The sequence below is a fragment of the Symphalangus syndactylus genome, chromosome 12 (genome assembly GCF_028878055.3).
Source record: "Symphalangus syndactylus isolate Jambi chromosome 12, NHGRI_mSymSyn1-v2.1_pri, whole genome shotgun sequence".
Taxonomy (NCBI): Eukaryota; Metazoa; Chordata; class Mammalia; order Primates; family Hylobatidae; genus Symphalangus; species Symphalangus syndactylus.
Window position 1 is genome coordinate 110,609,132 of NC_072441.2, and position 144,179 is coordinate 110,753,310.

The window sequence follows — 144,179 nt, forward strand, 5'->3', positions numbered from 1 at the left end:
CACAATTCTTCTGTGTAGTTTTTATTTGTAGACATTCTTTTTCCCAATATAGGCCTCCTAGCGCTCAGAATGTCCAATTGCAGTTCCTACAGAAAGAGTGTTTCAGAACGGCTCAATCAAAAGTAAGGTTCAACTCTGTTAGTTGAATGCACAGAACAGAAAGAAGTTTCATACAATGCTTCTGTGTAGTTTATATTTGAACATATTCTTTTTTCCACTATTACCCACTTAGTGCTACGAATGTCCAGTTGCATTTTCTACAGAAAGATTGTTCAGATCTGCTCAATCAAAAGTATGGTTTAACTCTGTTAGCTGAATGCACAGATCAGAAAGAAGTTTCACTGAATGATTCTGTGTAGTTTATATTTGAAGACATTCCTTTTTCCACTATTACCCTCATAGCACTCCGAATCTCCACTTGCATTTTCTACAAAAAGAGTGTTTCATAACTGCTCAATCAAAAATATGTTTTATCTCTGTTAACTGAATTTACAGATCAGAAATAAGTTTCACAGAATGCATCTGTGTAGTTTTTATTTGAAGATATTCTTTTTCCGAATATAGGCCTCTTAGCGCTTAGCATGTCCAATTGCATTTTCTACAGAAAGAGTGTTTCAGAACGGCTCAGTCAAAAGTAAGTTTCAACTCTGTTAGTTGAATGCACAGAACAGAAAGAATTTTCACAGAATGCTACTGTGTAGTTTATATTTGAATATATTCCTTTTTCCACTATTACCCTCTTAGCGCTCCGAATCTCCACTTGCATTTTCTACAGAAAGAGTGTTTCAGAACGGCTCAATCAAAACTAAGGTTCAACTCTTTTAGTTGAACAAACAGAACAGAAAGAAGTTTCACACAATTCTTCTGTGTAGTTTTTATTTGTAGACATTCTTTTTCCCAATATAGGCCTCTTAGCGCTCAGAATGTCCAATTGCAGTTTCTACAGAAAGAGTGTTTCAGAACGGCTCAATCAAAACTAAGGTTCAACTCTTTTAGTTGAACAAGCAGAACAGAAAGAAGTTTCACACAATTCTTCTGTGTAGTTTTTATTTGTAGACATTCTTTTTCCCAATATAGGCCTCTTAGCGCTCAGAATGTCCAATTGCAGTTTCTACAGAAAGAGTGTTTCAGAACGGCTCAATCAAAAGTAAGGTTCAACTCTGTTAGTTGAATGCACAGAACAGAAAGAAGTTTCATACAATGCTTCTGTGTAGTTTGTATTTGAACATATTCTTTTTTCCACTATTACCCACTTAGCGCTACGAATGTCCAGTTGCATTTTCTACAGACAGAATGTTTCAAAACTGCTCAATCAAAAGTATGGTTTAACTCTGTTAGCTGAATGCTCAGATCAGAAAGAAGTTTCACAGAATGCTTCTGTGTAGTTTATATTTGAATATATTCCTTTCTCCACTACTACGCTCTTAGCGCTCCAAATGTCCAGTTGCATTTTCTACAGAAAGAGTGTTCAGATCTGCTCAATCAAAAGTATGGTTTAACTCTGTTAGCTGAATGCACAGATCAGAAATTAGTTTCAGCGAATGATTCTGTGTAGTTTATATTTGAAGACATTCCTTTTTCCACTATTACCCTCTTAGCGCTCCGAATCTCCACTTGCATTTTCTACAAAAAGAGTGTTTCATAACTGCTCAATCAAAAATATGTTTTATCTCTGTTAACTGAATTTACAGATCAGAAATAAGTTTCACAGAATGCATCTGTGTAGTTTTTATTTGAAGATATTCTTTTTCCCAATGTAGGCCTCTTAGCGCTTAGCATGTCCAATTGCAGTTTCTACAGAAAGAGTGTTTCAGAACGGCTCAATCAAAAGTAAGGTTCAACTCTGTTAGTTGAATGCACAGAACAGAAAGAATTTTCACAGAATGCTACTGTGTAGTTTATATTTGAATATATTCCTTTTTCCACTATTACCCTCTTAGCGCTCCGAATGTCCACTTGCATTTTCTACAGAAAGAGTGTTCAGAACTGCGCAATCAAAAGTATGGTTTAACTCTGTTAGCTTAATGAACATATCAGAAATAAGTTTCACACAATGCTTCTGTGTAGTTTTTATTTGAAGATATTATTTTTCCCAATATAGGCCTCTTAGCGCTCAGAATGTCCAATTGCAGTTTCTACAGAAAGAGTGTTTCAGAAAGGCTCAATCAAAAGTAAGGTTCAACTCTGTTAGTTGAATGCACAGAACAGAAAGAAGTTTCATACAATGCTTCTGTGTAGTTTATATTTGAACATATTCTTTTTTCCACTATTACCCACTTAGCGCTACGAATGTCCAGTTGCATTTTCTACAGACAGAGTGTTTCAAAACTGCTCAATCAAATGTATGGTTTAACTCTGTCAGCTGAATGCTCAGATCAGAAAGAAGTTTCACAGAATGCTTCTGTGTAGTTTATATTTGAATATATTCATTTTTCCACTACTACGCTCTTAGCGCTCCAAATGTCCAGTTGCATTTTCTACAGAAAGAGTGTTCAGATCTGCTCAATCAAAACTATGGTTTAACTCTGTTAGCTGTATGCACACATCAGAAAGATGTTTCACCGAATGATTCTGTGTAGTTTATATTTGAAGACATTCCTTTTTCCACTATTACCCTCTTAGCGCTCCGAATCTCCACTTGCATTTTCTACAAAAAGAGTGTTTCATAACTGCTCAATCAAAAATATGTTTTATCTCTGTTAACTGAATTTACAGATCAGAAATAAGTTTCACAGAATGCATCTGTGTAGTTTTTATTTGAAGATATTCTTTTTCCCAATGTAGGCCTCTTAGCGCTTAGCATGTCCAATTGCAGTTTCTACAGAAAGAGTGTTTCAGAACGGCTCAATCAAAAGTAAGGTTCAACTCTGTTAGTTGAATGCACAGAACAGAAAGAATTTTCACAGAATGCTACTGTGTAGTTTATATTTGAATATATTCCTTTTTCCACTATTACCCTCTTAGCGCTCCGAATGTCCACTTGCATTTTCTACAGAAAGAGTGTTCAGAACTGCGCAATCAAAAGTATGGTTTAACTCTGTTAGCTTAATGAACATATCAGAAATAAGTTTCACACAATGCTTCTGTGTAGTTTTTATTTGAAGATATTATTTTTCCCAATAGAGGCCTCTTAGCGCTCAGAATGTCCAATTGCAGTTTCTACAGAAAGAGTGTTTCAGAAAGGCTCAATCAAAAGTAAGGTTCAACTCTGTTAGTTGAATGCACAGAACAGAAAGAAGTTTCACACAATGCTTCTGTGTAGTTTATATATGAACATATTCTTTTTTCCACTATTACCCACTTAGCGCTACGAATGTCCAGTTGCATTTTCTACAAACAGAGTGTTTCAAAACTGCTCAATCAAAAGTATGGTTTAACTCTGTTAGCTGAATGCTCAGATCAGAAAGAAGTTTCACAGAATGCTTCTGTGTAGTTTATATTTGAATATATTCCTTTTTCCACTACTACTCTCTTAGCGCAACAAATGTCCAGTTGCATTTTCTACAGAAAGAGTGTTCAGATCTGCTCAATCAAAAGTATGGTTTAACTCTGTTAGCTGAATGCACAGATCAGAAAGAAGTTTCACAGAATGATTCTGTGTAGTTTATATTTGGAGACATTCCTTTTTCCACTATTACCCTCTTAGCGCTCCGAATCTCCACTTGCATTTTCTACAGAAAGAGTGTTTCAGAACGGCTCAATCAAAACTAAGGTTCAACTCTTTTAGTTGAACAAACAGAACAGAAAGTAGTTTCACACAATTCTTCTGTGTAGTTTTTATTTGTAGACATTCTTTTTCCCAATATAGGCCTCTTAGCGCTCAGAATGTCCAATTGCAGTTTCTACAGAAAGAGTGTTTCAGAACGGCTCAATCAAAACTAAGGTTCAACTCTTTTAGTTGAACAAGCAGAACAGAAAGAAGTTTCACACAATTCTTCTGTGTAGTTTTTATTTGTAGACATTCTTTTTCCCAATATAGGCCTCTTAGCGCTCAGAATGTCCAATTGCAGTTTCTACAGAAAGAGTGTTTCAGAACGGCTCAATCAAAAGTAAGGTTCAACTCTGTTAGTTGAATGCACAGAACAGAAAGAAGTTTCATACAATGCTTCTGTGTAGTTTGTATTTGAACATATTCTTTTTTCCACTATTACCCACTTAGCGCTACGAATGTCCAGTTGCATTTTCTACAGACAGAATGTTTCAAAACTGCTCAATCAAAAGTATGGTTTAACTCTGTTAGCTGAATGCTCAGATCAGAAAGAAGTTTCACAGAATGCTTCTGTGTAGTTTATATTTGAATATATTCCTTTCTCCACTACTACGCTCTTAGCGCTCCAAATGTCCAGTTGCATTTTCTACAGAAAGAGTGTTCAGATCTGCTCAATCAAAAGTATGGTTTAACTCTGTTAGCTGAATGCACAGATCAGAAATTAGTTTCAGCGAATGATTCTGTGTAGTTTATATTTGAAGACATTCCTTTTTCCACTATTACCCTCTTAGCGCTCCGAATCTCCACTTGCATTTTCTACAAAAAGAGTGTTTCATAACTGCTCAATCAAAAATATGTTTTATCTCTGTTAACTGAATTTACAGATCAGAAATAAGTTTCACAGAATGCATCTGTGTAGTTTTTATTTGAAGATATTCTTTTTCCCAATGTAGGCCTCTTAGCGCTTAGCATGTCCAATTGCAGTTTCTACAGAAAGAGTGTTTCAGAACGGCTCAATCAAAAGTAAGGTTCAACTCTGTTAGTTGAATGCACAGAACAGAAAGAATTTTCACAGAATGCTACTGTGTAGTTTATATTTGAATATATTCCTTTTTCCACTATTACCCTCTTAGCGCTCCGAATGTCCACTTGCATTTTCTACAGAAAGAGTGTTCAGAACTGCGCAATCAAAAGTATGGTTTAACTCTGTTAGCTTAATGAACATATCAGAAATAAGTTTCACACAATGCTTCTGTGTAGTTTTTATTTGAAGATATTATTTTTCCCAATATAGGCCTCTTAGCGCTCAGAATGTCCAATTGCAGTTTCTACAGAAAGAGTGTTTCAGAAAGGCTCAATCAAAAGTAAGGTTCAACTCTGTTAGTTGAATGCACAGAACAGAAAGAAGTTTCATACAATGCTTCTGTGTAGTTTATATTTGAACATATTCTTTTTTCCACTATTACCCACTTAGCGCTACGAATGTCCAGTTGCATTTTCTACAGACAGAGTGTTTCAAAACTGCTCAATCAAATGTATGGTTTAACTCTGTCAGCTGAATGCTCAGATCAGAAAGAAGTTTCACAGAATGCTTCTGTGTAGTTTATATTTGAATATATTCATTTTTCCACTACTACGCTCTTAGCGCTCCAAATGTCCAGTTGCATTTTCTACAGAAAGAGTGTTCAGATCTGCTCAATCAAAACTATGGTTTAACTCTGTTAGCTGTATGCACACATCAGAAAGATGTTTCACCGAATGATTCTGTGTAGTTTATATTTGAAGACATTCCTTTTTCCACTATTACCCTCTTAGCGCTCCGAATCTCCACTTGCATTTTCTACAAAAAGAGTGTTTCATAACTGCTCAATCAAAAATATGTTTTATCTCTGTTAACTGAATTTACAGATCAGAAATAAGTTTCACAGAATGCATCTGTGTAGTTTTTATTTGAAGATATTCTTTTTCCCAATGTAGGCCTCTTAGCGCTTAGCATGTCCAATTGCAGTTTCTACAGAAAGAGTGTTTCAGAACGGCTCAATCAAAAGTAAGGTTCAACTCTGTTAGTTGAATGCACAGAACAGAAAGAATTTTCACAGAATGCTACTGTGTAGTTTATATTTGAATATATTCCTTTTTCCACTATTACCCTCTTAGCGCTCCGAATGTCCACTTGCATTTTCTACAGAAAGAGTGTTCAGAACTGCGCAATCCAAAGTATGGTTTAACTCTGTTAGCTTAATGAACATATCAGAAATAAGTTTCACACAATGCTTCTGTGTAGTTTTTATTTGAAGATTTTATTTTTCCCAATAGAGGCCTCTTAGCGCTCAGAATGTCCAATTGCAGTTTCTACAGAAAGAGTGTTTCAGAAAGGCTCAATCAAAAGTAAGGTTCAACTCTGTTAGTTGAATGCACAGAACAGAAAGAAGTTTCACACAATGCTTCTGTGTAGTTTATATATGAACATATTCTTTTTTCCACTATTACCCACTTAGCGCTACGAATGTCCAGTTGCATTTTCTACAAACAGAGTGTTTCAAAACTGCTCAATCAAAAGTATGGTTTAACTCTGTTAGCTGAATGCTCAGATCAGAAAGAAGTTTCACAGAATGCTTCTGTGTAGTTTATATTTGAATATATTCCTTTTTCCACTACTACTCTCTTAGCGCAACAAATGTCCAGTTGCATTTTCTACAGAAAGAGTGTTCAGATCTGCTCAATCAAAAGTATGGTTTAACTCTGTTAGCTGAATGCACAGATCAGAAAGAAGTTTCACAGAATGATTCTGTGTAGTTTATATTTGGAGACATTCCTTTTTCCACTATTACCCTCTTAGCGCTCCGAATCTCCACTTGCATTTTCTACAGAAAGAGTGTTTCAGAACGGCTCAATCAAAACTAAGGTTCAACTCTTTTAGTTGAACAAACAGAACAGAAAGAAGTTTCACACAATTCTTCTGTGTAGTTTTTATTTGTAGACATTCTTTTTCCCAATATAGGCCTCTTAGCGCTCAGAATGTCCAATTGCAGTTTCTACAGAAAGAGTGTTTCAGAACGGCTCAATCAAAACTAAGGTTCAACTCTTTTAGTTGAACAAGCAGAACAGAAAGAAGTTTCACACAATTCTTCTGTGTAGTTTTTATTTGTAGACATTCTTTTTCCCAATATAGGCCTCTTAGCGCTCAGAATGTCCAATTGCAGTTTCTACAGAAAGAGTGTTTCAGAACGGCTCAATCAAAAGTAAGGTTCAACTCTGTTAGTTGAATGCACAGAACAGAAAGAAGTTTCATACAATGCTTCTGTGTAGTTTGTATTTGAACATATTCTTTTTTCCACTATTACCCACTTAGCGCTACGAATGTCCAGTTGCATTTTCTACAGACAGAATGTTTCAAAACTGCTCAATCAAAAGTATGGTTTAACTCTGTTAGCTGAATGCTCAGATCAGAAAGAAGTTTCACAGAATGCTTCTGTGTAGTTTATATTTGAATATATTCCTTTCTCCACTACTACGCTCTTAGCGCTCCAAATGTCCAGTTGCATTTTCTACAGAAAGAGTGTTCAGATCTGCTCAATCAAAAGTATGGTTTAACTCTGTTAGCTGAATGCACAGATCAGAAATTAGTTTCAGCGAATGATTCTGTGTAGTTTATATTTGAAGACATTCCTTTTTCCACTATTACCCTCTTAGCGCTCCGAATCTCCACTTGCATTTTCTACAAAAAGAGTGTTTCATAACTGCTCAATCAAAAATATGTTTTATCTCTGTTAACTGAATTTACAGATCAGAAATAAGTTTCACAGAATGCATCTGTGTAGTTTTTATTTGAAGATATTCTTTTTCCCAATGTAGGCCTCTTAGCGCTTAGCATGTCCAATTGCAGTTTCTACAGAAAGAGTGTTTCAGAACGGCTCAATCAAAAGTAAGGTTCAACTCTGTTAGTTGAATGCACAGAACAGAAAGAATTTTCACAGAATGCTACTGTGTAGTTTATATTTGAATATATTCCTTTTTCCACTATTACCCTCTTAGCGCTCCGAATGTCCACTTGCATTTTCTACAGAAAGAGTGTTCAGAACTGCGCAATCAAAAGTATGGTTTAACTCTGTTAGCTTAATGAACATATCAGAAATAAGTTTCACACAATGCTTCTGTGTAGTTTTTATTTGAAGATATTATTTTTCCCAATATAGGCCTCTTAGCGCTCAGAATGTCCAATTGCAGTTTCTACAGAAAGAGTGTTTCAGAAAGGCTCAATCAAAAGTAAGGTTCAACTCTGTTAGTTGAATGCACAGAACAGAAAGAAGTTTCATACAATGCTTCTGTGTAGTTTATATTTGAACATATTCTTTTTTCCACTATTACCCACTTAGCGCTACGAATGTCCAGTTGCATTTTCTACAGACAGAGTGTTTCAAAACTGCTCAATCAAATGTATGGTTTAACTCTGTCAGCTGAATGCTCAGATCAGAAAGAAGTTTCACAGAATGCTTCTGTGTAGTTTATATTTGAATATATTCATTTTTCCACTACTACGCTCTTAGCGCTCCAAATGTCCAGTTGCATTTTCTACAGAAAGAGTGTTCAGATCTGCTCAATCAAAACTATGGTTTAACTCTGTTAGCTGTATGCACACATCAGAAAGATGTTTCACCGAATGATTCTGTGTAGTTTATATTTGAAGACATTCCTTTTTCCACTATTACCCTCTTAGCGCTCCGAATCTCCACTTGCATTTTCTACAAAAAGAGTGTTTCATAACTGCTCAATCAAAAATATGTTTTATCTCTGTTAACTGAATTTACAGATCAGAAATAAGTTTCACAGAATGCATCTGTGTAGTTTTTATTTGAAGATATTCTTTTTCCCAATGTAGGCCTCTTAGCGCTTAGCATGTCCAATTGCAGTTTCTACAGAAAGAGTGTTTCAGAACGGCTCAATCAAAAGTAAGGTTCAACTCTGTTAGTTGAATGCACAGAACAGAAAGAATTTTCACAGAATGCTACTGTGTAGTTTATATTTGAATATATTCCTTTTTCCACTATTACCCTCTTAGCGCTCCGAATGTCCACTTGAATTTTCTACAGAAAGAGTGTTCAGAACTGCGCAATCAAAAGTATGGTTTAACTCTGTTAGCTTAATGAACATATCAGAAATAAGTTTAACACAATGCTTCTGTGTAGTTTTTATTTGAAGATATTATTTTTCCCAATAGAGGCCTCTTAGCGCTCAGAATGTCCAATTGCAGTTTCTACAGAAAGAGTGTTTCAGAAAGGCTCAATCAAAAGTAAGGTTCAACTCTGTTAGTTGAATGCACAGAACAGAAAGAAGTTTCACACAATGCTTCTGTGTAGTTTATATTTGAACATATTCTTTTTTCCACTATTACCCACTTAGCGCTACGAATGTCCAGTTGCATTTTCTACAAACAGAGTGTTTCAAAACTGCTCAATCAAAAGTATGGTTTAATTCTGTTAGCTGAATGCTCAGATCAGAAAGAAGTTTCACAGAATGCTTCTGTGTAGTTTATATTTGAATATATTCCTTTTTCCACTACTACTCTCTTAGCGCTCCAAATGTCCAGTTGCATTTTCTACAGAAAGAGTGTTCAGATCTGCTCAATCAAAAGTATGGTTTAACTCTGTTAGCTGAATGCACAGATCAGAAAGAAGTTTCACAGAATGATTCTGTGTAGTTTATATTTGGAGACATTCCTTTTTCCACTATTACCCTCTTAGCGCTCCGAATCTCCACTTGCATTTTCTACAGAAACAGTGTTTCAGAACGGCTCAATCAAAACTAAGGTTCAACTCTTTTAGTTGAACAAACAGAACAGAAAGAAGTTTCACACAATTCTTCTGTGTAGTTTTTATTTGTAGACATTCATTTTCCCAATATAGGCCTCCTAGCGCTCAGAATGTCCAATTGCAGTTTCTACAGAAAGAGTGTTTCAGAACGGCTCAATCAAAAGTAAGGTTCAACTCTGTTAGTTGAATGCACAGAACAGAAAGAAGTTTCATACAATGCTTCTGTGTAGTTTATATTTGAACATATTCTTTTTTCCACTATTACCCACTTAGCGCTACGAATGTCCAGTTGCATTTTCTACAGACAGAGTGTTTCAAAACTGCTCAATCAAAAGTATGGTTTAACTCTGTTAGGTGAATGCTCAGATCAGAAAGAAGTTTCACAGAATGCTTCTGTGTATTTTATATTTGAATATATTCCTTTTTCCACTACTACGCTCTTAGCGCTCCAACTGTCCAGTTGCATTTTCTACAGAAAGAGTGTTCAGATCTGCTCAATCAAAAGTATGGTTTAACTCTGTTAGCTGAATGCACAGATCAGAAAGAAGTTTCACCGAATGATTCTGTGTAGTTTATATTTGAAGACATTCCTTTTTCCACTATTACCCTCTTAGCGCTCCGAATCTCCACTTGCATTTTCTACAAAAAGAGTGTTTCATAACTGCTCAATCAAAAATATGTTTTATCTCTGTTAACTGAATTTACAGATCAGAAATAAGTTTCACAGAATGCATCTGTGTAGTTTTTATTTGAAGATCTTCTTTTTCCCAATGTAGGCCTCCTAGCGCTTAGCATGTCCAATTGAGGTTTCTACAGAAAGAGTGTTTCAGAACGGCTCAATCAAAAGTAAGGTTCAACTCTGTTAGTTCAATGCACAGAACAGAAAGAGGTTTCGCAGAATGCTACTGTGGAGTTTATATTTGAATATATTCCTTTTTCCACTATTACCCTCTTAGCGCTCCGAATGTCCACTTGCATTTTCTACAGAAAGAGTGTTCAGAACTGCGCAATCAAAAGTATGGTTTAACTCTGTTAGCTTAATGAACATATCAGAAATAAGTTTCACACAATGCTTCTGTGTATTTTTTATTTGAAGATATTATTTTTCCCAATATAGGCCTCTTAGCGCTCAGAATGTCCAATTGCAGTTTCTACAGAAAGAGTGTTTCAGAAAGGCTCAATCAAAAGTAAGGTTCAACTCTGTTAGTTGAATGCACAGAACAGAAAGAAGTTTCATACAATGCTTCTGTGTAGTTTATATTTGAACATATTCTTTTTTCCACTATTACCCACTTAGCGCTACGAATGTCCAGTTGCATTTTCTACAGACAGAGTGTTTCAAAACTGCTCAATCAAAAGTATGGTTTAACTCTGTTAGCTGAATGCTCAGATCAGAAAGAAGTTTCACAGAATCCTTCTGTGTAGTTTATATTTGAATATATTCCTTTTTCCACTACTACTCTCTTAGCGCTCCAAATGTCCAGTTGCATTTTCTACAGAAAGAGTGTTCAGATCTGCTCAATCAAAAGTATGGTTTAACTCTGTTAGCTGAATGCACAGATCAGAAAGAAGTTTCACAGAATGATTCTGTGTAGTTTATATTTGGAGACATTCCTTTTTCCACTATTACCATCTTAGCGCTCCGAATCTCCACTTGCATTTTCTACAGAAAGAGTGTTTCAGAACGGCTCAATCAAAACTAAGGTTCAACTCTTTTAGTTGAACAAACAGAACAGAAAGAAGTTTCACACAATTCTTCTGTGTAGTTTTTATTTGTAGACATTCTTTTTCCCAATATAGGCCTCTTAGCGCTCAGAATGTGCAATTGCAGTTTCTACAGAAAGAGTGTTTCAGAAAGGCTCAATCAAAAGTAAGGTTCAATTCTGTTAGTTGAATGCACAGAAGAGAAAGAAGTTTCATACAATGCTTCTGTGTAGTTTGTATTTGAACATATTCTTTTTTCCACTATTACCCACTTAGCGCTACGAATGTCCAGTTGCATTTTCTACAGACAGAATGTTTCAAAACTGCTCAATCAAAAGTATGGTTTAACTCTGTTAGCTGAATGCTCAGATCAGAAAGAAGTTTCACAGAATGCTTCTGTGTAGTTTATATTTGAATATATTCCTTTTTCCACTACTACGCTCTTAGCGCCCCAAATGTCCAGTTGCATTTTCTACAGAAAGAGTGTTCAGATCTGCTCAATCAAAACTATGGTTTAACTCTGTTAGCTGAATGCACAGATCAGAAAGTAGTTTCACCGAATGATTCTGTGTAGTTTATATTTGAAGACATTCCTTTTTCCACTATTACCCTCTTAGCGCTCCGAATCTCCACTTGCATTTTCTACAAAAAGAGTGTTTCATAACTGCTCAATCAAAAATATGTTTTATCTCTGTTAACTGAATTTACAGATCAGAAATAAGTTTCACAGAATGCATCTGTGTAGTTTTTATTTGAAGATATTCTTTTTCCCAATGTAGGCCTCTTAGCGCTTAGCATGTCCAATTGCAGTTTCTACAGAAAGAGTGTTTCAGAACGGCTCAATCAAAAGTAAGGTTCAACTCTGTTAGTTGAATGCACAGAACAGAAAGAATTTTCACAGAATGCTACTGTGTAGTTTATATTTGAATATATTCCTTTTTCCACTATTACCCTCTTAGCGCTCCGAATGTCCACTTGCATTTTCTACAGAAAGAGTGTTCAGAACTGCGCAATCAAAAGTATGGTTTAACTCTTTTAGCTTAATGAACATATCAGAAATAAGTTTCACACAATGCTTCTGTGTAGTTTTTATTTGAAGATATTATTTTTCCCAATATAGGCCTCTTAGCGCTCAGAATGTCCAATTGCAGTTTCTACAGAAAGAGTGTTTCAGAAAGGCTCAATCAAAAGTAAGGTTCAACTCTGTTAGTTGAATGCACAGAACAGAAAGAAGTTTCACACAATGCTTCTGTGTAGTTTATATTTGAACATATTCTTTTTTCCACTATTACCCACTTAGCGCTACGAATGTCCAGTTGCATTTTCTACAGACAGAGTGTTTCAAAACTGCCCAATCAAAAGTATGGTTTAACTCTGTTAGCTGAATGCTCAGATCAGAAAGAAGTTTCACCGAATGCTTCTGTGTAGTTTATATTTGAATATATTCCTTTTTCCACTACTACGCTCTTAGCGCTCCAAATGTCCAGTTGCATTTTCTACAGAAAGAGTGTTCAGATCTGCTCAATCAAAAGTATGTTTTAACTCTGTTAGCTGAATGCACAGATCAGAAAGTAGTTTCACCGAATGATTCTGTGTAGTTTATATTTGAAGACATTCCTTTTTCCACTATTACCCTCTTAGCGCTCCGAATCTCCACTTGCATTTTCTACAAAAAGAGTGTTTCATAACTGCTCAATCAAAAATATGTTTTATCTCTGTTAACTGAATTTACAGATCAGAAATAAGTTTCACAGAATGCATCTGTGTAGTTTTTATTTGAAGATATTCTTTTTCCCAATGTAGGCCTCTTAGCGCTTAGCATGTCCAATTGCAGTTTCTACAGAAAGAGTGTTTCAGAACGGCTCAATCAAAAGTAAGGTTCAACTCTGTTAGTTGAATGCACAGAACAGAAAGAATTTTCACAGAATGCTACTGTGTAGTTTATATTTGAATATATTCCTTTTTCCACTATTACCCTCTTAGCGCTCCGAATGTCCACTTGCATTTTCTACAGAAAGAGTGTTCAGAACTGCGCAATCAAAAGTATGGTTTAACTCTGTTAGCTTAATGAACATATCAGAAATAAGTTTCACGCAATGCTTCTGTGTAGTTTTTATTTGAAGATATTATTTTTCCCAATATAGGCCTCTTAGCGCTCAGAATGTCCAATTGCAGTTTCTACAGAAAGAGTGTTTCAGAAAGGCTCAATCAAAAGTAAGGTTCAACTCTGTTAGTTGAATGCACAGAACAGAAAGAAGTTTCACACAATGCTTCTGTGTAGTTTATATTTGAACATATTCTTTTTTCCACTATTACCCACTTAGCGCTACGAATGTCCAGTTGCATTTTCTACAGACAGAGTGTTTCAAAACTGCTCAATCAAAAGTATGGTTTAACTCTGTTAGCTGAATGCTCAGATCAGAAAGAAGTTTCACAGAATGCTTCTGTGTAGTTTATATTTGAATATATTCCTTTTTCCACTACTACGCTCTTAGCGCTCCAAATGTCCAGTTGCATTTTCTACAGAAAGAGTGTTCAGATCTGCTCAATCAAAAGTATGGTTTAACTCTGTTAGCTGAATGCACAGATCAGAAAGATGTTTCACCGAATGATTCTGTGTAGTTTATATTTGAAGACATTCCTTTTTCCACTATTACCCTCTTAGCGCTCCGAATCTCCACTTGCATTTTCTACAAAAAGCGTGTTTCATAACTGCTCAATCAAAAATATGTTTTATCTCTGTTAACTGAATTTACAGATCAGAAATAAGTTTCACAGAATGCATCTGTGTAGTTTTTATTTGAAGATATTCTTTTTCCCAATGTAGGCCTCTTAGCGCTTAGCATGTCCAATTGCAGTTTCTACAGAAAGAGTGTTTCAGAACGGCTCAATCAAAAGTAAGGTTCAACTCTGTTAGTTGAATGCACAGAACAGAAAGAATTTTCACAGAATGCTACTGTGTAGTTTATATTTGAATATATTCCTTTTTCCACTATTACCCTCTTAGCGCTCCGAATGTCCACTTGCATTTTCTACAGAAAGAGTGTTCAGAACTGCGCAATCAAAAGTATGGTTTAACTCTGTTAGCTTAATGAACATATCAGAAATAAGTTTCACACAATGCTTCTGTGTAGTTTTTATTTGAAGATATTATTTTTCCCAATATAGGCCTCTTAGCGCTCAGAATGTCCAATTGCAGTTTCTACAGAAAGAGTGTTTCAGAAAGGCTCAATCAAAAGTAAGGTTCAACTCTGTTAGTTGTATGCACAGAACAGAAAGAAGTTTCACACAATGCTTCTGTGTAGTTTATATTTGAACATATTCTTTTTTCCACTATTACCCACTTAGCGCTACGAATGTCCAGTTGCATTTTGTACAGACAGAGTGTTTCAAAACTGCTCAATCAAAAGTATGGTTTAACTCTGTTAGCTGAATGCTCAGATCAGAAAGAAGTTTCACAGAATGCTTCTGTGTAGTTTATATTTGAATATATTCCTTTTTCCACTACTACGCTCTTAGCTCTCCAAATGTCCAGTTGCATTTTCTACAGAAAGAGTGTTCAGATCTGCTCAATCAAAAGTATGTTTTAACTCTGTTAGCTGAATGCACAGATCAGAAAGTAGTTTCACCGAATGATTCTGTGTAGTTTATATTTGAAGACATTCCTTTTTCCACTATTACCCTCTTAGCGCTCCGAATCTCCACTTGCATTTTCTACAAAAAGAGTGTTTCATAACTGCTCAATCAAAAATATGTTTTATCTTTGTTAACTGAATTTACAGATCAGAAATAAGTTTCACAGAAAGCATCTGTGTAGTTTTTATTTGAAGATATTCTTTTTCCCAATGTAGGCCTCTTAGCGCTTAGCATGTCCAATTGCAGTTTCTACAGAAAGAGTGTTTCAGAACGGCTCAATCAAAAGTAAGGTTCAACTCTGTTAGTTGAATGCACAGAACAGAAAGAATTTTCACAGAATGCTACTGTGTAGTTTATATTTGAATATATTCCTTTTTCCACTATTACCCTCTTAGCGCTCCGAATGTCCACTTGCATTTTCTACAGAAAGAGTGTTCAGAACTGCGCAATCAAAAGTATGGTTTAACTCTGTTAGCTTAATGAACATATCAGAAATAAGTTTCACACAATGCTTCTGTGTAGTTTTTATTTGAAGATATTATGTTTCCCAATATAGGCCTCTTAGCGCTCAGAATGTCCAATTGCAGTTTCTACAGAAAGAGTGTTTCAGAAAGGCTCAATCAAAAGTAAGGTTCAACTCTGTTAGTTGAATGCACAGAACAGAAAGAAGTTTCACACAATGCTTCTGTGTAGTTTATATTTGAACATATTCTTTTTTCCACTATTACCCACTTAGCGCTACGAATGTCCAGTTGCATTTTCTACAGACAGAGTGTTTCAAAACTGCTCAATCAAAAGTATGGTTTAACTCTGTTAGCTGAATGCTCAGATCAGAAAGAAGTTTCACAGAATGCTTCTGTGTAGTTTATATTTGAATATATTCCTTTTTCCACTACTACGCTCTTAGCTCTCCAAATGTCCAGTTGCATTTTCTACAGAAAGAGTGTTCAGATCTGCTCAATCAAAAGTATGGTTTAACTCTGTTAGCTGAATGCACAGATCAGAAAGATGTTTCACCGAATGATTCTGTGTAGTTTATATTTGAAGACATTCCTTTTTCCACTATTACCCCCTTAGCGCTCCGAATCTCCACTTGCATTTTCTACAAAAAGAGTGTTTCATAACTGCTCAATCAAAAATATGTTTTATCTCTGTTAACTGAATTTACAGATCAGAAATAAGTTTCACAGAATGCATCTGTGTAGTTTTTATTTACAGATATTCTTTTTCCCAATGTAGGCCTCTTAGCGCTTAGCATGTCCAATTGCAGTTTCTACAGAAAGAGTGTTTCAGAACGGCTCAATCAAAAGTAAGGTTCAACTCTGTTAGTTGAATGCACAGAACAGAAAGAATTTTCACAGAATGCTACTGTGTAGTTTATATTTGAATATATTTCTTTTTCCACTATTACCCTCTTAGCGCTCCGAATGTCCACTTGAATTTTCTACAGAAAGAGTGTTCAGAACTGCGCAATCAAAAGTATGGTTTAACTCTGTTAGCTTAATGAACATATCAGAAATAAGTTTCACACAATGCTTCTGTGTAGTTTTTATTTGAAGATATTATTTTTCCCAATAGAGGCCTCTTAGCGCTCAGAATGTCCAATTGCAGTTTCTACAGAAAGAGTGTTTCAGAAAGGCTCAATCAAAAGTAAGGTTCAACTCTGTTAGTTGAATGCACAGAACAGAAAGAAGTTTCACACAATGCTTCTGTGTAGTTTATATTTGAACATATTATTTTTTCCACTATTACCCACTTAGCGCTACGAATGTCCAGTTGCATTTTCTACACACAGAGTGTTTCAAAACTGCTCAATCAAAAGTATGGTTTAACTCTGTTAGCTGAATGCTCAGATGAGAAAGAAGTTTCACATAATGCTTCTGTGTAGTTTATATTTGAATATATTCCTTTTTCCACTACTACTCTCTTAGCGCTCCAAATGTCCAGTTGCATTTTCTACAGAAAGAGTGTTCAGATCTGCTCAATCAAAAGTATGGTTTAACTCTGTTAGCTGAATGCACAGATCAGAAAGAAGTTTCACAGAATGATTCTGTGTAGTTTATATTTGGAGACATTCCTTTTTCCACTATTACCCTCTTAGCGCTCCGAATCTCCACTTGCATTTTCTACAGAAGGAGTGTTTCAGAACGGCTCAATCAAAATAAGTTTCAACTCTTTTAGTTGAACAAACAGAACAGAAAGAAGTTTCACACAATTCTTCTGTGTAGTTTTTATTTGTAGACATTCTTTTTCCCAATATAGGCCTCCTAGCGCTCAGAATGTCCAATTGCAGTTTCTACAGAAAGAGTGTTTCAGAACGGCTCAATCAAAAGTAAGGTTCAACTCTGTTAGTTGAATGCACAGAACAGAAAGAAGTTTCATACAATGCTTCTGTGTAGTTTATATTTGAACATATTCTTTTTTCCACTATTACCCACTTAGCGCTACGAATGTCCAGTTGCATTTTCTACAGACAGAGTGTTTCAAAACTGCTCAATCAAAAGTATGTTTTAACTCTGTTAGCTGAATGCTCAGATCAGAAAGAAGTTTCACAGAATGCTTCTGTGTAGTTTATATTTGAATATATTCCTTTCTCCACTACTACGCTCTTAGCGCTCCAAATGTCCAGTTGCATTTTCTACAGAAAGAGTGTTCAGATCTGCTCAATCAAAAGTATGGTTTAACTCTGTTAGCTGAATGCACAGATCAGAAAGATGTTTCACCGAATGATTCTGTGTAGTTTATATTTGAAGACATTCCTTTTTCCACTATTACCCTCTTAGCGCTCCGAATCTCCACTTGCATTTTCTACAAAAAGTGTGTTTCATAACTGCTCAATCAAAAATATGTTTTATCTCTGTTAACTGAATTTACAGATCAGAAATAAGTTTCACAGAATGTATCTGTGTAGTTTTTATTTGAAGATATTCTTTTTCCCAATGTAGGCCTCCTAGCGCTTAGCATGTCCAATTGCAGTTTCTACAGAAAGAGTGTTTCAGAACGGCTCAATCAAAAGTAAGGTTCAACTCTGTTAGTTCAATGCACAGAACAGAAAGAGGTTTCACAGAATGCTACTGTGGAGTTTATATTTGAATATATTCCTTTTTCCACTATTACCCTCTTAGCGCTCCGAATGTCCACTTGAATTTTCTACAGAAAGAGTGTTCAGAACTGCGCAATCAAAAGTATGGTTTAACTCTGTTAGCTTAATGAACATATCAGAAATAAGTTTCACACAATGCTTCTGTGTATTTTTTATTTGAAGATATTATTTTTCCCAATATAGGCCTCTTAGCGCTCAGAATGTCCAATTGCAGTTTCTACAGAAAGAGTCTTTCAGAAAGGCTCAATCAAAAGTAAGGTTCAACTCTGTTAGTTGAATGCACAGAACAGAAAGAAGTTTCATACAATGCTTCTGTGTAGTTTATATTTGAACATATTCTTTTTTCCACTATTACCCACTTAGCGCTACGAATGTCCAGTTGCATTTTCTACAGCCAGAGTGTTTCAAAACTGCTCAATCAAAAGTATGGTTTAACTCTGTTAGCTGAATGCTCAGATCAGAAAGAAGTTTCACAGAATGCTTCTGTGTAGTTTATATTTGAATATATTCCTTTTTCCACTACTACTCTCTTAGCGCTCCAAATGTCCAGTTGCATTTTCTACAGAAAGAGTGTTCAGATCTGCTCAATCAAAAGTATGGTTTAACTCTGTTAGCTGAATGCACAGATCAGAAAGAAGTTTCACAGAATGATTCTGTGTAGTTTATATTTGGAGACATTCCTTTTTCCACTATTACCATCTTAGCGCTCCGAATCTCCACTTGCATTTTCTACAGAAAGAGTGTTTCAGAACGGCTCAATCAAAACTAAGGTTCAACTCTTTTAGTTGAACAAACAGAACAGAAAGAAGTTTCACACAATTCTTCTGTGTAGTTTTTGTTTGTAGACATTCTTTTTCCCAATATAGGCCTCTTAGCGCTCAGAATGTCCAATTGCAGTTTCTACAGAAAGAGTGTTTCAGAACTTCTCAATCAAAAGTAAGGTTCAACTCTGTCAGTTGAATGCACAGAAGAAAAAGAAGTTTCATACAATGCTTCTGTGTAGTTTGTATTTGAACATATTCTTTTTTCCACTATTACCCACTTAGCGCTACGAATGTCCAGTTGCATTTTCTACAGACAGAATGTTTCAAAACTGCTCAATCAAAAGTATGGTTTACCTCTGTTAGCTGAATGCTCAGATCAGAAAGAAGTTTCACAGAATGCTTCTGTGTAGTTTATATATGAATATATTCCTTTTTCCACTACTACGCTCTTAGCGCTCCAAATGTCCAGTTGCATTTTCTACAGAAAGAGTGTTCAGATCTGCTCAATCAAAACTATGGTTTAACTCTGTTAGCTGAATGCACAGATCAGAAAGTAGTTTCACCGAATGATTCTGTGTAGTTTATATTTGAAGACATTCCTTTTTCCACTATTACCCTCTTAGCGCTCCGAATCTCCACTTGCATTTTCTACAAAAAGAGTGTTTCATAACTGCTCAATCAAAAATATGTTTTATCTCTGTTAACTGAATTTACAGATCAGAAGTAAGTTTCACAGAATGCATCTGTGTAGTTTTTATTTGAAGATATTATTTTTCCCAATGTAGGCCTCTTAGCGCTTAGCATGTCCAATTGCAGTTTCTACAGAAAGAGTGTTTCAGAACGGCTCAATCAAAAGTAAGGTTCAACTCTGTTAGTTGAATGCACAGAACAGTAAGAATTTTCACAGAATGCTACTGTGTAGTTTATATTTGAATATATTCCTTTTTCCACTATTACCCTCTTAGCGCTCCGAATGTCCACTTGCATTTTCTACAGAAAGAGTGTTCAGAACTGCGCAATCAAAAGTATGGTTTAACTCTGTTAGCTTAATGAACATATCAGAAATAAGTTTCACACAATGCTTCTGTGTAGTTTTTATTTGAAGATATTATTTTTCCCAATATAGGTCTCTTAGCGCTCAGAATGTCCAATTGCAGTTTCTACAGAAAGAGTGTTTCAGAAAGGCTCAATCAAAAGTAAGGTTCAACTCTGTTAGTTGAATGCACAGAACAGAAAGAAGTTTCACACAATGCTTCTGTGTAGTTTATATTTGAACATATTCTTTTTTCCACTATTACCCACTTAGCGCTACGAATGTCCAGTTGCATTTTCTACAGACAGAGTGTTTCAAAACTGCTCAATCAAAAGTATGGTTTAACTCTGTTAGCTGAATGCTCAGATCAGAAAGAAGTTTCACAGAATGATTCTGTGTAGTTTATATTTGAATATATTCCTTTTTCCACCACTACTCTCTTAGCGCTCCAAATGTCCAGTTGCATTTTCTACAGAAAGAGTGTTCAGATCTGCTCAATCAAAAGTATGGTTTAACTCTGTTAGCTGAATGCACAGATCAGAAAGAAGTTTCACAGAATGATTCTGTGTAGTTTATATTTGGAGACATTCCTTTTTCCACTATTACCCTCTTAGCGCTCCGAATCTCCACTTGCATTTTCTACAGAAAGAGTGTTTCAGAACGGCTCAATCAAAGCTAAGGTTCAACTCTTTTAGTTGAACAAACAGAACAGAAAGAAGTTTCACACAATTCTTCTGTGTAGTTTTTATTTGTAGACATTCTTTTTCCCAATATAGGCCTCCTAGCGCTCAGAATGTCCAATTGCAGTTTCTACAGAAAGAGTGTTTCAGAACGGCTCAATCAAAGTAAAGTTCAACTCTGTTAGTTGAATGCACAGAACAGAAAGAAGTTTCATACAATGCTTCTGTGTAGTTTATATTTGAACATATTCTTTTTTCCACTATGACCAACTTAGCGCTACGAATGTCCAGTTGCATTTTCTACAGACAGAGTGTTTCAAAACTGCTCAATCAAAAGTATGGTTTAACTCTGTTAGCTGAAGGCTCAGATCAGAAAGAAGTTTCACAGAATGCTTCTGTGTAGTTTATATTTGAATATATTCCTTTTTCCACTACTACGCTCTTAGCGCTCCAAATGTCCAGTTTCATTTTCTACAGAAAGAGTGTTCAGATCTGCTCAATCAAAAGTATGGTTTAACTCTGTTAGCTGAATGCACAGATCAGAAAGAAGTTTCACCGAATGATTCTGTGTAGTTTATATTTGAAGACATTCCTTTTTCCACTATTACCCTCTTAGCGCTCCGAATCTCCACTTGCATTTTCTACAAAAAGAGTGTTTCATAACTGCTCAATCAAAAATATGTTTTATCTCTGTTAACTGAATTTACAGATCAGAAATAAGTTTCACAGAATGCATCTGTGTAGTTTTTATTTGAAGATATTCTTTTTCCCAATGTAGGCCTCTTAGCGCTTAGCATGTCCAATTGTAGTTTCTACAGAAAGAGTGTTTCAGAACGGCTCAATCAAAAGTAAGGTTCAACTCTGTTAGTTGAATGCACAGAACAGAAAGTGGTTTCACAGAATGCTACTGTGGAGTTTATATTTGAATATATTTCTTTTTCCACTATTACCCTCTTAGCGCTCCGAATGTCCACTTGCATTTTCTACAGAAAGAGTGTTCAGAACTGCGCAATCAAAAGTATGGTTTAACTTTGTTAGCTTAATGAACATATCAGAATTAAGTTTCACAAAATGCTTCTGTGTATTTTTTATTTGAAGATATTATTTTTCCCAATATAGGCCTCTTAGCGCTCAGAATGTCCAATTGCAGTTTCTACAGAAAGAGTGTTTCAGAAAGGCTCAATCAAAAGTAAGGTTCAACTCTGTTAGTTGAATGCACAGAACAGAAAGAAGTTTCATACAATGTTTCTGTGTAGTTTATATTTGAACATATTCTTTTTTCCACTATTACCCACTTAGCGCTACGAATGTCCAGTTGCATTTTCTACAGACAGAGTGTTTCAAAACTGCTCAATCAAAAGTATGGTTTAACTCTGTTAGCTGAATGCTCAGATCAGAAAGAAGTTTCACAGAATGCTTCTGTGTAGTTTATATTTGAATATATTCCTTTTTCCACCACTACTCTCTTAGCGCTCCAAATGTCCAGTTGCATTTTCTACAGAAAGAGTGTTCAGATCTGCTCAATCAAAAGTATGGTTTAACTCTGTTAGCTGAATGCACAGATCATAAAGGTGTTTCACAGAATGATTCTGTGTAGTTTATATTTGGAGACATTCCTTTTTCCACTATTACCCTCTTAGCGCTCCGAATCTCCACTTGCATTTTCTACAGAAAGAGTGTTTCAGAACGGCTCAATCAAAACTAAGGTTCAACACTTTTAGTTGAACAAACAGAACAGAAAGAAATTTCACACAATTCTTCTGTGTAGTTTTTATTTGTAGACATTCTTTTTCCCAATATAGGCCTCCTAGCGCTCAGAATGTCCAATTGCAGTTTCTACAGAAAGAGTGTTTCAGAACGGCTCAATCAAAAGTAAGGTTCAACTCTGTTAGTTGAATGCACAGAACAGAAAGAAGTTTCATACAATGCTTCTGTGTAGTTTATATTTGAACATATTCTTTTTTCCACTATTACCCACTTAGCGCTACGAATGTCCAGTTGCATTTTCTACAGACAGAGTGTTTCAAAACTGCTCAATCAAAAGTATGGTTTAACTCTGTTAGCTGAATGCTCAGATCAGAAAGAAGTTTCACAGAATGCTTCTGTGTAGTTTATATTTGAATATATTCCTTTTTCCACTACTACGCTCTTAGCGCTCCAAATGTCCAGTTGCATTTTCTACAGAAAGAGTGTTCAGATCTGCTCAATCAAAAGTATGGTTTAACTCTGTTAGCTGAATGCACAGATCAGAAAGATGTTTCACCGAATGATTCTGTGTAGTTTATATTTGAAGACATTCCTTTTTCCACTATTACCCTCTTAGCGCTCCGAATCTCCACTTGCATTTTCTACAAAAAGAGTGTTTCATAACTGCTCAATCAAAAATATGTTTTATCTCTGTTAACTGAATTTACAGATCAGAAATAAGTTTCACAGAATGCATCTGTGTAGTTTTTATTTGAAGATATTCTTTTTCCCAATGTAGGCCTCTTAGCGCTTAGCATGTCCAATTGCAGTTTCTACAGAAAGAGTGTTTCAGAACGGCTCAATCAAAAGTAAGGTTCAACTCTGTTAGTTGAATGCACAGAACAGAAAGAATTTTCACAGAATGCTACTGTGTAGTTTATATTTGAATATATTCCTTTTTCCACTATTACCCTCTTAGCGCTCCGAATGTCCACTTGCATTTTCTACAGAAAGAGTGTTCAGAACTGCGCAATCAAAAGTATGGTTTAACTCTGTTAGCTTAATGAACATATCAGAAATAAGTTTCACACAATGCTTCTGTGTAGTTTTTATTTGAAGATATTATTTTTCCCAATATAGGCCTCTTAGCGCTCAGAATGTCCAATTGCAGTTTCTACAGAAAGAGTGTTTCAGAAAGGCTCAATCAAAAGTAAGGTTCAACTCTGTTAGTTGAATGCACAGAACAGAAAGAAGTTTCACACAATGCTTCTGTGTAGTTTATATTTGAACATATTCTTTTTTCCACTATTACCCACTTAGCGCTACGAATGTCCAGTTGCATTTTCTACAGACAGAGTGTTTCAAAACTGCTCAATCAAAAGTATGGTTTAACTCTGTTAGCTGAATGCTCAGATCAGAAAGAAGTTTCACAGAATGCTTCTGTGTAGTTTATATTTGAATATATTCCTTTTTCCACTACTGCTCTCTTAGCGCTCCAAATGTCCAGTTGCATTTTCTACAGAAAGAGTGTTCAGATCTGCTCAATCAAAAGTATGGTTTAACTCTGTTAGCTGAATGCACAGATCAGAAAGAAGTTTCACAGAATGATTCTGTGTAGTTTATATTTGGAGACATTCCTTTTTCCACTATTACCCTCTTAGCGCTCCGAATCTCCACTTGCATTTTCTACAGAAAGAGTGTTTCAGAACGGCTCAATCAAAACTAAGGTTCAACTCTTTTAGTTGAACAAACAGAACAGAAAGAAGTTTCACACAATTCTTCTGTGTAGTTTTTATTTGTAGACATTCTTTTTCCCAATATAGGCCTCCTAGCGCTCAGAATGTCCAATTGCAGTTTCTACAGAAAGAGTGTTTCAGAACGGCTCAATCAAAGTAAAGTTCAACTCTGTTAGTTGAATGCACAGAACAGAAAGAAGTTTCATACAATGCTTCTGTGTAGTTTATATTTGAACATATTCTTTTTTCCACTATTACCAACTTAGTGCTACGAATGTCCAGTTGCATTTTCTACAGACAGAGTGTTTCAAAACTGCTCAATCAAAAGTATGGTTTAACTCTGTTAGCTGAAGGCTCAGATCAGAAAGAAGTTTCACAGAATGCTTCTGTGTAGTTTATATTTGAATATATTCCTTTTTCCACTACTACGCTCTTAGCGCTCCAAATGTCCAGTTGCATTTTCTACAGAAAGAGTGTTCAGATCTGCTCAATCAAAAGTATGGTTTAACTCTGTTAGCTGAATGCACAGATCAGAAAGAAGTTTCACCGAATGATTCTGTGTAGTTTATATTTGAAGACATTCCTTTTTCCACTATTACCCTCTTAGCGCTCCGAATCTCCACTTGCATTTTCTACAAAAAGAGTGTTTCATAACTGCTCAATCAAAAATATGTTTTATCTCTGTTAACTGAATTTACAGATCAGAAATAAGTTTCACAGAATGCATCTGTGTAGTTTTTATTTGAAGATATTCTTTTTCCCAATGTAGGCCTCTTAGCGCTTAGCATGTCCAATTGTAGTTTCTACAGAAAGAGTGTTTCAGAACGGCTCAATCAAAAGTAAGGTTCAACTCTGTTAGTTGAATGCACAGAACAGAAAGAGGTTTCACAGAATGCTACTGTGGAGTTTATATTTGAATATATTCCTTTTTCCACTATTACCCTCTTAGCGCTCCGAATGTCCACTTGCATTTTCTACAGAAAGAGTGTTCAGAACTGCGCAATCAAAAGTATGGTTTAACTTTGTTAGCTTAATGAACATATCAGAAATAAGTTTCACACAATGCTTCTGTTTATTTTTTATTTGAAGATATTATTTTTCCCAATATAGGCCTCTTAGCGCTCAGAATGTCCAATTGCAGTTTCTACAGAAAGAGTGTTTCAGAAAGGCTCAATCAAAAGTAAGGTTCAACTCTGTTAGTTGAATGCACAGAACAGAAAGAAGTTTCATACAATGCTTCTGTGTAGTTTATATTTGAACATATTCTTTTTTCCACTATTACCCACTTAGCGCTACGAATGTCCAGTTGCATTTTCTACAGACAGAGTGTTTCAAATCTGCTCAATCAAAAGTATGGTTTAAATCTGTTAACTGAATGCTCAGATCAGAAAGAAGTTTCACAGAATGCTTCTGTGTAGTTTATATTTGAATATATTCTTTTTTCCACTACTACTCTCTTAGCGCTCCAAATGTCCAGTTGCATTTTCTACAGAAAGAGTGTTCAGATCTGCTCAATCAAAAGTATGTTTTAACTCTGTTAGCTGAATGCACAGATCAGATAGAAGTTTCACAGAATGATTCTTTGTAGTTTATATTTGGAGAAATTTCTTTTTCCACTATTACCCTCTTAGCGCTCCGAATCTCCACTTGCATTTTCTACAGAAAGAGTGTTTCAGAACGGCTCAATCAAAACTAAGGTTCAACTCTTTTAGTTGAACAAACAGAACAGAAAGAAGTTTCACACAATTCTTCTGTGTAGTTTTTATTTGTAGACATTCTTTTTCCCAATATATGCCTCTAAGCGCTCAGAATGTCCAATTGCAGTTTCTACAGAAAGAGTGTTTCAGAACGGCTCAATCAAAAGTAAGGTTCAACTCTGTTAGTTGAATGCACAGAACAGAAAGAAGTTTCATACAATGCTTCTTTGTAGTTTGTATTTGAACATATTCTTTTTTCCACTATTACCCACTTAGCCCTACGAATGTCCAGTTGCATTTTCTACAGACAGAATGTTTCAAAACTGCTCAATCAAAAGTATGGTTTAACTCTGTTAGCTGAATGCTCAGATCAGAAAGAAGTTTCACAGAATGCTTCTGTGTAGTTTATATTTGAATATATTCCTTTTTCCACTACTACGCTCTTTGCGCTCCAAATGTCCAGTTGCATTTTCTACAGAAAGAGTGTTCAGATCTGCTCAATCAAAAGTATGGTTTAACTCTGTTAGCTGAATGCACAGATCAGAAAGAAGTTTCACCGAATGATTCTGTGTAGTTTATATTTGAAGACATTCCTTTTTCCACTATTACCCTCTTAGCGCTCCGAATCTCCACTTGCATTTTCTACAAAAAGAGTATTTCATAACTGCTCAATCAAAAATATGTTTTATCTCTGTTAACTGAATTTACAGATCAGAAATAAGTTTCACAGAATGCATCTGTGTAGTTTTTATTTGAAGATATTCTTTTTCCCAATGTAGGCCTCTTAGCGCTTAGCATGTCCAATTGCACTTTCTACAGAAAGAGTGTTTCAGAACGGCTCAATCAAAAGTAAGGTTCAACTCTGTTTGTTGAATGCACAGAACAGAAAGAATTTTCACAGAATGCTACTGTGTAGTTTATATTTGAATATATTCCTTTTTCCACTATTACCCTCTTAGCGCTCCGAATGTCCACTTGCATTTTCTACAGAAAGAGTGTTCAGAACTGCGCAATCAAAAGTATGGTTTAACTCTGTTAGCTTAATGAACATATCAGAAATAAGTTTCACACAATGCTTCTGTGTAGTTTTTATTTGAAGTTATTATTTTTCCCAATTGAGGCCTCTTAGCGCTCAGAATGTCCAATTGCAGTTTCTACAGAAAGAGTGTTTCAGAAAGGCTCAATCAAAAGTAAGGTTCAACTCTGTTAGTTGAATGCACAGAACAGGAAGAAGTTTCATACAATGCTTCTGTGTAGTTTATATTTGAACATATTCTTTTTTCCACTATTACCCACTTAGCGCTACGAATGTCCAGTTGCATTTTCTACAGACAGAGTGTTTCAAATCTGCTCAATCAAAAGTATGGTTTAACTCTGTTAGCTGAATGCTCAGATCAGAAAGAAGTTTCACAGAATGCTTCTGTGTAGTTTATATTTGAATATATTCCTTTTTCCACTACTACTCTCTTAGCGCTCCAAATGTCCAGTTGCATTTTCTACAGAAAGAGTGTTCAGATCTGCTCAATCAAAAGTATGGTTTAACTCTGTTAGCTGAATGCACAGATCAGAAAGAAGTTTCACAGAATGATTCTGTGTAGTTTATATTTGGAGACATTCCTTTTTCCACTATTACCGTCTTAGCGCTCCGAATCTCCACTTGCATTTTCTACAGAAAGAGTGTTTCAGAACGGCTCAATCAAAACTAAGGTTCAACTAGTTTAGTTGAACAAACAGAACAGAAAGAAGTTTCACACAATTCTTCTGTGTAGTTTTTATTTGTAGACATTCTTTTTCCCAATATAGGCCTCCTAGCGCTCAGAATGTCCAATTGCAGTTTCTACAGAAAGAGTGTTTCAGAACGGCTCAATCAAAAGTAAGGTTCAACTCTGTTAGTTGAATGCACAGAACAGAAAGAAGTTTCATACAATGCTTCTGTGTAGTTTATATTTGAATATATTCTTTTTTCCACTATTACCCACTTAGTGCTACGAATGTCCAGTTGCATTTTCTACAGACAGAGTGTTTCAAAACTGCTCAATCAAAAGTATGGTTTAACTCTGTTAGCTGAATGCTCAGATCAGAAAGAAGTTTCACAGAATGCTTCTGTGTAGTTTATATTTGAATATATTCCTTTTTCCACTACTACGCTCTTAGCGCTCCAAATGTCCAGTTGCATTTTCTACAGAAAGAGTGTTCAGATCTGCTCAATCAAAAGTATGGTTTAACTCTGTTAGCTGAATGCACAGATCAGAAAGAAGTTTCACCGAATGATTCTGTGTAGTTTATATTTGAAGCCATTCCTTTTTCCACTATTACCCTCTTAGCGCTCCGAATCTCCACTTGCATTTTCTACAAAAAGAGTGTTTCATAACTGCTCAATCAAAAATATGTTTTATCTCTGTTAACTGAATTTACAGATCAGAAATAAGTTTCACAGAATGCATCTGTGTAGTTTTTATTTGAAGATATTCTTTTTCCCAATGTAGGCCTCTTAGCGCTTAGCATGTCCAATTGCACTTTCTACAGAAAGAGTGTTTCAGAACGGCTCAATCAAAAGTAAGGTTCAAATCTGTTAGTTGAATGCACAGAACAGAAAGAATTTTCACAGAATGCTACTGTGTGGTTTATATTTGAATATATTCCTTTTTCCACTATTACCCTCTTAGCGCTCCGAATGTCCACTTGCATTTTCTACAGAAAGAGTGTTCAGAACTGCGCAATCAAAAGTATGGTTTAAATCTGTTAGCTTAATGAACATATCAGAAATAAGTTTCACACAATGCTTCTGTGTAGCTTTTATTTGAAGATATTATTTTTCCCAATTGAGGCCTCTTAGCGCTCAGAATGTCCAATTGCAGTTTCTACAGAAAGAGTGTTTCAGAAAGGCTCAATCAAAAGTAAGGTTCAACTCTGTTAGTTGAATGCACAGAACAGAAAGAAGTTTCATACAATGCTTCTGTGTAGTTTATATTTGAACATATTCTTTTTTCCACTATTACCCACTTAGCGCTGCGAATGTCCAGTTGCATTTTCTACAGACAGAGTGTTTCAAAACTGCTCAATCAAAAGTATGGTTTAACTCTGTTAGCTGAATGCTCAGATCAGAAAGAAGTTTCACAGAATGCTTCTGTGTATTTTATATTTGAATATATTCCTTTTTCCACTACTACGCTCTTAGCGCTCCAAATGTCCAGTTGCATTTTCTACAGAAAGAGTGTTCAGATCTGCTCAATCAAAAGTATGGTTTAACCCTGTTAGCTGAATGCACAGATCAGAAAGAAGTTTCTCCGAATGATTCTGTGTAGTTTATATTTGAAGACATTCCTTTTTCCACTATTACCTTCTTAGCGCTCCGAATCTCCACTTGCATTTTCTACAAAAAGAGTGTTTCATAACTGCTCAATCAAAAATATGTTTTATCTCTGTTAACTGAATTTACAGATCAGAAATAAGTTTCACAGAATGCATCTGTGAAGTTTTTATTTGAAGATATTCTTTTTCCCAATGTATGCCTCGTAGCGCTTAGCATGTCCAATTGCACTTTCTACAGAAAGAGTGTTTCAGAACGGCTCAATCAAAAGTAAGGTTCAACTCTGTTAGTTGAATGCACAGAACAGAAAGAATTTTCACAGAATGCTACTGTGTGGTTTATATTTGAATATATTCCTTTTTCCACTATTACCCTCTTAGCGCTCCGAATGTCCAGTTGCATTTTCTACAGACAGAGTGTTTCAAAACTGCTCAATCAAAATTATGGTTTAACTCTGTTAGCTGAATGCTCAGATCAGAAAGAAGTTTCACAGAATGCTTCTGTGTAGTTTATAGTTGAATATATTCCTTTTTCCACTACTACGCTCTTAGCGCTCCAAATGTCCAGTTGCATTTTCTACAGAAAGAGTGTTCAGATCTGCTCAATCAAAAGTATGGTTTAACTCTGTTAGCTGAATGCACAGATCAGAAAGAAGTTTCACCGAGTGATTCTGTGTAGTTTATATTTGAAGACATTCCTTTTTCCACTATTACCCTCTTACGCTCCGAATCTCCACTTGCATTTTCTACAAAAAGAGTGTTTCATAACTGCTCAATCAAAAATATGTTTTATCTCTGTTAACTGAATTTACAGATCAGAAATATGTTTCACAGAATGCATCTGTATAGTTTTTATTTGAAGATATTATTTTTCCCAATGTAGGCCTCTTAGCCCTTAGCATGTCCAATTGCACTTTCTACAGAAAGAGTGTTTCAGAACGGCTCAATCAAAAGTAAGGTTCAACTCTGTTAGTTGAATGCACAGAACAGAAAGAATTTTCACAGAATGCTACTGGGTGGTTTATATTTGAATATATTCCTTTTTCCACTATTACCCTCTTAGCGCTCCGAATGTCCACTTGCATTTTCTACAGAAAGAGTGTTCAGAACTGCGCAATCAAAAGTATGGTTTAAATCTGTTAGCTTAATGAACATATCAGAAATAAGTTTCACACAATGCTTCTGTGTAGCTTTTATTTGAAGATATTATTTTTCCCAATTGAGGCCTCTTAGCGCTTAGAATGTCCAGTTGCAGTTTCTGCAGAAAGAGTGTTTCAGAAAGGCTCAATCAAAAGTAAGGTTCAACTCTGTTAGTTGAATGCACAGAACAGAAAGGAGTTTCATACAATGCTTCTGTGTAGTTTATATTTGAACATATTCTTTTTTCCACTATTACCCACTTAGCGCTGCGAATGTCCAGTTGCATTTTCTACAGACAGAGTGTTTCAAAACTGCTCAATCAAAAGTATGGTTTAACTCTGTTAGCTGAATGCTCAGATCAGAAAGAAGTTTCACAGAATGCTTCTGTGTAGTTTATATTTGAATATATTCCTTTTTCCACTACTACGCTCTTAGCGCTCCAAATGTCCAGTTGCATTTTCTACAGAAAGAGTGTTCCGATCTGCTCATTCAAAAGTATGGTTTAACTCTGTTAGCTGAATGCACAGATCAGAAAGAATTTTCTCCGAATGATTCTGTGTAGTTTATATTTGAAGACATTCCTTTTTCCACTATTACCTTCTTAGCGCTCCGAATCTCCACTTGCATTTTCTACAAAAAGAGTGTTTCATAACTGCTCAATCAAAAATATGTTTTATCTCTGTTAACTGAATTTACAGATCAGAAATAAGTTTCACAGAATGCATCTGTGAAGTTTTTATTTGAAGATATTCTTTTTCCCAATGTAGGCCTCTTAGCGCTTAGCATGTCCAATTGCACTTTCTACAGAAAGAGTGTTTCAGAACGGCTCAATCAAAAGTAAGGTTCAACTCTGTTAGTTGAATGCACAGAACAGAAAGAATTTTCACAGAATGCTACTGTGTGGTTTATATTTGAATATATTCCTTTTTCCACTATTACCCTCTTAGCGCTCCGAATGTCCAGTTGCATTTTCTACAGACAGAGTGTTTCAAAACTGCTCAATCAAAATTATGGTTTAACTCTGTTAGCTGAATGCTCAGATCAGAAAGAAGTTTCACAGAATGCTTCTGTGTAGTTTATAGTTGAATATATTCCTTTTTCCACTACTACGCTCTTAGCGCTCCAAATGACCAGTTGCATTTTCTACAGAAAGAGTGTTCAGATCTGCTCAATCAAAAGTATGGTTTAACTCTGTTAGCTGAATGCACAGATCAGAAAGAAGTTTCACCGAATGATTCTGTGTAGTTTATATATGAAGACATTCCTTTTTCCACTATTACCCTCTTAGCGCTCCGAATATCCACTTGCATTTTCTACAAAAAGAGTGTTTCATAACTGCTCAATCAAAAATATGTTTTATCTTTGTTAACTGAATTTACAGATCAGAAATAAGTTTCACAGAATGCATCTGTGTAGTTTTTATTTGAAGATATTCTTTTTCCCAATGTAGGCCTCTTAGCGCTTAGCATGTCCAATTGCAGTTTCTACAGAAAGAGTGTTTCAGAACGGCTCAATCAAAAGTAAGGTTCAACTCTGTTAGTTGAATGCACAGAAAAGAAAGAATTTTCACAGAATGCTACTGTGTAGTTTATATTTGAATATATTCCTTTTTCCACTATTACCCTCTTAGCGCTCCGAATGTCCACTTGAATTTTCTACAGAAAGAGTGTTCAGAACTGCGCAATCAAAAGTATGGTTTAACTCTGTTAGCTTAATGAACATATCAGAAATAAGTTTCACACAATGCTTCTGTGTAGTTTTTATTTGAAGATATTATTTTTCCCAATATAGGCCTCTTAGCGCTCAGAATGTCCAATTGCAGTTTCTACAGAAAGAGTGTTTCAGAAAGGCTCAATCAAAAGTAAGGTTCAACTCTGTTAGTTAAATGCACAGAACAGAAAGACGTTTCACACAATGTTTCTGTGTAGTTTATATTTGAACATATTCTTTTTTCCACTATTACCCACTTAGCGCTACGAATGTCCAGTTGCATTTTCTACAGACAGAGTGTTTCAAAACTGCCCAATCAAAAGTATGGTTTAACTCTGTTAGCTGAATGCTCAGATCAGAAAGAAGTTTCACAGAATGCTTCTGTGTAGTTTATATTTGAATATATTCCTTTTTCCACTACTACTCTCTTAGCGCTCCAAATGTCCAGTTGCATTTTCTACAGAAAGAGTGTTCAGATCTGCTCAATCAAAAGTATGGTTTAACTCTGTTAGCTGAATGCACAGATCAGAAAGTAGTTTCACAGAATGATTCTGTGTAGTTTATATTTGGAGACATTCCTTTTTCCACTATTACCCTCTTAGCGCTCCGAATCTCCACTTGCATTTTCTACAGAAAGAGTGTTTCAGAACGGCTCAATCAAAACTAAGGTTCAACTCTTTTAGTTGAACAAACAGAACAGAAAGAAGTTTCACACAATTCTTCTGTGTAGTTTTTATTTGTAGACATTCTTTTTCCCAATATAGGCCTCTTAGCGCTCAGAATGTCCAATTGCAGTTTCTACAGAAAGAGTGTCTCAGAACGGCTCAATCAAAAGTAAGGTTCAACTCTGTTAGTTGAATGCACAGAACAGAAAGAAGTTTCATACCATGCTTCTGTGTAGTTTGTATTTGAACATATTCTTTTTTCCACTATTACCCACTTAGCGCTACGAATGTCCAGTTGCATTTTCTACAGACAGAATGTTTCAAAACTGCTCAATCAAAAGTATGGTTTAACTCTGTTAGCTGAATGCTCAGATCAGAAAGAAGTTTCACAGAATGCTTCTGTGTAGTTTATATTTGAATATATTCCTTTTTCCACTACTACGCTCTTAGCGCTCCAAATGTCCAGTTGCATTTTCTACAGAAAGAGTGTTCAGATCTGCTCAATCAAAAGTATGGTTTAACTCTGTTAGCTGAATGCACAGATCAGAAAGAAGTTTCACCGAATGATTCTGTGTAGTTTATATTTGAAGACATTCCTTTTTCCACTATTACCCTCTTAGCGCTCCGAATCTCCACTTGCATTTTCTACAAAAAGAGAGTTTCATAACTGCTCAATCAAAAATATGTTTTATCTCTGTTAACTGAATTTACAGATCAGAAATAAGTTTCACAGAATGCATCTGTGTAGTTTTTATTTGAAGATATTCTTTTTCCCAATGTAGGCCTCTTAGCGCTTAGCATGTCCAATTGCAGTTTCTACAGAAAGAGTGTTTCAGAACGGCTCAATCAAAAGTAAGGTTCAACTCTGTTAGTTGAATGCACAGAACAGAAAGAGGTTTCATACAATGCTTCTGTGTAGTTTATATTTGAACATATTCTTTTTTCCACTATTACCCACTTAGCGCTACGAATGTCCAGTTGCATTTTCTACAGACAGAGTGTTTCAAAACTGCTCAATCAAAAGTATGGTTTTACTCTGTTAGCTGAATGCTCAGATCATAAAGAAGTTTCACAGAATGCTTCTGTGTAGTTTATATTTGAATATATTCCTTTTTCCACTACTACTCTCTTAGCGCTCCAAATGTCCAGTTGCATTTTCTACAGAAAGAGTGTTCAGATCTGCTCAATCAAAAGTATGGTTTAACTCTGTTAGCTGAATGCACAGATCAGAAAAAAGTTTCACAGAATGATTCTGTGTAGTTTATATTTGGAGACATTCCTTTTTCCACTATTACCCTCTTATTGCTCCGAATCTCCACTTGCATTTTCTACAGAAATAGTGTTTCAGAACAGCTCAATCAAAACTAAGGTTCAACTAGTTTAGTTGAACAAACAGAACAGAAAGAAGTTTCACACAATTCTTCTGTGTAGTTTTTATTTGTAGACATTCTTTTTCCCAATATAGGCCTCCTAGCGCTCAGAATGTCCAATTGCAGTTTCTACAGAAAGAGTGTTTCAGAACGGCTCAATCAAAGTAAAGTTCAACTCTGTTAGTTGAATGCACAGAACAGAAAGAAGTTTCATACAATGCTTCTGTGTAGTTTATATTTGAACATATTCTTTTTTCCACTATGACCAACTTAGCGCTACGAATGTCCAGTTGCATTTTCTACAGACAGAGTGTTTCAAAACTGCTCAATCAAAAGTATGGTTTAACTCTGTTAGCTGAAGGCTCAGATCAGAAAGAAGTTTCACAGAATGCTTCTGTGTAGTTTATATTTGAATATATTCCTTTTTCCACTACTACGCTCTTAGCGCTCCAAATGTCCAGTTTCATTTTCTACAGAAAGAGTGTTCAGATCTGCTCAATCAAAAGTATGGTTTAACTCTGTTAGCTGAATGCACAGATCAGAAAGAAGTTTCACCGAATGATTCTGTGTAGTTTATATTTGAAGACATTCCTTTTTCCACTATTACCCTCTTAGCGCTCCGAATCTCCACTTGCATTTTCTACAAAAAGAGTGTTTCATAACTGCTCAATCAAAAATATGTTTTATCTCTGTTAACTGAATTTACAGATCAGAAATAAGTTTCACAGAATGCATCTGTGTAGTTTTTATTTGAAGATATTCTTTTTCCCAATGTAGGCCTCTTAGCGCTTAGCATGTCCAATTGTAGTTTCTACAGAAAGAGTGTTTCAGAACGGCTCAATCAAAAGTAAGGTTCAACTCTGTTAGTTGAATGCACAGAACAGAAAGTGGTTTCACAGAATGCTACTGTGGAGTTTATATTTGAATATATTTCTTTTTCCACTATTACCCTCTTAGCGCTCCGAATGTCCACTTGCATTTTCTACAGAAAGAGTGTTCAGAACTGCGCAATCAAAAGTATGGTTTAACTTTGTTAGCTTAATGAACATATCAGAATTAAGTTTCACAAAATGCTTCTGTGTATTTTTTATTTGAAGATATTATTTTTCCCAATATAGGCCTCTTAGCGCTCAGAATGTCCAATTGCAGTTTCTACAGAAAGAGTGTTTCAGAAAGGCTCAATCAAAAGTAAGGTTCAACTCTGTTAGTTGAATGCACAGAACAGAAAGAAGTTTCATACAATGTTTCTGTGTAGTTTATATTTGAACATATTCTTTTTTCCACTATTACCCACTTAGCGCTACGAATGTCCAGTTGCATTTTCTACAGACAGAGTGTTTCAAAACTGCTCAATCAAAAGTATGGTTTAACTCTGTTAGCTGAATGCTCAGATCAGAAAGAAGTTTCACAGAATGCTTCTGTGTAGTTTATATTTGAATATATTCCTTTTTCCACCACTACTCTCTTAGCGCTCCAAATGTCCAGTTGCATTTTCTACAGAAAGAGTGTTCAGATCTGCTCAATCAAAAGTATGGTTTAACTCTGTTAGCTGAATGCACAGATCATAAAGGTGTTTCACAGAATGATTCTGTGTAGTTTATATTTGGAGACATTCCTTTTTCCACTATTACCCTCTTAGCGCTCCGAATCTCCACTTGCATTTTCTACAGAAAGAGTGTTTCAGAACGGCTCAATCAAAACTAAGGTTCAACACTTTTAGTTGAACAAACAGAACAGAAAGAAATTTCACACAATTCTTCTGTGTAGTTTTTATTTGTAGACATTCTTTTTCCCAATATAGGCCTCCTAGCGCTCAGAATGTCCAATTGCAGTTTCTACAGAAAGAGTGTTTCAGAACGGCTCAATCAAAAGTAAGGTTCAACTCTGTTAGTTGAATGCACAGAACAGAAAGAAGTTTCATACAATGCTTCTGTGTAGTTTATATTTGAACATATTCTTTTTTCCACTATTACCCACTTAGCGCTACGAATGTCCAGTTGCATTTTCTACAGACAGAGTGTTTCAAAACTGCTCAATCAAAAGTATGGTTTAACTCTGTTAGCTGAATGCTCAGATCAGAAAGAAGTTTCACAGAATGCTTCTGTGTAGTTTATATTTGAATATATTCCTTTTTCCACTACTACGCTCTTAGCGCTCCAAATGTCCAGTTGCATTTTCTACAGAAAGAGTGTTCAGATCTGCTCAATCAAAAGTATGGTTTAACTCTGTTAGCTGAATGCACAGATCAGAAAGATGTTTCACCGAATGATTCTGTGTAGTTTATATTTGAAGACATTCCTTTTTCCACTATTACCCTCTTAGCGCTCCGAATCTCCACTTGCATTTTCTACAAAAAGAGTGTTTCATAACTGCTCAATCAAAAATATGTTTTATCTCTGTTAACTGAATTTACAGATCAGAAATAAGTTTCACAGAATGCATCTGTGTAGTTTTTATTTGAAGATATTCTTTTTCCCAATGTAGGCCTCTTAGCGCTTAGCATGTCCAATTGCAGTTTCTACAGAAAGAGTGTTTCAGAACGGCTCAATCAAAAGTAAGGTTCAACTCTGTTAGTTGAATGCACAGAACAGAAAGAATTTTCACAGAATGCTACTGTGTAGTTTATATTTGAATATATTCCTTTTTCCACTATTACCCTCTTAGCGCTCCGAATGTCCACTTGCATTTTCTACAGAAAGAGTGTTCAGAACTGCGCAATCAAAAGTATGGTTTAACTCTGTTAGCTTAATGAACATATCAGAAATAAGTTTCACACAATGCTTCTGTGTAGTTTTTATTTGAAGATATTATTTTTCCCAATATAGGCCTCTTAGCGCTCAGAATGTCCAATTGCAGTTTCTACAGAAAGAGTGTTTCAGAAAGGCTCAATCAAAAGTAAGGTTCAACTCTGTTAGTTGAATGCACAGAACAGAAAGAAGTTTCACACAATGCTTCTGTGTAGTTTATATTTGAACATATTCTTTTTTCCACTATTACCCACTTAGCGCTACGAATGTCCAGTTGCATTTTCTACAGACAGAGTGTTTCAAAACTGCTCAATCAAAAGTATGGTTTAACTCTGTTAGCTGAATGCTCAGATCAGAAAGAAGTTTCACAGAATGCTTCTGTGTAGTTTATATTTGAATATATTCCTTTTTCCACTACTGCTCTCTTAGCGCTCCAAATGTCCAGTTGCATTTTCTACAGAAAGAGTGTTCAGATCTGCTCAATCAAAAGTATGGTTTAACTCTGTTAGCTGAATGCACAGATCAGAAAGAAGTTTCACAGAATGATTCTGTGTAGTTTATATTTGGAGACATTCCTTTTTCCACTATTACCCTCTTAGCGCTCCGAATCTCCACTTGCATTTTCTACAGAAAGAGTGTTTCAGAACGGCTCAATCAAAACTAAGGTTCAACTCTTTTAGTTGAACAAACAGAACAGAAAGAAGTTTCACACAATTCTTCTGTGTAGTTTTTATTTGTAGACATTCTTTTTCCCAATATAGGCCTCCTAGCGCTCAGAATGTCCAATTGCAGTTTCTACAGAAAGAGTGTTTCAGAACGGCTCAATCAAAGTAAAGTTCAACTCTGTTAGTTGAATGCACAGAACAGAAAGAAGTTTCATACAATGCTTCTGTGTAGTTTATATTTGAACATATTCTTTTTTCCACTATTACCAACTTAGTGCTACGAATGTCCAGTTGCATTTTCTACAGACAGAGTGTTTCAAAACTGCTCAATCAAAAGTATGGTTTAACTCTGTTAGCTGAAGGCTCAGATCAGAAAGAAGTTTCACAGAATGCTTCTGTGTAGTTTATATTTGAATATATTCCTTTTTCCACTACTACGCTCTTAGCGCTCCAAATGTCCAGTTGCATTTTCTACAGAAAGAGTGTTCAGATCTGCTCAATCAAAAGTATGGTTTAACTCTGTTAGCTGAATGCACAGATCAGAAAGAAGTTTCACCGAATGATTCTGTGTAGTTTATATTTGAAGACATTCCTTTTTCCACTATTACCCTCTTAGCGCTCCGAATCTCCACTTGCATTTTCTACAAAAAGAGTGTTTCATAACTGCTCAATCAAAAATATGTTTTATCTCTGTTAACTGAATTTACAGATCAGAAATAAGTTTCACAGAATGCATCTGTGTAGTTTTTATTTGAAGATATTCTTTTTCCCAATGTAGGCCTCTTAGCGCTTAGCATGTCCAATTGTAGTTTCTACAGAAAGAGTGTTTCAGAACGGCTCAATCAAAAGTAAGGTTCAACTCTGTTAGTTGAATGCACAGAACAGAAAGAGGTTTCACAGAATGCTACTGTGGAGTTTATATTTGAATATATTCCTTTTTCCACTATTACCCTCTTAGCGCTCCGAATGTCCACTTGCATTTTCTACAGAAAGAGTGTTCAGAACTGCGCAATCAAAAGTATGGTTTAACTTTGTTAGCTTAATGAACATATCAGAAATAAGTTTCACACAATGCTTCTGTTTATTTTTTATTTGAAGATATTATTTTTCCCAATATAGGCCTCTTAGCGCTCAGAATGTCCAATTGCAGTTTCTACAGAAAGAGTGTTTCAGAAAGGCTCAATCAAAAGTAAGGTTCAACTCTGTTAGTTGAATGCACAGAACAGAAAGAAGTTTCATACAATGCTTCTGTGTAGTTTATATTTGAACATATTCTTTTTTCCACTATTACCCACTTAGCGCTACGAATGTCCAGTTGCATTTTCTACAGACAGAGTGTTTCAAATCTGCTCAATCAAAAGTATGGTTTAAATCTGTTAACTGAATGCTCAGATCAGAAAGAAGTTTCACAGAATGCTTCTGTGTAGTTTATATTTGAATATATTCTTTTTTCCACTACTACTCTCTTAGCGCTCCAAATGTCCAGTTGCATTTTCTACAGAAAGAGTGTTCAGATCTGCTCAATCAAAAGTATGTTTTAACTCTGTTAGCTGAATGCACAGATCAGATAGAAGTTTCACAGAATGATTCTTTGTAGTTTATATTTGGAGAAATTTCTTTTTCCACTATTACCCTCTTAGCGCTCCGAATCTCCACTTGCATTTTCTACAGAAAGAGTGTTTCAGAACGGCTCAATCAAAACTAAGGTTCAACTCTTTTAGTTGAACAAACAGAACAGAAAGAAGTTTCACACAATTCTTCTGTGTAGTTTTTATTTGTAGACATTCTTTTTCCCAATATATGCCTCTAAGCGCTCAGAATGTCCAATTGCAGTTTCTACAGAAAGAGTGTTTCAGAACGGCTCAATCAAAAGTAAGGTTCAACTCTGTTAGTTGAATGCACAGAACAGAAAGAAGTTTCATACAATGCTTCTTTGTAGTTTGTATTTGAACATATTCTTTTTTCCACTATTACCCACTTAGCCCTACGAATGTCCAGTTGCATTTTCTACAGACAGAATGTTTCAAAACTGCTCAATCAAAAGTATGGTTTAACTCTGTTAGCTGAATGCTCAGATCAGAAAGAAGTTTCACAGAATGCTTCTGTGTAGTTTATATTTGAATATATTCCTTTTTCCACTACTACGCTCTTTGCGCTCCAAATGTCCAGTTGCATTTTCTACAGAAAGAGTGTTCAGATCTGCTCAATCAAAAGTATGGTTTAACTCTGTTAGCTGAATGCACAGATCAGAAAGAAGTTTCACCGAATGATTCTGTGTAGTTTATATTTGAAGACATTCCTTTTTCCACTATTACCCTCTTAGCGCTCCGAATCTCCACTTGCATTTTCTACAAAAAGAGTATTTCATAACTGCTCAATCAAAAATATGTTTTATCTCTGTTAACTGAATTTACAGATCAGAAATAAGTTTCACAGAATGCATCTGTGTAGTTTTTATTTGAAGATATTCTTTTTCCCAATGTAGGCCTCTTAGCGCTTAGCATGTCCAATTGCACTTTCTACAGAAAGAGTGTTTCAGAACGGCTCAATCAAAAGTAAGGTTCAACTCTGTTTGTTGAATGCACAGAACAGAAAGAATTTTCACAGAATGCTACTGTGTAGTTTATATTTGAATATATTCCTTTTTCCACTATTACCCTCTTAGCGCTCCGAATGTCCACTTGCATTTTCTACAGAAAGAGTGTTCAGAACTGCGCAATCAAAAGTATGGTTTAACTCTGTTAGCTTAATGAACATATCAGAAATAAGTTTCACACAATGCTTCTGTGTAGTTTTTATTTGAAGTTATTATTTTTCCCAATTGAGGCCTCTTAGCGCTCAGAATGTCCAATTGCAGTTTCTACAGAAAGAGTGTTTCAGAAAGGCTCAATCAAAAGTAAGGTTCAACTCTGTTAGTTGAATGCACAGAACAGGAAGAAGTTTCATACAATGCTTCTGTGTAGTTTATATTTGAACATATTCTTTTTTCCACTATTACCCACTTAGCGCTACGAATGTCCAGTTGCATTTTCTACAGACAGAGTGTTTCAAATCTGCTCAATCAAAAGTATGGTTTAACTCTGTTAGCTGAATGCTCAGATCAGAAAGAAGTTTCACAGAATGCTTCTGTGTAGTTTATATTTGAATATATTCCTTTTTCCACTACTACTCTCTTAGCGCTCCAAATGTCCAGTTGCATTTTCTACAGAAAGAGTGTTCAGATCTGCTCAATCAAAAGTATGGTTTAACTCTGTTAGCTGAATGCACAGATCAGAAATAAGTTTCACAGAATGATTCTGTGTAGTTTATATTTGGAGACATTCCTTTTTCCACTATTACCGTCTTAGCGCTCCGAATCTCCACTTGCATTTTCTACAGAAAGAGTGTTTCAGAACGGCTCAATCAAAACTAAGGTTCAACTAGTTTAGTTGAACAAACAGAACAGAAAGAAGTTTCACACAATTCTTCTGTGTAGTTTTTATTTGTAGACATTCTTTTTCCCAATATAGGCCTCCTAGCGCTCAGAATGTCCAATTGCAGTTTCTACAGAAAGAGTGTTTCAGAACGGCTCAATCAAAAGTAAGGTTCAACTCTGTTAGTTGAATGCACAGAACAGAAAGAAGTTTCATACAATGCTTCTGTGTAGTTTATATTTGAATATATTCTTTTTTCCACTATTACCCACTTAGTGCTACGAATGTCCAGTTGCATTTTCTACAGACAGAGTGTTTCAAAACTGCTCAATCAAAAGTATGGTTTAACTCTGTTAGCTGAATGCTCAGATCAGAAAGAAGTTTCACAGAATGCTTCTGTGTAGTTTATATTTGAATATATTCCTTTTTCCACTACTACGCTCTTAGCGCTCCAAATGTCCAGTTGCATTTTCTACAGAAAGAGTGTTCAGATCTGCTCAATCAAAAGTATGGTTTAACTCTGTTAGCTGAATGCACAGATCAGAAAGAAGTTTCACCGAATGATTCTGTGTAGTTTATATTTGAAGCCATTCCTTTTTCCACTATTACCCTCTTAGCGCTCCGAATCTCCACTTGCATTTTCTACAAAAAGAGTGTTTCATAACTGCTCAATCAAAAATATGTTTTATCTCTGTTAACTGAATTTACAGATCAGAAATAAGTTTCACAGAATGCATCTGTGTAGTTTTTATTTGAAGATATTCTTTTTCCCAATGTAGGCCTCTTAGCGCTTAGCATGTCCAATTGCACTTTCTACAGAAAGAGTGTTTCAGAACGGCTCAATCAAAAGTAAGGTTCAAATCTGTTAGTTGAATGCACAGAACAGAAAGAATTTTCACAGAATGCTACTGTGTGGTTTATATTTGAATATATTCCTTTTTCCACTATTACCCTCTTAGCGCTCCGAATGTCCACTTGCATTTTCTACAGAAAGAGTGTTCAGAACTGCGCAATCAAAAGTATGGTTTAAATCTGTTAGCTTAATGAACATATCAGAAATAAGTTTCACACAATGCTTCTGTGTAGCTTTTATTTGAAGATATTATTTTTCCCAATTGAGGCCTCTTAGCGCTCAGAATGTCCAATTGCAGTTTCTACAGAAAGAGTGTTTCAGAAAGGCTCAATCAAAAGTAAGGTTCAACTCTGTTAGTTGAATGCACAGAACAGAAAGAAGTTTCATACAATGCTTCTGTGTAGTTTATATTTGAACATATTCTTTTTTCCACTATTACCCACTTAGCGCTGCGAATGTCCAGTTGCATTTTCTACAGACAGAGTGTTTCAAAACTGCTCAATCAAAAGTATGGTTTAACTCTGTTAGCTGAATGCTCAGATCAGAAAGAAGTTTCACAGAATGCTTCTGTGTATTTTATATTTGAATATATTCCTTTTTCCACTACTACGCTCTTAGCGCTCCAAATGTCCAGTTGCATTTTCTACAGAAAGAGTGTTCAGATCTGCTCAATCAAAAGTATGGTTTAACCCTGTTAGCTGAATGCACAGATCAGAAAGAAGTTTCTCCGAATGATTCTGTGTAGTTTATATTTGAAGACATTCCTTTTTCCACTATTACCTTCTTAGCGCTCCGAATCTCCACTTGCATTTTCTACAAAAAGAGTGTTTCATAACTGCTCAATCAAAAATATGTTTTATCTCTGTTAACTGAATTTACAGATCAGAAATAAGTTTCACAGAATGCATCTGTGAAGTTTTTATTTGAAGATATTCTTTTTCCCAATGTATGCCTCGTAGCGCTTAGCATGTCCAATTGCACTTTCTACAGAAAGAGTGTTTCAGAACGGCTCAATCAAAAGTAAGGTTCAACTCTGTTAGTTGAATGCACAGAACAGAAAGAATTTTCACAGAATGCTACTGTGTGGTTTATATTTGAATATATTCCTTTTTCCACTATTACCCTCTTAGCGCTCCGAATGTCCAGTTGCATTTTCTACAGACAGAGTGTTTCAAAACTGCTCAATCAAAATTATGGTTTAACTCTGTTAGCTGAATGCTCAGATCAGAAAGAAGTTTCACAGAATGCTTCTGTGTAGTTTATAGTTGAATATATTCCTTTTTCCACTACTACGCTCTTAGCGCTCCAAATGTCCAGTTGCATTTTCTACAGAAAGAGTGTTCAGATCTGCTCAATCAAAAGTATGGTTTAACTCTGTTAGCTGAATGCACAGATCAGAAAGAAGTTTCACCGAGTGATTCTGTGTAGTTTATATTTGAAGACATTCCTTTTTCCACTATTACCCTCTTACGCTCCGAATCTCCACTTGCATTTTCTACAAAAAGAGTGTTTCATAACTGCTCAATCAAAAATATGTTTTATCTCTGTTAACTGAATTTACAGATCAGAAATATGTTTCACAGAATGCATCTGTATAGTTTTTATTTGAAGATATTATTTTTCCCAATGTAGGCCTCTTAGCCCTTAGCATGTCCAATTGCACTTTCTACAGAAAGAGTGTTTCAGAACGGCTCAATCAAAAGTAAGGTTCAACTCTGTTAGTTGAATGCACAGAACAGAAAGAATTTTCACAGAATGCTACTGGGTGGTTTATATTTGAATATATTCCTTTTTCCACTATTACCCTCTTAGCGCTCCGAATGTCCACTTGCATTTTCTACAGAAAGAGTGTTCAGAACTGCGCAATCAAAAGTATGGTTTAAATCTGTTAGCTTAATGAACATATCAGAAATAAGTTTCACACAATGCTTCTGTGTAGCTTTTATTTGAAGATATTATTTTTCCCAATTGAGGCCTCTTAGCGCTTAGAATGTCCAGTTGCAGTTTCTGCAGAAAGAGTGTTTCAGAAAGGCTCAATCAAAAGTAAGGTTCAACTCTGTTAGTTGAATGCACAGAACAGAAAGGAGTTTCATACAATGCTTCTGTGTAGTTTATATTTGAACATATTCTTTTTTCCACTATTACCCACTTAGCGCTGCGAATGTCCAGTTGCATTTTCTACAGACAGAGTGTTTCAAAACTGCTCAATCAAAAGTATGGTTTAACTCTGTTAGCTGAATGCTCAGATCAGAAAGAAGTTTCACAGAATGCTTCTGTGTAGTTTATATTTGAATATATTCCTTTTTCCACTACTACGCTCTTAGCGCTCCAAATGTCCAGTTGCATTTTCTACAGAAAGAGTGTTCCGATCTGCTCATTCAAAAGTATGGTTTAACTCTGTTAGCTGAATGCACAGATCAGAAAGAATTTTCTCCGAATGATTCTGTGTAGTTTATATTTGAAGACATTCCTTTTTCCACTATTACCTTCTTAGCGCTCCGAATCTCCACTTGCATTTTCTACAAAAAGAGTGTTTCATAACTGCTCAATCAAAAATATGTTTTATCTCTGTTAACTGAATTTACAGATCAGAAATAAGTTTCACAGAATGCATCTGTGAAGTTTTTATTTGAAGATATTCTTTTTCCCAATGTAGGCCTCTTAGCGCTTAGCATGTCCAATTGCACTTTCTACAGAAAGAGTGTTTCAGAACGGCTCAATCAAAAGTAAGGTTCAACTCTGTTAGTTGAATGCACAGAACAGAAAGAATTTTCACAGAATGCTACTGTGTGGTTTATATTTGAATATATTCCTTTTTCCACTATTACCCTCTTAGCGCTCCGAATGTCCAGTTGCATTTTCTACAGACAGAGTGTTTCAAAACTGCTCAATCAAAATTATGGTTTAACTCTGTTAGCTGAATGCTCAGATCAGAAAGAAGTTTCACAGAATGCTTCTGTGTAGTTTATAGTTGAATATATTCCTTTTTCCACTACTACGCTCTTAGCGCTCCAAATGACCAGTTGCATTTTCTACAGAAAGAGTGTTCAGATCTGCTCAATCAAAAGTATGGTTTAACTCTGTTAGCTGAATGCACAGATCAGAAAGAAGTTTCACCGAATGATTCTGTGTAGTTTATATATGAAGACATTCCTTTTTCCACTATTACCCTCTTAGCGCTCCGAATATCCACTTGCATTTTCTACAAAAAGAGTGTTTCATAACTGCTCAATCAAAAATATGTTTTATCTTTGTTAACTGAATTTACAGATCAGAAATAAGTTTCACAGAATGCATCTGTGTAGTTTTTATTTGAAGATATTCTTTTTCCCAATGTAGGCCTCTTAGCGCTTAGCATGTCCAATTGCAGTTTCTACAGAAAGAGTGTTTCAGAACGGCTCAATCAAAAGTAAGGTTCAACTCTGTTAGTTGAATGCACAGAAAAGAAAGAATTTTCACAGAATGCTACTGTGTAGTTTATATTTGAATATATTCCTTTTTCCACTATTACCCTCTTAGCGCTCCGAATGTCCACTTGAATTTTCTACAGAAAGAGTGTTCAGAACTGCGCAATCAAAAGTATGGTTTAACTCTGTTAGCTTAATGAACATATCAGAAATAAGTTTCACACAATGCTTCTGTGTAGTTTTTATTTGAAGATATTATTTTTCCCAATATAGGCCTCTTAGCGCTCAGAATGTCCAATTGCAGTTTCTACAGAAAGAGTGTTTCAGAAAGGCTCAATCAAAAGTAAGGTTCAACTCTGTTAGTTAAATGCACAGAACAGAAAGACGTTTCACACAATGTTTCTGTGTAGTTTATATTTGAACATATTCTTTTTTCCACTATTACCCACTTAGCGCTACGAATGTCCAGTTGCATTTTCTACAGACAGAGTGTTTCAAAACTGCCCAATCAAAAGTATGGTTTAACTCTGTTAGCTGAATGCTCAGATCAGAAAGAAGTTTCACAGAATGCTTCTGTGTAGTTTATATTTGAATATATTCCTTTTTCCACTACTACTCTCTTAGCGCTCCAAATGTCCAGTTGCATTTTCTACAGAAAGAGTGTTCAGATCTGCTCAATCAAAAGTATGGTTTAACTCTGTTAGCTGAATGCACAGATCAGAAAGTAGTTTCACAGAATGATTCTGTGTAGTTTATATTTGGAGACATTCCTTTTTCCACTATTACCCTCTTAGCGCTCCGAATCTCCACTTGCATTTTCTACAGAAAGAGTGTTTCAGAACGGCTCAATCAAAACTAAGGTTCAACTCTTTTAGTTGAACAAACAGAACAGAAAGAAGTTTCACACAATTCTTCTGTGTAGTTTTTATTTGTAGACATTCTTTTTCCCAATATAGGCCTCTTAGCGCTCAGAATGTCCAATTGCAGTTTCTACAGAAAGAGTGTCTCAGAACGGCTCAATCAAAAGTAAGGTTCAACTCTGTTAGTTGAATGCACAGAACAGAAAGAAGTTTCATACCATGCTTCTGTGTAGTTTGTATTTGAACATATTCTTTTTTCCACTATTACCCACTTAGCGCTACGAATGTCCAGTTGCATTTTCTACAGACAGAATGTTTCAAAACTGCTCAATCAAAAGTATGGTTTAACTCTGTTAGCTGAATGCTCAGATCAGAAAGAAGTTTCACAGAATGCTTCTGTGTAGTTTATATTTGAATATATTCCTTTTTCCACTACTACGCTCTTAGCGCTCCAAATGTCCAGTTGCATTTTCTACAGAAAGAGTGTTCAGATCTGCTCAATCAAAAGTATGGTTTAACTCTGTTAGCTGAATGCACAGATCAGAAAGAAGTTTCACCGAATGATTCTGTGTAGTTTATATTTGAAGACATTCCTTTTTCCACTATTACCCTCTTAGCGCTCCGAATCTCCACTTGCATTTTCTACAAAAAGAGAGTTTCATAACTGCTCAATCAAAAATATGTTTTATCTCTGTTAACTGAATTTACAGATCAGAAATAAGTTTCACAGAATGCATCTGTGTAGTTTTTATTTGAAGATATTCTTTTTCCCAATGTAGGCCTCTTAGCGCTTAGCATGTCCAATTGCAGTTTCTACAGAAAGAGTGTTTCAGAACGGCTCAATCAAAAGTAAGGTTCAACTCTGTTAGTTGAATGCACAGAACAGAAAGAGGTTTCATACAATGCTTCTGTGTAGTTTATATTTGAACATATTCTTTTTTCCACTATTACCCACTTAGCGCTACGAATGTCCAGTTGCATTTTCTACAGACAGAGTGTTTCAAAACTGCTCAATCAAAAGTATGGTTTTACTCTGTTAGCTGAATGCTCAGATCATAAAGAAGTTTCACAGAATGCTTCTGTGTAGTTTATATTTGAATATATTCCTTTTTCCACTACTACTCTCTTAGCGCTCCAAATGTCCAGTTGCATTTTCTACAGAAAGAGTGTTCAGATCTGCTCAATCAAAAGTATGGTTTAACTCTGTTAGCTGAATGCACAGATCAGAAAAAAGTTTCACAGAATGATTCTGTGTAGTTTATATTTGGAGACATTCCTTTTTCCACTATTACCCTCTTATTGCTCCGAATCTCCACTTGCATTTTCTACAGAAATAGTGTTTCAGAACAGCTCAATCAAAACTAAGGTTCAACTAGTTTAGTTGAACAAACAGAACAGAAAGAAGTTTCACACAATTCTTCTGTGTAGTTTTTATTTGTAGACATTCTTTTTCCCAATATAGGCTTCCTAGCGCTCAGAATGTCCAATTGCAGTTTCTACAGAAAGAGTGTTTCAGAACGGCTCAATCAAAAGTAAGGTTCAACTCTGTTAGTTGAATGCACAGAACAGAAAGAATTTTCACAGAATGCTACTGTGTAGTTTATATTTGAATATATTCCTTTTTCCACTATTACCCTCTTAGCGCTCCGAATGTCCACTTGCATTTTCTACAGAAAGAGTGTTCAGAACTGCGCAATCAAAAGTATGGTTTAACTCTGTTAGCTTAATGAACATATCAGAAATAAGTTTCACACAATGCTTCTGTGTAGTTTTTATTTGAAGATATTATTTTTCCCAATTGAGGCCTCTTAGCGCTCAGAATGTCCAATTGCAGTTTCTACAGAAAGAGTGTTTCAGAAAGGCTCAATCAAAAGTAAGGTTCAACTCTGTTAGTTGAATGCACAGAACAGGAAGAAGTTTCATACAATGCTTCTGTGTAGTTTATATTTGAACATATTCTTTTTTCCACTATTACCCACTTAGCGCTACGAATGTCCACTTGCATTTTCTACAGACAGAGTGTTTCAAAACTGCTCAATCAAAAGTATGGTTTAACTCTGTTAGCTGAATGCTCAGATCAGAAAGAAGTTTCACAGAATGCTTCTGTGTAGTTTATATTTGAATATATTCCTTTTTCCACTACTACTCTCTTAGCGCTCCAAATGTCCAGTTGCATTTTCTACAGAAAGAGTGTTCAGATCTGCTCAATCAAAAGTATTTTTTTATTCTGTTAGCTGAATGCACAGATCAGAAAGAAGTTTCACAGAATGATTCTGTGTAGTTTATATTTGGAGACATTCCTTTTTTCACTATTACCGTCTTAGCGCTCCGAATCTCCACTTGCATTTTCTACAGAAAGAGTGTTTCAAAACGGCTCAATCAAAACTATGGTTCAACTAGTTTAGTTGAACAAACAGAACAGAAAGAAGTTTCACACAATTCTTCTGTGTAGTTTTTATTTGTAGACATTCTTTTTCCCAATATAGGCCTCCTAGCGCTCAGAATGTCCAATTGCAGTTTCTACAGAAAGAGTGTTTCAGAACGGCTCAATCAAAAGTAAGGTTCAACTCTGTTAGTTGAATGCACAGAACAGAAAGAAGTTTCATACAATGCTTCTGAGTAGTTTATATTTGAATATATTCTTTTTTCCACTATTACCCACTTAGTGCTACGAATGTCCAGTTGCATTTTCTACAGACAGAGTGTTTCAAAACTGCTCAATCAAAAGTATGGTTTAACTCTGTTAGCTGAATGCTCAGATCAGAAAGAAGTTTCACAGAATGCTTCTGTGTAGTTTATATTTGAATATATTCCTTTTTCCACTACTACGCTCTTAGCGCTCCAAATGTCCAGTTGCATTTTCTACAGAAAGAGTGTTCAGATCTGCTCAATCAAAAGTATGGTTTAACTCTGTTAGCTGAATGCACAGATCAGAAAGAAGTTTCACCGAATGATTCTGTGTAGTTTATATTTGAATATATTCCTTTTTCCACTACTACTCTTAGCGTTCCAAATGTCCAGTTGCATTTGCTACAGAAAGAGTGTTCAGATCTGCTCAATCAAAAGTATGGTTTAACTCTGTTAGCTGAATGCACAGATCAGAAAGCAGTTTCACCGAATGATTCTGTGTAGTTTATATTTGAAGACATTCCTTTTTCCACTATTACCCTCTTAGCGCTCCGAATCTCCACTTGCATTTTCTACAAAAAGAGTGTTTCATAACTGCACAATCAAAAATATGTTTTATCTCTGTTAACTGAATTTACAGATCAGAAATAAGTTTCACAGAATGCATCTGTGTAGTTTTTATTTGAAGATATTCTTTTTCCCAATGTAGGCCTCTTAGCGCTTAGCATGTCCAATTGCAGTTTCTACAGAAAGAGTGTTTCAGAACAGCTCAATCAAAAGTAAGGTTCAACTCTGTTAGTTGAATGCACAGAACAGAAAGAATTTTCACCTTATGCTACAGTGTAGTTTATATTTGAATATATTCCTTTTTCCACTATTACCCTCTTAGCGATCCGAATGTCCACTTGCATTTTCTACAGAAAGAGTGTTCAGAACTTCGCAATCAAAAGTATGGTTTAACTCTGTTAGCTTAATGAACATATCAGAAATAAGTTTCACACAATGCTTCTGTGTAGTTTTTATTTGAAGATATTATTTTACCCAATAGAGGCCTCTTAGCGCTCAGAATGTCCAATTGCAGTTTCTACAGAAAGAGTGTTTCAGAAAGGCTCAATCAAATGTAAGGTTCAACTCTGTTAGTTGAATGCACAGAACAGAAAGAAGTTTCATACAATGCTTCTGTGTAGTTTATATTTGAACATATTCTTTTTTCCACTATTACCCACTTAGCGCTACTAATGTCCAGTTGCATTTTCTACAGACAGAGTGTTTCAAAACTGCTCAATCAAAAGTATGGTTTAACTCTGTTAGCTGAATGCTCAGATCAGAAAGAAGTTTCACAGAAAGCTTCTGTGTAGTTTATATTTGAATATATTCCTTTTTCCACTACTACTCTCTTAGCGCTCCAAATGTCCAGTTGCATTTTCTACAGAAAGAGTGTTCAGATCTGCTCAATCAAAAGTATGGTTTAACTCTGTTAGCTGAATGCACAGATCAGAAAGAAGTTTCACAGAATGATTCTGTGTAGTTTATATTTGGAGACATTCCTTTTTCCACTATTACCCTCTTAGCGCTCCGAATCTCCACTTGCATTTTCTACAGAAAGAGTGTTTCAGAACGGCTCAATCAAAACTAAGGTTCAACTCTTTTAGTTGAACAAACAGAACAGAAAGATGTTTCACACAATTCTTCTGCGTAGTTTTTATTTGTAGACATTCTTCTTCCCAATATAGGCCTCTTAGCGCTCAGAATGTCCAATTGCAGTTTCTGCAGAAAGAGAGTTTCAGAACGGCTCAATCAAAAGTAAGGTTCAACTCTGTTAGTTGAATGCACAGAACAGAAAGAAGTTTCATACAATGCTTCTGTGTAGTTTATATTTGAACATATTCTTTTTTCCACTATTACCCACTTAGCGCTACGAATGTCCAGTTGCATTTTCTACAGACAGAGTGTTTCAAAACTGCTCAATCAAAAGTATGGTTTAACTCTGTTAGCTGAATGCTCAGATCAGAAAGAAGTTTCACAGAATGCTTCTGTGTAGTTTATATTTGAATATATTCCTTTTTCCACTACTACGCTCTTAGCGCTCCAAATGTCCAGTTGCATTTTCTACAGAAAGAGTGTTCAGATCTGCTCAATCAAAAGTATGGTTTAACTCTGTTAGCTGAATGCACAGATCAGAAAGAAGTTTCACCGAATGATTCTGTGTAGTTTATATTTGAATATATTCCTTTTTCCACTACTACTCTTAGCGTTCCAAATGTCCAGTTGCATTTGCTACAGAAAGAGTGTTCAGATCTGCTCAATCAAAAGTATGGTTTAACTCTGTTAGCTGAATGCACAGATCAGAAAGAAGTTTCACAGAATGATTCTGTGTAGTTTATATTTGGAGACATTCCTTTTTCCACTATTACCCTCTTAGCGCTCCGAATCTCCACTTGCATTTTCTACAAAAAGAGTGTTTCAGAACGGCTCAATCAAAACTAAGGTTCAACTCTTTTAGTTGAACAAACAGAACAGAAAGAAGTTTCACACAATTCCTCTGTGTAGTTTTTATTTGTAGACATTCTTTTTCCCAATATAGGCCTCCTAGCGCTCAGAATGTCCAATTGCAGTTTCTACAGAAAGAGTGTTTCAGAACGGCTCAATCAAAAGTAAGGTTCAACTCTGTTAGTTGAAAGCACAGAACAGAAAGAAGTTTCATACAATGCTTCTGTGTAGTTTATATTTGAACATATTCTTTTTTCCACTATTACCCACTTAGCGCTACGAATGTCCAGTTGCATTTTCTACAGACAGAGTGTTTCAAAACTGCTCAATCAAAAGTATGGTTTAACTCTGTTAGCTGAATGCTCAGATCAGAAAGAAGTTTCACAGTATGTTTCTGTGTAGTTTATATTTGAATATATTCCTTTTTCCACTACTACGCTCTTAGCGCTCCAAAAGTCCAGTTGCATTTTCTACAGAAAGAGTGTTCAGATCTGCTCAATCAAAAGTATGGTTTAATTCAGTTAGCTGAATGCAGAGATCAGAAAGAAGTTTCACCGAATGATTCTGTGTAGTTTATATTTGAAGACATTCCTTTTTCCACTATTACCCTCTTAGCGCTCCGAATCTCCACTTGCATTTTCTACAAAAAGAGTGTTTCATAACTGCTCAATCAAAAATATGTTTTATCTCTGTTAACTGAATTTACAGATCAGAAATAAGTTTCACAGAATGCATCTGTGTAGTTTTTATTTGAAGATATTCTTTTTCCCAATGTAGGCCTCTTAGCGCTTAGCATGTCCAATTGCAGTTTCTACAGAAAGAGTGTTTCAGAACAGCTCAATCAAAAGTAAGGTTCAACTCTGTTAGTTGAATGCACAGAACAGAAAGAATTTTCACCTTATGCTACAGTGTAGTTTATATTTGAATATATTCCTTTTTCCACTATTACCCTCTTAGCGATCCGAATGTCCACTTGCATTTTCTACAGAAAGAGTGTTCAGAACTTCGCAATCAAAAGTATGGTTTAACTCTGTTAGCTTAATGAACATATCAGAAATAAGTTTCACACAATGCTTCTGTGTAGTTTTTATTTGAAGATATTATTTTACCCAATAGAGGCCTCTTAGCGCTCAGAATGTCCAATTGCAGTTTCTACAGAAAGAGTGTTTCAGAAAGGCTCAATCAAATGTAAGGTTCAACTCTGTTAGTTGAATGCACAGAACAGAAAGAAGTTTCATACAATGCTTCTGTGTAGTTTATATTTGAACATATTCTTTTTTCCACTATTACCCACTTAGCGCTACTAATGTCCAGTTGCATTTTCTACAGACAGAGTGTTTCAAAACTGCTCAATCAAAAGTATGGTTTAACTATGTTAGCTGAATGCTCAGATCAGAAAGAAGTTTCACAGAAAGCTTCTGTGTAGTTTATATTTGAATATATTCCTTTTTCCACTACTACTCTCTTAGCGCTCCAAATGTCCAGTTGCATTTTCTACAGAAAGAGTGTTCAGATCTGCTCAATCAAAAGTATGGTTTAACTCTGTTAGCTGAATGCACAGATCAGAAAGAAGTTTCACAGAATGATTCTGTGTAGTTTATATTTGGAGACATTCCTTTTTCCACTATTACCCTCTTAGCGCTCCGAATCTCCACTTGCATTTTCTACAGAAAGAGTGTTTCAGAACGGCTCAATCAAAACTAAGGTTCAACTCTTTTAGTTGAACAAACAGAACAGAAAGATGTTTCACACAATTCTTCTGCGTAGTTTTTATTTGTAGACATTCTTCTTCCCAATATAGGCCTCTTAGCGCTCAGAATGTCCAATTGCAGTTTCTGCAGAAAGAGAGTTTCAGAACGGCTCAATCAAAAGTAAGGTTCAACTCTGTTAGTTGAATGCACAGAACAGAAAGAAGTTTCATACAATGCTTCTGTGTAGTTTATATTTGAACATATTCTTTTTTCCACTATTACCCACTTAGCGCTACGAATGTCCAGTTGCATTTTCTACAGACAGAGTGTTTCAAAACTGCTCAATCAAAAGTATGGTTTAACTCTGTTAGCTGAATCCTCAGATCAGAAAGAAGTTTCACAGAATGCTTCTGTGTAGTTTATATTTGAATATATTCCTTTTTCCACTACTACGCTCTTAGCGCTCCAAATGTCCAGTTGCATTTTCTCCAGAAAGAGTGTTCAGATCTGCTCAATCAAAAGTATGGTTTAACTCTGTTACCTGAATGCACAGATCAGAAAGAAGTTTCACCGAATGATTCTGTGTAGTTTATATTTGAAGACATTCCTTTTTCCACTATTACCCTCTTAGCGCTCCGAATCTCCACTTGCATTTTCTACAAAAAGAGTGTTTCATAACTGCTCAATCAAAAATATGTTTTATCTCTGTTAACTGAATTTACAGATCAGAAATAAGTTTCACAGAATGCATCTGTGTAGTTTTTATTTGAAGATATTCTTTTTCCCAATGTAGGCCTCTTAGCGCTGAACATGTCCAATTGCAGTTTCTACAGAAAGAGTGTTTCAGAACGGCTCAATCAAAAGTAAGGTTCAACCCTGATAGCTGAATGCACGGATCAGAAAGAAGTTTCACAGAATGATTCTGTGTAGTTTATATTTGGAGACATTCCTTTTTCCACTATTACCCTCTTAGCACTCCGAATCTCCACTTGCATTTTCTACAGAAAGAGTGTTTCAGAACGGCTCAATCAAAACTAAGGTTCAACTCTTTTAGTTGAACAAACAGAACAGAAAGATGTTTCACACAATTCTTCTGTGTAGTTTTTATTTGTAGACATTTTTTTCCCAATATAGGCCTCTTAGCGCTCAGAATGTCCAATTGCAGTTTCTACAGAAAGAGTGTTTCAGAACGGCTCAATCAAAAGTAAGGTTCAACTCTGTTAGTTGAATGCACAGAACAGAAAGAAGTTTCATACAATGCTTCTGTGTAGTTTATATTTGAACATATTCTTTTTTCCACTATTACCCACTTAGAGCACCGAATGTCCAGTTGCATTTTCTACAGACAGAGTGTTTCATAACTGCTCAATCAAAAGTATGGTTTAACTCTGTTAGCTGAATGCTCAGATCAGAAAGAAGTTTCACAGAATGCTTCTGTGTAGTTTATATTTGAATATATTCCTTTTTCCACTACTACGCTCTTAGCGCTCCAAACGTCCAGTTGCATTTTCTACAGAAAGAGTGTTCAGATCTGCTCAATCAAAAGTATGGTTTAATTCTGTTAGCTGAATGCACAGATCAGAAGGAAGTTTCACCGAATGATTCTGTGTAGTTTATATTTGAAGACATTCTTTTTCCACTATTACCCTCTTAGCGCTCCGAATCTCAACTTGCATTTTCTACAAAAAGAGTTTTTCATAACTGCTCAATGAAAAATATGTTTTATCTCTGTTAACTGAATTTACAGATCAGAAATAAGTTTCAAAGAATGCATCTGTGTAGTTTTTATTTGAAGATATTCTTTTTCCCAATGTAGGCCCCTTAGCGCTTAGCATGTCCAATTGCAGTTTCTACAGAAAGAGTGTTTCAGAATGGCTCAATCAAAAGTAAGGTTCAACTCTGTTAGTTGAATGCACAGAACAGAAAGAATTTTCACAGAATGCTACTGTGTAGTTTATATTTGAATATATTCCTTTTTCCACTATTACCCTCTTAGCGCTCCGAATGTCCACTTGCATTTTCTACAGAAAGAGTGTTCAGAACTGCGCAATCAAAAGTATGGTTTAACTCTGTTAGCTTAATGAACATATCAGAAATAAGTTTCACACAATGCTTCTGTGTAGTTTTTATTTGAAGATATTATTTTTCCCAATAGAGGCCTCTTAGCGCGCAGAATGTCCAATTGCAGTTTCTACAGAAAGAGTGTTTCAGAAAGGCTCAATCAAAAGTAAGTTTCAACTCTGTTAGTTGAATGCACAGAACAGAAAGAAGTTTCATACAATGCTTCTGTGTAGTTTATATTTGAACATATTCTTTTTTCCACTATTACCCACTTAGCGCTACGAATGTCCAGTTGCATTTTCTACAGACAGAGTGTTTCAAAACTGCTCAATCATAAGTATGGTTTAACTCTGTTAGCTGAATGCTCAGATCAGAAAGAAGTTTCACAGAATGCTTCTGTGTAGTTTATATTTGAATATATTACTTTTTCCACTACTACTCTCTTAGCGCTCCAAATGTCCAGTTGCATTTTCTACAGAAAGAGTGTTCAGATCTGCTCAATCAAAAGTATGGTTTAACTCTGTTAGCTGAATGCACAGATCAGAAAGAAGTTTCACAGAATGATTCTGTGTAGTTTATATTTGGAGACATTCCTTTTTCCACTATTACCCTCTTAGCACTCCGAATCTCCACTTGCATTTTCTACAGAAAGAGTGTTTCAGAACGGCTCAATCAAAACTAAGGTTCAACTCTTTTAGTTGAACAAACAGAACAGAAAGATGTTTCACACAATTCTTCTGTGTAGTTTTTATTTGTAGACATTTTTTTCCCAATAGAGGCCTCTTAGCGCTCAGAATGTCCAATTGCAATTTCTACAGAAAGAGTGTTTCAGAACGGCTCAATCAAAAGTAAGGTTCAACTCTGTTAGTTGAATGCACAGAACAGAAAGATGTTTCATACAATGCTTCTGTGTAGTTTATATTTGAACATATTCTTTTTTCCACTATTACCCACTTAGAGCACCGAATGTCCAGTTGCATTTTCTACAGACAGAGTGTTTCAAAACTGCTCAATCAAAAGTATGGTTTAACTCTGTTAGCTGAATGCTCAGATCAGAAAAAGTTTCACGGAATGCTTCTGTGTAGTTTATATTTGAATATATTACTTTTTCCACTACTACTCTCTTAGCGCTCCAAATGTCCAGTTGCATTTTCTACAGAAAGAGTGTTCATATCTGCTCAATCAAAAGTATGGTTTAATTCTGTTAGCTGAATGCACAGATCAGAAAGAAGTTTCACAGAATGATTCTGTGTAGTTTATATTTGGAGACATTCCTTTTTCCACTATTACCCTCTTAGCGCTCAGAATCTCCACTTGCATTTTCTACAGAAAGAGTGTTTCAGAACGGCTCAATCAAAACTAAGGTTCAACTCTTTTAGTTGAACAAACAAAAGAGAAAGAAGTTTCACACAATTCTTCTGTGTAGTTTTTATTTGTAGACATTCTTTTTCCCAATATAGGCCTCTTAGCGCTCAGAATGTCCAATTGCAGTTTCTACAGAAAGAGTGTTTCATAACGGCTCAATCAAAAGTAAGGTTCAACTCTGTTAGTTGAATGCACAGAACAGAAAGAAGTTTAATACAATGCTTCTGTGTAGTTTATATTTGAACATATTCTTTTTTCCACTATTACCCATTTAGCGCTACGAATGTCCAGGTGCATTTTCTACAGACAGAGTGTTTCAAAACCGCTCAATCAAAAGTATGGTTTAACTCTGTTAGCTGAATGCTCAGATCAGAAAGAAGTTTCACAGAATGCTTCTGTGTAGTTTATATTTGAATATATTCCTTTTTCCACTACTGCGCTCTTAGCGCTCCAAATGTCCAGTTGCATTTGCTACAGAAAGAGTGCTCAGATCTGCTCAATCAAAAGTATGGTTTAACTCTGTTAGCTGAATGCACAGATCAGAAAGAAGTTTCACAAAATGATTCTGTGTAGTTTATATTTGGAGACATTCCTTTTTCCACTATTACCATCTTAGCGCTCCGAATCTCCACTTGCATTTTCTACAGAAAGAGTGTTTCAGAACGGCTCAATCAAAACTAAGGTTCAACTCTTTTAGTTGAACAAACAGAACAGAAAGAAGTTTCACACAATTCTTCTGTGTAGTTTTTATTTGTAGACATTCTTTTTCCCAATATAGGCCTCATAGCGCTCAGAATGTCCAATTGCAGTTTCTACAGAAAGAGTGTTTCAGAACGGCTCAATCAAAAGTAAGGTTCAACTCTGTTAGTTGAATGCACAGAACAGAAAGAAGTTTCATACAATGCTTCTGTGTAGTTTATATTTGAACATATTCTTTTTTCCACTATTACCCACTTAGAGCTACGAATGTCCAGTTGCATTTTCTACAGACAGAGTGTTTCAAAACTGCTCAATCAAAAGTATGGTTTAACTCTGTTAGCTGAATTCTCAGATCAGAAAGTAGTTTCACAGAATGCTTCTGTGTAGTTTATATTTGAATATATTCTTTTTTCCACTACTACTCTCTTAGCGCTCCAAATGTCCAGTTGCATTTTCTACAGAAAGAGTGTTCAGATCTGCTCCATCAAAAGTATGGTTTAACTCTGTTAGCTGAATGCACAGATCAGAAAGAAGTTTCACAGAATGATTCTGTGTAGTTAATATTTGGAGACATTCCTTTTTCCACTATTACCCTCTTAGCGCTCCGAATCTCCACTTGCATTTTCTACAGAAAGAGTGTTTAAGAACGGCTCAATCAAAACTAAGGTTCAATTCTTTTAGTTGAACAAACAGAACAGAAAGAAGTTTCACACAATTCTTCTGTGTAGTTTTTATTTGTAGACATTCTTTTTCCCAATATAGGCCTCTTAGCGCTCAGAATGTCCAATTGCAGTTTCTACAGAAAGAGTGTTTCAGAACGGCTCAATCAAAAGTAAGGTTCAACTCTGTTAGTTGAATGCACAGAACAGAAGGAAGTTTCATACAATGCTTCTGTGTAGTTTATATTTGAACATATTCTTTTTTCCACTATTACCCACTTAGCGCAACGAATGTCCAGTTGCATCTTCTACAGACAGAGTGTTTCAAAACTGCTCAATCAAAAGTATGGTTTAACTCTGTTAGCTGAATGCTCAGATCAGATAGAAGTTTCACAGAATGCTTCTGTGTAGTTTATATTTGAATATATTCCTTTTTCCACTACTACTCTCTTAGCGCTCCAAATGTCCAGTTGCATTTTCTACAGAAAGAGTGTTCAGATCTGCTCAATCAAAAGTATGGTTTAACTCTGTTAGCTGAATGCACAGATCAGAAAGAAGTTTCACCGAATGATTCTGTGTAGTTTATATTTGAACACATTCCTTTTTCCACTATTACCCTCTTAGCGCTCCGAATCTCCACTTGCATTTTCTACAAAAAGAGTGTTTCATAGCTGCTCAATCAAAAATATGTTTTATCTCTGTTAACTGAATTTACAGATCAGAAATATGTTTCACAGAATGCATCTGTGTAGTTTTTATTTGAAGATATTCTTTTTCCCAATGTAGGCCTCTTAGCGCTTAGCATGTCCAATTGCAGTTTCTACAGAAAGAGTGTTTCAGAACGGCTCAATCAAAAGTAAGGTTCAACTCTGTTAGTTGAATGCACAGAACAGAAAGAATTTTCACAGAATGCTACTGTGTAGTTTATATTTGAATATATACCTTTTTACACTAGTACCCTCTTAGCGCTCCGAATGTCCACTTGCATTTTCTACAGAAAGAGTGTTCAGAACTGCGCAATCCAAAGTATGGTTTAACTCTGTTAGCTTAATGAACATATCAGAAATAAGTTTCACACAATGCTTCTGTGTAGTTTTTATTTGAAGATATTATTTTTCCCAATAGAGGCCTCTTAGCGCTCAGAATGTCCAATTGCAGTTTCTACAGAAAGAGTGTTTCAGAAAGGCTCAATCAAAAGTAAGGTTCAACTCTGTTATTTGAATGCACAGAACAGAAAGAAGTTTCATACAATGCTTCTGTGTAGTTTATATTTGAACATATTCTTTTTTCCACTATTACCCACTTAGCGCTACGAATGTCCACTTGCATTTTCTACAGACAGAGTGTTTCAAAACTGCTCAATCAAAAGTATGGTTTAACTCTGATAGCTGAATGCTCAGATCAGAAAGAAGTTTCACAGAATGCTTCGGTGTAGTTTATATTTGAATATATTCCTTTTTCCACTACTAATCCCTTAGCGCTCCAAATGTCCAGTTGCATTTTCTACAGAAAGAGTTTTCAGATCTGCTCAATCAAAAGTATGGTTTAACTCTGTTAGCTGAATGCACAGATCAGAAAGAAGTTTCACAGAATGATTCTGTGTAGTTTATATTTCTAGACATTTCTTTTTCCACTATTACCCTCTTTGCGCTCCGAATCTCCACTTGCATTTTCTACAGAAAGAGTGTTTCAGAACGGCTCAATCAACACTAAGGTTCAACTCTTTTAGTTGAACAAACAGAACAGAAAGAAGTTTCACACAATTCTTCTCTGTAGTTTTTATTTGTAGACATTCTTTTTCCCAATATAGGCCTCTTAGCGCTCAGAATGTCCAATTGCAGTTTCTACAGAAAGAGCGTTTCAGAACGGCTCAATCAAAAGTAAGGTTCAACTCTGTTAGTTGAATGCACAGAACAGAAAGAAGTTTCATACAATGCTTCTGTGTAGTTTATATTTGAACATATTCTTTTTTCCACTATTACCCACTTAGCGCTACGAATGTCCAGTTGCATTTTCTACAGACAGAGTGTTTCAAAACTGCTCAATCAAAAGTATGGTTTAATTCTGTTAGCTGAATGCTCAGATCAGAAAGAAGTTTCACAGAATGCTTCTGTGTAGTTTATATTTGAATATATTCCTTTTTCCACTACTACGCTCTTAGCGCTGCAAATGTCCAGTTGCATTTTCTACAGAAAGAGTGTTCAGATCTGCTCAATCAAAAGTATGGTTTAACTCTGTTAGCTGAATGCACAGATCAGAAAGAAGTTTCACCGAATGATTCTGTGTAGTTTATATTTGAAGACATTCCTTTTTCCACTATTACCCTCTTAGCGCTCCGAATCTCCACTTGCATTTTCTACAAAAAGAGTGTTTCATAACTGCTCAATCAAAAATATGTTTTATCTCTGTTAACTGAATTTACAGATCAGAAATAAGTTTCACAGAATGCATCTGTGTAGTTTTTATTTGAAGATATTCTTTTACCCAATGTAGGCCTCTTAGCGCTTAGCATGTCCAATTGCAGTTTCTACAGAAAGAGTGTTTCAGAACGGCTCAATAAAAAGTAAGGTTCAACTCTGTTAGTTGAATGCACAGAACAGATGGAATTTTCACAGAATGCTACCGTGTAGTTTATATTTGAATATATTCCTTTTTCCACTATTACCCTCTTAGCGCTCCGAATGTCCACTTGCATTTTCTACAGAGAGAGTGTTCAGAACTGCGCAATCAAAAGTATGGTTTAACTCTGTTAGCTTAATGAACATATCAGAAATAAGTTTCACACAATGCTTCTGTGTAGTTTTTATTTGAAGATATTATTTTTCCCAATAGAGGCCTCTTAGCGCTCAGAATGTCCAATTGCAGTTTCTACAGAAAGAGTGTTTCAGAAAGGCTCAATCAAAAGTAAGGTTCAACTCTGTTAGTTGAATGCACAGGACAGAAAGAAGTTTCATACAATGCTTCTGTGTAGTTTATATTTGAACATATTCTTTTTTCCACTATTACCCACTTAGCGCTACGAATGTCCAGTTGCATTTTCAACAGACAGAGTGTTTCAAAACTGCTCAATCAAAAATATGGTTTAACTCTGTTAGCTGAATGCTCAGATCAGAAAGAAGTTTCACAGAATGCTTCTGTGTAGTTTATATTTGAATATATTCCTTTTTCCACTACTACTCTCTTAGCGCTCCAAATGTCCAGTTGCATTTTCTACAGAAAGAGTGTTCAGATCTGCTCAATCAAAAGTATGGTTTAACTCTGTTAGCTGAATGCACAGATCAGAAAGAAGTTTCACAGAATGATTCTGTGTAGTTTATATTTGGAGACATTCCTTTTTCCACTATTACCCTCTTAGCGCTCCGAATCTCCACTTGCATTTTCTACAGAAAGAGTGTTTCAGAACGGCTCAATCAAAACTAAGGTTCAAATCTTTTAGTTGAACAAACAGAACAGAAAGAAGTTTCACACAATTCTTCTGTGTAGTTTTTATTTGTAGACATTCTTTTTCCCAATATAGGCCTCTTAGCGCTCAGAATATCCAATTGCAGTTTCTACAGAAAGAGTGTTTCAGAACGGCTCAATCAAAAGTAAGGTTCAACTCTGTTAGTTGAATGCACAGAACAGAAGGAAGTTTAATACAATGCTTCTGTGTAGTTTCTATTTGAACATATTATTTTTTCCACTATTACCCAATTAGCGCTACGAATGTCCAGTTGCATTTTCTACAGACAGAGTGTTTCAAAACTGCTCAATCAAAAGTATGGTTTAACTCTGTTAGCTGAATGCTCAGATCAGAAAGAAGTTTCACAGAATGCTTCTGTGTAGTTTATATTTGAATATATTCCTTTTTCCACTACTACGCTCTTAGCGCTCCAAATGTCCAGTTGCATTTTCTACAGAAAGAGTGTTCAGATCTGCTCAATCAAAAGTATGGTTTAACTCTGTTAGCTGAATGCACAGATCAGAAAGAAGTTTCACCGAATGATTCTGTGTAGTTTATATTTGAAGACATTCCATTTTCCACTATTACCCTCTTAGCGCTCCGAATCTCCACTTGCATTTTCTACAAAAAGAGTGTTTCATAACTGCTCAATCAAAAATATGTTTTATCTCTGTTAACTGAGTTTACAGATCAGAAATATGTTTCACAGAATTCATCTGTGTAGTTTTTATTTGAAGATATTCTTTTTCCCAATGTAGGCCTCTTAGCGCTTAGCATGTCCAATTGCAGTTTCTACAGAAAGAGTGTTTCAGAACGGCTCAATCAAAACTAAGGTTCAACTCTGTTAGTTGAATGCACAGAACAGAAAGAATTTTCACAGAATGCTACTGTGTAGTTTATATTTGTATATATTCCTTTTTCCACTATTACCCTCTTAGCGCTCCGAATGTCCACTTGCATTTTCTACAGAAAGAGTGTTCAGAACTGCGCAATCCAAAGTATGGTTTAACTCTGTTAGCTTAATTAACATATCAGAAATAAGTTTCACACAATGCTTCTGTGTAGTTTTTATTTGAAGATATAATTTTTCCCAATAGAGGCCTCTTAGCGCTCAGAATGCCCAATTGCAGTTTCTACAGAAAGAGTGTTTCAGAAAGGCTCAATCAAAAGTAAGGTTCAACTCTGTTAGTTGAATGCACAGCACAGAAAGAAGTTTCATACAATGCTTCTGTGTAGTTTATATTTGAACATATTCTTTTTTCCACTATTACCCACTTAGCGCTACGAATGTCCAGTTGCATTTTCTACAGACAGAGTGTTTCAAAACTGCTCAATCAAAAGTATGGTTTAACTCTGTTAGCTGAATGCACAGATCAGAAAGAAGTTTCACAGAATGATTCTGTGTAGTTTATATTTGTAGACATTCCTTTTTCCACTATTACCCTCTTAGCGCTCCGAATCTCCACTTGCATTTTCTACAGAAAGAGTGTTTCAGAACGGCTCAATCAAAACTAAGGTTCAACTCTTTTAGTTGAACAAACAGAACAGAAAGGAGTTTCACACAATTCTTCTGTGTAGTTTTTATTTGTAGACATTCTTTTTCCCAATATAGGCCTCTTAGCGCTCAGAATGTCCAATTGCAGTTCCTACAGAAAGAGCGTTTCAGAACGGCTCAATCAAAAGTAAGGTTCAACTCTGTTAGTTGAATGCACAGAACAGAAAGAAGTTTCATACAATGCTTCTGTGTAGTTTATATTTGAACATATACTTTTTTCCACTATTACCCACTTAGCGCTACGAATGTCCAGTTGCATTTTCTACAGACAGAGTGTTTCAAAACTGCTCAATCAAAAGTATGGTTTAACTCTGTTAGCTGAATGCTCAGATCAGAAAGAAGTTTCACAGAATGCTTCTGTGTAGTTTATATTTGAATATATTCCTTTTTCCACTACTACGCTCTTAGCGCTCCAAATGTCCAGTTGCATTTTCTACAGAAAGAGTGTTCAGATCTGCTCAATCAAAAGTATGGTTTAACTCTGTTAGCTGAATGCACAGATCAGAAAGAAGTTTCACCGAATGATTCTGTATAGTTTATATTTGAACACATTCCTTTTTCCACTATTACCCTCTTAGCGCTCCGAATCTCCACTTGCATTTTCTACAAAAAGAGTGTTTCATAGCTGCTCAATCAAAAATATGTTTTATCTCTGTTAACTGAATTTACAGATCAGAAATATGTTTCACAGAATGCATCTGTGTAGTTTTTATTTGAAGATATTCTTTTTCCCAATGTAGGCCTCTTAGCGCTTAGCATGTCCAATTGCAGTTTCTACAGAAAGAGTGTTTCAGAACGGCTCAATCAAAAGTAAGGTTCAACTCTGTTAGTTGAATGCACAGAACAGAAAGAATTTTCACAGAATGCTACTGTGTAGTTTATATTTGAATATATTCCTTTTTCCACTATTACCCTCTTAGCGCTCCGAATGTCCACTTGCATTTTCTACAGAAAGAGTGTTCAGAACTGCGCAATCAAAAGTATGGTTTAACTCTGTTAGCTTAATGAACATATCAGAAATAAGTTTCACACAATGCTTCTGTGTAGTTTTTATTTGAAGATATTATTTTTCCCAATAGAGGCCTCTTAGCGCTCAGAATGTCCAATTGCAGTTTCTACAGAAAGAGTGTTTCAGAAAGGCTCAATCAAAAGTAAGGTTCAACTCTGTTAGTTGAATGCACAGAACAGAAAGAAGTTTCATACAATGCTTCTGTGTAGTTTATATTTGAACATATTCTTTTTTCCACTATTACCCACTTAGCGCTACGAATGTCCAGTTGCATTTTCTATAGACAGAGTGTTTCAAAACTGCTCAATCAAAAGTATGGTTTAACTCTGATAGCTGAATGCTCAGATCAGAAAGAAGTTTCAGAGAATGCTTCTGTGTAGTTTATATTTGAATATATTCCTTTTTCCACTACTAATCCCTTAGCGCTCCAAATGTCCAGTTGCATTTTCTACAGAAAGAGTTTTCAGATCTGCTCAATCAAAATTATGGTTTAACTCTGTTAGCTGAATGCACAGATCAGAAAGAAGTTTCACAGAATGATTCTGTGTAGTTTATATTTGTAGACATTTCTTTTTCCACTATTACCCTCTTTGCGCTCCGAATCTCCACTTGCATTTTCTACAGAAAGAGTGTTTCAGAACGGCTCAATCAAAACTAAGGTTCAACACTGTTAGTTGAATGCACAGAACAGAAAGAATTTTCACAGAATGCTACTGTGTAGTTTATATTGAATATATTCCTTTTTCCACTATTACCCTCTTAGCGCTCCGAATGTCCACTTGCATTTTCTACAGAAAGAGTGTTCAGAACTGCGCAATCCAAAGTATGGTTTAACTCTGTTAGCTGAATGCACAGATCATAAAGAAGTTTCACAGAATGATTCTGTGTAGTTTATATTTGTAGACATTCCTTTTTCCACTATTACCCTCTTAGCGCTCCGAATCTCCACTTGCATTTTCTACAGAAAGAGTGTTTCAGAACGGCTCAATCAAAACTAAGGTTCAACTCTTTTAGTTGAACAAACAGAACAGAAAGAAGTTTCACACAATTCTTCTGTGTAGTTTTTATTTGTAGACATTCTTTTTCCCAATATAGGCCTCTTAGCGCTCAGAATGTCCAATTGCAGTTTCTACAGAAAGAGCGTTTCAGAACGGCTCAATCAAAAGTAAGGTTCAACTCTGTTAGTTGAATGCACAGAACAGAAAGAAGTTTCATACAATGCTTCTGTGTAGTTTATATTTGAACATATTCTTTTTTCCACTATTACCCACTTAGCACTACGAATGTCCAGTTGCATTTTCTACAGACAGAGTGTTTCAAAACTGCTCAATCAAAAGTATGGTTTAACTCGGTTAGCTGAATGCTCAGATCAGAAAGAAGTTTCACAGAATGCTTCTGTGTAGTTTATATTTGAATATATTCCTTTTTCCACTACTACGCTCTTAGCGCTCCACATGTCCAGTTGCATTTTCTACAGAAAGAGTGTTCAGATCTGCTCAATCAAAAGTATGGTTTAACTCTGTTAGCTGAATGCACAGATCAGAAAGAAGTTTCACCGAATGATTCTGTGTAGTTTATATTTGAACACATTCCTTTTTCCACTATTACCCTCTTAGCGCTCCGAATCTCCACTTGCATTTTCTACAAAAAGAGTGTTTCATAACTGCTCAATCAAAAATATGTTTTATCTCTGTTAACTGAATTTACAGATCAGAAATATGTTTCACAGAATGCATCTGTGTAGTTTTTATTTGAAGATATTCTTTTTCCCAATGTAGGCCTCTTAGCGCTTAGCATGTCCAATTGCAGTTTCTACAGAAAGAGTGTTTCAGAACGGCTCAATCAAAAGTAAGGTTCAACTCTGTTAGTTGAATGCACAGAACAGAAAGAATTTTCACAGAATGCTACTGTGTAGTTTATATTTGAATATATTCCTTTTTCCACTATTACCCTCTTAGCGCTCCGAATGTCCACTTGCATTTTCTACAGAAAGAGTGTTCAGAACTGCGCAATCCAAAGTATGGTTTAACTCTGTTAGCTTAATGAACATATCAGAAATAAGTTTCACACAATGCTTCTGTGTAGTTTTTATTTGAAGATATTATTTTTCCCAATAGAGGCCTCTTAGCGCTCAGAATGTCCAATTGCAGTTTCTACAGAAAGAGTGTTTCAGAAAGGCTCAATCAAAAGTAAGGTTCAACTCTGTTAGTTGAATGCAAAGAACAGAAAGAAGTTTCATACAATGATTCTGTGTAGTTTATATTTGAACATATTCTTTTTTCCACTATTACCCACTTAGCGCTACGAATGTCCAGTTGCATTTTCTACAGACAGAGTGTTTCAAAACTGCTCAATCAAAAGTATGGTTTAACTCTGATAGCTGAATGCTCAGATCAGAAAGAAGTTTCACAGAATGCTTCTGTGTAGTTTATATTTGAATATATTCCTTTTTCCACTACTACGCTCTTAGCGCTCCAAACGTCCAGTTGCATTTTCTACAGAAAGAGTGTTCAGATCTGCTCAATCAAAAGTATGGTTTAATTCTGTTAGCTGAATGCACAGATCAGAAGGAAGTTTCACCGAATGATTCTGTGTAGTTTATATTTGAAGACATTCTTTTTCCACTATTACCCTCTTAGCGCTCCGAATCTCAACTTGCATTTTCTACAAAAAGAGTTTTTCATAACTGCTCAATGAAAAATATGTTTTATCTCTGTTAACTGAATTTACAGATCAGAAATAAGTTTCAAAGAATGCATCTGTGTAGTTTTTATTTGAAGATATTCTTTTTCCCAATGTAGGCCCCTTAGCGCTTAGCATGTCCAATTGCAGTTTCTACAGAAAGAGTGTTTCAGAACGGCTCAATCAAAAGTAAGGTTCAACTCTGTTAGTTGAATGCACAGAACAGAAAGAATTTTCACAGAATGCTACTGTGTAGTTTATATTTGAATATATTCCTTTTTCCACTATTACCCTCTTAGCGCTCCGAATGTCCACTTGCATTTTCTACAGAAAGAGTGTTCAGAACTGCGCAATCAAAAGTATGGTTTAACTCTGTTAGCTTAATGAACATATCAGAAATAAGTTTCACACAATGCTTCTGTGTAGTTTTTATTTGAAGATATTATTTTTCCCAATAGAGGCCTCTTAGCGCGCAGAATGTCCAATTGCAGTTTCTACAGAAAGAGTGTTTCAGAAAGGCTCAATCAAAAGTAAGTTTCAACTCTGTTAGTTGAATGCACAGAACAGAAAGAAGTTTCATACAATGCTTCTGTGTAGTTTATATTTGAACATATTCTTTTTTCCACTATTACCCACTTAGCGCTACGAATGTCCAGTTGCATTTTCTACAGACAGAGTGTTTCAAAACTGCTCAATCATAAGTATGGTTTAACTCTGTTAGCTGAATGCTCAGATCAGAAAGAAGTTTCACAGAATGCTTCTGTGTAGTTTATATTTGAATATATTCCTTTTTCCACTACTACTCTCTTAGCGCTCCAAATGTCCAGTTGCATTTTCTACAGAAAGAGTGTTCAGATCTGCTCAATCAAAAGTATGGTTTAACTCTGTTAGCTGAATGCACAGATCAGAAAGAAGTTTCACAGAATGATTCTGTGTAGTTTATATTTGGAGACATTCCTTTTTCCACTATTACCCTCTTAGCACTCCGAATCTCCACTTGCATTTTCTACAGAAAGAGTGTTTCAGAACGGCTCAATCAAAACTAAGGTTCAACTCTTTTAGTTGAACAAACAGAACAGAAAGATGTTTCACACAATTCTTCTGTGTAGTTTTTATTTGTAGACATTTTTTTCCCAATAGAGGCCTCTTAGCGCTCAGAATGTCCAATTGCAATTTCTACAGAAAGAGTGTTTCAGAACGGCTCAATCAAAAGTAAGGTTCAACTCTGTTAGTTGAATGCACAGAACAGAAAGAAGTTTCATACAATGCTTCTGTGTAGTTTATATTTGAACATATTCTTTTTTCCACTATTACCCACTTAGAGCACCGAATGTCCAGTTGCATTTTCTACAGACAGAGTGTTTCAAAACTGCTCAAACAAAAGTATGGTTTAACTCTGTTAGCTGAATGCTCAGATCAGAAAAAGTTTCACGGAATGCTTCTGTGTAGTTTATATTTGAATATATTACTTTTTCCACTACTACTCTCTTAGCGCTCCAAATGTCCAGTTGCATTTTCTACAGAAAGAGTGTTCATATCTGCTCAATCAAAAGTATGGTTTAATTCTGTTAGCTGAATGCACAGATCAGAAAGAAGTTTCACAGAATGATTCTGTGTAGTTTATATTTGGAGACATTCCTTTTTCCACTATTACCCTCTTAGCGCTCAGAATCTCCACTTGCATTTTCTACAGAAAGAGTGTTTCAGAACGGCTCAATCAAAACTAAGGTTCAACTCTTTTAGTTGAACAAACAAAAGAGAAAGAAGTTTCACACAATTCTTCTGTGTAGTTTTTATTTGTAGACATTCTTTTTCCCAATATAGGCCTCTTAGCGCTCAGAATGTCCAATTGCAGTTTCTACAGAAAGAGTGTTTCATAACGGCTCAATCAAAAGTAAGGTTCAACTCTGTTAGTTGAATGCACAGAACAGAAAGAAGTTTAATACAATGCTTCTGTGTAGTTTATATTTGAACATATTCTTTTTTCCACTATTACCCATTTAGCGCTACGAATGTCCAGGTGCATTTTCTACAGACAGAGTGTTTCAAAACCGCTCAATCAAAAGTATGGTTTAACTCTGTTAGCTGAATGCTCAGATCAGAAAGAAGTTTCACAGAATGCTTCTGTGTAGTTTATATTTGAATATATTCCTTTTTCCACTACTGCGCTCTTAGCGCTCCAAATGTCCAGTTGCATTTGCTACAGAAAGAGTGCTCAGATCTGCTCAATCAAAAGTATGGTTTAACTCTGTTAGCTGAATGCACAGATCAGAAAGAAGTTTCACAAAATGATTCTGTGTAGTTTATATTTGGAGACATTCCTTTTTCCACTATTACCATCTTAGCGCTCCGAATCTCCACTTGCATTTTCTACAGAAAGAGTGTTTCAGAACGGCTCAATCAAAACTAAGGTTCAACTCTTTTAGTTGAACAAACAGAACAGAAAGAAGTTTCACACAATTCTTCTGTGTAGTTTTTATTTGTAGACATTCTTTTTCCCAATATAGGCCTCTTAGCGCTCAGAATGTCCAATTGCAGTTTCTACAGAAAGAGTGTTTCAGAACGGCTCAATCAAAAGTAAGGTTCAACTCTGTTAGTTGAATGCACAGAACAGAAGGAAGTTTCATACAATGCTTCTGTGTAGTTTATATTTGAACATATTCTTTTTTCCACTATTACCCACTTAGCGCAACGAATGTCCAGTTGCATCTTCTACAGACAGAGTGTTTCAAAACTGCTCAATCAAAAGTATGGTTTAACTCTGTTAGCTGAATGCTCAGATCAGATAGAAGTTTCACAGAATGCTTCTGTGTAGTTTATATTTGAATATATTCCTTTTTCCACTACTACTCTCTTAGCGCTCCAAATGTCCAGTTGCATTTTCTACAGAAAGAGTGTTCAGATCTGCTCAATCAAAAGTATGGTTTAACTCTGTTAGCTGAATGCACAGATCAGAAAGAAGTTTCACCGAATGATTCTGTGTAGTTTATATTTGAACACATTCCTTTTTCCACTATTACCCTCTTAGCGCTCCGAATCTCCACTTGCATTTTCTACAAAAAGAGTGTTTCATAGCTGCTCAATCAAAAATATGTTTTATCTCTGTTAACTGAATTTACAGATCAGAAATATGTTTCACAGAATGCATCTGTGTAGTTTTTATTTGAAGATATTCTTTTTCCCAATGTAGGCCTCTTAGCGCTTAGCATGTCCAATTGCAGTTTCTACAGAAAGAGTGTTTCAGAACGGCTCAATCAAAAGTAAGGTTCAACTCTGTTAGTTGAATGCACAGAACAGAAAGAATTTTCACAGAATGCTACTGTGTAGTTTATATTTGAATATATACCTTTTTCCACTAGTACCCTCTTAGCGCTCCGAATGTCCACTTGCATTTTCTACAGAAAGAGTGTTCAGAACTGCGCAATCCAAAGTATGGTTTAACTCTGTTAGCTTAATGAACATATCAGAAATAAGTTTCACACAATGCTTCTGTGTAGTTTTTATTTGAAGATATTATTTTTCCCAATAGAGGCCTCTTAGCGCTCAGAATGTCCAATTGCAGTTTCTACAGAAAGAGTGTTTCAGAAAGGCTCAATCAAAAGTAAGGTTCAACTCTGTTATTTGAATGCACAGAACAGAAAGAAGTTTCATACAATGCTTCTGTGTAGTTTATATTTGAACATATTATTTTTTCCACTATTACCCACTTAGCGCTACGAATGTCCACTTGCATTTTCTACAGACAGAGTGTTTCAAAACTGCTCAATCAAAAGTATGGTTTAACTCTGATAGCTGAATGCTCAGATCAGAAAGAAGTTTCACAGAATGCTTCGGTGTAGTTTATATTTGAATATATTCCTTTTTCCACTACTAATCCCTTAGCGCTCCAAATGTCCAGTTGCATTTTCTACAGAAAGAGTTTTCAGATCTGCTCAATCAAAAGTATGGTTTAACTCTGTTAGCTGAATGCACAGATCAGAAAGAAGTTTCACAGAATGATTCTGTGTAGTTTATATTTGTAGACATTTCTTTTTCCACTATTACCCTCTTTGCGCTCCGAATCTCCACTTGCATTTTCTACAGAAAGAGTGTTTCAGAACGGCTCAATCAACACTAAGGTTCAACTCTTTTAGTTGAACAAACAGAACAGAAAGAAGTTTCACACAATTCTTCTCTGTAGTTTTTATTTGTAGACATTCTATTTCCCAATATAGGCCTCTTAGCGCTCAGAATGTCCAATTGCAGTTTCTACAGAAAGAGCGTTTCAGAACGGCTCAATCAAAAGTAAGGTTCAACTCTGTTAGTTGAATGCACAGAACAGAAAGAAGTTTCATACAATGCTTCTGTGTAGTTTATATTTGAACATATTCTTTTTTCCACTATTACCCACTTAGCGCTACGAATGTCCAGTTGCATTTTCTACAGACAGAGTGTTTCAAAACTGCTCAATCAAAAGTATGGTTTAATTCTGTTAGCTGAATGCTCAGATCAGAAAGAAGTTTCACAGAATGCTTCTGTGTAGTTTATATTTGAATATATTCCTTTTTCCACTACTACGCTCTTAGCGCTGCAAATGTCCAGTTGCATTTTCTACAGAAAGAGTGTTCAGATCTGCTCAATCAAAAGTATGGTTTAACTCTGTTAGCTGAATGCACAGATCAGAAAGAAGTTTCACCGAATGATTCTGTGTAGTTTATATTTGAAGACATTCCTTTTTCCACTATTACCCTCTTAGCGCTCCGAATCTCCACTTGCATTTTCTACAAAAAGAGTGTTTCATAACTGCTCAATCAAAAATATGTTTTATCTCTGTTAACTGAATTTACAGATCAGAAATAAGTTTCACAGAATGCATCTGTGTAGTTTTTATTTGAAGATATTCTTTTACCCAATGTAGGCCTCTTAGCGCTTAGCATGTCCAATTGCAGTTTCTACAGAAAGAGTGTTTCAGAACGGCTCAATAAAAAGTAAGGTTCAACTCTATTAGTTGAATGCACAGAACAGATACAATTTTCACAGAATGCTACCGTGTAGTTTATATTTGAATATATTCCTTTTTCCACTATTACCCTCTTAGCGCTCCGAATGTCCACTTGCATTTTCTACAGAGAGAGTGTTCAGAACTGCGCAATCAAAAGTATGGTTTAACTCTGTTAGCTTAATGAACATATCAGAAATAAGTTTCACACAATGCTTCTGTGTAGTTTTTATTTGGAGATATTATTTTTCCCAATAGAGCCCTCTTAGCGCTCAGAATGTCCAATTGCAGTTTCTACAGAAAGAGAGTTTCAGAAAGGCTCAATCAAAAGTAAGGTTCAACTCTGTTAGTTGAATGCACAGGACAGAAAGAAGTTTCATACAATGCTTCTGTGTAGTTTATATTTGAACATATTCTTTTTTCCACTATTACCCACTTAGCGCTACGAATGTCCAGTTGCATTTTCAACAGACAGAGTGTTTCAAAACTGCTCAATCAAAAATATGGTTTAACTCTGTTAGCTGAATGCTCAGATCAGAAAGAAGTTTCACAGAATGCTTCTGTGTAGTTTATATTTGAATATATTCCTTTTTCCACTACTACTCTCTTAGCGCTCCAAATGTCCAGTTGCATTTTCTACAGAAAGAGTGTTCAGATCTGCTCAATCAAAAGTATGGTTTAACTCTGTTAGCTGAATGCACAGATCAGAAAGAAGTTTCACAGAATGATTCTGTGTAGTTTATATTTGGAGACATTCCTTTTTCCACTATTACCCTCTTAGCGCTCCGAATCTCCACTTGCATTTTCTACAGAAAGAGTGTTTCAGAACGGCTCAATCAAAACTAAGGTTCAAATCTTTTAGTTGAACAAACAGAACAGAAAGAAGTTTCACACAATTCTTCTGTGTAGTTTTTATTTGTAGACATTCTTTTTCCCAATATAGGCCTCTTAGCGCTCAGAATATCCAATTGCAGTTTCTACAGAAAGAGTGTTTCAGAACGGCTCAATCAAAAGTAAGGTTCAACTCTGTTAGTTGAATGCACAGAACAGAAGGAAGTTTAATACAATGCTTCTGTGTAGTTTCTATTTGAACATATTATTTTTTCCACTATTACCCAATTAGCGCTACGAATGTCCAGTTGCATTTTCTACAGACAGAATGTTTCAAAACTGCTCAATCAAAAGTATGGTTTAACTCTGTTAGCTGAATGCTCAGATCAGAAAGAAGTTTCACAGAATGCTTCTGTGTAGTTTATATTTGAATATATTCCTTTTTCCACTACTACGCTCTTAGCGCTCCAAATGTCCAGTTGCATTTTCTACAGAAAGAGTGTTCAGATCTGCTCAATCAAAAGTATGGTTTAACTCTGTTAGCTGAATGCACAGATCAGAAAGAAGTTTCACCGAATGATTCTGTGTAGTTTATATTTGAAGACATTCCATTTTCCACTATTACCCTCTTAGCGCTCCGAATCTCCACTTGCATTTTCTACAAAAAGAGTGTTTCATAACTGCTCAATCAAAAATATGTTTTATCTCTGTTAACTGAGTTTACAGATCAGAAATATGTTTCACAGAATTCATCTGTGTAGTTTTTATTTGAAGATATTCTTTTTCCCAATGTAGGCCTCTTAGCGCTTAGCATGTCCAATTGCAGTTTCTACAGAAAGAGTGTTTCAGAACGGCTCAATCAAAACTAAGGTTCAACTCTGTTAGTTGAATGCACAGAACAGAAAGAATTTTCACAGAATGCTACTGTGTAGTTTATATTTGTATATATTCCTTTTTCCACTATTACCCTCTTAGCGCTCCGAATGTCCACTTGCATTTTCTACAGAAAGAGTGTTCAGAACTGCGCAATCCAAAGTATGGTTTAACTCTGTTAGCTTAATTAACATATCAGAAATAAGTTTCACACAATGCTTCTGTGTAGTTTTTATTTGAAGATATAATTTTTCCCAATAGAGGCCTCTTAGCGCTCAGAATGCCCAATTGCAGTTTCTACAGAAAGAGTGTTTCAGAAAGGCTCAATCAAAAGTAAGGTTCAACTCTGTTAGTTGAATGCACAGCACAGAAAGAAGTTTCATACAATGCTTCTGTGTAGTTTATATTTGAACATATTCTTTTTTCCACTATTACCCACTTAGCGCTACGAATGTCCAGTTGCATTTTCTACAGACAGAGTGTTTCAAAACTGCTCAATCAAAAGTATGGTTTAACTCTGTTAGCTGAATGCACAGATCAGAAAGAAGTTTCACAGAATGATTCTGTGTAGTTTATATTTGTAGACATTCCTTTTTCCACTATTACCCTCTTAGCGCTCCGAATCTCCACTTGCATTTTCTACAGAAAGAGTGTTTCAGAACGGCTCAATCAAAACTAAGGTTCAACTCTTTTAGTTGAACAAACAGAACAGAAAGGAGTTTCACACAATTCTTCTGTGTAGTTTTTATTTGTAGACATTCTTTTTCCCAATATAGGCCTCTTAGCGCTCAGAATGTCCAATTGCAGTTCCTACAGAAAGAGCGTTTCAGAACGGCTCAATCAAAAGTAAGGTTCAACTCTGTTAGTTGAATGCACAGAACAGAAAGAAGTTTCATACAATGCTTCTGTGTAGTTTATATTTGAACATATTCTTTTTTCCACTATTACCCACTTAGCGCTACGAATGTCCAGTTGCATTTTCTACAGACAGAGTGTTTCAAAACTGCTCAATCAAAAGTATGGTTTAACTCTGTTAGCTGAATGCTCAGATCAGAAAGAAGTTTCACAGAATGCTTCTGTGTAGTTTATATTTGAATATATTCCTTTTTCCACTACTACGCTCTTAGCGCTCCAAATGTCCAGTTGCATTTTCTACAGAAAGAGTGTTCAGATCTGCTCAATCAAAAGTATGGTTTAACTCTGTTAGCTGAATGCACAGATCAGAAAGAAGTTTCACCGAATGATTCTGTATAGTTTATATTTGAACACATTCCTTTTTCCACTATTACCCTCTTAGCGCTCCGAATCTCCACTTGCATTTTCTACAAAAAGAGTGTTTCATAGCTGCTCAATCAAAAATATGTTTTATCTCTGTTAACTGAATTTACAGATCAGAAATATGTTTCACAGAATGCATCTGTGTAGTTTTTATTTGAAGATATTCTTTTTCCCAATGTAGGCCTCTTAGCGCTTAGCATGTCCAATTGCAGTTTCTACAGAAAGAGTGTTTCAGAACGGCTCAATCAAAAGTAAGGTTCAACTCTGTTAGTTGAATGCACAGAACAGAAAGAATTTTCACAGAATGCTACTGTGTAGTTTATATTTGTATATATTCCTTTTTCCACTATTACCCTCTTAGCGCTCCGAATGTCCACTTGCATTTTCTACAGAAAGAGTGTTCAGAACTGCGCAATCAAAAGTATGGTTTAACTCTGTTAGCTTAATGAACATATCAGAAATAAGTTTCACACAATGCTTCTGTGTAGTTTTTATTTGAAGATATTATTTTTCCCAATAGAGGCCTCTTAGCGCTCAGAATGTCCAATTGCAGTTTCTACAGAAAGAGTGTTTCAGAAAGGCTCAATCAAAAGTAAGGTTCAACTCTGTTAGTTGAATGCACAGAACAGAAAGAAGTTTCATACAATGCTTCTGTGTAGTTTATATTTGAACATATTCTTTTTTCCACTATTACCCACTTAGCGCTACGAATGTCCAGTTGCATTTTCTATAGACAGAGTGTTTCAAAACTGCTCAATCAAAAGTATGGTTTAACTCTGATAGCTGAATGCTCAGATCAGAAAGAAGTTTCAGAGAATGCTTCTGTGTAGTTTATATTTGAATATATTCCTTTTTCCACTACTAATCCCTTAGCGCTCCAAATGTCCAGTTGCATTTTCTACAGAAAGAGTTTTCAGATCTGCTCAATCAAAATTATGGTTTAACTCTGTTAGCTGAATGCACAGATCAGAAGGAAGTTTCACAGAATGATTCTGTGTAGTTTATATTTGTAGACATTTCTTTTTCCACTATTACCCTCTTTGCGCTCCGAATCTCCACTTGCATTTTCTACAGAAAGAGTGTTTCAGAACGGCTCAATCAAAACTAAGGTTCAACACTGTTAGTTGAATGCACAGAACAGAAAGTATTTTCACAGAATGCTACTGTGTAGTTTATATTGAATATATTCCTTTTTCCACTATTACCCTCTTAGCGCTCCGAATGTCCACTTGCATTTTCTACAGAAAGAGTGTTCAGAACTGCGCAATCCAAAGTATGGTTTAACTCTGTTAGCTGAATGCACAGATCATAAAGAAGTTTCACAGAATGATTCTGTGTAGTTTATATTTGTAGACATTCCTTTTTCCACTATTACCCTCTTAGCGCTCCGAATCTCCACTTGCATTTTCTACAGAAAGAGTGTTTCAGAACGGCTCAATCAAAACTAAGGTTCAACTCTTTTAGTTGAACAAACAGAACAGAAAGAAGTTTCACACAATTCTTCTGTGTAGTTTTTATTTGTAGACATTCTTTTTCCCAATATAGGCCTCTTAGCGCTCAGAATGTCCAATTGCAGTTTCTACAGAAAGAGCGTTTCAGAACGGCTCAATCAAAAGTAAGGTTCAACTCTGTTAGTTGAATGCACAGAACAGAAAGAAGTTTCATACAATGCTTCTGTGTAGTTTATATTTGAACATATTCTTTTTTCCACTATTACCCACTTAGCACTACGAATGTCCAGTTGCATTTTCTACAGACAGAGTGTTTCAAAACTGCTCAATCAAAAGTATGGTTTAACTCTGTTAGCTGAATGCTCAGATCAGAAAGAAGTTTCACAGAATGCTTCTGTGTAGTTTATATTTGAATATATTCCTTTTTCCACTACTACGCTCTTAGCGCTCCACATGTCCAGTTGCATTTTCTACAGAAAGAGTGTTCAGATCTGCTCAATCAAAAGTATGGTTTAACTCTGTTAGCTGAATGCACAGATCAGAAAGAAGTTTCACCGAATGATTCTGTGTAGTTTATATTTGAACACATTCCTTTTTCCACTATTACCCTCTTAGCGCTCCGAATCTCCACTTGCATTTTCTACAAAAAGAGTGTTTCATAACTGCTCAATCAAAAATATGTTTTATCTCTGTTAACTGAATTTACAGATCAGAAATATGTTTCACAGAATGCATCTGTGTAGTTTTTATTTGAAGATATTCTTTTTCCCAATGTAGTCCTCTTAGCGCTTAGCATGTCCAATTGCAGTTTCTACAGAAAGAGTGTTTCAGAACGGCTCAATCAAAAGTAAGGTTCAACTCTGTTAGTTGAATGCACAGAACAGAAAGAATTTTCACAGAATGCTACTGTGTAGTTTATATTTGAATATATTCCTTTTTCCACTATTACCCTCTTAGCGCTCCGAATGTCCACTTGCATTTTCTACAGAAAGAGTGTTCAGAACTGCGCAATCCAAAGTATGGTTTAACTCTGTTAGCTTAATGAACATATCAGAAATAAGTTTCACACAATGCTTCTGTGTAGTTTTTATTTGAAGATATTATTTTTCCCAATAGAGGCCTCTTAGCGCTCAGAATGTCCAATTGCAGTTTCTACAGAAAGAGTGTTTCAGAAAGGCTCAATCAAAAGTAAGGTTCAACTCTGTTAGTTGAATGCACAGAACAGAAAGAAGTTTCATACAATGATTCTGTGTAGTTTATATTTGAACATATTCTTTTTTCCACTATTACCCACTTAGCGCTACGAATGTCCAGTTGCATTTTCTACAGACAGAGTGTTTCAAAACTGCTCAATCAAAAGTATGGTTTAACTCTGATAGCTGAATGCTCAGATCAGAAAGAAGTTTCACAGAATGCTTCTGTGTAGTTTATATTTGAATATATTCCTTTTTCCACTACTAATCCCTTAGCGCTCCAAATGTCCAGTTGCATTTTCTACAGAAAGAGTTTTCAGATCTGCTCAATCAAAATTATGGTTTAACTCTGTTAGCTGAATGCACAGATCAGAAAGAAGTTTCACAGAATGATTCTGTGTAGTTTATATATGTAGACATTTCTTTTTCCACTATTACCCTCTTTGCGCTCCGAATCTCCACTTGCATTTTCTACAGAAAGAGTGTTTCAGAACGGCTCAATCAAAACTAAGGTTCAACTCTTTTAGTTGAACAAACAGAACAGAAAGAAGTTTCACACAATTCTTCTGTGTAGTTTTTATTTGTAGACATTCTTTTTCCCAATATAGGCCTCTTAGCGCTCAGAATGTCCAATTGCAGTTTCTACAGAAAGAGCGTTTCAGAACGGCTCAATCAAAAGTAAGGTTCAACTCTGTTAGTTGAATGCACAGAACAGAAAGAAGTTTGATACAATGCTTCTGTGTAGTTTATATTTGAACATATTCTTTTTTCCACTATTACCCACTTAGCGCTACGAATGTCCAGTTGCATTTTCTACAGACAGAGTGTTTCAAAACTGCTCAATCAAAAGTATGGTTTAACTCTGTTAGCTGAATGCTCAGATCAGAAAGAAGTTTCACAGAATGCTTCTGTGTAGTTTATATTTGAATATATTCCTTTTTCCACTACTACGCTCTTAGCGCTGCAAATGTCCAGTTGCATTTTCTACAGAAAGAGTGTTCAGATCTGCTCAATCAAAAGTATGGTTTAACTCTGTTAGCTGAATGCACAGATCAGAAAGAAGTTTCACCGAATGATTCTGTGTAGTTTATATTTGAAGACATTCCTTTTTCCACTATTACCCTCTTAGCGCTCCGAATCTCCACTTGCATTTTCTACAAAAAGAATGTTTCATAACTGCTCAATCAAAAATATGTTTTATCTCTGTTAACTGAATTTACAGATCAGAAATAAGTTTCACAGAATGCATCTGTGTAGTTTTTATTTGAAGATATTCTTTTACCCAATGTAGGCCTCTTAGCGCTTAGCATGTCCAATTGCAGTTTCTACAGAAAGAGTGTTTCAGAACGGCTCAATCAAAAGTAAGGTTCAACTCTGTTAGTTGAATGCACAGAACAGAAAGAATTTTCACAGAATGCTACCTTGTAATTTATATTTGAATATATTCCTTTTTCCACTATTAACCTCTTAGCGCTCCGAATGTCCACTTGCATTTTCTACAGAAAGAGTGTTCAGAACTGCGCAATCAAAAGTATGGTTTAACTCTGTTAGCTTAATGAATATATCAGAAATAAGTTTCACACAATGCTTCTGTGTAGTTTTTATTTGAAGATATTATTTTTCCCAATAGAGGCCTCTTAGCGCTCAGAATGTCCAATTGCAGTTTCTACAGAAAGAGTGTTTCAGAAAGGCTCAATCAAAAGTAAGGTTCAACTCTGTTAGTTGAATGCACAGAACAGAAAGAAGTTTCATACAATGCTTCTGTGTAGTTTATATTTGAACATATTCTTTTTTCCACTATTACCCTCTTAGCGCTACGAATGTCCAGTTGCATTTTCTACAGACAGAGTGTTTCAAAACTGCTCAATCAAAAGTATGGTTTAACTCTGTTAGCTGAATGCTCAGATCAGAAAGAAGTTTCACAGAATGCTTCTGTGTAGTTTATATTTGAATATATTCCTTTTTCCACTACTACTCTCTTAGCGCTCCAAATGTCCAGTTGCATTTTCTACAGAAAGAGTGTTCAGATCTGCTCAATCAAAAGTATGGTTTAACTCTGTTAGCTGAATGCACAGATCAGAAAGAAGTTTCACAGAATGATTCTGTGTAGTTTATATTTGGAGACATTCCTTTTTCCACTATTACCCTCTTAGCGCTCCGAATCTCCACTTGCATTTTCTACAGAAAGAGTGTTTCAGAACGGCTCAATCAAAACTAAGGTTCAAATCTTTTAGTTGAAGAAACAGAACAGAAAGAAGTTTCACACAATTCTTCTGTGTAGTTTTTATTTGTAGACATTCTTTTTCCCAATATAGGCCTCTTAGCGCTCAGAATGTCCAATTGCAGTTTCTACAGAAAGAGTGTTTCAGAACGGCTCAATCAAAAGTAAGGTTCAACTCTGTTAGTTGAATGCACAGAACAGAAGGAAGTTTAATACAATGCTTCTGTGTAGTTTCAATTTGAACATATTCTTTTTTCCACTATTACCCACTTAGCGCTACGAATGTCCAGTTGCATTTTCTACAGACAGAGTGTTTCAAAACTGCTCAATCAAAAGTATGGTTTAACTCTGTTAGCTGAATGTTCAGATCAGAAAGAAGTTTCACAGAATGCTTCTGTGTAGTTTATATTTGAATATATTCCTTTTTCCACTACTACGCTCTTAGCGCTCCAAATGTCCAGTTGCATTTTCTACAGAAAGAGTGTTCAGATCTGCTCAATCAAAAGTATGGTTTAACTCTGTTAGCTGAATGCACAGATCAGAAAGAAGTTTCACCGAATGATTCTGTGTAGTTTATATTTGAAGACATTCCATTTTCCACTATTACCCTCTTAGCGCTCCGAATCTCCACTTGCATTTTCTACAAAAAGAGTGTTTCATAACTGCTCAATCAAAAATATGTTTTATCTCTGTTAACTGAATTTACAGATCAGAAATATGTTTCACAGAATGCATCTGTGTAGTTTTTATTTGAAGATATTCTTTTTCCCAATGTAGGCCTCCTAGCGCTTAGCATGTCCAATTGCAGTTTCTACAGAAAGAGTGTTTCAGAACGGCTCAATCAAAACTAAGGTTCAACTCTGTTAGTTGAATGCACAGAACAGAAAGAATTTTCACAGAATGCTACTGTGTAGTTTATATTTGAATATATTCCTTTTTCCACTATTACCCTCTTAGCGCTCCGAATGTCCACTTGCATTTTCTACAGAAAGAGTGTTCAGAACTGCGCAATCCAAAGTATGGTTTAACTCTATTAGCTTAATGAACATATCAGAAATAAGTTTCACACAATGCTTCTGTGTAGTTTTTATTTGAAGATATAATTTTTCCCAATAGAGGCCTCTTAGCGCTCAGAATGTCCAATTGCAGTTTCTACAGAAAGAGTGTTTCAGAAATGCTCAATCAAAAGTAAGGTTCAACTCTGTTAGTTGAATGCACAGAACAGAAAGAAGTTTCATACAATGCTTCTGTGTAGTTTATATTTGAACATATTCTTTTTTCCACTATTACCCACTTAGCGCTACGAATGTCCAGTTGCATTTTCTACAGACAGAGTGTTTCAAAACTGCTCAATCAAAAGTATGGTTTAACTCTGTTAGCTGAATGCACAGATCAGAAAGAAGTTTCACCGAATGATTCTGTGTAGTTTATATTTGAACACATTCCTTTTTCCACTATTACCCTCTTAGCGCTCCGAATCTCCACTTGCATTTTCTACAAAAAGAGTGTTTCATAACTGCTCAATCAAAAATATGTTTTATCTCTGTTAACTGAATTTACAGATCAGAAATATGTTTCACAGAATGCATCTGTGTAGTTTTTATTTGAAGATATTCTTTTTCCCAATGTAGGCCTCTTAGCGCTTAGCATGTCCAATTGCAGTTTCTACAGAAAGAGTGTTTCAGAACGGCTCAATCAAAAGTAAGGTTCAACTCTTTTAGTTGAATGCACAGAACAGAAAGAATTTTCACAGAATGCTACAGTGTAGTTTATATTTGAATATATTCCTTTTTCCACTATTACCCTCTTAGCGCTCCGAATGTCCACTTGCATTTTCTACAGAAAGAGTGTTCAGAACTGCGCAATCCAAAGTATGGTTTAACTCTGTTAGCTTAATGAACATATCAGAAATAAGTTTCACACAATGCTTCTGTGTAGTTTTTATTTGAAGATATAATTTTTCCCAATAGAGGCCTCTTAGCGCTCAGAATGTCCAATTGCAGTTTCTACAGAAAGAGTGTTTCAGAAAGGCTCAATCAAAAGTAAGGTTCAACTCTGTTAGTTGAATGCACAGAACAGAAAGAAGTTTCATACAATGCTTCTGTGCAGTTTATATTTGAACATATTCTTTTTTCCACTATTACCCACTTAGCGCTACGAATGTCCAGTTGCATTTTCTACAGACAGAGTGTTTCAAAACTGCTCAATCAAAAGTATGGTTTAACTCTGTTAGCTGAATGCTCAGATCAGAAAGAAGTCTCACAGAATGCTTCTGTGTAGTTTATATTTGAATATATTCCTTTTTCCACTACTACTCTCTTAGCGCTCTAAATGTCCAGTTGCATTTTCTACAGAAAGAGTGTTCAGATCTGCTCAATCAAAAGTATGGTTTAACTCTGTTAGCTGAATGCACAGATCAGAAAGAAGTTTCACAGAATGATTCTGTGTAGTTTATATTTGGAGACATTCCTTTTTCCACTATTACCCTCTTAGCGCTCCGAATCTCCACTTGCATTTTCTACAGAAAGAGTGTTTCAGAACGGCTCAATCAAAACTAAGGTTCAAATCTTTTAGTTGAAGAAACAGAACAGAAAGAAGTTTCACACAATTCTTCTGTGTAGTTTTTATTTGTAGACATTCTTTTTCCCAATATAGGCCTCTTAGCGCTCAGAATGTCCAATTGCAGTTTCTACAGAAAGAGTGTTTCAGAACGGCTCAATCAAAAGTAAGGTTCAACTCTGTTAGTTGAATGCACAGAACAGAAGGAAGTTTAATACAATGCTTCTGTGTAGTTTCTATTTGAACATATTCTTTTTTCCACTATTACCCACTTAGCGCTACGAATGTCCAGTTGCATTTTCTACAGACAGAGTGTTTCAAAACTGCTCAATCAAAAGTATGGTTTAACTCTGTTAGCTGAATGTTCAGATCAGAAAGAAGTTTCACAGAATGTTTCTGTGTAGTTTATATTTGAATATATTCCTTTTTCCACTACTACGCTCTTAGCGCTCCAAATGTCCAGTTGCATTTTCTACAGAAAGAGTGTTCAGATCTGCTCAATCAAAAGTATGGTTTAACTCTGTTAGCTGAATGCACAGATCAGAAAGAAGTTTCACCGAATGATTCTGTGTAGTTTATATTTGAAGACATTCCATTTTCCACTATTACCCTCTTAGCGCTCCGAATCTCCACTTGCATTTTCTACAAAAAGAGTGTTTCATAACTGCTCAATCAAAAATATGTTTTATCTCTGTTAACTGAATTTACAGATCAGAAATATGTTTCACAGAATGCATCTGTGTAGTTTTTATTTGAAGATATTCTTTTTCCCAATGTAGGCCTCCTAGCGCTTAGCATGTCCAATTGCAGTTTCTACAGAAAGAGTGTTTCAGAACGGCTCAATCAAAACTAAGGTTCAACTCTGTTAGTTGAATGCACAGAACAGAAAGAATTTTCACAGAATGCTACTGTGTAGTTTATATTTGAATATATTCCTTTTTCCACTATTACCCTCTTAGCGCTCCGAATGTCCACTTGCATTTTCTACAGAAAGAGTGTTCAGAACTGCGCAATCCAAAGTATGGTTTAACTCTATTAGCTTAATGAACATATCAGAAATAAGTTTCACACAATGCTTCTGTGTAGTTTTTATTTGAAGATATAATTTTTCCCAATAGAGGCCTCTTAGCGCTCAGAATGTCCAATTGCAGTTTCTACAGAAAGAGTGTTTCAGAAATGCTCAATCAAAAGTAAGGTTCAACTCTGTTAGTTGAATGCACAGAACAGAAAGAAGTTTCATACAATGCTTCTGTGTAGTTTATATTTGAACATATTCTTTTTTCCACTATTACCCACTTAGCGCTACGAATGTCCAGTTGCATTTTCTACAGACAGAGTGTTTCAAAACTGCTCAATCAAAAGTATGGTTTAACTCTGTTAGCTGAATGCACAGATCAGAAAGAAGTTTCACCGAATGATTCTGTGTAGTTTATATTTGAACACATTCCTTTTTCCACTATTACCCTCTTAGCGCTCCGAATCTCCACTTGCATTTTCTACAAAAAGAGTGTTTCATAACTGCTCAATCAAAAATATGTTTTATCTCTGTTAACTGAATTTACAGATCAGAAATATGTTTCACAGAATGCATCTGTGTAGTTTTTATTTGAAGATATTCTTTTTCCCAATGTAGGCCTCTTAGCGCTTAGCATGTCCAATTGCAGTTTCTACAGAAAGAGTGTTTCAGAACGGCTCAATCAAAAGTAAGGTTCAACTCTTTTAGTTGAATGCACAGAACAGAAAGAATTTTCACAGAATGCTACAGTGTAGTTTATATTTGAATATATTCCTTTTTCCACTATTACCCTCTTAGCGCTCCGAATGTCCACTTGCATTTTCTACAGAAAGAGTGTTCAGAACTGCGTAATCCAAAGTATAGTTTAACTCTGTTAGCTTAATGAACATATCAGAAATAAGTTTCACACAATGCTTCTGTGTAGTTTTTATTTGAAGATATAATTTTTCCCAATAGAGGCCTCTTAGCGCTCAGAATGTCCAATTGCAGTTTCTACAGAAAGAGTGTTTCAGAAAGGCTCAATCAAAAGTAAGGTTCAACTCTGTTAGTTGAATGCACAGAACAGAAAGAAGTTTCATACAATGCTTCTGTGCAGTTTATATTTGAACATATTCTTTTTTCCACTATTACCCACTTAGCGCTACGAATGTCCAGTTGCATTTTCTACAGACAGAGTGTTTCAAAACTGCTCAATCAAAAGTATGGTTTAACTCTGTTAGCTGAATGCTCAGATCAGAAAGAAGTCTCACAGAATGCTTCTGTGTAGTTTATATTTGAATATATTCCTTTTTCCACTACTACTCTCTTAGCGCTCTAAATGTCCAGTTGCATTTTCTACAGAAAGAGTGTTCAGATCTGCTCAATCAAAAGTATGGTTTAACTCTGTTAGCTGAATGCACAGATCAGAAAGAAGTTTCACAGAATGATTCTGTGTAGTTTATATTTGGAGACATTCCTTTTTCCACTATTACCCTCTTAGCGCTCCGAATCTCCACTTGCATTTTCTACAGAAAGAGTGTTTCAGAACGGCTCAATCAAAACTAAGGTTCAAATCTTTTAGTTGAAGAAACAGAACAGAAAGAAGTTTCACACAATTCTTCTGTGTAGTTTTTATTTGTAGACATTCTTTTTCCCAATATAGGCCTCTTAGCGCTCAGAATGTCCAATTGCAGTTTCTACAGAAAGAGTGTTTCAGAACGGCTCAATCAAAAGTAAGGTTCAACTCTGTTAGTTGAATGCACAGAACAGAAGGAAGTTTAATACAATGCTTCTGTGTAGTTTCTATTTGAACATATTCTTTTTTCCACTATTACCCACTTAGCGCTACGAATGTCCAGTTGCATTTTCTACAGACAGAGTGTTTCAAAACTGCTCAATCAAAAGTATGGTTTAACTCTGTTAGCTGAATGTTCAGATCAGAAAAAAGTTTCACAGAATGCTTCTCTGTAGTTTATATTTGAATATATTCCTTTTTCCACTACTACGCTCTTAGCGCTCCAAATGTCCAGTTGCATTTTCTACAGAAAGAGTGTTCAGATCTGCTCAATCAAAAGTATGGTTTAACTCTGTTAGCTGAATGCACAGATCAGAAAGAAGTTTCACCGAATGATTCTGTGTAGTTTATATTTGAAGACATTCCATTTTCCACTATTACCCTCTTAGCGCTCCGAATCTCCACTTGCATTTTCTACAAAAAGAGTGTTTCATAACTGCTCAATCAAAAATATGTTTTATCTCTGTTAACTGAATTTACAGATCAGAAATATGTTTCACAGAATGCATCTGTGTAGTTTTTATTTGAAGATATTCTTTTTCCCAATGTAGGCCTCCTAGCGCTTAGGATGTCCAATTGCAGTTTCTACAGAAAGAGTGTTTCAGAACGGCTCAATCAAAACTAAGGTTCAACTCTGTTAGTTGAATGCACAGAACAGAAAGAATTTTCACAGAATGCTACTGTGTAGTTTATATTTGAATATATTCCTTTTTCCACTATTACCCTCTTAGCGCTCCGAATGTCCACTTGCATTTTCTACAGAAAGAGTGTTCAGAACTGCGCAATCCAAAGTATGGTTTAACTCTGTTAGCTTAATGAACATATCAGAAATAAGTTTCACACAATGCTTCTGTGTAGTTTTTATTTGAAGATATAATTTTTCCCAATAGAGGCCTCTTAGCGCTCAGAATGTCCAATTGCAGTTTCTACAGAAAGAGTGTTTCAGAAATGCTCAATCAAAAGTAAGGTTCAACTCTGTTAGTTGAATGCACAGAACAGAAAGAAGTTTCATACAATGCTTCTGTGTAGTTTATATTTGAACATATTCTTTTTTCCACTATTACCCACTTAGCGCTACGAATGTCCAGTTGCATTTTCTACAGACAGAGTGTTTCAAAACTGCTCAATCAAAAGTATGGTTTAACTCTGTTAGCTGAATGCACAGATCAGAAAGAAGTTTCACCGAATGATTCTGTGTAGTTTATATTTGAACACATTCCTTTTTCCACTATTACCCTCTTAGCGCTCCGAATCTCCACTTGCATTTTCTACAAAAAGAGTGTTTCATAACTGCTCAATCAAAAATATGTTTTATCTCTGTTAACTGAATTTACAGATCAGAAATATGTTTCACAGAATGCATCTGTGTAGTTTTTATTTGAAGATATTCTTTTTCCCAATGTAGGCCTCTTAGCGCTTAGCATGTCCAATTGCAGTTTCTACAGAAAGAGTGTTTCAGAACGGCTCAATCAAAAGTAAGGTTCAACTCTTTTAGTTGAATGCACAGAACAGAAAGAATTTTCACAGAATGCTACAGTGTAGTTTATATTTGAATATATTCCTTTTTCCACTATTACCCTCTTAGCGCTCCGAATGTCCACTTGCATTTTCTACAAAAAGAGTGTTTCATAACTGCTCAATCAAAAATATGTTTTATCTCTGTTAACTGAATTTACAGATCAGAAATATGTTTCACAGAATGCATCTGTGTAGTTTTTATTTGAAGATATTCTTTTTCCCAATGTAGGCCTCTTAGCGCTTAGCATGTCCAATTGCAGTTTCTACAGAAAGAGTGTTTCAGAACGGCTCAATCAAAAGTAAGGTTCAACTCTTTTAGTTGAATGCACAGAACAGAAAGTATTTTCACAGAATGCTACAGTGTAGTTTATATTTGAATATATTCCTTTTTCCACTATTACCCTCTTAGCGCTCCGAATGTCCACTTGCATTTTCTACAGAAAGAGTGTTCAGAACTGCGCAATCCAAAGTATGGTTTAACTCTGTTAGCTTAATGAACATATCAGAAATAAGTTTCACACAATGCTTCTGTGTAGTTTTTATTTGAAGATATAATTTTTCCCAATAGAGGCCTCTTAGCGCTCAGAATGTCCAATTGCAGTTTCTACAGAAAGAGTGTTTCAGAAAGGCTCAATCAAAAGTAAGGTTCAACTCTGTTAGTTGAATGCACAGAACAGAAAGAAGTTTCATACAATGCTTCTGTGCAGTTTATATTTGAACATATTCTTTTTTCCACTATTACCCACTTAGCGCTACGAATGTCCAGTTGCATTTTATACAGACAGAGTGTTTCAAAACTGCTCAATCAAAAGTATGGTTTAACTCTGTTAGCTGAATGCACAGATCAGAAAGAAGTTTCACAGAATGATTCTGTGTAGTTTATATTTGTAGACATTCCTTTTTCCACTATTACCCTCTTAGCGCTCCGAAACTCCACTTGCATTTTCTACAGAAAGAGTGTTTCAGAACGTCTCAATCAAAACTAAGGTTCAACTCTTTTAGTTGAACAAACAGAACAGAAAGAAGTTTCACACAATTCTTCTGTGTAGTTTTTATTTGTAGACATTCTTTTTCCCAATATAGGCCTCTTAGCGCTCAGAATGTCCAATTGCAGTTTCTACAGAAAGAGCGTTTCAGAACGGCTCAATCAAAAGTAACGTTCAACTCTGTTAGTTGAATGCACAGAACAGAAAGAAGTTTCATACAATGCTTCTGTGTAGTTTATATTTGAACATATTCTTTTTTCCACTATTACCCACTTAGCGCTACGAATGTCCAGTTGCATTTTCTACAGACAGAGTGTTTCAAAACTGCTCAATCAAAAGTATGGTTTAACTCTGTTAGCTGAATGCTCAGATCAGAAAGAAGTTTCACAGAATGCTTCTGTGTAGTTTATATTTGAATATATTCCTTTTTCCACTACTACGCTCTTAGCGCTCCAAATGTCCAGTTGCATTTTCTACAGAAAGAGTGTTCAGATCTGCTCAATCAAAAGTATGGTTTAACTCTGTTAGCTGAATGCACAGATCAGAAAGAAGTTTCACCGAATGATTCTGTATAGTTTATATTTGAACACATTCCTTTTTCCACTATTACCCTCTTAGCGCTCCGAATCTCCACTTGCATTTTCTACAAAAAGAGTGTTTCATAGCTGCTCAATCAAAAATATGTTTTATCTCTGTTAACTGAATTTACAGATCAGAAATATGTTTCACAGAATGCATCTGTGTAGTTTTTATTTGAAGATATTCTTTTTCCCAATGTAGGCCTCTAAGCGCTTAGCATGTCCAATTGCAGTTTCTACAGAAAGAGTGTTTCAGAACGGCTCAATCAAAAGTAAGGTTCAACTCTTTTAGTTGAATGCACAGAACAGAAAGAATTTTCACAGAATGCTACAGTGTAGTTTATATTTGAATATATTCCTTTTTCCACTATTACCCTCTTAGCGCTCCGAATGTCCACTTGCATTTTCTACAAAAAGAGTGTTTCATAACTGCTCAATCAAAAATATGTTTTATCTCTGTTAACTGAATTTACAGATCAGAAATATGTTTCACAGAATGCATCTGTGTAGTTTTTATTTGAAGATATTCTTTTTCCCAATGTAGGCCTCTTAGCGCTTAGCATGTCCAATTGCAGTTTCTACAGAAAGAGTGTTTCAGAACGGCTCAATCAAAAGTAAGGTTCAACTCTTTTAGTTGAATGCACAGAACAGAAAGAATTTTCACAGAATGCTACAGTGTAGTTTATATTTGAATATATTCCTTTTTCCACTATTACCCTCTTAGCGCTCCGAATGTCCACTTGCATTTTCTACAGAAAGAGTGTTCAGAACTGCGCAATCCAAAGTATGGTTTAACTCTGTTAGCTTAATGAACATATCAGAAATAAGTTTCACACAATGCTTCTGTGTAGTTTTTATTTGAAGATATAATTTTTCCCAATAGAGGCCTCTTAGCGCTCAGAATGTCCAATTGCAGTTTCTACAGAAAGAGTGTTTCAGAAAGGCTCAATCAAAAGTAAGGTTCAACTCTGTTAGTTGAATGCACAGAACAGAAAGAAGTTTCATACAATGCTTCTGTGCAGTTTATATTTGAACATATTCTTTTTTCCACTATTACCCACTTAGCGCTACGAATGTCCAGTTGCATTTTATACAGACAGAGTGTTTCAAAACTGCTCAATCAAAAGTATGGTTTAACTCTGTTAGCTGAATGCACAGATCAGAAAGAAGTTTCACAGAATGATTCTGTGTAGTTTATATTTGTAGACATTCTTTTTCCACTATTACCCTCTTAGCGCTCCGAAACTCCACTTGCATTTTCTACAGAAAGAGTGTTTCAGAACGTCTCAATCAAAACTAAGGTTCAACTCTTTTAGTTGAACAAACAGAACAGAAAGAAGTTTCACACAATTCTTCTGTGTAGTTTTTATTTGTAGACATTCTTTTTCCCAATATAGGCCTCTTAGCGCTCAGAATGTCCAATTGCAGTTTCTACAGAAAGAGCGTTTCAGAACGGCTCAATCAAAAGTAACGTTCAACTCTGTTAGTTGAATGCACAGAACAGAAAGAAGTTTCATACAATGCTTCTGTGTAGTTTATATTTGAACATATTCTTTTTTCCACTATTACCCACTTAGCGCTACGAATGTCCAGTTGCATTTTCTACAGACAGAGTGTTTCAAAACTGCTCAATCAAAAGTATGGTTTAACTCTGTTAGCTGAATGCTCAGATCAGAAAGAAGTTTCACAGAATGCTTCTGTGTAGTTTATATTTGAATATATTCCTTTTTCCACTACTACGCTCTTAGCGCTCCAAATGTCCAGTTGCATTTTCTACAGAAAGAGTGTTCAGATCTGCTCAATCAAAAGTATGGTTTAACTCTGTTAGCTGAATGCACAGATCAGAAAGAAGTTTCACCGAATGATTCTGTATAGTTTATATTTGAACACATTCCTTTTTCCACTATTACCCTCTTAGCGCTCCGAATCTCCACTTGCATTTTCTACAAAAAGAGTGTTTCATAGCTGCTCAATCAAAAATATGTTTTATCTCTGTTAACTGAATTTACAGATCAGAAATATGTTTCACAGAATGCATCTGTGTAGTTTTTATTTGAAGATATTCTTTTTCCCAATGTAGGCCTCTTAGCGCTTAGCATGTCCAATTGCAGTTTCTACAGAAAGAGTGTTTCAGAACGGCTCAATCAAAAGTAAGGTTCAACTCTGTTAGTTGAATGCACAGAACAGAAAGAATTTTCACAGAATGCTACTGTGTAGTTTATATTTGAATATATTCCTTTTTCCACTATTACCCTCTTAGCGCTCCGAATGTCCACTTGCATTTTCTACAGAAAGAGTGTTCAGAACTGCGCAATCAAAAGTATGGTTTAACTCTGTTAGCTTAATGAACATATCAGAAATAAGTTTCACACAATGCTTCTGTGTAGTTTTTATTTGAAGATATTATTTTTCCCAATAGAGGCCTCTTAGCGCTCAGAATGTCCAATTGCAGTTTCTACAGAAAGAGTGTTTCAGAAAGGCTCAATCAAATGTAAGGTTCAACTCTGTTAGTTGAATGCACAGAACAGAAAGAAGTTTCATACAATGCTTCTGTGTAGTTTATATTTGAACATATTCTTTTTTCCACTATTACCCACTTAGCGCTACGAATGTCCAGTTGCATTTTCTATAGACAGAGTGTTTCAAAACTGCTCAATCAAAAGTATGGTTTAACTCTGATAGCTGAATGCTCAGATCAGAAAGAAGTTTCAGAGAATGCTTCTGTGTAGTTTATATTTGAATATATTCCTTTTTCCACTACTAATCCCTTAGCGCTCCAAATGTCCAGTTGCATTTTCTACAGAAAGAGTTTTCAGATCTGCTCAATCAAAATTATGGTTTAACTCTGTTAGCTGAATGCACAGATCAGAAAGAAGTTTCACAGAATGATTCTGTGTAGTTTATATTTGTAGACATTTCTTTTTCCACTATTACCCTCTTTGCGCTCCGAATCTCCACTTGCATTTTCTACAGAAAGAGTGTTTCAGAACGGCTCAATCAAAACTAAGGTTCAACACTGTTAGTTGAATGCACAGAACAGAAAGAATTTTCACAGAATGCTACTGTGTAGTTTATATTGAATATATTCCTTTTTCCACTATTACCCTCTTAGCGCTCCGAATGTCCACTTGCATTTTCTACAGAAAGAGTGTTCAGAACTGCGCAATCCAAAGTATGGTTTAACTCTGTTAGCTGAATGCACAGATCATAAAGAAGTTTCACAGAATGATTCTGTGTAGTTTATATTTGTAGACATTCCTTTTTCCACTATTACCCTCTTAGCGCTCCGAATCTCCACTTGCATTTTCTACAGAAAGAGTGTTTCAGAACATCTCAATCAAAACTAAGGTTCAACTCTTTTAGTTGAACAAACAGAACAGAAAGAAGTTTCACACAATTCTTCTGTGTAGTTTTTATTTGTAGACATTCTTTTTCCCAATATAGGCCTCTTAGCGCTCAGAATGTCCAATTGCAGTTTCTACAGAAAGAGCGTTTCAGAACGGCTCAATCAAAAGTAAGGTTCAACTCTGTTAGTTGAATGCACAGAACAGAAAGAAGTTTCATACAATGCTTCTGTGTAGTTTATATTTGAACATATTCTTTTTTCCACTATTACCCACTTAGCACTACGAATGTCCAGTTGCATTTTCTACAGACAGAGTGTTTCAAAACTGCTCAATCAAAAGTATGGTTTAACTCTGTTAGCTGAATGCTCAGATCAGAAAGAAGTTTCACAGAATGCTTCTGTGTAGTTTATATTTGAATATATTCCTTTTTCCACTACTACGCTCTTAGCGCTCCACATGTCCAGTTGCATTTTCTACAGAAAGAGTGTTCAGATCTGCTCAATCAAAAGTATGGTTTAACTCTGTTAGCTGAATGCACAGATCAGAAAGAAGTTTCACCGAATGATTCTGTGTAGTTTATATTTGAACACATTCCTTTTTCCACTATTACCCTCTTAGCGCTCCGAATCTCCACTTGCATTTTCTACAAAAAGAGTGTTTCATAACTGCTCAATCAAAAATATGTTTTATCTCTGTTAACTGAATTTACAGATCAGAAATATGTTTCACAGAATGCATCTGTGTAGTTTTTATTTGAAGATATTCTTTTTCCCAATGTAGGCCTCTTAGCGCTTAGCATGTCCAATTGCAGTTTCTACAGAAAGAGTGTTTCAGAACGGCTCAATCAAAAGTAAGGTTCAACTCTGTTAGTTGAATGCACAGAACAGAAAGAATTTTCACAGAATGCTACTGTGTAGTTTATATTTGAATATATTCCTTTTTCCACTATTACCCTCTTAGCGCTCCGAATGTCCACTTGCATTTTCTACAGAAAGAGTGTTCAGAACTGCGCAATCCAAAGTATGGTTTAACTCTGTTAGCTTAATGAACATATCAGAAATAAGTTTCACACAATGCTTCTGTGTAGTTTTTATTTGAAGATATTATTTTTCCCAATAGAGGCCTCTTAGCGCTCAGAATGTCCAATTGCAGTTTCTACAGAAAGAGTGTTTCAGAAAGGCTCAATCAAAAGTAAGGTTCAACTCTGTTAGTTGAATGCACAGAACAGAAAGAAGTTTCATACAATGATTCTGTGTAGTTTATATTTGAACATATTCTTTTTTCCACTATTACCCACTTAGCGCTACGAATGTCCAGTTGCATTTTCTACAGACAGAGTGTTTCAAAACTGCTCAATCAAAAGTATGGTTTAACTCTGATAGCTGAATGCTCAGATCAGAAAGAAGTTTCACAGAATGCTTCTGTGTAGTTTATATTTGAATATATTCCTTTTTCCACTACTAATCCCTTAGCGCTCCAAATGTCCAGTTGCATTTTCTACAGAAAGAGTTTTCAGATCTGCTCAATCAAAATTATGGTTTAACTCTGTTAGCTGAATGCACAGATCAGAAAGAAGTTTCACAGAATGATTCTGTGTAGTTTATATATGTAGACATTTCTTTTTCCACTATTACCCTCTTTGCGCTCCGAATCTCCACTTGCATTTTCTACAGAAAGAGTGTTTCAGAACGGCTCAATCAAAACTAAGGTTCAACTCTTTTAGTTGAACAAACAGAACAGAAAGAAGTTTCACACAATTCTTCTGTGTAGTTTTTATTTGTAGACATTCTTTTTCCCAATATAGGCCTCTTAGCGCTCAGAATGTCCAATTGCAGTTTCTACAGAAAGAGCGTTTCAGAACGGCTCAATCAAAAGTAAGGTTCAACTCTGTTAGTTGAATGCACAGAACAGAAAGAAGTTTCATACAATGCTTCTGTGTAGTTTATATTTGAACATATTCTTTTTTCCACTATTACCCACTTAGCGCTACGAATGTCCAGTTGCATTTTCTACAGACAGAGTGTTTCAAAACTGCTCAATCAAAAGTATGGTTTAACTCTGTTAGCTGAATGCTCAGATCAGAAAGAAGTTTCACAGAATGCTTCTGTGTAGTTTATATTTGAATATATTCCTTTTTCCACTACTACGCTCTTAGCGCTGCAAATGTCCAGTTGCATTTTCTACAGAAAGAGTGTTCAGATCTGCTCAATCAAAAGTATGGTTTAACTCTGTTAGCTGAATGCACAGATCAGAAAGAAGTTTCACCGAATGATTCTGTGTAGTTTATATTTGAAGACATTCCTTTTTCCACTATTACCCTCTTAGCGCTCCGAATCTCCACTTGCATTTTCTACAAAAAGAATGTTTCATAACTGCTCAATCAAAAATATGTTTTATCTCTGTTAACTGAATTTACAGATCAGAAATAAGTTTCACAGAATGCATCTGTGTAGTTTTTATTTGAAGATATTCTTTTACCCAATGTAGGCCTCTTAGCGCTTAGCATGTCCAATTGCAGTTTCTACAGAAAGAGTGTTTCAGAACGGCTCAATCAAAAGTAAGGTTCAACTCTGTTAGTTGAATGCACAGAACAGAAAGAATTTTCACAGAATGCTACCTTGTAATTTATATTTGAATATATTCCTTTTTCCACTATTAACCTCTTAGCGCTCCGAATGTCCACTTGCATTTTCTACAGAAAGAGTGTTCAGAACTGCGCAATCAAAAGTATGGTTTAACTCTGTTAGCTTAATGAATATATCAGAAATAAGTTTCACACAATGCTTCTGTGTAGTTTTTATTTGAAGATATTATTTTTCCCAATAGAGGCCTCTTAGCGCTCAGAATGTCCAATTGCAGTTTCTACAGAAAGAGTGTTTCAGAAAGGCTCAATCAAAAGTAAGGTTCAACTCTGTTAGTTGAATGCACAGAACAGAAAGAAGTTTCATACAATGCTTCTGTGTAGTTTATATTTGAACATATTCTTTTTTCCACTATTACCCACTTAGCGCTACGAATGTCCAGTTGCATTTTCTACAGACAGAGTGTTTCAAAACTGCTCAATCAAAAGTATGGTTTAACTCTGTTAGCTGAATGCTCAGATCAGAAAGAAGTTTCACAGAATGCTTCTGTGTAGTTTATATTTGAATATATTCCTTTTTCCACTACTACTCTCTTAGCGCTCCAAATGTCCAGTTGCATTTTCTACAGAAAGAGTGTTCAGATCTGCTCAATCAAAAGTATGGTTTAACTCTGTTAGCTGAATGCACAGATCAGAAAGAAGTTTCACAGAATGATTCTGTGTAGTTTATATTTGGAGACATTCCTTTTTCCACTATTACCCTCTTAGCGCTCCGAATCTCCACTTGCATTTTCTACAGAAAGAGTGTTTCAGAACGGCTCAATCAAAACTAAGGTTCAAATCTTTTAGTTGAAGAAACAGAACAGAAAGAAGTTTCACACAATTCTTCTGTGTAGTTTTTATTTGTAGACATTCTTTTTCCCAATATAGGCCTCTTAGCGCTCAGAATGTCCAATTGCAGTTTCTACAGAAAGAGTGTTTCAGAACGGCTCAATCAAAAGTAAGGTTCAACTCTGTTAGTTGAATGCACAGAACAGAAGGAAGTTTAATACAATGCTTCTGTGTAGTTTCTATTTGAACATATTCTTTTTTCCACTATTACCCACTTAGCGCTACGAATGTCCAGTTGCATTTTCTACAGACAGAGTGTTTCAAAACTGCTCAATCAAAAGTATGGTTTAACTCTGTTAGCTGAATGTTCAGATCAGAAAGAAGTTTCACAGAATGCTTCTGTGTAGTTTATATTTGAATATATTCCTTTTTCCACTACTACGCTCTTAGCGCTCCAAATGTCCAGTTGCATTTTCTACAGAAAGAGTGTTCAGATCTGCTCAATCAAAAGTATGGTTTAACTCTGTTAGCTGAATGCACAGATCAGAAAGAAGTTTCACCGAATGATTCTGTGTAGTTTATATTTGAAGACATTCCATTTTCCACTATTACCCTCTTAGCGCTCCGAATCTCCACTTGCATTTTCTACAAAAAGAGTGTTTCATAACTGCTCAATCAAAAATATGTTTTATCTCTGTTAACTGAATTTACAGATCAGAAATATGTTTCACAGAATGCATCTGTGTAGTTTTTATTTGAAGATATTCTTTTTCCCAATGTAGGCCTCCTAGCGCTTAGCATGTCCAATTGCAGTTTCTACAGAAAGAGTGTTTCAGAACGGCTCAATCAAAACTAAGGTTCAACTCTGTTAGTTGAATGCACAGAACAGAAAGAATTTTCACAGAATGCTACTGTGTAGTTTATATTTGAATATATTCCTTTTTCCACTATTACCCTCTTAGCGCTCCGAATGTCCACTTGCATTTTCTACAGAAAGAGTGTTCAGAACTGCGCAATCCAAAGTATGGTTTAACTCTGTTAGCTTAATGAACATATCAGAAATAAGTTTCACACAATGCTTCTGTGTAGTTTTTATTTGAAGATATAATTTTTCCCAATAGAGGCCTCTTAGCGCTCAGAATGTCCAATTGCAGTTTCTACAGAAAGAGTGTTTCAGAAATGCTCAATCAAAAGTAAGGTTCAACTCTGTTAGTTGAATGCACAGAACAGAAAGAAGTTTCATACAATGCTTCTGTGTAGTTTATATTTGAACATATTCTTTTTTCCACTATTACCCACTTAGCGCTACGAATGTCCAGTTGCATTTTCTACAGACAGAGTGTTTCAAAACTGCTCAATCAAAAGTATGGTTTAACTCTGTTAGCTGAATGCACAGATCAGAAAGAAGTTTCACCGAATGATTCTGTGTAGTTTATATTTGAACACATTCCTTTTTCCACTATTACCCTCTTAGCGCTCCGAATCTCCACTTGCATTTTCTACAAAAAGAGTGTTTCATAACTGCTCAATCAAAAATATGTTTTATCTCTGTTAACTGAATTTACAGATCAGAAATATGTTTCACAGAATGCATCTGTGTAGTTTTTATTTGAAGATATTCTTTTTCCCAATGTAGGCCTCTTAGCGCTTAGCATGTCCAATTGCAGTTTCTACAGAAAGAGTGTTTCAGAACGGCTCAATCAAAAGTAAGGTTCAACTCTTTTAGTTGAATGCACAGAACAGAAAGAATTTTCACAGAATGCTACAGTGTAGTTTATATTTGAATATATTCCTTTTTCCACTATTACCCTCTTAGCGCTCCGAATGTCCACTTGCATTTTCTACAGAAAGAGTGTTCAGAACTGCGCAATCCAAAGTATGGTTTAACTCTGTTAGCTTAATGAACATATCAGAAATAAGTTTCACACAATGCTTCTGTGTAGTTTTTATTTGAAGATATAATTTTTCCCAATAGAGGCCTCTTAGCGCTCAGAATGTCCAATTGCAGTTTCTACAGAAAGAGTGTTTCAGAAAGGCTCAATCAAAAGTAAGGTTCAACTCTGTTAGTTGAATGCACAGAACAGAAAGAAGTTTCATACAATGCTTCTGTGCAGTTTATATTTGAACATATTCTTTTTTCCACTATTACCCACTTAGCGCTACGAATGTCCAGTTGCATTTTCTACAGACAGAGTGTTTCAAAACTGCTCAATCAAAAGTATGGTTTAACTCTGTTAGCTGAATGCTCAGATCAGAAAGAAGTTTCACAGAATGCTTCTGTGTAGTTTATATTTGAATATATTCCTTTTTCCACTACTACTCTCTTAGCGCTCTAAATGTCCAGTTGCATTTTCTACAGAAAGAGTGTTCAGATCTGCTCAATCAAAAGTATGGTTTAACTCTGTTAGCTGAATGCACAGATCAGAAAGAAGTTTCACAGAATGATTCTGTGTAGTTTATATTTGGAGACATTCCTTTTTCCACTATTACCCTCTTAGCGCTCCGAATCTCCACTTGCATTTTCTACAGAAAGAGTGTTTCAGAACGGCTCAATCAAAACTAAGGTTCAAATCTTTTAGTTGAAGAAACAGAACAGAAAGAAGTTTCACACAATTCTTCTGTGTAGTTTTTATTTGTAGACATTCTTTTTCCCAATATAGGCCTCTTAGCGCTCAGAATGTCCAATTGCAGTTTCTACAGAAAGAGTGTTTCAGAACGGCTCAATCAAAAGTAAGGTTCAACTCTGTTAGTTGAATGCACAGAACAGAAGGAAGTTTAATACAATGCTTCTGTGTAGTTTCTATTTGAACATATTCTTTTTTCCACTATTACCCACTTAGCGCTACGAATGTCCAGTTGCATTTTCTACAGACAGAGTGTTTCAAAACTGCTCAATCAAAAGTATGGTTTAACTCTGTTAGCTGAATGTTCAGATCAGAAAAAAGTTTCACAGAATGCTTCTCTGTAGTTTATATTTGAATATATTCCTTTTTCCACTACTACGCTCTTAGCGCTCCAAATGTCCAGTTGCATTTTCTACAGAAAGAGTGTTCAGATCTGCTCAATCAAAAGTATGGTTTAACTCTGTTAGCTGAATGCACAGATCAGAAAGAAGTTTCACCGAATGATTCTGTGTAGTTTATATTTGAAGACATTCCATTTTCCACTATTACCCTCTTAGCGCTCCGAATCTCCACTTGCATTTTCTACAAAAAGAGTGTTTCATAACTGCTCAATCAAAAATATGTTTTATCTCTGTTAACTGAATTTACAGATCAGAATTATGTTTCACAGAATGCATCTGTGTAGTTTTTATTTGAAGATATTCTTTTTCCCAATGTAGGCCTCCTAGCGCTTAGGATGTCCAATTGCAGTTTCTACAGAAAGAGTGTTTCAGAACGGCTCAATCAAAACTAAGGTTCAACTCTGTTAGTTGAATGCACAGAACAGAAAGAATTTTCACAGAATGCTACTGTGTAGTTTATATTTGAATATATTCCTTTTTCCACTATTACCCTCTTAGCGCTCCGAATGTCCACTTGCATTTTCTACAGAAAGAGTGTTCAGAACTGCGCAATCCAAAGTATGGTTTAACTCTGTTAGCTTAATGAACATATCAGAAATAAGTTTCACACAATGCTTCTGTGTAGTTTTTATTTGAAGATATAATTTTTCCCAATAGAGGCCTCTTAGCGCTCAGAATGTCCAATTGCAGTTTCTACAGAAAGAGTGTTTCAGAAATGCTCAATCAAAAGTAAGGTTCAACTCTGTTAGTTGAATGCACAGAACAGAAAGAAGTTTCATACAATGCTTCTGTGTAGTTTATATTTGAACATATTCTTTTTTCCACTATTACCCACTTAGCGCTACGAATGTCCAGTTGCATTTTCTACAGACAGAGTGTTTCAAAACTGCTCAATCAAAAGTATGGTTTAACTCTGTTAGCTGAATGCACAGATCAGAAAGAAGTTTCACCGAATGATTCTGTGTAGTTTATATTTGAACACATTCCTTTTTCCACTATTACCCTCTTAGCGCTCCGAATCTCCACTTGCATTTTCTACAAAAAGAGTGTTTCATAACTGCTCAATCAAAAATATGTTTTATCTCTGTTAACTGAATTTACAGATCAGAAATATGTTTCACAGAATGCATCTGTGTAGTTTTTATTTGAAGATATTCTTTTCCCCAATGTAGGCCTCTTAGCGCTTAGCATGTCCAATTGCAGTTTCTACAGAAAGAGTGTTTCAGAACGGCTCAATCAAAAGTAAGGTTCAACTCTTTTAGTTGAATGCACAGAACAGAAAGAATTTTCACAGAATGCTACAGTGTAGTTTATATTTGAATATATTCCTTTTTCCACTATTACCCTCTTAGCGCTCCGAATGTCCACTTGCATTTTCTACAAAAAGAGTGTTTCATAACTGCTCAATCAAAAATATGTTTTATCTCTGTTAACTGAATTTACAGATCAGAAATATGTTTCACAGAATGCATCTGTGTAGTTTTTATTTGAAGATATTCTTTTTCCCAATGTAGGCCTCTTAGCGCTTAGCATGTCCAATTGCAGTTTCTACAGAAAGTGTGTTTCAGAACGGCTCAATCAAAAGTAAGGTTCAACTCTTTTAGTTGAATGCACAGAACAGAAAGAATTTTCACAGAATGCTACAGTGTAGTTTATATTTGAATATATTCCTTTTTCCACTATTACCCTCTTAGCGCTCCGAATGTCCACTTGCATTTTCTACAGAAAGAGTGTTCAGAACTGCGCAATCCAAAGTATGGTTTAACTCTGTTAGCTTAATGAACATATCAGAAATAAGTTTCACACAATGTTTCTGTGTAGTTTTTATTTGAAGATATAATTTTTCCCAATAGAGGCCTCTTAGCGCTCAGAATGTCCAATTGCAGTTTCTACAGAAAGAGTGTTTCAGAAAGGCTCAATCAAAAGTAAGGTTCAACTCTGTTAGTTGAATGCACAGAACAGAAAGAAGTTTCATACAGTGCTTCTGTGCAGTTTATATTTGAACATATTCTTTTTTCCACTATTACCCACTTAGCGCTACGAATGTCCAGTTGCATTTTATACAGACAGAGTGTTTCAAAACTGCTCAATCAAAAGTATGGTTTAACTCTGTTAGCTGAATGCACAGATCAGAAAGAAGTTTCACAGAATGATTCTGTGTAGTTTATATTTGTAGACATTCCTTTTTCCACTATTACCCTCTTAGCGCTCCGAAACTCCACTTGCATTTTCTACAGAAAGAGTGTTTCAGAACGTCTCAATCAAAACTAAGGTTCAACTCTTTTAGTTGAACAAACAGAACAGAAAGAAGTTTCACACAATTCTTCTGTGTAGTTTTTATTTGTAGACATTCTTTTTCCCAATATAGGCCTCTTAGCGCTCAGAATGTCCAATTGCAGTTTCTACAGAAAGAGCGTTTCAGAACGGCTCAATCAAAAGTAAGGTTCAACTCTGTTAGTTGAATGCACAGAACAGAAAGAAGTTTCATACAATGCTTCTGTGTAGTTTATATTTGAACATATTCTTTTTTCCACTATTACCCACTTAGCGCTACGAATGTCCAGTTGCATTTTCTACAGACAGAGTGTTTCAAAACTGCTCAATCAAAAGTATGGTTTAACTCTGTTAGCTGAATGCTCAGATCAGAAAGAAGTTTCACAGAATGCTTCTGTGTAGTTTATATTTGAATATATTCCTTTTTCCACTACTACGCTCTTAGCGCTCCAAATGTCCAGTTGCATTTTCTACAGAAAGAGTGTTCAGATCTGCTCAATCAAAAGTATGGTTTAACTCTGTTAGCTGAATGCACAGATCAGAAAGAAGTTTCACCGAATGATTCTGTGTAGTTTATATTTGAACACATTCCTTTTTCCACTATTACCCTCTTAGCGCTCTGAATCTCCACTTGCATTTTCTACAAAAAGAGTGTTTCATAACTGCTCAATCAAAAATATGTTTTATCTCTGTTAACTGAATTTACAGATCAGAAATATGTTTCACAGAATGCATCTGTGTAGTTTTTATTTGAAGATATTCTTTTTCCCAATGTAGGCCTCTTAGCGCTTAGCATGTCCAATTGCAGTTTCTACAGAAAGAGTGTTTCAGAACGGCTCAATCAAAAGTAAGGTTCAACTCTGTTAGTTGAATGCACAGAACAGAAAGAATTTTCACAGAATGCTACTGTGTAGTTTATATTTGAATATATTACTTTTTCCACTATTACCCTCTTAGCGCTCCGAATGTCCACTTGCATTTTCTACAGAAAGAGTGTTCAGAACTGCGCAATCCAAAGTATGGTTTAACTCTGTTAGCTTAATGAACATATCAGAAATAAGTTTCACACAATTCTTCTGTGTAGTTTTTATTTGTAGATATTCTTTTTCCCAATATAGGCCTCTTAGCGCTCAGAATGTCCAATTGCAGTTTCTACAGAAAGAGTGTTTCAGAACGGCTCAATCAAAAGTAAGGTTCAACTCTGTTAGTTGAATGCACAGAACAGAAGGAAGTTTAATACAATGCTTCTGTGTAGTTTCTATTTGAACATATTCTTTTTTCCACTATTACCCACTTAGCGCTACGAATGTCCAGTTGCATTTTCTACAGACAGAGTGTTTCAAAACTGCTCAATCAAAAGTATGGTTTAACTCTGATAGCTGAATGCTCAGATCGGAAAGAAGTTTCACAGAATGCTTCTGTGTAGTTTATATTTGAATATATTCCTTTTTCCACTACTAATCCCTTAGCGCTCCAAATGTCCAGTTGCATTTTCTACAGAAAGAGTTTTCAGATCTGCTCAATCAAAAGTATGGTTTAACTCTGTTAGCTGAATGCACAGATCAGAAAGAAGTTTCAGAGAATGATTCTGTGTAGTTTATATTTGTAGACATTTCTTTTTCCACTATTACCCTCTTTGCGCTCCGAATCTCCACTTGCATTTTCTACAGAAAGAGTGTTTCAGAACGGCTCAATCAAAACTAAGGTTCAACTCTTTTAGTTGAACAAACAGAACAGAAAGAAGTTTCACACAATTCTTCTGTGTAGTTTTTATTTGTAGACATTCTTTTTCCCAATATAGGCCTCTTAGCGCTCAGAATGTCCAATTGCAGTTCCTACAGAAAGAGCGTTTCAGAACGGCTCAATCAAATGTAAGGTTCAACCCTGTTAGTTGAATGCACAGAACAGAAAGAAGTTTCACACAATGCTTCTGTGTAGTTTATATTTGAACATATTCTTTTTTCCACTATTACCCACTTAGCGCTACGAATGTCCAGTTGCATTTTCTACAGACAGAGTGTTTCAAAACTGCTCAATCAAAAGTATGGTTTAACTCTGTTAGCTGAATGCTCAGATCAGAAAGAAGTTTCACAGAATGCTTGTGTGTAGTTTATATTTGAATATATTCCTTTTTCCACTACTACACTCTTAGCGCTCCAAATGTCCGGTTGCATTTTCTGCAGAAAGAGTGTTCAGATCTGCTCAATCAAAAGTATGGTTTAACTCTGTTAGCTGAATGCACAGATCAGAAAGAAGTTTCACCGAATGATTCTGTGTAGTTTATATTTGAAGACATTCCTTTTTCCATTATTACCCTCTTAGCGCTCCGAATCTCCACTTGCATTTTCTACAAAAAGAGTGTTTCATAAATGCTCAATCAAAAATATGTTTTATCTCTGTTAACTGAATTTACAGATCAGAAATAAGTTTCACAGAATGCATCTGTGTAGTTTTTATTTGAAGATATTCTTTTACCCAATGTAGGCCTCTTAGCGCTTAGCATGTCCAATTGCAGTTTCTACAGAAAGAGTGTTTCAGAACGGCTCAATCAAAAGTAAGGTTCAACTCTGTTAGTTGAATGCACAGAACAGAAAGAATTTTCACAGAATGCTACCGTGTAGTTTATATTTGTATATATTCCTTTTTCCACTCTTACCCTCTTAGCGCTCCGAATGTCCACTTGCATTTTCTACAGAAAGAGTGTTCAGAACTGCGCAATCAAAAGTATGATTTAACTCTGTTAGCTTAATGAACATATCAGAAATAAGTTTCACACAATGCTTCTGTGTAGTTTTTATTCGAAGATATTATTTTTCCCAATAGAGGCCTCTTAGCGCTCAGAATGTCCAATTGCAGGTTCTACAGAAAGAGTGTTTCAGAAAGGCTCAATCAAATGTAAGGTTCAACTCTGTTAGTTGAATGCACAGAACAGAAAGAAGTTTCATACAATGCTTCTGTGTAGTTTATATTTGAACATATTCTTTTTTCCACTATTACCCACTTAGCGCTACGAATGTCCAGTTGCATTTTCTACAGACAGAGTGTTTCAAAACTGCTCAATCAAAAGTATGGTTTAACTCTGTTAGCTGAATGCTCAGATCAGAAAGAAGTTTCACAGAATGCTTCTGTGTAGTTTATATTTGAATATATTCCTTTTTCCACTACTACTCTCTTAGCGCTCCAAATGTCCAGTTGCATTTTCTACAGAAAGAGTGTTCAGATCTGCTCAATCAAAAGTATGGTTTAACTCTGTTAGCTGAATGCACAGATCAGAAAGAAGTTTCACAGAATGATTCTGTGTAGTTTATATTTGGAGACATTCCTTTTTCCACTATTACCGTCTTAGCGCTCCGAATCTCCACTTGCATTTTCTACATAAAGAGTGTTTCAGAACGGCTCAATCAAAACTAAGGTTCAACTAGTTTAGTTGAACAAACAGAACAGAAAGAAGTTTCACACAATTCTTCTGTGTAGTTTTTATTTGTAGACATTCTTTTTCCCAATATAGGCCTCCTAGCGCTCAGAATGTCCAATTGCAGTTTCTACAGAAAGAGTGTTTCAGAACGGCTCAATGAAAAGTAAGGTTCAACTCTGTTAGTTGAATGCACAGAACAGAAAGAAGTTTCATACAATGCTTCTGTGTAGTTTATATTTGAACATATTCTTTTTTCCACTATTACCCACTTAGTGCTACGAATGTCCAGTTGCATTTTCTACAGACAGAGTGTTTCAAAACTGCTCAATCAAAAGTATGGTTTAACTCTGTTAGCTGAATGCTCAGATCAGAAAGAAGTTTCACAGAATGCTTCTGTGTAGTTTATATTTGAATATATTCTTTTTTCCACTAATACGCTCTTAGTGCTCCAAATGTCCAGTTTCATTTTCTACAGAAAGAGTGTTCAGATCTGCTCAATCAAAAGTATGGTTTAACTCTGTTAGCTGAATGCGCAGATCAGAAAGAAGTTTCACCGAATGATTCTGTGTAGTTTATATTTGAAGACATTCCTTTTTCCACTAGTACCCTCTTAGCGCTCCGAATCTCCACTTGCATTTTCTACAAAAAGAGTGTTTCATAACTGCTCAATCAAAAATATGTTTTATCTCTGTTAACTGAATTTACAGATCAGAAATAAGTTTCACAGAATGCATCTGTGTAGTTTTTATTTGAAGATATTCTTTTTCCCAATGTAGGCCTCTTAGCGCTTAGCATGTCCAATTGCAGTTTCTACAGAAAGAGTGTTTCAGAACGGCTCAATCAAAAGTAAGGTTCAACTCTGTTAGTTGAATGCACAGAACAGAAAGAATTTTCACAGAATGCTACTGTATAGTTTATATTTGAAAATATTCCTTTTTCCACTATTACCCACTTAGCGCTCCGAATGTCCACTTGCATTTTCTGCAGAAAGAGTGTTCAGAACTGCGCAATCAAAAGTATGGTTTAACTCTGTTAGCTTAATGAACATATCAGAAATAAGTTTCACACAATGCTTCTGTGTAGTTTTTATTTGAAGATATTATTTTTCCCAATAGAGGTCTCTTAGCGCTCAGAATGTCCAATTTCAGTTTCTACAGAAGGAGTGTTTCAGAACGGCTCAATCAAAAGTAAGGTTCAACTCTGTTAGTTGAATGCACAGAACAGAAAGAAGTTTCATACAATGCTTCTGTGTAGTTTATATTTGAACATATTCTTTTTTCCACTATTACCCACTTAGCGCTACGAATGTCCAGTTGCATTTTCTACAGACAGAGTGTTTCAAAACTGCTCAATCAAAAGTATGGTTTAACTCTGTTAGCTGAATGCTCAGATCAGAAAGAAGTTTCACAGAATGCTTCTGTGTAGTTTATATTTGAATATATTCCTTTTTCCACTACTACGCTCTTAGCGCTCCAAATGTCCAGTTGCATTTTCTACAGAAAGGGTGTTCAGATCTGCTCAATCAAAAGTATGGTTTAACTCTGTTAGCTGAATGCACAGATCAGAAAGAAGTTTCACCGAATGATTCTGTGTAGTTTATATTTGAAGACATTCCTTTTTCCACTATTACCCCCTTAGCGCTCCGAATCTCCACTTGCATTTTCTACAAAAAGAGTGTTTCATAACTGCTCAATCAAAAATATGTTTTATCTCTGTTAACTGAATTTACAGATCAGAAATAAGTTTCACAGAATGCATCTGTGTAGTTTTTATTTGAAGATATTCTTTTTCCCAATGTAGGCCTCTTAGCGCTTAGCATGTCCAATTTCAGTTTCTACAGAAAGAGTGTTTCAGAACGGCTCAATCAAAAGTAAGGTTCAACTCTGTTAGTTGAATGCACAGAACAGAAAGAAGTTTCATACAATGCTTCTGTGTAGTTTATATTTGAACATATTCTTTTTTCCACTATTACCCACTTAGCGCTACGAATGTCCAGTTGCATTTTCTACAGACAGAGTGTTTCAAAACTGCTCAATCAAAAGTATGGTTTAACTCTGTTAGCTGAATGCTCAGATCAGAAAGAAGTTTCACAGAATGATTCTGTGTAGTTTATATTTGAATATATTCCTTTTTCCACTACTACTCTCTTAGCGCTCCAAATGTCCAGTTGCATTTTCTACAGAAAGAGTGTTCAGATCTGCTCAATCAAAAGTATGGTTTAACTCTGTTAGCTGAATGCACAGATCAGAAAGAAGTTTCACAGAATGATTCTGTGTAGTTTATATTTGGAGACATTCCTTTTTCCACTCTTACCCTCTTATTGCTCCGAATCTCCACTTGCATTTTCTACAGAAAGAGTGTTTCAGAATGGCTCAATCAAAACTAAGGTTCAACTCTTTTAGTTGAACAAACAGAACAGAAAGAAGTTTCACACAATTCTTCTGTGTAGTTTTTATTTGTAGACATTCTTTTTCCCAATATAGGCCTCCTAGCGCTCAGAATGTCCAATTGCAGTTTCTACAGAAAGAGTGTTTCAGAACGGCTCAATCAAAAGTAAGGTTCAACTCTGTTAGTTGAATGCACAGAACAGAAAGAAGTTTCATACAATGCTTCTGTGTAGTTTATATTTGAACATATTCTTTTTTCCACTATTACCCACTTAGCGCTACGAATGTCCAGTTGCATTTTCTACAGACAGAGTGTTTCAAAACTGCTCAATCAAAAGTATGGTTTAACTCTGTTAGCTGAATGCTCAGATCAGAAAGAAGTTTCACAGAATGCTTCTGTGTAGTTTATATTTGAATATATTCCTTTTTCCACTACTACTCTCTTAGCGCTCCAAATGTCCAGTTGCATTTTCTACAGAAAGAGTGTTCAGATCTGCTCAATCAAAAGTATGGTTTAACTCTGTTAGCTGAATGCACAGATCAGAAAGTAGTTTCACAGAATGATTCTGTGTAGTTTATATTTGGAGACATTCCTTTTTCCACTCTTACCCTCTTATTGCTCCGAATCTCCACTTGCATTTTCTACAGAAAGAGTGTTTCAGAACGGCTCAATCAAAACTAAGGTTCAACTCTTTTAGTTGAACAAACAGAACAGAAAGAAGTTTCACACAATTCTTCTGTGTAGTTTTTATTTGTAGACATTCTTTTTCCCAATATAGGCCTCCTAGCGCTCAGAATGTCCAATTGCAGTTTCTACAGAAAGAGTGTTTCAGAACGGCTCAATCAAAAGTAAGGTTCAACTCTGTTAGTTGAATGCACAGAACAGAAAGAAGTTTCATACAATGCTTCTGTGTAGTTTATATTTGAACATATTCTTTTTTCCACTATTACCCACTTAGCGCTACGAATGTCCAGTTGCATTTTCTACAGACAGAGTGTTTCAAAACTGCTCAATCAAATGTATGGTTTAACTCTGTTAGCTGAATGCTCAGATCAGAAAGAAGTTTCACAGAATGCTTCTGTGTAGTTTATATTTGAATATATTCCTTTTTCCACTACTACGCTCTTAGCGCTCCAAAGGTCCAGTTGCATTTTCTACAGAAAGAGTGTTCAGATCTGCTCAATCAAAAGTATGGTTTAACTCTGTTAGCTGAATGCACAGATCAGAAAGAAGTTTCACCGAATGATTCTGTGTAGTTTATATTTGAAGACATTCCTTTTTCCACTATTACCCTCTTAGCGCTCCGAATCTCCACTTGCATTTTCTACAAAAAGAGTGTTTCATAACTGCTCAATCAAAAATATGTTTTATCTCTGTTAACTGAATTTACAGATCAGAAATAAGTTTCACAGAATGCATCTGTGTAGTTTTTATTTGAAGATATTCTTTTTCCCAATGTAGGCCTCTTAGCGCTTAGCATGTCCAATTGCAGTTTCTACAGAAAGAGTGTTTCAGAACGGCTCAATCATAAGTAAGGTTCAACTCTGTTAGTTGAATGCACAGAACAGAAAGAATTTTCACAGAATGCTACTGTGTAGTTTATATTTGAATATATTCCTTTTTCCACTATTACCCTCTTAGCGCTCCGAATGTCCACTTGCATTTTCTACAGAAAGAGTGTTCAGAACTGCGCAATCAAAAGTATGTTTTAACTCTGTTAGCTTAATGAACATATCAGAAATAAGTTTCACACAATGCTTCTGTGTAGTTTTTATTTGAAGATATTATTTTTCCCAATAGAGGCCTCTTAGCGCTCAGAATGTCCAATTGCAGTTTCTACAGAAAGAGTGTTTCAGAAAGGCTCAATCAAAAGTAAGGTTCAACTCTGTTAGTTGAATGCACAGAACAGAAAGAAGTTTCATACAATGCTTCTGTGTAGTTTATATTTGAACATATTCTTTTTTCCACTATTACCCACTTAGCGCTACGAATGTCCAGTTGCATTTTCTACAGAGTGTTTCAAAACTGCTCAATCAAATGTATGGTTTAACTCTGTTAGCTGAATGCTCAGATCAGAAAGAAGTTTCACAGAATGCTTCTGTGTAGTTTATATTTGAATATATTCCTTTTTCCACTACTACGCTCTTAGCGCTCCAAATGTCCAGTTGCATTTTCTACAGAAAGAGTGTTCAGATCTGCTCAATCAAAAGTATGGTTTAACTCTGTTAGCTGAATGCACAGATCAGAAAGAAGTTTCACCGAATGATTCTGTGTAGTTTATATTTGAAGACATTCCTTTTCCCACTATTACCCTCTTAGCGCTCCGAATCTCCACTTGCATTTTCTACAAAAAGAGTGTTTCATAACTGCTCAATCAAAAATATGTTTTATCTCTGTTAACTGAAATTACAGATCAGAAATAAGTTTCACAGAATGCATCTGTGTAGTTTTTATTTGAAGATATTCTTTTTCCCAATGTAGGCCTCTTAGCGCTTAGCATGTCCAATTTCAGTTTCTACAGAAAGAGTGTTTCAGAACGGCTGAATCAAAAGTAAGGTTCAACTCTGTTAGTTGAATGCACAGAACAGAAAGAATTTTCACAAAATGCTACTGTGTAGTTTATATTTGAATATATTCCTTTTTCCATTATTACCCTCTTAGCGCTCCGAATGTCCACTTGCATTTTCTACAGAAAGAGTGTGCAGAACTGCGCAATCAAAAGTATGGTTTAACTCTGTTAGCTTAATGAACATATCAGAAATAAGTTTCACACAATGCTTCTGTGTAGTTTTATTTGAAGATATTATTTTTCCCAATTGAGGCCTCTTAGCGCTCAGAATGTCCAATTGCAGTTTCTACAGAAAGAGTGTTTCAGAACGGCTCAATCAAAAGTAAGGTTCAACTCTGTTAGTTGAATGCACAGAACAGAAAGGAGTTTCATACAATGCTTCTGTGTAGTTTATATTTGAATATATTCTTTTTTCCACTATTACCCACTTAGCGCTACGAATGTCCAGTTGCATTTTCTACAGACAGAGTGTTTCAAAACTGCTCAATCAAAAGTATGGTTTAACTCTGTTAGCTGAATGCTCAGATCAGAAAGAAGTTTCACAGAATGCTTCTGTGTAGTTTATATTTGAATATATTCCTTTTTCCACTACTACGCTCTTAGCGCTCCAAATGTCCAGTTGCATTTTCTACAGAAAGAGTGTTCAGATCTGCTCAATCAAAAGTATGGTTTAACTCTGTTAGCTGAATGCACAGATCAGAAAGAAGTTTCACCGAATGATTCTGTGTAGTTTATATTTGAAGACATTCCTTTTTCCACTATTACCCTCTTAGCGCTCCGAATCTCCACTTGCATTTTCTACAAAAAGAGTGTTTCATAACTGCTCAATCAAAAATATGTTTTATCTCTGTTAACTGAATTTACAGATCAGAAATAAGTTTCACAGAATGCATCTGTGTAGTTTTTATTTGAAGATATTCTTTTTCCCAAAGTAGGCCTCTTAGCGCTTAGCATGTCCAATTGCAGTTTCTACAGAAAGAGTGTTTCAGAACGGCTCAATCAAAAGTAAGGTTCAACTCTGTTAGTTGAATGCACAGAACAGAAAGAATTTTCACAGAATGCTACTGTGTAGTTTATATTTGAATATATTGCTTTTTCCACTATTACCCTCCTAGCGCTCCGAATGTCCACTTGCATTTTCTACAGAAAGAGTGTTCAGAACTGCGCAATCAAAAGTATGTTTTAACTCTGTTAGCTTAATGAACATATCAGAAATTAGTTTCACACAATGCTTCTGTGTAGTTTTTATTTGAAGATATTTTTTTTTCCCAATAGAGGCCTCTTAGTGCTCAGAATGTCCAATTGCATTTTCTACAGAAAGAGTGTTTCAGAAAGGCTCAATCAAAAGTAAGGTTCAACTCTGTTAGTTGAATGCACAGAACAGAAAGAAGTTTCATACAATGCTTCTGTGTAGTTTATATTTGAACATATTCTTTTTTCCAGTATTACCCACTTAGCGCTACGAATGTCCAGTTGCATTTTCTACAGACAGAGTGTTTCAAAACTGCTCAATCAAATGTATGGTTTAACTCTGTTAGCTGAATGCTCAGATCAGAAAGAAGTTTCACAGAATGCTTCTGTGTAGTTTATATTTGAATATATTCCTTTTTCCACTACTACGCTCTTAGCGCTCCAAATGTCCAGTTGCATTTTCTACAGAAAGAGTGTTCAGATCTGCTCAATCAAAAGTATGGTTTAACTCTGTTAGCTGAATGCACAGATCAGAAAGAAGTTTCACCGAATTATTCTGTGTAGTTTATATTTGAAGACATTCCTTTTTCCACTATTACCCTCTTAGCGCTCCGAATCTCCACTTGCATTTTCTACAAAAAGAGTGTTTCATAACTGCTCAATCAAAAATATGTTTTATCTCTGTTAACTGAATTTACAGATCAGAAATAAGTTTCACAGAATGCATCTGTGTAGTTTTTATTTGAAGATATTCTTTTTCCCAATGTAGGCCTCTTAGCGCTTAGCATGTCCAATTGCAGTTTCTACAGAAAGAGTGTTTCAGAACGGCTCAATCAAAAGTAAGGTTCAACTCTGTTAGTTGAATGCACAGAACAGAAAGAATTTTCACAGAATGCTACTGTGTAGTTTATATTTAAATATATTACTTTTTCCACTATTACCCTCTTAGCGCTCCGAATGTCCACTTGCATTTTCTACAGAAAGAGTGTTCAGAACTGCGCAATCAAAAGTATGGTTTAACTCTGTTAGCTTAATGAACATATCAGAAATAAATTTCACACATTGCTTCTGTGTAGCTTTTATTTGAAGATATTATTTTTCCCAATTGAGGCCTCTTAGCGCTCAGAATGTCCAATTGCAGTTTCTACAGAAAGAGTGTTTCAGAAAGGCTCAATCAAAAGTAAGGTTCAACTCTGTTAGTTGAATGCACAGAACAGAAAGAAGTTTCATACAATGCTTCTGTGTAGTTTATATTTGAACATATTCTTTTTTCCACTATTACCCACTTAGCGCTACGAATGTCCAGTTGCATTTTCTACAGACAGAGTGTTTCAAAACTGCTCAATCAAAAGTATGGTTTAACTCTGTTAGCTGAATGCTCAGATCAGAAAGAAGTTTCACAGCATGCTTCTGTGTAGTTTATATTTGAATATATTCCTTTTTCCACTACTACTCTCTTAGCGCTCCAAATGTCCAGTTGCATTTTCTACAGAAAGAGTGTTCAGATCTGCTCAATCAAAAGTATGTTTTAACTCTGTTAGCTGAATGCACAGATCAGAAAGAAGTTTCACAGAATGATTCTGTGTAGTTTATATTTGGAGACATTCCTTTTTCCACTATTACCCTCTTAGCGCTCCGAATCTCCACTTGCATTTTCTACAGAAAGAGTGTTTCAGAACGGCTCAATCAAAACTAAGGTTCAACTAGTTTAGTTGAACAAACAGAACAGAAAGAAGTTTCACACAATTCTTCTGTGTAGTTTTTATTTGTAGACATTCTTTTTCCCAATATAGGCCTCCTAGCGCTCAGAATGTCCAATTGCAGTTTCTACAGAAAGAGTGTTTCAGAACGGCTCAATCAAAAGTAAGGTTCAACTCTGTTAGTTGAATGCACAGAACAGAAAGAAGTTTCATACAATGCTTCTGTGTAGTTTATATTTGAACATATTCTTTTTTCCACTATTACCCACTTAGTGCTACGAATGTCCAGTTGCATTTTCTACAGACAGAGTGTTTCAAAACTGCTCAATCAAAAGTATGGATTACTCTGTTAGCTGAATGCTCAGATCAGAAAGAAGTTTCACAGAATGCTTCTGTGTAGTTTATATTTGAATATATTCCTTTTTCCACTACTACGCTCTTAGCGCTCCAAATGTCCAGTTGCTTTTTCTACAGAAAGAGTGTTCAGATCTGCTCAATCAAAAGTATGGTTTAATTCTGTTAGCTGAATGCACAGATCAGAAAGATGTTTCACCGAATGATTCTGTGTAGTTTATATTTGAAGACATTCCTTTTTCCACTATTACCCTCTTAGCGCTCCGAATCTCCACTTGCATTTTCTACAAAAAGAGTGTTTCATAACTGCTCAATCAAAAATATGTTTTATCTCTCTTAACTGAATTTACAGATCAGAAATAAGTTTCACAGAATGCATCTGTGTAGTTTTTATTTGAAGATATTCTTTTTCCCAATGTAGGCCTCTTAGCGCTTAGCATGTCCAATTGCAGTTTCTACAGAAAGAGTGTTTCAGAACGGCTCAATCAAAAGTAAGGTTCAACTCTGTTAGTTGAATGCACAGAACAGAAAGAATTTTCACAGAATGCTACTGTGTAGTTTATATTTGAATATATTCCTTTTTCCACTATTACCCTCTTAGCGCTCCGAATGTCCACTTGAATTTTCTACAGAAAGAGTGTTCAGAACTGCGCAATCAAAAGTATGGTTTAACTCTGTTAGCTTAATGAACATATCAGAAATAAGTTTCACACAATGCTTCTGTGTAGTTTTTATTTGAAGATATTATTTTTCCCAATAGAGGCCTCTTAGCGCTCAGAATGTCCAAATGCAGTTTCTACAGAAAGAGTGTTTCAGAAAGGCTCAATCAAAAGTAAGGTTCAACTCTGTTAGTTGAATGCACAGAACAGAAAGAAGTTTCACACAATGCTTCTGTGTAGTTTATATTTGAACATATTCTTTTTTCCACTATTACCCACTTAGCGCTACGAATGTCCAGTTGCATTTTCTACAAACAGAGTGTCTCAAAACTGCTCAATCAAAAGTATGGTTTAACTCTGTTAGCTGAATGCTCAGATCAGAAAGAAGTTTCACAGAATGCTTCTGTGTAGTTTATATTTGAATATATTCCTTTTTCCACTACTACTCTCTTAGCGCTCCAAATGTCCAGTTGCATTTTCTACAGAAAGAGTGTTCAGATCTGCTCAATCAAAAGTATGGTTTAACTCTGTTAGCTGAATGCACAGATCAGAAAGAAGTTTCACAGAATGATTCTGTGTAGTTTATATTTGGAGACATTCCTTTTTCCACTATTACCCTCTTAGCGCTCCGAATCTCCACTTGCATTTTCTACAGAAAGAGTGTTTCAGAACGGCTCAATCAAAACTAAGGTTCAACTCTTTTAGTTGAACAAACAGAACAGAAAGAAGTTTCACACAATTCTTCTGTGTAGTTTTTATTTGTAGACATTCTTTTTCCCAATATAGGCCTCCTAGCGCTCAGAATGTCCAATTGCAGTTTCTACAGAAAGAGTGTTTCAGAACGGCTCAATCAAAAGTAAGGTTCAAATCTGTTAGTTGAATGCACAGAACAGAAAGAAGTTTCATACAATGCTTCTGTGTAGTTTATATTTGAACATATTCTTTTTTCCACTATTACCCACTTAGCGCTACGAATGTCCAGTTGCATTTTCTACAGACAGAGTGTTTCAAAACTGCTCAATCAAAAGTATGGTTTAACTCTGTTAGCTGAATGCTCAGATCAGAAAGAAGTTTCACAGAATGCTTCTGTGTAGTTTATATTTGAATATATTCCTTTTTCCACTACTACGCTCTTAGCGCTCCAAATGTCCAGTTGCATTTTCTACAGAAAGAGTGTTCAGATCTGCTCAATCAAACGTATGGTTTAACTCTGTTAGCTGAATGCACAGATCAGAAAGATGTTTCACCGAATGATTCTGTGTAGTTTATATTTGAAGACATTCCTTTTTCCACTATTACCCTCTTAGCGCTCCGAATCTCCATTTGCATTTTCTACAAAAAGAGTGTTTCATAACTGCTCAATCAAAAATATGTTTTATCTCTCTTAACTGAATTTACAGATCAGAAATAAGTTTCACAGAATGCATCTGTGTAGTTTTTATTTGAAGATATTCTTTTTCCCAATGTAGGCCTCCTAGCGCTTAGCATGTCCAATTGCAGTTTCTACAGAAAGAGTGTTTCAGAACGGCTCAATCAAAAGTAAGGTTCAACTCTGTTAGTTCAATGCACAGAAGAGAAAGAGGTTTCACAGAATGCTACTGTGGAGTTTATATTTGAATATATTCCTTTTTCCACTATTACCCTCTTAGCGCTCCGAATGTCCACTTGCATTTTCTACAGAAAGAGTGTTCAGAACTGCGCAATCAAAAGTATGGTTTAACTCTGTTAGCTTAATGAACATATCAGAAATAAGTTTCACACAATGCTTCTGTGTATTTTTTATTTGAAGATATTATTTTTCCCAATATAGGCCTCTTAGCGCTCAGAATGTCCAATTGTAGTTTCTACAGAAAGAGTGTTTCAGAAAGGCTCAATCAAAAGTAAGGTTCAACTCTGTTAGTTGAATGCACAGAAGAGAAAGAAGTTTCATACAATGCTTCTGTGTAGTTTATATTTGAACATATTCTTTTTTCCACTATTACCCACTTAGCGCTACGAATGTCCAGTTGCATTTTCTACAGACAGAGTGTTTCAAAACTGCACAATCAAAAGTATGGTTTAACTCTGTTAGCTGAATGCTCAGATCAGAAAGAAGTTTCACAGAATGCTTCTGTGTAGTTTATATTTGAATATATTCCTTTTTCCACTACTACTCTCTTAGCGCTCCAAATGTCCAGTTGCATTTTCTACAGAAAGAGTGTTCAGATCTGCTCAATCAAAAGTATGGTTTAACTCTGTTAGCTGAATGCACAGATCAGAAAGAAGTTTCACAGAATGATTCTGTGTAGTTTATATTTGGAGACATTCCTTTTTCCACTATTACCATCTTAGCGCTCCGAATCTCCGCTTGCATTTTCTACAGAAAGAGTGTTTCAGAACGGCTCAATCAAAACTAAGGTTCAACTCTTTTAGTTGAACAAACAGAACAGAAAGTAGTTTCACACAATTCTTCTGTGTAGTTTTTATTTGTAGACATTCTTTTTCCCCATATAGGCCTCTTAGCGCTCAGAATGTCCAATTGCAGTTTCTACAGAAAGAGTGTTTCAGAACGGCTCAATCAAAAGTAAGGTTCAACTCTGTTAGTTGAATGCACAGAAGAGAAAGAAGTTTCATACAATGCTTCTGTGTAGTTTGTATTTGAACATATTCTTTTTTCCACTATTACCCACTTAGCGCTACGAATGTCCAGTTGCATTTTCTACAGACAGAATGTTTCAAAACTGCTCATTCAAAAGTATGGTTTAACTCTGTTAGCTGAATGCTCAGATCAGAAAGAAGTTTAACAGAATCCTTCTGTGTAGTTTATATTTGAATATATTCCTTTTTCCAGTACTACGCTCTTAGCGCTCCAAATATCCAGTTGCATTTTCTACAGAAAGAGTGTTCAGATCTGCTCAATCAAAACTATGGTTTAACTCTGTTAGCTGAATGCACAGATCAGAAACGAGTTTCACCGAATGTATCTGTGTAGTTTATATTTGAAGACATTCCTTTTTCCACTATTACCCTCTTAGCGCTCCGAATCTCCACTTGCATTTTCTACAAAAAGAGTGTTTCATAACTGCTCAATCAAAAATATGTTTTATCTCTGTTAACTGAATTTACAGATCAGAAATAAGTTTCACAGAATGCATCTGTGTAGTTTTTATTTGAAGATATTCTTTTTCCCAATGTAGGCCTCTTAGCGCTTAGCATGTCCAATTGCAGTTTCTACAGAAAGAGTGTTTCAGAACGGCTCAATCAAAAGTAAGGTTCAACTCTGTTAGTTGAATGCACAGAACAGAAAGAAGTTTCATACAATGCTTCTGTGTAGTTTATATTTGAACATATTCTTTTTTCCACTATTACCCACTTAGCGCTACGAATGTCCAGTTGCATTTTCTACAGACAGAGTGTTTCAAAACTGCTCAATCAAAAGTATGGTTTAACTCTGTTAGCTGAATGCTCAGATCAGAAAGAAGTTTCACAGAATGCTTCTGTGTAGTTTATATTTGAATATATTCCTTTTTCCACTACTACGCTCTTAGCGCTCCAAATGTCCAGTTGCATTTTCTACAGAAAGAGTGTTCAGATCTGCTCAATCAAAAGTATGGTTTAACTCTGTTAGCTGAATGCACAGATCAGAAAGAAGTTTCACCGAATGATTCTGTGTAGTTTATATTTGAAGACATTCCTTTTTCCACTATTACCCTCTTAGCGCTCCGAATCTACACTTGCATTTTCTACAAAAAGAGTGTTTCATAACTGCTCAATCAAAAATATGTTTTATCTCTGTTAACTGAATTTACAGATCAGAAATAAGTTTCACAGAATGCATCTGTGTGGTTTTTATTTGAAGATATTCTTTTTCCCAATGTAGGCCTCTTAGCGCTTAGCATGTCCAATTGCAGTTTCTACAGAAAGAGTGTTTCAGAACGGCTCAATCAAAAGTAAGGTTCAACTCTGTTAGTTCAATGCACAGAACAGAAAGTGGTTTCACAGAATGCTACTGTGGAGTTTATATTTGAATATATTCCTTTTTCCACTATTACCCTCTTAGTGCTCCGAATGTCCACTTGCATTTTCTACAGAAAGAGTGTTCAGAACTGCGCAATCAAAAGTATGGTTTAACTCTGTTAGCTTAATGAACATATCACAAATAAGTTTCACACAATGCTTCTGTGTATTTTTTATTTGAAGATATTTTTTTTCCCAATATAGGCCTCTTAGCGCTCAGAATGTCCAATTGCAGTTTCTACAGAAAGAGTGTTTCAGAAAGGCTCAATCAAAAGTAAGATTCAACTCTGTTAGTTGAATGCACAGAACAGAAAGAAGTTTCATACAATGCTTCTGTGTAGTTTATATTTGAACATATTCTTTTTTCCACTATAACCCACTTAGCGCTACGAATGTCCAGTTGCATTTTCTACAGACAGAGTGTTTCAAAACTGCTCAATCAAAAGTATGGTTTAACTCTGTTAGCTGAATGCTCAGATCAGAAAGAAGTTTCACAGAATGCTTCTGTGTAGTTTATATTTGAATATATTCCTTTTTCCACTACTACTCTCTTAGCGCTCCAAATGTCCAGTTGCATTTTCTACAGAAAGTGTGTTCAGATCTGCTCAATCAAAAGTATGGTTTAACTCTGTTAGCTGAATGCACAGATCAGAAAGAAGTTTCACAGAATGATTCTGTGTAGTTTATATTTGGAGACATTCCTTTTTTCCACTATTACCATCTTAGCGCTCCGAATCTCCACTTGCATTTTCTACAGAAAGAGTGTTTCAGAACGGCTCAATCAAAACTAAGGTTCAACTCTTTTAGTTGAACAAGCAGAACAGAAAGAAGTTTCACACAATTCTTCTGTGTAGTTTTTATTTGTAGACATTCTTTTTCCCAATATAGGCCTCTTAGCGCTCAGAATGTCCAATTGCAGTTTCTACAGAAAGAGTGTTTCAGAACGGCTCAATCAAAAGTAAGGTTCAACTCTGTTAGTTGAATGCACAGAACAGAAAGAAGTTTCATACAATGCTTCTGTGTAGTTTGTATTTGAACATATTCTTTTTTCCACTATTACCCACTTAGCGCTACGAATGTCCAGTTGCATTTTCTACAGACAGAATGTTTCAAAACTGCTCAATCAAAAGTATGGTTTAACTCTGTTAGCTGAATGCTCAGATCAGAAAGAAGTTTCACAGAATGCTTCTGTGTAGTTTATATTTGAATATATTCCTTTTTCCACTACTACGCTCTTAGCGCTCCAAATGTCCAGTTGCATTTTCTACAGAAAGAGTGTTCAGATCTTCTCAATCAAAAGTATGTTTTAACTCTGTTAGCTGAATGCACACATCAGAAAGATGTTTCACCGAATGATTCTGTGTAGTTTATATTTGAAGACATTCCTTTTTCCACTATTACCCTCTTAGCGCTCCGAATCTCCACTTGCATTTTCTACAAAAAGAGTGTTTCATAACTGCTCAATCAAAAATATGTTTTATCTCTGTTAACTGAATTTACAGATCAGAAATAAGTTTCACAGAATGCATCTGTGTAGTTTTTATTTGAAGATATTCTTTTTCCCAATGTAGGCCTCTTAGCGCTTAGCATGTCCAATTGCAGTTTCTACAGAAAGAGTGTTTCAGAACGGCTCAATCAAAAGTAAGGTTCAACTCTGTTAGTTGAATGCACAGAACAGAAAGAATTTTCACAGAATGCTACTGTGTAGTTTATATTTGAATATATTCCTTTTTCCACTATTACCCTCTTAGCGCTCCGAATGTCCACTTGAATTTTCTACAGAAAGAGTGTTCAGAACTGCGCAATCAAAAGTATGGTTTAACTCTGTTAGCTTAATGAACATATCAGAAATAAGTTTCACACAATGCTTCTGTGTAGTTTTTATTTGAAGATATTATTTTTCCCAATAGAGGCCTCTTAGCGCTCAGAATGTCCAATTGCAGTTTCTACAGAAAGAGTGTTTCAGAAAGGCTCAATCAAAAGTAAGGTTCAACCCTGTTAGTTGAATGCACAGAACAGAAAGAAGTTTCATACAATGCTTCTGTGTAGTTTATATTTGAACATATTCTTTTTTCCACTATTACCCACTTAGCGCTACGAATGTCCAGTTGCATTTTCTACAGACAGAGTGTTTCAAAACTGCTCAATCAAAAGTATGGTTTAACTCTCTTAGCTGAATGCTCAGATCAGAAAGAAGTTTCACAGAATGCTTCTGTGTAGTTTATATTTGAATATATTCCTTTTTCCACTACTACTCTCTTAGCGCTCCAAATGTCCAGTTGCATTTTCTACAGAAAGAGTGTTCAGATCTGCTCAATCAAAAGTATGGTTTAACTCTGTTAGCTGAATGCACAGATCAGAAAGAAGTTTCACAGAATGATTCTGTGTAGTTTATATTTGGAGACATTCCTTTTTCCACTATTACCATCTTAGCGCTCCGAATCTCCACTTGCATTTTCTACAGAAAGAGTGTTTCAGAGCGGCTCAATCAAAACTAAGGTTCAACTCTTTTAGTTGAACAAACAGAACAGAAAGAAGTTTCACACAATTCTTCTGTGTAGTTTTTATTTGTAGACATTCTTTTTCCCAATATAGGCCTCTTAGCGCTCAGAATGTCCAATTGCAGTTTCTACAGAAAGAGTGTTTCAGAACGGCTCAATCAAAAGTAAGGTTCAACTCTGTTAGTTGAATGCACAGAAGAGAAAGAAGTTTCATACAATGTTTCTGTGTAGTTTGTATTTGAACATATTCTTTTTTCCACTATTACCCACTTAGCGCTACGAATGTCCAGTTGCATTTTCTACAGACAGAATGTTTCAAAACTGCTCAATCAAAAGTATGGTTTAACTCTGTTAGCTGAATGCTCAGATCAGAAAGAAGTTTCACAGAATGCTTCTGTGTAGGTTATATTTGAAAATATTCCTTTTTCCACTACTACGCTCTTAGCGCCCCAAATGTCCAGTTGCATTTTCTACAGAAAGAGTGTTCAGATCTGCTCAATCAAAACTATGGTTTAACTCTGTTAGCTGAATGCACAGATCAGAAAGTAGTTTCACCGAATGATTCTGTGTAGTTTATATTTGAAGACATTCCTTTTTCCACTATTACCCTCTTAGCGCTCCGAATCTCCACTTGCATTTTCTACAAAAAGAGTGTTTCATAACTGCTCAATCAAAAATATGTTTTATGTCTGTTAACTGAATTTACAGATCAGAAATAAGTTTCACAGAATGCATCTGTGTAGTTTTTATTTGAAGATATTCTTTTTCCCAATGTAGGCCTTTTAGCGCTTAGCATGTCCAATTGCAATTTCTACAGAAAGAGTGTTTCAGAACGGCTCAATCAAAAGTAAGGTTCAACTCTGTTAGTTGAATGCACAGAACAGAAAGAATTTTCACAGAATGCTACTGTGTAGTTTATATTTGAATATATTCCTTTTTCCACTATTACCCTCTTAGCGCTCCGAATGTCCACTTGCATTTTCTACAGAAAGAGTGTTCAGAACTGCGCAATCAAAAGTATGGTTTAACTCTGTTAGCTTAATGAACATATCAGAAATAAGTTTCACACAATGCTTCTGTGTAGTTTTTATTTGAAGATATTATTTTTCCCAATATAGGCCTCTTAGCGCTCAGAATGTCCAATTGCAGTTTCTACAGAAAGAGTGTTTCAGAAAGGCTCACTCAAAAGTAAGGTTCAACTCTGTTAGTTGAATGCACAGAACAGAAAGTAGTTTCACACAATGCTTCTGTGTAGTTTATATTTGAACATATTCTTTTTTCCACTATTACCCACTTAGCGCTACGAATGTCCAGTTGCATTTTCTACAGACAGAGTGTTTCAAAACTGCTCAATCAAAAGTATGGTTTAACTCTGTTAGCTGAATGCTCAGATCAGAAAGAAGTTTCACAGAATGCTTCTGTGTAGTTTATATTTGAATATATTCCTTTTTCCACTACTACGCTCTTAGCGCTCCAAATGTCCAGTTGCATTTTCTACAGAAAGAGTGTTCAGATCTGCTCAATCAAAAGTATGGTTTAACTCTGTTAGCTGAATGCACAGATCAGAAAGATGTTTCACCGAATGATTCTGTGTAGTTTATATTTGAAGACATTCCTTTTTCCACTATTACCCTCTTAGCGCTCCGAATCTCCACTTGCATTTTCTACAAAAAGAGTGTTTCATAACTGCTCAATCAAAAATATGTTTTATCTCTGTTAACTGAATTTACAGATCAGAAATAAGTTTCACAGAATGCATCTGTGTAGTTTTTATTTGAAGATATTCTTTTTCCCAATGTAGGCCTCTTAGCACTTAGCATGTCCAATTGCAGTTTCTACAGAAAGAGTGTTTCAGAACGGCTCAATCAAAAGTAAGGTTCAACTCTGTTAGTTGAATGCACAGAACAGAAAGAATTTTCACAGAATGCTACTGTGTAGTTTATATTTGAATATATTCCTTTTTCCACTATTACCTTCTTAGCGCTCCGAATGTCCACTTGAATTTTCTACAGAAAGAGTGTTCAGAACTGCGCAATAAAAAGTATGGTTTAACTCTGTTAGCTTAATGAACATATCAGAAATAAGTTTCACACAATGCTTCTGTGTAGTTTATATTTGAACATATTCTTTTTTCCACTATTACCCACTTAGCGCTACGAATGTCCAGTTGCATTTTCTACAAACAGAGTGTTTCAAAACTGCTCCATCAAAAGTATGGTTTAACTCTGTTAGCTGAATGCTCAGATGAGAAAGAAGTTTCACATAATGCTTCTGTGTAGTTTATATTTGAATATATTCCTTTTTCCACTACTACTCTCTTAGCACTCCAAATGTCCAGTTGCATTTTCTACAGAAAGAGTGTTCAGATCTGCTCAATCAAAAGTATGGTTTAACTCTGTTAGCTGAATGCACAGATCAGAAATAAGTTTCACAGAATGATTCTGTGTAGTTTATATTTGGAGACATTCCTTTTTCCACTATTACCCTCTTAGCGCTCCGAATCTCCACTTGCATTTTCTACAGAAAGAGTGTTTCAGAACGGCTCAATCAAAATAAGGTTCAACTCTTTTAGTTGAACAAACAGAACAGAAAGAAGTTTCACACAATTCTTCTGTGTAGTTTTTATTTGTTGACATTCTTTTTCCCAATATAGGCCTCCTAGCGCTCAGAATGTCCAATTGCAGTTTCTACAGAAAGAGTGTTTCAGAACGGCTCAATCAAAAGTAAGGTTCAACTCTGTTAGTTGAATGCACAGAACAGAAAGAAGTTTCATACAATGCTTCTGTGTAGTTTATATTTGAACATATTCTTTTTTCCACTATTACCCACTTAGCGCTACGAATGTCCAGTTGCATTTTCTACAGACAGAGTGTTTCAAAACTGCTCAATCAAAAGTATGGTTTAACTCTGTTAGCTGAATGCTCAGATCAGAAAGAAGTTTCACAGAATGCTTCTGTGTAGTATATATTTGAATATATTCCTTTCTCCACTACTACGCTCTTAGCGCTCCAAATGTCCAGTTGCATTTTCTACAGAAAGAGTGTTCAGATCTGCTCAATCAAAAGTATGGTTTAACTCTGTTAGCTGAATGCACAGATCAGAAAGATGTTTCACCGAATGATTCTGTGTAGTTTATATTTGAGACATTCCTTTTTCCACTATTACCCTCTTAGCGCTCCGAATCTCCACTTGCATTTTCTACAAAAAGTGTGTTTCATAACTGCTCAATCAAAAATATGTTTTATCTCTGTTAACTGAATTTACAGATCAGAAATAAGTTTCACAGAATGCATCTGTGTAGTTTTTAGTTGAAGATATTCTTTTTCCCAATGTAGGCCTCCTAGCGCTTAGCATGTCCAATTGCAGTTTCTACAGAAAGAGTGTTTCAGAACGGCTCAATCAAAAGTAAGGTTCAACTCTGTTAGTTCAATGCACAGAACAGAAAGAGGTTTCACAGAATGCTACTGTGGAGTTTATATTTGAATATATTCCTTTTTCCACTATTACCCTCTTAGCGCTCCGAATGTCCACTTGAATTTTCTACAGAAAGAGTGTTCAGAACTGCGCAATCAAAAGTATGGTTTAACTCTGTTAGCTTAATGAACATATCAGAAATAAGTTTCACACAATGCTTCTGTGTAGTTTTTATTTGAAGATATTATTTTTCCCAATATAGGCCTCTTAGCGCTCAGAATGTCCAATTGCAGTTTCTACAGAAAGAGTGTTTCAGAAAGGCTCAATCAAAAGTAAGGTTCAACTCTGTTAGTTGAATGCACAGAACAGAAAGAAGTTTCATACAATGCTTCTGTGTAGTTTATATTTGAACATATTCTTTTTTCCACTATTACCCACTTAGCGCTACGAATGTCCAGTTGCATTTTCTACAGACAGAGTGTTTCAAAACTGCTCAATCAAAAGTATGGTTTAACTCTGTTAGCTGAATGCTCAGATCAGAAAGAAGTTTCACAGAATGCTTCTGTGTAGTTTATATTTGAATATATTCCTTTTTCCACTACTACTCTCTTAGCGCTCCAAATGTCCAGTTGCATTTTCTACAGAAAGAGTGTTCAGATCTGCTCAATCAAAAGTATGGTTTAACTCTGTTAGCTGAATGCACAGATCAGAAAGAAGTTTCACAGAATGATTCTGTGTAGTTTATATTTGGAGACATTTCTTTTTCCACTATTACCATCTTAGCGCTCCGAATCTCCACTTGCATTTTCTACAGAAAGAGTGTTTCAGAACGGCTCAATCAAAACTAAGGTTCAACTCTTTTAGTTGAACAAACAGAACAGAAAGAAGTTTCACACAATTCTTCTGTGTAGTTTTTGTTTGTAGACATTCTTTTTCCCCATATAGGCCTCTTAGCGCTCAGAATGTCCAATTGCAGTTTCTACAGAAAGAGTGTTTCAGAACTTCTCAATCAAAAGTAAGGTTCAACTCTGTCAGTTGAATGCACAGAAGAGAAAGAAGTTTCATACAATGCTTCTGTGTAGTTTGTATTTGAACATATTCTTTTTTCCACTATTACCCACTTAGCGCTACGAATGTCCAGTTGCATTTTCTACAGACAGAATGTTTCAAAACTGCTCAATCAAAAGTATGGTTTAACTCTGTTAGCTGAATGCTCAGATCAGAAAGAAGTTTCACAGAATGCTTCTGTGTATTTTATATATGAATATATTCCTTTTTCCACTACTACGCTCTTAGCGCTCCAAATGTCCAGTTGCATTTTCTACAGAAAGAGTGTTCAGATCTGCTCAATCAAAACTATGGTTTAACTCTGTTAGCTGAATGCACAGATCAGAAAGTAGTTTCACCGAATGATTCTGTGTAGTTTATATTTGAAGACATTCCTTTTTCCACTATTACCCTCTTAGCGCTCCGAATCTCCACTTGCATTTTCTACAAAAAGATTGTTTCATAACTGCTCAATCAAAAATATGTTTTATCTCTGTTAACTGAATTTACAGATCAGAAATAAGTTTCACAGAATGCATCTGTGTAGTTTTTATTTGAAGATATTCTTTTTCCCAATGTAGGCCTCTTAGCGCTTAGCATGTCCAATTGCAGTTTCTACAGAAAGAGTGTTTCAGAACGGCTCAATCAAAAGTAAGGTTCAACTCTGTTAGTTGAATGCACAGAACAGAAAGAATTTTCACAGAATGCTACTGTGTAGTTTATATTTGAATATATTCCTTTTTCCACTATTACCCTCTTAGCGCTCCGAATGTCCACTTGCATTTTCTACAGAAAGAGTGTTCAGAACTGCGCAATCAAAAGTATGGTTTAACTCTGTTAGCTTAATGAACATATCAGAAATAAGTTTCACACAATGCTTCTGTGTAGTTTTTATTTGAAGATATTATTTTTCCCAATATAGGCCTCTTAGCGCTCAGAATGTCCAATTGCAGTTTCTACAGAAAGAGTGTTTCAGAAAGGCTCAATCAAAAGTAAGGTTCAACTCTGTTAGTTGAATGCACAGAACAGAAAGAAGTTTCACACAATGCTTCTGTGTAGTTTATATTTGAACATATTCTTTTTTCCACTATTACCCACTTAGCGCTACGAATGTCCAGTTGCATTTTCTACAGACAGAGTGTTTCAAAACTGCTCAATCAAAAGTATGGTTTAACTCTGTTAGCTGAATGCTCAGATCAGAAAGAAGTTTCACAGAATGCTTCTGTGTAGTTTATATTTGAATATATTCCTTTTTCCACTACTACGCTCTTAGCGCTCCAAATGTCCAGTTGCATTTTCTACAGAAAGAGTGTTCAGATCTGCTCAATCAAAAGTATGTTTTAACTCTGTTAGCTGAATGCACAGATCAGAAAGTAGTTTCACCGAATGATTCTGTGTAGTTTATATTTGAAGACATTCGTTTTTCCACTATTACCCACTTAGCGCTCCGAATCTCCACTTGCATTTTCTACAAAAAGAGTGTTTCATAACTGCTCAATCAAAAATATGTTTTATCTCTGTTAACTGAATTTACAGATCAGAAATAAGTTTCACAGAATGCATCTGTGTAGTTTTTATTTGAAGATATTCTTTTTCCCAATGTAGGCCTCTTAGCGCTTAGCATGTCCAATTGCAGTTTCTACAGAAAGAGTGTTTCAGAACGGCTCAATCAAAAGTAAGGTTCAACTCTGTTAGTTGAATGCACAGAACAGAAAGAATTTTCACAGAATGCTACTGTGTAGTTTATAATTGCATATATTCCTTTTTCCACTATTACCCTCTTAGCGCTCCGAATGTCCACTTGCATTTTCTACAGAAAGAGTGTTCAGATCTGCTCAATCAAAAGTATGGTTTAACTCTGTTAGCTGAATGCACAGATCAGAAAGAAGTTTCACAGAATGATTCTGTGTAGTTTATATTTGGAGACATTCCTTTTTCCACTATTACCATCTTAGCGCTCCGAATCTCCACTTGCATTTTCTACAGAAAGAGTGTTTCAGAACGGCTCAATCAAAACTAAGGTTCAACTCTTTTAGTTGAACAAACAGAACAGAAAGTAGTTTCACACAATTCTTCTGTGTAGTTTTTGTTTGTAGACATTCTTTTTCCCAATATAGGCCTCTTAGCGCTCAGAATGTCCAATTGCAGTTTCTACAGAAAGAGTGTTTCAGAACTTCTCAATCAAAAGTAAGGTTCAACTCTGTCAGTTGAATGCACAGAAGAGAAAGAAGTTTCATACAATGCTTCTGTGTAGTTTGTATTTGAACATATTCTTTTTTCCACTATTACCCACTTAGCGCTACGAATGTCCAGTTGCATTTTCTACAGACAGAATGTTTCAAAACTGCTCAATCAAAAGTATGGTTTAACTCTGTTAGCTGAATGCTCAGATCAGAAAGAAGTTTCACAGAATGCTTCTGTGTAGTTTATATATGAATATATTCCTTTTTCCACTACTACGCTCTTAGCGCTCCAAATGTCCAGTTGCATTTTCTACAGAAAGAGTGTTCAGATCTGCTCAATCAAAACTATGGTTTAACTCTGTTAGCTGAATGCACAGATCAGAAAGTAGTTTCACCGAATGATTCTGTGTAGTTTATATTTGAAGACATTCCTTTTTCCACTATTACCCTCTTAGCGCTCCGAATCTCCACTTGCATTTTCTACAAAAAGATTGTTTCATAACTGCTCAATCAAAAATATGTTTTATCTCTGTTAACTGAATTTACAGATCAGAAATAAGTTTCACAGAATGCATCTGTGTAGTTTTTATTTGAAGATATTATTTTTCCCAATGTAGGCCTCTTAGCGCTTAGCATGTCCAATTGCAGTTTCTACAGAAAGAGTGTTTCAGAACGGCTCAATCAAAAGTAAGGTTCAACTCTGTTAGTTGAATGCACAGAACAGAAAGAATTTTCACAGAATGCTACTGTGTAGTTTATATTTGAATATATTCCTTTTTCCACTATTACCCTCTTAGCGCTCCGAATGTCCACTTGCATTTTCTACAGAAAGAGTGTTCAGAACTGCGCAATCAAAAGTATGGTTTAACTCTGTTAGCTTAATGAACATATCAGAAATAAGTTTCACACAATGCTTCTGTGTAGTTTTTATTTGAAGATATTATTTTTCCCAATATAGGCCTCTTAGCGCTCAGAATGTCCAATTGCAGTTTCTACAGAAAGAGTGTTTCAGAAAGGCTCAATCAAAAGTAAGGTTCAACTCTGTTAGTTGAATGCACAGAACAGAAAGAAGTTTCATACAATGCTTCTGTGTAGTTTATATTTGAACATATTCTTTTTTCCACTATTACCCACTTAGCGCTACGAATGTCCAGTTGCATTTTCTACAGACAGAGTGTTTCAAAACTGCTCAATCAAAAGTGTGGTTTAACTCTGTTAGCTGAATGCTCAGATCAGAAAGAAGTTTCACAGAATGCTTCTGTGTAGTTTATATTTGAATATATTCCTTTTTCCACTACTACTCTCTTAGCGCTCCAAATGTCCAGTTGCATTTTCTACAGAAAGAGTGTTCAGATCTGCTCAATCAAAAGTATGTTTTAACTCTGTTAGCTGAATGCACAGATCAGAAAGAAGTTTCACAGAATGATTCTTTGTAGTTTATATTTGGAGAAATTCCTTTTTCCACTATTACCCTCTTAGCGCTCCGAATCTCCACTTGCATTTTCTACAGAAAGAGTGTTTCAGAACGGCTCAATCAAAACTAAGGTTCAACTCTTTTAGTTGAACAAACAGAACAGAAAGAAGTTTCACACAATTCTTCTGTGTAGTTTTTATTTGTAGACATTCTTTTTCCCAATATAGGCCTCTTAGCGCTCAGAATGTCCAATTGCAGTTTCTACAGAAAGAGTGTTTCAGAAAGGCTCAATCAAAAGTAAGGTTCAACTCTGTTAGTTGAATGCACAGAACAGAAAGAAGTTTCATACAATGCTTCTGTGTAGTTTATATTTGAACATATTCTTTTTTCCACTATTACCCACTTAGCGCTACGAATGTCCAGTTGCATTTTCTACAGACAGAGTGTTTCAAAACAGCTCAATCAAAAGTATGGTTTAACTCTGTTAGCTGAATGCTCAGATCAGAAAGAAGTTTCACAGAATGCTTCTGTGTAGTTTATATTTGAATATATTCCTTTTTCCACTACTACGCTCTTAGCGCTCCAAATGTCCAGTTGCATTTTCTACAGAAAGAGTGTTCAGATCTGCTCAATCAAAAGTATGTTTTAACTCTGTTAGCTGAATGCACAGATCAGAAAGAAGTTTCACAGAATGATTCTTTGTAGTTTATATTTGGAGAAATTCCTTTTTCCACTATTACCCTCTTAGCGCTCCGAATCTCCACTTGCATTTTCTACAGAAAGAGTGTTTCAGAACGGCTAAATCAAAACTAAGGTTCAACTCTTTTAGTTGAACAAACAGAACAGAAAGAAGTTTCACACAATTCTTCTGTGTAGTTTTTATTTGTAGACATTCTTTTTCCCAATATAGGCCTCTAAGCGCTCAGAATGTCCAATTGCAGTTTCTACAGAAAGAGTGTTTCAGAACGGCTCAATCAAAAGTAAGGTTCAACTCTGTTAGTTGAATGCACAGAACAGAAAGATGTTTCATACAATGCTTCTCTGTAGTTTGTATTTGAACATATACTTTTTTCCACTATTACCCACTTAGCGCTACGAATGTCCAGTTGCATTTTCTACACACAGAGTGTTTCAAAACTGCTCAGTCAAAAGTATGGTTTAACTCTGTTAGCTGAAGGCTCAGATCAGAAAGAAGTTTCACAGAATGCTTCTCTGTAGTTTATATTTGAATATATTCCTTTTTCCACTACTACTCTCTTAGCGCTCCAAATGTCCAGTTGCATTTTCTACAGAAAGAGTGTTCAGATCTGCTCAATCAAAAGTATGGTTTAACTCTGTTAGCTGAATGCACAGATCAGAAAGAAGTTTCACCGAATGATTCTGTGTAGTTTATATTTGAAGACATTCCTTTTTCCACTATTACCCTCTTAGCGCTCCGAATCTCCACTTGCATTTTCTACAAAAAGAGTGTTTCATAACTGCTCAATCAAAAATATGTTTTATCTCTGTTAACTGAATTTACAGATCAGAAATAAGTTTCACAGAATGCATCTGTGTAGTTTTTATTTGAAGATATTCTTTTTCCCAATGTAGGCCTCTTAGCGCTTAGCATGTCCAATTGCAGTTTCTACAGAAAGAGTGTTTCAGAACGGCTCAATCAAAAGTAAGGTTCAACTCTGTTAGTTGAATGCACAGAACAGAAAGAATTTTCACAGAATGCTACTGTGTAGTTTATATTTGAATATATTCCTTTTTCCACTATTACCCTCTTAGCGCTCCGAATGTCCACTTGCATTTTCTACAGAAACAGTGTTCAGAACTGCGCAATCAAAAGTATGGTTTAACTCTGTTAGCTTAATGAACATATCAGAAATAAGTTTCACACAATGCTTCTGTGTAGTTTTTATTTGAAGATATTATTTTTCCCAATATAGGCCTCTTAGCGCTCAGAATGTCCAATTGCAGTTTCTACAGAAAGAGTGTTTCAGAAAGGCTCAATCAAAAGTAAGGTTCAACTCTGTTAGTTGAATGCACAGAACAGAAAGAAGTTTCACACAATGTTTCTGTGTAGTTTATATTTGAACATATTCTTTTTTCCACTATTACCCACTTAGCGCTACGAATGTCCAGTTGCATTTTCTACAGACAGAGTGTTTCAAATCTGCCCAATCAAAAGTATGGTTTAACTCTGTTAGCTGAATGCTCAGATCAGAAAGAAGTTTCACAGAATGATTCTGTGTAGTTTATATTTGAATATATTCCTTTTTCCACTACTACTCTCTTAGCGCTCCAAAGGTCCAGTTGCATTTTCTACAGAAAGAGTGTTCAGATCTGCTCAATCAAAAGTATGGTTTAACTCTGTTAGCTGAATGCACAGATCAGAAAGAAGTTTCACAGAATGATTCTGTGTAATTTATATTTGGAGACATCCGTTTTTCCACTATTACCCTCTTAGCGCTCCGAATCTCCACTTGCATTTTCTACAGAAAGAGTGTTTCAGAACGGCTCAATCAAAACTAAGGTTCAACTCTTTTAGTTGAACAAACAGAACAGAAAGAAGTTTCACACAATTCTTCTGTGTAGTTTTTATTTGTAGACATTCTTTTTCCCAATATAGGCCTCTTAGCGCTCAGAATGTCCAATTGCAGTTTCTACAGAAAGAGTGTTTCAGAAAGGCTCAATCAAAAGTAAGGTTCAACTCTGTTAGTTGAATGCACAGAACAGAAAGAAGTTTCATACAATGCTTCTGTGTAGTTTATATTTGAACATATTCTTTTTTCCACTATTACCCACTTAGCGCTACGAATGTCCAGTTGCATTTTCTACAGACAGAGTGTTTCAAAACAGCTCAATCAAAAGTATGGTTTAACTCTGTTAGCTGAATGCTCAGATCAGAAAGAAGTTTCACAGAATGCTTCTGTGTAGTTTATATTTGAATATATTCCTTTTTGCACTACTACGCTCTTAGCGCTCCAAATGTCCAGTTGCATTTTCTACAGAAAGAGTGTTCAGATCTGCTCAATCAAAAGTATGGTTTAACTCTGTTAGCTGAATGCACAGATCAGAAAGAAGTTTCACCGAATGATTCTGTGTAGTTTATATTTGAAGACATTCCTTTTTCCACTATTACCCTCTTAGCGCTCCGAATCTCCACTTGCATTTTCTACAAAAAGATTGTTTCATAACTGCTCAATGAAAAATGTGTTTTATCTCTGTTAACTGAATTTACAGATCAGAAATAAGTTTCACAGAATGCATCTGTGTAGTTTTTATTTGAAGATATTCTTTTTCCCAATGTAGGCCTCTTAGCGCTTAGCATGTCCAACTGCAGTTTCTACAGAAAGAGTGTTTCAGAACGGCTCAATCAAAAGTAAGGTTCAACTCTGTTAGTTGAATGCACAGAACAGAAAGAATTTTCACAGAATGCTACTGTGTAGTTTATATTTGAATGTATTCCTTTTTCCACTATTACCCTCTTAGCGCTCCGAATGCCCACTTGTATTTTCTACAGAAAGAGTGTTCAGAACTGCGCAATCAAAAGTATGGTTTAACTCTGTTAGCTTAATGAACATATCAGAAATAAGTTTCACACAATGCTTCTGTGTAGTTTTTATTTGAAGATATTATTTTTCCCAATAGAGGCCTCTTAGCGCTCAGAATGTCCAATTGCAGTTTCTACAGAAAGAGTGTTTCAGAAAGGCTCAATCAAAAGTAAGGTTCAACTCGGTTAGTTGAATGCACAGAACAGAAAGAAGTTTCATACAATGCTTCTGTGTAGTTTATATTTGAACATATTCTTTTTTCCACTATTACCCACTTAGCGCTACGCATGTCCAGTTGCATTTCCTACAGACAGAGTGTTTCAAAACTGCTCAATCAAAAGTATGGTTTAACTCTGTTAGCTGAATGCTCAGATCAGAAAGAAGTTTCACAGAATGCTTCTGTGTAGTTTCTATTTGAATATATTACTTTTTCTACTACTACTCTCTTAGCGCTCCAAATGTCCAGTTGCATTTTCTACAGAAAGAGTGTTCAGATCTGCTCAATCAAAAGTGTGGTTTAACTCTGTTAGCTGAATGCACAGATCAGAAAGAAGTTTCACAGAATGATTCTGTGTAGTTTATATTTGGAGACATTCCTTTTTCCACTATTACCCTCTTAGCGCTCCGAATCTCCACTTGCATTTTCTACAGAAAGAGTGTTTCAGAACGGCTCAATCAAAACTAAGGTTCAACTCTTTTAGTTGAACAAACAGAACAGAAAGAAGTTTCACACAATTCTTCTGTGTTGTTTTTATCTGTAGACATTCTTTTTCCCAATATAGGCCTCTTAGCGCTCAGAATGTCCAATTGCAGTTTCTACAGAAAGAGTGTTTCAGAACGGCTCAATCAAAAGTAAGGTTCAACTCTGTTAGTTGAATGCACAGAACAGAAAGAAGTTTCATACAATGCTTCTGTGTAGTTTATATTTGAACATATTCTTTTTTCCACTATTACCCACTTAGCGCTACGAATGTCCAGTTGCATTTTCTACAGAGAGAGTGTTTCAAAACTGCTCAATCAAAAGTATGGTTTAACTCTGTTAGCTGAATTCTCAGATCAGAAAGAAGTTTCACAGAATGCTTCTGTGTAGTTTATATTTGAATATATTCCTTTTTCCACTACTACGCTCTTAGCGCTCCAAATGTCCAGTTGCATTTTCTACAGAAAGAGTGTTCAGATCTGCTCAATCAAAAGTATGGTTTAACTCTGTTAGCTGAATGCACAGATCAGAAAGAAGTTTCACCAAGTGATTCTGTGTAGTTTATATTTGAAGACATTCCTTTTTCCACTATTACCCTCTTAGCGCTCCGAATCTCCACTTGCATTTTCTACAAAAAGAGTGTTTCATAACTGCTCAATCAAAAATATGTTTTATCTCTGTTAACTGAATTTACAGATCAGAAATAAGTTTCACAGAATGCATCTGTGTAGTTTTTATTTGAAGATATTCTTTTTCCCAATGTAGGCCTCTTAGCGCTTAGCATGTCCAATTGCAGTTTCTACAGAAAGACTGTTTCAGAACGGCTCAATCAAAAGTAAGGTTCAACTCTGTTAGTTGAATGCACAGAACAGAAAGAATTTTCACAGAATGCTACTGTGTAGTTTATATTTGAATATATTCCTTTTTCCACTATTACCCTCTTAGCGCTCGGAATGTCCACTTGCATTTTCAACAGAAAGAGTGTTCAGAACTGCGCAATCAAAAGTATGGTTTAACTCTGTTAGCTTAATGAACATATCAGAAATAAGTTTCACACAATGCTTCTGTGTAGTTTTATTTGAAGATATTATTTTTCCCAATAGAGGCCTCTTAGCGCTCAGAATGTCCAATTGCAGTTTCCACAGAAAGAGTGTTTCAGAAAGGCTCAATCAAATGTAAGGTTCAACTCTGTTAGTTGAATGCACAGAACAGAAAGAAGTTTCATACAATGCTTCTGTGTAGTTTATATTTGAACATATTCTTTTTTCCACTATTACCCACTTAGCGCTACGAATGTCCAGTTGCATTTTCTACAGACAGAGTGTTTCAAAACTGCTCAATCAAAAGTATGGTTTAACTCTGTTAGCTGAATGCTCAGATCAGAAAGAAGTTTCACAGAATGCTTCTGTGTAGTTTATATTTGAATATATTCCTTTTTCCACTACTACTCTCTTAGCGCTCCAAATGTCCAGTTGCATTTTCTACAGAAAGAGTGTTCAGATCTGCTCAATCTAAAGTATGGTTTAACTCTGTTAGCTGAATGCACAGATCAGAAAGAAGTTTCACAGAATGATTCTGTGTAGTTTATATTTGGAGACATTCCTTTTTCCACTATTACCATCTTAGCGCTCCGAATCTCCACTTGCATTTTCTACAGAAAGAGTTTTTCAGAACGGCTCAATCAAAACTAAGGTTCAACTCTTTTAGTTGAACAAACAGAACAGAAAGAAGTTTCACACAATTCTTCTGTGTAGTTTTTGTTTGTAGACATTCTTTTTCCCAATATAGGCCTCTTAGCGCTCAGAATGTCCAATTGCAGTTTCTACAGAAAGAGTGTTTCAGAACGGCTCAATCAAAAGTAAGGTTCAACTCTGTCAGTTGAATGCACAGAAGAGAAAGAAGTTTCATACAATGCTTCTGTGTAGTTTCTATTTGAACATATTCTTTTTTCCACTATTACGCACTTAGCGCTACGAATGTCCAGTTGCATTTTCTACAGACAGAATGTTTCAAAACTGCTCAATCAAAAGTATGGTTTAACTCTGTTAGCTGAATGCTCAGACCAGAAAGAAGTTTCACAGAATGCTTCTGTGTAGTTTATATATGAATATATTCCTTTTTCCACTACTACGCTCTTAGCGCTCCAAATGTCCAGTTGCATTTTCTACAGAAAGAGTGTTCAGATCTGCTCAATCAAAACTATGGTTTAACTCTGTTAGCTGAATGCACAGATCAGAAAGTAGTTTCACCAAATGATTCTGTGTAGTTTATATTTGAAGACATTCCTTTTTCCACTATTACCATCTTAGCGCTCCGAATCTCCACTTGTATTTTCTACAAAAAGAGTGTTTCATAACTGCTCAATCAAAAATATGTTTTATCTCTGTTAACTGAATTTACAGATCAGAAATAAGTTTCACAGAATGCATCTGTGTAGTTTTTATTTGAAGATATTCTTTTTCCCAATGTAGGCCTCTTAGCGCTTAGCATGTCCAATTGCAGTTTCTACAGAAAGAGTGTTTCAGAACGGCTCAATCAAAAGTAAGGTTCAACTCTGTTAGTTGAATGCACAGAACAGAAAGAATTTTCACAGAATGCTACTGTGTAGTTTATATTTGAATATATTCCTTTTTCCACTATTACCCTCTTAGCGCTCCGAATGTCCACTTGCATTTTCTACAGAAACAGTGTTCAGAACTGCGCAATCAAAAGTATGGTTTAACTCTGTTAGCTTAATGAACATATCAGAAATAAGTTTCACACAATGCTTCTGTGTAGTTTTTATTTGAAGATATTATTTTTCCCAATATAGGCCTCTTAGCGCTCAGAATGTCCAATTGCAGTTTCTACAGAAAGAGTGTTTCAGAAAGGCTCAATCAAAAGTAAGGTTCAACTCTGTTAGTTGAATGCACAGAACAGAAAGAAGTTTCACACAATGCTTCTGTGTAGTTTATATTTGAACATATTCTTTTTTCCACTATTACCCACTTAGCGCTACGAATGTCCAGTTGCATTTTCTACAGACAGAGTGTTTCAAAACTGCTCAATCAAAAGTATGGTTTAACTCTGTTAGCTGAATGCTCAGATCAGAGAGAAGTTTCACAGAATGCTTCTGTGTAGTTTATATTTGAATATATTCCTTTTTCCACTACTACGCTCTTAGCGCTCCAAATGTCCAGTTGTATTTTCTACAGAAAGAGTGTTCAGATCTGCTCAATCAAAAGTATGTTTTAACTCTGTTAGCTGAATGCACAGATCAGAAAGTAGTTTCACCGAATGATTCTGTGTAGTTTATATTTGAAGACATTCCTTTTTCCACTATTACCCTCTTAGCGCTCCGAATCTCCACTTGCATTTTCTACAAAAAGAGTGTTTCATAACTGCTCAATCAAAAATATGTTTTATCTCTGTTAACTGAATTTACAGATCAGAAATAAGTTTCACAGAATGCATCTGTGTAGTTTTTATTTGAAGATATTCTTTTTCCCAATGTAGGCCTCTTAGCGCTTAGCATGTCCAATAGCAGTTTCTACAGAAAGAGTGTTTCAGAACGGCTCAATCAAAAGTAAGGTTCAACTCTGTTAGTTGAATGCACAGAACAGAAAGAAGTTTCACACAATGCTTCTGTGTAGTTTATATTTGAACATATTCTTTTCTCCACTATTACCCACTTAGCGCTACGCATGTCCAGTTGCATTTCCTACAGACAGAGTGTTTCAAAACTGCTCAATCAAAAGTATGGTTTAACTCTGTTAGCTGAATGCTCAGATCAGAAAGAAGTTTCACAGAATGCTTCTGTGTAGTTTCTATTTGAATATATTCCTTTTTCCACTACTACTCTCTTAGCGCTCCAAATGTCCAGTTGCATTTTCTACAGAAAGAGTGTTCAGATCTGCTCAATCAAAAGTGTGGTTTAACTCTGTTAGCTGAATGCACAGATCAGAAAGAAGTTTCACAGAATGATTCTGTGTAGTTTATATTTGGAGACATTCCTTTTTCCACTATTACCCTCTTAGCGCTCCGAATCTCCACTTGCATTTTCTACAGAAAGAGTGTTTCAGAACGGCTCAATCAAAACTAAGGTTCAACTCTTTTAGTTGAACAAACAGAACAGAAAGAAGTTTCACACAATTCTTCTGTGTTGTTTTTATTTGTAGACATTCTTTTTCCCAATATAGGCCTCTTAGCGCTCAGAATGTCCAATTGCAGTTTCTACAGAAAGAGTGTTTCAGAACGGCTCAATCAAAAGTAAGGTTCAACTCTGTTAGTTGAATGCACAGAACAGAAAGAAGTTTCATACAATGCTTCTGTGTAGTTTATATTTGAACATATTCTTTTTTCCACTATTACCCACTTAGCGCTACGAATGTCCAGTTGCATTTTCTACAGAGAGAGTGTTTCAAAACTGCTCAATCAAAAGTATGGTTTAACTCTGTTAGCTGAATTCTCAGATCAGAAAGAAGTTTCACAGAATGCTTCTGTGTAGTTTATATTTGAATATATTCCTTTTTCCACTACTACGCTCTTAGCGCTCCAAATGTCCAGTTGCATTTTCTACAGAAAGAGTGTTCAGATCTGCTCAATCAAAAGTATGGTTTAACTCTGTTAGCTGAATGCACAGATCAGAAAGAAGTTTCACCAAGTGATTCTGTGTAGTTTATATTTGAAGACATTCCTTTTTCCACTATTACCCTCTTAGCGCTCCGAATCTCCACTTGCATTTTCTACAAAAAGAGTGTTTCATAACTGCTCAATCAAAAATATGTTTTATCTCTGTTAACTGAATTTACAGATCAGAAATAAGTTTCACAGAATGCATCTGTGTAGTTTTTATTTGAAGATATTCTTTTTCCCAATGTAGGCCTCTTAGCGCTTAGCATGTCCAATTGCAGTTTCTACAGAAAGACTGTTTCAGAATGGCTCAATCAAAAGTAAGGTTCAACTCTGTTAGTTGAATGCACAGAACAGAAAGAATTTTCACAGAATGCTACTGTGTAGTTTATATTTGAATATATTCCTTTTTCCACTATTACCCTCTTAGCGCTCGGAATGTCCACTTGCATTTTCAACAGAAAGAGTGTTCAGAACTGCGCAATCAAAAGTATGGTTTAACTCTGTTAGCTTAATGAACATATCAGAAATAAGTTTCACACAATGCTTCTGTGTATTTCTAATTTGAAGACATTATTTTTCCCAATATAGGCCTCTTAGCGCTCAGAATGTCCAATTGCAGTTTCTACAGAAAGAGTGTTTCAGAAAGGCTCAATCAAAAGTAAGGTTCAACTCTGTTAGTTGAATGCACAGAACAGAAAGTAGTTTCACACAATGCTTCTGTGTAGTTTATATTTGAACATATTCTTTTTTCCACTATTACCAACTTAGCGCTACGAATGTCCAGTTGCATTTTCTACAGACAGAGTGTTTCAAAACTGCTCAATCAAAAGTATGGTTTAACTCTGTTAGCTGAATGCTCAGATCAGAAAGAAGTTTCACAGAATGCTTCTGTGTAGTTTATATTTGAATATATTCCTTTTTTCACTACTACGCTCTTAGCGCTCCAAATGTCCAGTTGCATTTTCTACAGAAAGAGTGTTCAGATCTGCTCAATCAAAAGTATGTTTTAACTCTGTTAGCTGAATGCACAGATCAGAAAGTAGTTTCACCGAATGATTCTGTGTAGTTTATATTTGAAGACATTCCTTTTTCCACTATTACCCTCTTAGCGCTCCGAATCTCCACTTGCATTTTCTACAAAAAGAGTGTTTCATAACTGCTCAATCAAAAATATGTTTTATCTCTGTTAACTGAATTTACAGATCAGAAATAAGTTTCACAGAATGCATCTGTGTAGTTTTTATTTGAAGATATTCTTTTTCCCAATGTAGGCCTCTTAGCGCTTAGCATGTCCAATTGCAGTTTCTACAGAAAGAGTGTTTCAGAACGGCTCAATCAAAAGTAAGGTTCAACTCTGTTAGTTGAATGCACAGAACAGAAAGAATTTTCACAGAATGCTACTGTGTAGTTTATATTTGAATATATTCCTTTTTCCACTATTACCCTCTTAGCGCTCCGATTGTCCACTTGCATTTTCTACAGAAAGAGTGTTCAGAACTGCGCAATCAAAAGTATGGTTTAACTCTGTTAGCTTAATGAACATATCAGAAATAAGTTTCACACAATGCTTCTGTGTAGTTTTTATTTGAAGATATTATGTTTCCCAATATAGTCCTCTTAGCGCTCAGAATGTCCAATTGCAGTTTCTACAGAAAGAGTGTTTCAGAAAGGCTCAATCAAAAGTAAGGTTCAACTCTGTTAGTTGAATGCACAGAACAGAAAGAAGTTTCACACAATGCTTCTGTGTAGTTTATATTTGAACATATTCTTTTTTCCACTATTACCCACTTAGCGCTACGAATGTCCAGTTGCATTTTCTACAGACAGAGTGTTTCAAAACTGCTCAATCAAAAGTATGGTTTAACTCTGTTAGCTGAATGCTCAGATCAGAAAGAAGTTTCACAGAATGCTTCTGTGTAGTTTATATTTGAATATATTCCTTTTTCCACTACTACGCTCTTTGCGCTCCAAATGTCCAGTTGCATTTTCTACAGAAAGAGTGTTCAGATCTGCTCAATCAAAAGTATGCTTTAACTCTGTTAGCTGAATGCACAGATCAGAAAGATGTTTCACCGAATGATTCTGTGTAGTTTATATTTGAAGACATTCCTTTTTCCACTATTACCCTCTTAGCGCTCCGAATCTCCACTTGCATTTTCTACAAAAAGAGTGTTTCATAACTGCTCAATCAAAAATATGTTTTATCTCTGTTAACTGAATTTACAGATCAGAAATAAGTTTCACAGAATGCATCTGTGTAGTTTTTATTTGAAGATATTCTTTTTCCCAATGTAGGCCTCTTAGCACTTAGCATGTCCAATTGCAGTTTCTACAGAAAGAGTGTTTCAGAACGGCTCAATCAAAAGTAAGGTTCAACTCTGTTAGTTGAATGCACAGAACAGAAAGAATTTTCACAGAATGCTACTGTGTAGTTTATATTTGAATATATTCCTTTTTCCACTATTACCCTCTTAGCGCTCCGAATGTCCACTTGAATTTTCTACAGAAAGAGTGTTCAGAACTGCGCAATCAAAAGTATGGTTTAACTCTGTTAGCTTAATGAACATATCAGAAATAAGTTTCACACAATGCTTCTGTGTAGTTTATATTTGAACATATTCTTTTTTCCACTATTACCCACTTAGCGCTACGAATGTCCAGTTGCATTTTCTACAAACAGAGTGTTTCAAAACTGCTCCATCAAAAGTATGGTTTAACTCTGTTAGCTGAATGCTCAGATGAGAAAGAAGTTTCACATAATGCTTCTGTGTAGTTTATATTTGAATATATTCCTTTTTCCACTACTACTCTCTTAGCACTCCAAATGTCCAGTTGCATTTTCTACAGAAAGAGTGTTCAGATCTGCTCAATCAAAAGTATGGTTTAACTCTGTTAGCTGAATGCACAGATCAGAAAGAAGTTTCACAGAATGATTCTGTGTAGTTTATATTTGGAGACATTCCATTTTCCACTATTACCCTCTTAGCGCTCCGAATCTCCACTTGCATTTTCTACAGAAAGAGTGTTTCAGAACGGCTCAATCAAAATAAGGTTCAACTCTTTTAGTTGAACAAACAGAACAGAAAGAAGTTTCACACAATTCTTCTGTGTAGTTTTTATTTGTTGACATTCTTTTTCCCAATATAGGCCTCCTAGCGCTCAGAATGTCCAATTGCAGTTTCTACAGAAAGAGTGTTTCAGAACGGCTCAATCAAAAGTAAGGTTCAACTCTGTTAGTTGAATGCACAGAACAGAAAGAAGTTTCATACAATGCTTCTGTGTAGTTTATATTTGAACATATTCTTTTTTCCACTATTACCCACTTAGCGCTACGAATGTCCAGTTGCATTTTCTACAGACAGAGTGTTTCAAAACTGCTCAATCAAAAGTATGGTTTAACTCTGTTAGCTGAATGCTCAGATCAGAAAGAAGTTTCACAGAATGCTTCTGTGTAGTTTATATTTGAATATATTCCTTTCTCCACTACTACGCTCTTAGCGCTCCAAATGTCCAGTTGCATTTTCTACAGAAAGAGTGTTCAGATCTGCTCAATCAAAAGTATGGTTTAACTCTGTTAGCTGAATGCACAGATCAGAAAGATGTTTCACCGAATGCTTCTGTGTAGTTTATATTTGAGACATTCCTTTTTCCACTATTACCCTCTTAGCGCTCCGAATCTCCACTTGCATTTTCTACAAAAAGTGTGTTTCATAACTGCTCAATCAAAAATATGTTTTATCTCTGTTAACTGAATTTACAGATCAGAAATAAGTTTCACAGAATGCATCTGTGTAGTTTTTATTTGAAGATATTCTTTTTCCCAATGTAGGCCTCCTAGCGCTTAGCATGTCCAATTGCAGTTTCTACAGAAAGAGTGTTTCAGAACGGCTCAATCAAAAGTAAGGTTCAACTCTGTTAGTTCAATGCACAGAACAGAAAGAGGTTTCACAGAATGCTACTGTGGAGTTTATATTTGAATATATTCCTTTTTCCACTATTACCCTCTTAGCGCTCCGAATGTCCACTTGAATTTTCTACAGAAAGAGTGTTCAGAACTGCGCAATCAAAAGTATGGTTTAACTCTGTTAGCTTAATGAACATATCAGAAATAAGTTTCACACAATGCTTCTGTGTATTTTTTATTTGAAGATATTATTTTTCCCAATATAGGCCTCTTAGCGCTCAGAATGTCCAATTGCAGTTTCTACAGAAAGAGTGTTTCAGAAAGGCTCAATCAAAAGTAAGGTTCAACTCTGTTAGTTGAATGCACAGAACAGAAAGAAGTTTCATACAATGCTTCTGTGTAGTTTATATTTGAACATATTCTTTTTTCCACTATTACCCACTTAGCGCTACGAATGTCCAGTTGCATTTTCTACAGACAGAGTGTTTCAAAACTGCTCAATCAAAAGTATGGTTTAACTCTGTTAGCTGAATGCTCAGATCAGAAAGAAGTTTCACAGAATGCTTCTGTGTAGTTTATATTTGAATATATTCCTTTTTCCACTACTACTCTCTTAGCGCTCCAAATGTCCAGTTGCATTTTCTACAGAAAGAGTGTTCAGATCTGCTCAATCAAAAGTATGGTTTAACTCTGTTAGCTGAATGCACAGATCAGAAAGAAGTTTCACAGAATGATTCTGTGTAGTTTATATTTGGAGACATTCCTTTTTCCACTATTACCATCTTAGCGCTCCGAATTTCCACTTGCATTTTCTACAGAAAGAGTGTTTCAGAACGGCTCAATCAAAACTAAGGTTCAACTCTTTTAGTTGAACAAACAGAACAGAAAGAAGTTTCACACAATTCTTCTGTGTAGTTTTTGTTTGTAGACATTCTTTTTCCCAATATAGGCCTCTTAGCGCTCAGAATGTCCAATTGCAGTTTCTACAGAAAGAGTGTTTCAGAACTTCTCAATCAAAAGTAAGGTTCAACTCTGTCAGTTGAATGCACAGAAGAGAAAGAAGTTTCATACAATGCTTCTGTGTAGTTTGTATTTGAACATATTCTTTTTTCCACTATTACCCACTTAGCGCTACGAATGTCCAGTTGCATTTTCTACAGACAGAATGTTTCAAAACTGCTCAATCAAAAGTATGGTTTAACTCTGTTAGCTGAATGCTCAGATCAGAAAGAAGTTTCACAGAATGCTTCTGTGTAGTTTATATATGAATATATTCCTTTTTCCACTACTACGCTCTTAGCGCTCCAAATGTCCAGTTGCATTTTCTACAGAAAGAGTGTTCAGATCTGCTCAATCAAAACTATGGTTTAACTCTGTTAGCTGAATGCACAGATCAGAAAGTAGTTTCACCGAATGATTCTGTGTAGTTTATATTTGAAGACATTCCTTTTTCCACTATTACCCTCTTAGCGCTCCGAATCTCCACTTGCATTTTCTACAAAAAGATTGTTTCATAACTGCTCAATCAAAAATATGTTTTATCTCTGTTAACTGAATTTACAGATCAGAAATAAGTTTCACAGAATGCATCTGTGTAGTTTTTATTTGAAGATATTCTTTTTCCCAATGTAGGCCTCTTAGCGCTTAGCATGTCCAATTGCAGTTTCTACAGAAAGAGTGTTTCAGAACGGCTCAATCAAAAGTAAGGTTCAACTCTGTTAGTTGAATGCACAGAACAGAAAGAATTTTCACAGAATGCTACTGTGTAGTTTATATTTGAATATATTCCTTTTTCCACTATTACCCTCTTAGCGCTCCGAATGTCCACTTGCATTTTCTACAGAAAGAGTGTTCAGAACTGCGCAATCAAAACTATGGTTTAACTCTGTTAGCTTAATGAACATATCAGAAATAAGTTTCACACAATGCTTCTGTGTAGTTTTTATTTGAAGATATTATTTTTCCCAATAGAGGCCTCTTAGCGCTCAGAATGTCCAATTGCAGTTTCTACAGAAAGAGAGTTTCAGAAAGGCTCAATCAAAAGTAAGGTTCAACTCTGTTAGTTGAATGCACAGAACAGAAAGAAGTTTCACACAATGCTTCTGTGTAGTTTATATTTGAACATATTCTTTTTTCCACTATTACCCACTTAGCGCTACGAATGTCCAGTTGCATTTTCTACAGACAGAGTGTTTCAAAACTGCTCAATCAAAAGTATGGTTTAACTCTGTTAGCTGAATGCTCAGATCAGAAAGAAGTTTCACAGAATGCTTCTGTGTAGTTTATATTTGAATATATTCCTTTTTCCACTACTACGCTCTTAGCGCTCCAAATGTCCAGTTGCATTTTCTACAGAAAGAGTGTTCAGATCTGCTCAATCAAAAGTATGTTTTAACTCTGTTAGCTGAATGCACAGATCAGAAAGTAGTTTCACCGAATGATTCTGTGTAGTTTATATTTGAAGACATTCCTTTTTCCACTATTACCCTCTTAGCGCTCCGAATCTCCACTTGCATTTTCTACAAAAAGAGTGTTTCATAACTGCTCAATCAAAAATATGTTTTATCTCTGTTAACTGAATTTACAGATCAGAAATAAGTTTCACAGAATGCATCTGTGTAGTTTTTATTTGAAGATATTCTTTTCCCAATGTAGGCCTCTTAGCGCTTAGCATGTCCAATTGCAGTTTCTACAGAAAGAGTGTTTCAGAACGGCTCAATCAAAAGTAAGGTTCAACTCTGTTAGTTGAATGCACAGAACAGAAAGAATTTTCACAGAATGCTACTGTGTAGTTTATATTTGAATATATTCCTTTTTCCACTATTACCCTCTTAGCGCTCCGATTGTCCACTTGCATTTTCTACAGAAAGAGTGTTCAGAACTGCGCAATCAAAAGTATGGTTTAACTCTGTTAGCTTAATGAACATATCAGAAATAAGTTTCACACAATGCTTCTGTGTAGTTTTTATTTGAAGATATTATGTTTCCCAATATAGGCCTCTTAGCGCTCAGAATGTCCAATTGCAGTTTCTACAGAAAGAGTGTTTCAGAAAGGCTCAATCAAAAGTAAGGTTCAACTCTGTTAGTTGAATGCACAGAACAGAAAGAAGTTTCACACAATGCTTCTGTGTAGTTTATATTTGAACATATTCTTTTTTCCACTATTACCCACTTAGCGCTACGAATGTCCAGTTGCATTTTCTACAGACAGAGTGTTTCAAAACTGCTCAATCAAAAGTATGGTTTAACTCTGTTAGCTGAATGCTCAGATCAGAAAGAAGTTTCACAGAATGCTTCTGTGTAGTTTATATTTGAATATATTCCTTTTTCCACTACTACGCTCTTAGCGCTCCAAATGTCCAGTTGCATTTTCTACAGAAAGAGTGTTCAGATCTGCTCAATCAAAAGTATGGTTTAACTCTGTTAGCTGAATGCACAGATCAGAAAGATGTTTCACCGAATGATTCTGTGTAGTTTATATTTGAAGACATTCCTTTTTCCACTATTACCCTCTTAGCGCTCCGAATCTCCACTTGCATTTTCTACAAAAAGAGTGTTTCATAACTGCTCAATCAAAAATATGTTTTATCTCTGTTAACTGAATTTACAGATCAGAAATAAGTTTCACAGAATGCATCTGTGTAGTTTTTATTTGAAGATATTCTTTTTCCCAATGTAGGCCTCTTAGCACTTAGCATGTCCAATTGCAGTTTCTACAGAAAGAGTGTTTCAGAACGGCTCAATCAAAAGTAAGGTTCAACTCTGTTAGTTGAATGCACAGAACAGAAAGAATTTTCACAGAATGCTACTGTGTAGTTTATATTTGAATATATTCCTTTTTCCACTATTACCCTCTTAGCGCTCCGAATGTCCACTTGAATTTTCTACAGAAAGAGTGTTCAGAACTGCGCAATCAAAAGTATGGTTTAACTCTGTTAGCTTAATGAACATATCAGAAATAAGTTTCACACAATGCTTCTGTGTAGTTTATATTTGAACATATTCTTTTTTCCACTATTACCCACTTAGCGCTACGAATGTCCAGTTGCATTTTCTACAAACAGAGTGTTTCAAAACTGCTCCATCAAAAGTATGGTTTAACTCTGTTAGCTGAATGCTCAGATGAGAAAGAAGTTTCACATAATGCTTCTGTGTAGTTTATATTTGACTATATTCCTTTTTCCACTACTACTCTCTTAGCACTCCAAATGTCCAGTTGCATTTTCTACAGAAAGAGTGTTCAGATCTGCTCAATCAAAAGTATGGTTTAACTCTGTTAGCTGAATGCACAGATCAGAAAGAAGTTTCACAGAATGATTCTGTGTAGTTTATATTTGGAGACATTCCTTTTTCCACTATTACCCTCTTAGCGCTCCGAATCTCCACTTGCATTTTCTACAGAAAGAGTGTTTCAGAACGGCTCAATCAAAACTAAGGTTCAACTCTTTTAGTTGAACAAACAGAACAGAAAGAAGTTTCACACAATTCTTCTGTGTAGTTTTTATTTGTAGACATTCTTTTTCCCAATATAGGCCTCTAAGCGCTCAGAATGTCCAATTGCAGTTTCTACAGAAAGAGTGTTTCAGAACGGCTCAATCAAAAGTAAGGTTCAACTCTGTTAGTTGAATGCACAGAACAGAAAGATGTTTCATACAATGCTTCTGTGTAGTTTGTATTTGAACATATTCTTTTTTCCACTATTACCCACTTAGCGCTACGAATGTCCAGTTGCATTTTCTACAGACAGAATGTTTCAAAACTGCTCAATCAAAAGTATGGTTTAACTCTGTTAGCTGAATGCTCAGATCAGAAAGAAGTTTCACAGAATGCTTCTGTGTAGTTTATATTTGAATATATTCCTTTTTCCACTACTACGCTCTTAGCGCTCCAAATGTCCAGTTGCATTTTCTACAGAAAGAGTGTTCAGATCTGCTCAATCAAAAGTATGGTTTAACTCTGTTAGCTGAATGCACAGATCAGAAAGAAGTTTCACCGAATGATTCTGTGTAGTTTATATTTGAAGACATTCCTTTTTCCACTATTACCCTCTTAGCGCTCCGAATCTCCACTTGCATTTTCTACAAAAAGAGTGTTTCATAACTGCTCAATCAAAAATATGTTTTATCTCTGTTAACTGAATTTACAGATCAGAAATAAGTTTCACAGAATGCATCTGTGTAGTTTTTATTTGAAGATATTCTTTTTCCCAATGTAGGCCTCTTAGCGCTTAGCATGTCCAATTGCAGTTTCTACAGAAAGAGTGTTTCAGAACGGCTCAATCAAAAGTAAGGTTCAAC